This window comes from Saccopteryx leptura, chromosome 4 (genome assembly GCF_036850995.1).
Source record: "Saccopteryx leptura isolate mSacLep1 chromosome 4, mSacLep1_pri_phased_curated, whole genome shotgun sequence".
NCBI classification, from domain to species: domain Eukaryota; kingdom Metazoa; phylum Chordata; class Mammalia; order Chiroptera; family Emballonuridae; genus Saccopteryx; species Saccopteryx leptura.
In genome coordinates this window covers 125,378,174-125,498,249 of record NC_089506.1, presented here as the reverse complement: position 1 = coordinate 125,498,249, position 120,076 = coordinate 125,378,174, and the positions used below count along the sequence as shown (strand labels likewise).

At 54.6% G+C, this 120,076-nt stretch overlaps 1 protein-coding gene across 9 annotated transcripts; it reads right to left on the bottom strand.

Moving 5' to 3' along the window:
* Positions 1–41,975: 41,975 nt before the first annotated feature.
* Positions 41,976–108,387, bottom strand: BAHCC1 (BAH domain and coiled-coil containing 1). Of its 9 annotated transcripts, none has more exons than XR_010751104.1 (29): positions 108,220–108,387; positions 104,124–104,508; positions 80,665–80,844; positions 70,063–70,185; positions 65,534–67,291; positions 65,252–65,366; positions 64,722–64,927; positions 64,383–64,541; positions 63,955–64,163; positions 63,481–63,814; positions 61,546–62,385; positions 58,029–58,228; positions 57,758–57,894; positions 57,176–57,304; positions 54,853–54,970; positions 53,521–53,798; positions 52,577–52,755; positions 52,185–52,486; positions 51,813–51,920; positions 51,570–51,735; positions 51,367–51,481; positions 51,174–51,249; positions 50,947–51,055; positions 50,150–50,269; positions 49,821–50,000; positions 48,545–49,728; positions 47,612–47,848; positions 46,560–47,116; positions 41,976–42,010 (listed from the first exon to the last, which is right to left on the bottom strand). XR_010751104.1 is itself a non-coding variant. In XM_066381511.1 (28 exons), the coding sequence occupies exons 2-28, from the start codon at positions 104,299–104,301 to the stop codon at positions 46,910–46,912; spliced, it is 7,947 nt and encodes a 2,648-aa protein (XP_066237608.1). In that variant the 5' UTR covers positions 104,302–104,508; positions 108,220–108,387; the 3' UTR covers positions 44,503–46,909. The 9 variants fall into 9 exon arrangements, 6 of the variants coding, with proteins under 6 accessions (XP_066237608.1, XP_066237612.1, XP_066237611.1 ...); XR_010751106.1 differs by lacking the exon at positions 41,976–42,010 and adding an exon at positions 42,041–42,101; XR_010751105.1 differs by lacking the exon at positions 41,976–42,010 and adding an exon at positions 42,338–42,360.
* Positions 108,388–120,076: the final 11,689 nt, after the last annotated feature.

Sequence of the window (120,076 nt, the reverse complement as noted above, 5' to 3'; positions counted from 1 at the left end):
TTGAAGCCACTGGCCTTTAAGGAGGGCTGTTGGGGCAGGCAAGAGCACGTTGCCCTGCCATCCAAAGCCGGCTTGAGCAAAGTGGCTTGGTGCATACTGCAACCAGATGGGAGCAGCTGCCCGATGCAGGAGGGCCTTCACCAGAGCTGGGCTCCTCTGTCAAGATCTCTCATTCAAAATCCAGAGTACTGTCCGTAAGTGGTGCCCCCTCCTGTCGCAGTCCCTGCTTCAAGAGTCCATTATACCGCTCAATAATACCAGCAGCCAGTGGGTGGTAGGGGTCCAGTTCACCCCCAGCTCTTGAGCTGTTTGCCTCACCATAGAACCTGTGAAATGGGTACTATTGTCACTTTCAAGGACCAGTGGCCACCTGTACGCAGCACTCAGGTGGTCCAGAGCCTGTATGACTGCCCTTTGGTCTGGGTTACAGGCAGGGTAAGCAGCAAGCAGACCAATGGCAATATCTACACAGGTGACTGCATACTGGTCATACTGGTACCCGTCTGACTTTGGTAGGAGTCCAATGATGTCTATCTGCCACCATGTCAATGGAACACGACCTCTCTGGGTCTGTCCAGGTGACACCAGTGGTCTCAGGCTGAAAGTACCTCTGCATAGGACACAGGCAAGTTCCACACCTTAACCGTAGCCCACATAGTCTTTTGTCCCACATGGAGCAGGCGCCAGTGGAGCCACTGTGCCACATCACCTGCAGGCAGTCTCCAACCATTGCACCCTTGCCAAGGTGTCTGCCTCATCATTCCCAGAATGGGCTAGAGGGCCATGCCCTGTGACATGATATACTGTCACCCGCTTCTGGTGTCCTATTTCCCATAACCCTGCCACATGGCCTGTCCCTATAGCAGATGGTGCATTATCATCTACTGGTTAATGTGCCAAGTAGCAATCCAAAGGGTCAGTACACGATAGACAGCTCCACTGTCAGCGCAAATTACCAGAGGTGAAGGTCCATTATGGGCAACTAGCCATATGGCTATTAATTCCGCATACTGACTGCTTTGGCCTGTACCTGTGTCCATCCAAATAGTCTCAGTTGCCAGATGGAAAGCTATAGCTGTCCATTTGGCAGGTTGGCCCCTGCTGGAACCATCAGGATACCAGGCATCCTTGGGGATGGGCGTTCACCTCTTCTGGTAGGGACTGACTTCAGATTCTGCTCTTGACCCCCAGCTGCACCTGACTCTAAGGTCACATAGGTGACTGGACCCAAGACTTCCCACAGTTCTGCTCACACTGGCCCGGTGCTAAGAGCACAGCGTTGTTGCAAGTATGCACCCCACTTGGCCAGGATGGAGGTTTGGGCCATACCACTACAAGGTTGGGTTGCCTAATCTCTCACCCATCCTGCAATAGGGTATGTGGTCTTGACCGTAACTGGAGTTGTGGTCGTAATACTCTCAGTGGCTAGGAGGGCAGTGTACACAGCTGCCAACTGTTTCTCCACTAATGAGTAATGGACTTCAGCGCCTTTCCACAATTGGGACCAAAACCCAATAGGTTGCTGTAAGTGCTCTGTCCATTGCCACAAGCCCCATCCAAACCCCTCAGAGGTTACATGGACATCAAACCCACAGGGCCTGGTAAATCAAATATATTCAAGGCCTGTGCTGCCTTGACAGTTCTCTTAGCTGCTGCAAATGTACCTTGTGCCTGCTCAGTCCAATCCCAGTGAACCCCCTTCTGAATAAGGTGATATAAGGGGCACAGTTACAGAGCTAAATGGGGTATAAATGCTCACCAATACCCCCACAGACCTAGGAATTCCTATAACTGCTTTACCGTAGTGGGCACGGGGTATGCTTGGATCTTATCTATAACTGCGTCAGGGATAACCTTTGTCTTACTGACCAGACAACCCCTAGGAACTTAACAGATACCCAGGTCCTTGTAATTTGCCCTCATTGACCGTCCAGCTACACACTTTCATATGGGATAGCAGGGTAGGGACTGCTTGCTCCAATTCTGGAAGAGTCACTAGTTAGCATAACGTCACCAATATAATAATACATACAAACTGCCTCTGTTTGTTTCCATTTATCCAGGTCAGCAGCCACCAGCCCACGACACAAGGTGGGGCTATGCAGATAGCCCTGTGGTAATACTGTAAAGGTCCATTGCTGCCCTTCCCAAGTGAAGGCAAATTGGTCTTGACTTTGCAGCTATATCAATAGAGAAAAAGGCACTAGCCAAGTCTGCCACAAAGTGATATGTCCTCAACTCATGGCTTAACCGATCCATCAGATTAGCTATTGAGGGTACAGCAGCATGAAAACTTAACTTTTTTTTTTTTTGAAAACTTAACTTTATTAAGTTCCCTGTAATCCACTGTCATTCGCCAGGTTCCGTCTGGTTTGCACACAGACCACACTGGGGAGTTGTAAGGGCTGTGTGCCGGCTGGATGATCCTCACCTTTTCTAACTATAGTTTCCAACCACAATCCTTGTAAGACATCTACCCCCAAAATATATTTAGGAATAGCAGATACATATACTTTTTATGGCTTAGTCTTCCTATCCCCAATGGAATAGTTATTGGCTTCACTCTAACAGTTTGGCCCCCATAACCGTCAATGGCCACTGGGGTCCCAGCAAACCGCTCTGGGTTCCCATAGAGGAGGGAACATTCTGCACCTGTATTCACCAAGGCCAACACCCATTGTACATTAGAAGGGGATCAGTGGATAGCCAGTTTCATGTGGGGCCTCCAGTTCCCGCCTGTCCCTGTTAGACGGGTCCCTCGGCCTTCCCCCTATTCAAACTGGAACAGCAGGTCTTGGGGTTCCTCCTCTCCCTGAGCTGTCTCCATCATATAATCTTGTAACCGTGCTGCCCAAGCATCAACTGCTTTTTGGTTGTTGTTTTGTTTTTCTTTTTCCTGAAGTGAGAAGCAGGGAGGCAGAGAGACAGACTCCTGCATGTGCCCGACTGGGAGCCACACGGCAAGCCCACAGGGGGCGATGCTCTGCCCACCTGGAGCATTGCTTTGTTGCAACCAGAGCCATTCTAGCACCTGAGGCAGAGGCCACAGAGCCATTCTCAGCACCTGGGCCAACTTTGCTCCAGTGGAGCCTTGGCTGCGGGAGGGGAAGAGACAGACAGAGAGAAAGGAGAGGGGGAAGGGTGGAGAAGCAGATGGGTGCTTCTCCTGTGTGGCCTGACTGGGAATTAAACCCGGGACTTCCACATGCCAGGCCGATGCTGTACCGCTGAGCCAACTGGCCAGGGCCCCAACTGTTTTATTGGTAGCTGCTGGGGCCATTCATCTCAGCGACTGGAACTTTTGTTCTGATTTAAGCTGCTGCCAAAGCTCCAAAAGAGCTTTGTTAGGCTTGCCATCATCTAATTTCTCCTTATCTGCCCCATCCACAATCAAATCTGTGTTTAGGTAACTGTTACAGGCCCATTTCTCTTGTTAGTCAGTGGGGCGGGGCAGCACAGGCAGCAGCCCTCACAGCTTTGTGATCCTGTGCTGCTTCCAGCTCCTCCAAATATGCTACTATCTGTGTAACTGTGTTGATGGGCTGTCCCACATAGGGGCCCAGGATAGCCATCAGTGACTCAAAAAGACCGATGGGACACTGCAGAGGATAAGATCCCTTATCCCAGCCGTAAACACTTCCTCATCTGGCCCACGGCACTCTGGGTTGAAAGCAGCATTCTTCATACCTAGTTCACTATAGCACTGCCACTGACTCACTGCCCACAGCAAGTCTCCAGCATTCTGCCAGACCGTATGAATACCAGCCATCACCCATTCTAATAAGGTAAGATTTTTTGGGTTGTCATGGTAGTGTCTGAAGACACTGCCTCAAGAAGGAGTGTGTGGTAATGGCAGCCAATTTCTCCATCTCTGTTCTGGAGAGCATGATGCCATCCCCACCACCTATATCCTACAACTGCTGCAACCAGGCTGCCAGGGGCTCAGTGGGTTTCTGCCTGAATTATGCCTCCAACTCCATCAGCTCTGCCTGGGTGTAGGGCTGGACCACAGAGTGGTCCACTACCTGGGGAGAGGGTGTACCTGTCCCTGAGGGACTCTTGGCTGCTAGTTTTTTACCTTCTTGGCAATCACCAGCTGGACTCTGAGTCCACAGATGGCAGTTGCAGCTCGAACTTCCTCCTCAGAAGAGGAGGAGTTGGAAACACCGGCTCTCACTGACTCAGAGCCACATCGCTAGCATGAATGTAGCTCCATCTTCTGTGCCCACTTCAGTTCCTGTGGCTGCTGGCTCTCATCCTGAAGCTGACTCTCAAGCTCTTTCACCCGCAGTTGTTTCTCCAACAGCCGTCACTGCCAATGTTCAGCTTCCAGGGAAAACTGCAACTTGCAAACCTGTAATTCCTTCTCCAGAGACTGTTCCAGTTCCAGGCGCCATGGGTGTTCAGCCTGCATCTCACACTGCAGCTCTTGAACCTGGTCGGCCTCTCTTTCCAGTGCTCACTGCAGTTCATGCCATCACTGGTTCTCAGCCTGCTGCCTGACCTGCAGTTCTCAGATCTGCAGCTGTTTCTCCTGTAAGCATTCCAGCTTGTGCTGTTGCTGCTTAGTCTGCAGCTCACCCTGCAGCTCTTGACTTCAGGCAGCTTCTCTTACAGAGCTCTCGGTTTCCTCTTGAGGAGCTGTAAAAGACACCCAGCTCATGGTCGAAAGGGACAGCCACGGGGAACCATATGCTGGAGCACAACGACCACTCCTCTACCACACCCTTCATGAGTGTTGGCAGCTCCATACTGATCTGCTCTGAATCCTGCCCACTATGCCAGATGTAATGCTGGTGGTTGAGGCCAGGCAGGTTCTTTTTTTTCTTTTACAGAAACAGAGAGAGAGAGAGTCAGAGAGAGGGATAGACAGGGACAGACAGACAGGAATGGAGAGAGATGAGAAGCATCAATTGTCAGTTTTTCGTTGCAACACCTTAGTTGTTCACTGATAGCTTTCTCATATGTGCCTTGACCACGGGCCTTCAGCAGACCGAGTAACCCCTTGCTCGAGCCAGCGACCTTGGGTCCAAGCTGGTGAGCTTTGCTCAAACCAGATGAGCCCGCGCTCAAGCTGGTGACCTCAGGGTCTTGAACCTGGGTCCTCTGCATCCCAGTCTGACGCTCTATCCACTGCGTCACCGCCTGGTCAGGCCAGACAGGTTCTCACTGAATTCGGGCAGACAGTAGAGGAACTGTGGAGCCAGAAAGTGTTGTGCCATACCCATTTATTGGAGGCTCGCAAAGGCAGGTGAGCAAATAAACAACCAAAGGAAAAGAGCTAATAAACAAGGGGAAATCTGCTTTACACAGTGAAAGGCAAGGGAGCAGGGAAAATGGCATCTCTTGGTGGTAGGAGAATTATCTGGGAGAATTGCTTTGGAGGAATGCACCTGAAGCCTTACATAGATCACACACATGTGAAACTGCCATGCACCAATCAGGCAAAGTGCTTGCAGCTGGTAAACCCACAAGCAAGCCTAACACAGCTATTTTCCCCACACTCTGGAAGGGTTGGATAGATAAGTGGTTGTTGCTCTCCAGTGTATAGTTCCCCATGGCTCTCCTTTTGGGGACCATGGGCTGGGTGTTTTTTGCAACCCTTCAAGAGGAAATCAGGAGTTCTGTGCAAAAGGTGCCCAAGGTTGAAAGCTTCAGGGTGAGCTGCAGACTGAGCGAAAACAACAGCAGGAACTGAAACAGTCATGGGAGAAAGAGCTGCATGACTGAGAACTGCAGGTCAGGCTATAGGCTGAGAACCAGCAACAGCGTGGACTGAAATAGGCACTGGAGAAGAAGGCCGACCACTCTCGAGAGCCGCAGTGTGAGATGCAGGCTGAGCACCAACGGCACCTGGAACTGGAGTGATCTCTGTAGAAGGAGTTACAAATTCATGATCTCTAGTTTGCCTTGGAAGTGGAATGTTGGCACTGACAGTTGGTGGAGACAGAACTTCAGGTTCAAGAGCTTGAGTCTCAGCTTTAGGCTGAGAGCTGGCAGCCACAGGAGCCTAAACAGTCGGCAAGAGAGCAGCTGCATCCATGCCAGAAAATTGTCTCTGAGCCAGTGGGAACAGGAGTTTACAATTCCTTTTTTTCTGAGGATGAAGAGATTTGGGTTGAAGCTGCCACCTGCAAACTCAGAGCCCAGTCAGTGGTCATCCAGAAGTTAAAAACCCAGCAGCCTCAGGGGCAGCCCATCAATGTGGTTACACAGATGGTGGCAAATTTGGAGGAGCTGGAGACAGCATGAGACGTAAGGTTGTGAGGGCTGCTGCCCATGCTGCCCCCTTACTAACAAGGGGAACGGGCCTATAAAGGCTACCTGAACACAGATGTGGGTAGATTTTATTGCAGCTGGAGCAGAGAGAGAAAAATTAGATGGCAAGCCTAATAGAGTCCTGTTAGAGTTTTGGTGGCAGCTTGAGCTAGAGCAGAAGTTTTAGTTGCTGAAAAAGTGGGGCAAGCGGGCAGCCCCAGCAGCTGACAAGAAAATTGCTAATGTTCAGGTTGCACAGTTGCAAGATTACTTGTTGGAGACAGCTGTGGGATCCTCCCCAAGACCCATTGTTCCAGTTTGAATAGGGGGAAGGCCAAGAGACCTGCCTAACAGGGATGTGCAGGGAGGCCTGAGCCCCATGTGAAATTGGCAATCCATTGATCACCTTCTAATGTGCAGCAGGTGTTGGCATTAGAAGATAATAGGTACTTCTTTTTGCAGTGGCAGAAGCAACAGATAAAAGACCTATCAAGCCCTGGCCGGTTGGCTCAGCGGCAGAGTGTCAGCCTGGCATGCGGGGGACCCGGGTTCGATTCCCGGCCAGGGCACATAGGAGACGCAGACGCGCCCATTGCTTCTCCACCCCGCCCCCCCCCTTCCTCTCTGTCTCTTTCTTCCCCTCCCGCAGCCAAGGCTCCATTGGAGCAAAGATGGCCCGGGCGCTGGGGATGGCTCCTTGGCCTCTGCCCCAGGCGCTAGATTGGCTCTGGTCGCGGCAGAGCGACGCCCCGGAGGGGCAGAGCATCGCCCCCTGGTGGGCAGAACGTTGCCCCTGGTGGGTGTGCCGGGTGGATCCCGGTCGGGCGCATGCGGGAGTCTGTCTGACTGTCTCTCCCCATTTCCAGCTTCAGAAAAAAAAAAAAAAAAAAAAAAGACCTATCAAGGTGGCACAGGTCTCGAATGTGTTTGACCCCTCCAGGCCCTGTAAGCTTGCTGAGGGGTTTGAATAGGGCTTGTGGCAATGGACAGAGTGCTTATGGAAAGGCACTGAGGCCCGTTAATAAAGAGCTGTTGCCTAGTTGCCTGTGATAGACCTTTACCTTGGTGACTTGCACAGACAGCTGGGCTGTCTATTGTGGACTGATCATTGAGTGGTGTAATGGACTCTTGGACTGCAACCAAAGGGGGGAACTAGCTCTCTTATTGGATGGATATGCCACTTTCGGACAATACAAGAGACCCTGATGGGGGGTACACAGCTCCAGTGGAGGCCCTCCTGCACTGGGAAGCTGCTCTCATCCAGTAGGAGAGATGCACCAAGGACACTTTATGGTTTCCATGGACACAGTCCTGGACTACACAGGCCCTCCCATCTACCGTCAGGTAGGGAGCTAGAGAAGGGCCTCCAGTTTGCGCCTTGGACAGAGTGCTCAGGGAGACATTGTGAAGGGCACCTTTGTAATTATTGTAATTGTACAACTTGTGCTGTTGCTGTAGTCTGTTTATATACCTTATTTCTTGCCCTGGGATACCTGTCACGTAGATTGTGAAGAAAGCAACCCTAAAGGGGTGGAATGTTGTGCCAATAAGTGTGTTAGGTTTGCTTACTTGTATTTTGCCTGATTGGTGCATGAGCACGGGGTAGCACCATGTGTGTATAGTCTATGTAAGGCTCCGGGGCAGGGCAGCAGATTGTAAATTGCGGATTGCTTACTGCCATTGGGAGGGGCTATTGTTTGCAGGAGAAGGAGTCCCCCCTGCCCCTGCCTGTTTTGCAGGGGAGTCCAGAGAAGGGAAGTGGTTTTCCCTGCTGTTGTGAGACTCTAATAAACAGAACGGCCCACCATTTTCTGGCTCAAATTTGCTTTACTGTTTGCCTGACTCCTGTGTGAACCTGTATGGCCATGGCCACTGGCCTTACAATGAGTCTCACAGATCTTGCCTGTATGGGCGATTTTGGCAAAGGAATAATCCAAATTGTCCTCACAGCCTTGTCAGAGAGCTCGGCACCCCCTCACCCCCAACCTTGTCCAGACCTCCTGTCCCCCAGGAGGCATGAATGAGAGGCCATGGGGCTAGGACCTGCTATCTGATGGGATCTCCTATGAGAGGAGAAACCAGAAGAATGAAGAAGAGGGGGGCCTGCAATGTTTGTAATCTTATGCTCAAGCCAGTGACCTCGGTGTTTCAGATTGAGGGATAAAGGGCAGACTGAGATAAGTTTGAAAAATAATAAACCACAGCTGTGGTCCTTGCTTGTTATCAGTTGCTTGAAATAGACTTGCAGTACCAGCAAGAAGAATGAGTTCCGGTCGAGGACAGACCCTCTGGCCTCTTCTCTTATCCCCTCCCCTCCCGGAGACACAAAAGTCACGTAGGTCTTCAAACAAAGAAGTCATAGAAATCAAGCATTTGTTACACAAAAGCTAAAGCTGTAAAGGTGTATAAAATGGAAGAAATCTAATTTTGGAGAGCTCATGTCTTTGGTGCTATCAGCCCCACATGCTCTGCCGGCTTTTTTTTTTTTTTACAGAGACAGAGAGAGAGTCAGAGAGAGGGATAGATAGGGACAGACAGACAGGAATGGAGAGAGATGAGAAGCATCAATCATTAGTTTTTCGTTGTGACACTTTAGTTGTTCATTGATTGCTTTCTCATATGTGCCTTGACCGTGGGCCTTCAGCAGACCGAATAACCCCTTGCTCAAACCACCGACCTTGAGTCCAAGCTGGTGAGCTTTGCTCAAACCAGATGAGCCTGCGCTCAAGCTGGCGACCTCAGGGTCTCAAACCTGGGTCCTCCGCATCCCAGTCCAATGCTCTATCCACTGCACCACCGCCTGGCCAGGCTCTGCCGGCTATTAAAATCCTTTTTTCTCTATCAAGTTGACTGGGCATCTTTGTCCTCCTTTGATTCCTGCTACACCTGGACTGCTGGACATCCACAGCCATGGGCCAATAAGCCAGCTGCCAAGGACAGCACCAACTCTGATGTCATCGCACAGAGTGGCCCAGAGCCAAATGGAACTGAGTCTGGGAGATAGGACAGGATCACCAGTGCCTGGAGTTCATTACATCAGCCATCCAGAGTCAGGAATACTTTGTCACTTTCTGCTTCACACAGCCCCTATGGAAATCAAGCACATAGTCTTGCTCATTTTTTTTTTTTTAGTCTTGCTCATTTTTATTTATTTTTTTAATTTTATTTATTTATTTATTCATTTTAGAGAGGAGAGGGAGAGACAGAGAGAGAGAGAGAGAGAGAGAGAGAGAGAGAGAGGAGAGACAGAGAGAGAGAAGGGGAGGAGGAGCTGGAAGCATCAACTCCCATATGTGCCTTGACCAGCCAAGCCCAGGGTTTCGAACCAGTGACCTCAGCATTTCCAGGTTGATGCTTTATCCACTGCGCCACCACAGGTCAGGCCACTTGCTCATTTTTAAAGAGATTAAATGCATCGATATAAAAAACATTAGGCAGTGATGAGGAAGGTGGAGGAGGGGATAGAGTTATGATTTATTGGCTCTTTTTAAAAAAATTTTTTTTTTGTTTGTATTTTTCCGAAGTTGGAAACGGAGAGGCAGTCAGACAGACTCCCGCATGCGCCCGACCGGGATCCATCCGGCACGCCCACCAGGGAGCGATGCTCTGGCCATCTGGGGCACTACTCTGTTGCATCCAGAGCCATTCTAGCGCCTGAGGCAGAGGCACTTGGACCAACTTTGCTCCAATGGAGCCTTGGCTGCGGGAGGGGAAGAGAGAGACAGAGAGGAAGAAGAGGGGGAGGGGTGGAGAAGCAGATGGGTGCTTCTCCTGTGTGCCCTGGTCGGGAATCGAACCTGGGACTCCTGCATGCCAGGCCGACCCTCTACCACTGAGCCAACCAGCCAGGGCCGATTTATTGGCTCTTTAATAAGAATTTCTAGGACTGTACTGGCTGCTTCCTACCAACTGTATGGTGCCCATGGACCCCACTACTGAGACTGTTGATGGAGCCACCCCCAATGTGGCATCCACTAGCCAGGCCAGCTGGTATCTCTGGAGCATCAGATGCAAACTGCATTGAGAAAGAGACCAGGAGGGAACAAGGGGCAGGCAGGCAGGCAGGGGCCAACCTGGAGGAAAGACCCCCACCTGCACTCTAGTGCTTGGCTCTTTGCTATAGTTACACCAAGTGCCCATCAGAGCTGTGCCTGGGTTTCATCAGTGGAGAGGCTACAGCCCCTGCTGGGTCCTCCACATGAACATGCAAGGGCCTGGGGGCCCCTGTCCTCCCACCATGAGTGTCTTTCCCCTGCATCACACCAACATCATTCATGGCCACCTGTAATGTTTGCAAATCTGCTAGGTGAGAAACAACACCTCCTGTTGTTTGAACAGGCACACCTGATCTTTGGAGGGCTGGAGCCTCTTCTTTGTCTGGGCCTATTCTGGGATGTCTGCTCATCACCACTGCCTATTTCCTATTCAAGTGCTACTGATTTTCTTCGCTAGTGAGTTAAGACCCTCTGATATGCTGAGAATGTTAACGTTTCATCATGTACATTATGCACGGTGGCTCCTTGCTCACCATACTGGCTCTGGTGCAGGGATAGACAGGTCTACCTTGGTCTGAAAGGGGGTCCAGAGATTTATATGAATTTATAGTCACTACTTTATTGTCAACAAACACTTAGAGAAGGCCTCATGGGAGTATGGCAGGACACAGCTGGGGAGATGGCAGAAAGAACAAATACACCGTAGTTGAGGGAGACTGAACAACAAGGACCCCATACGTTATAGCTGTGGAGAAACAAAGATGGGTGTAGGGGAAACAGCTGTGGTAGGCTTGCTTGTTTGCACTCTGCATAATTAGTGTGTGAGCACATGGCAGAGCCACGTGTGTATAGCCTATGTAAGGCTATGGGTGCTTGCCTTTGGCAGAGATCGCTTGCCCGCCACTGTGAGGGGTCATTTTGCTGATAGTTTGCCTGCTGCCGTGAGAAGTGGTTTATCCTTGCCTGTTTGCTCATCTGACATTGCCAGAGTCTATTAAACAAGAATGGCCCAAGGCTTTCCGGCCTTGCAGCTCTGTGGGAGACTGCAAGCTGGCAAAGGCCTAGCAGTTTAAGGCTTAGCCAAAGGCTAAGTTCTTTCCCCACACCTCCATATTAGCTATGAAGCTGAGTATTTGTACTTATCCCATGCCCCTACTTCACTTGCTTGCTAAAGTTGCTAGAAGCAATTTACATGCCCTTCCTCTCACCCTTTGTTTGTTTTGATGTTGGTTGATTCCAGTTTTGCCAGGTGGAGGATTTTCTGCACTTGGGAGAATTCTTGGGTTGTCTTGGAGATGTGTGACTTTGTATCGTTAGACTTATTTGCACATGGCTCTGCACTATATAATAAAGCAGACCTGGGGGTTTGCTTTTGCTCTTGCAAGCTAAAGGCTGCAAAGAGACCTCCCAATCCCATCCTTTTTCTCTTTATTTCTTCATTCCACACTATTCTCATTCAGCACTTGGACAGTTACTAGCTGTGCTGGTCTGCGGCACAGTTCCTCTACTGTCTGCCTGAATCCAGCGCGAACCTGCCTGGCCTTGTCCACCTGCATTATAATGGGGCTGTCCCTGGAAGGGCCTGGGGGGATCAAACATTTAAATAGGAGGCTAGCCTGGCCTGTGGTGGCACAGTGGATAAAGCTACAACTTGGAACACCAGTTTGAAACCCTAGCTTGCCGGGTCAAGGCACATATGGGAAGCAACTACTATGAGTTGATGCTTCCTACTTCTCTGTCTCTCCTTTCTCTAAAAATAAATAAAATCTATAAAAACTTATAAGTAGGGGGCTAGAGGCAGCAAACAGCATTTGAGCAAAGATTTAAAGATGAGCCTGGCCTGTGGTGGCACAGTGAATAGAATGTTGACCTGGAATGGTGAAGTTGCCTGTTCAAAACCCTGGGCTTGGCCCTGGCCGGTTGGCTCAGCGGTAGAGCGTCGGCCTAGTGTGCGGAGGACCCGGGTTCGATTCCTGGCCAGGGCACACAGGAGAAGCGCCCATTTGCTTCTCCACCCCTCCAGCGCGCCTTCCTCTCTGTCTCTCTCTTCCCCTCCCGCAGCCGAGGCTCCATTGGAGCAAAGATGGCCCGGGCGCTGGGGATGGCTCTGTGGCCTCTGCCCCAGGCACTAGAGTGGCTCTGGTCGCAACATGGCGACGCCCAGGATGGGCAGAGCGTGGCTCCTGGTGGGCGTGCCGGGTGGATCCCGGTTGGGTGCATGCGGGAGTCTGTCTGACTGTCTCTCCCTGTTTCCAGCTTCAGAAAAATGCAAAAAAAAAAAAAAAAGAAAACCCTGGGCTTGCCCAGTCGAGGCACATATGGCAAACCATGGACAGCTAAACTAAAGCAACTATGTGTTGATGCTTTCACTCCCCTCCTCTCTACTCTCTCTGTAAAATTAATAAATAAAATCTTTTTTTTTTTTTACAGAAACAGAGAGTCAGAGAGGGATAGATAGGGACAGACAGACAGGAACGGAGAGAGATGAGAAGCATCAATCATCAGGGGTTTTTTTTGTTTGTTTGTTTTGTGGTTGTTGTTTTTTTACAGAGACAGAGAGTGAGTCAGAGAGAGGGATAGACAGGGACAGACAGACAGGAACGGAGAGAGATGAGAAGCATCAATCATCAGTTCTTCATTGCACATTGCAACACATTAGTTTTCATTGATTGCTTTCTCATATGTGCCTTGACCACGGCCTTCAGCAGACCGAGTAGCCCCTTGTTGGAGCCAGCGACCCTGGGTCCAAGCTTGAGCATGGGTTCATTTGGTTTGAGCAAAAAGCTCACCAGCTTGGACCCAAGGTCGCTGGTTACTCGGTGTGCTGAAGGCCTGCGGTCAAGGCACATATGAGAAAACAATCAATGAACAACTAAGGTGTTGCAACGAAAAACTGATGATTGATACTTCTTATCTCTCTCTGTTCCTGTCTGTCTGTCCTCTCTGACTCTCTCTCTGTTCCTGTAAAAAAATAAAAATAAAATAAATGAGGAGATAAGCCAGCTAGCGGGAAGAGTGGTCCCTAGAGGGATGGACAGTGCAGAGGCCCTGGGGTGGCATCAACTCTGGGTTAATTCCGAGAACTGCTAGGAGACCAGTGTGTCTACGGCCATATGATGGTGGCACACAGAGCAGAGAGGTCACATTAGGTGGGGCCTGTGGGTTCTTGGAGGACTTTGGCTTCTCAGAGGGCTGGGTGGGTGGGCAGATGTCAGTTTTTCAGGTGCCTATGTACACATCCCAGCTGAGTAGACAGCTCTGAGGCTGGGAGCAAGTGACATAGAGGGGTTTATTCATCAGGTTAAAGGCAGAGCCCCGTCCAGCACTGGGTCCACAGCCATCCTGAAGGTCTCCTCCTCTGTCGATGCTCCCCTTCAGCCCGGTTGGGGTTTCTGATCCATACCCAGGCAGCCCTTGGAGGGCAGAGGCCTTCCTGCAGCAGGGAGATGGAGGAGGGAGGCAGACGGGTAATAGGTTCCCTGCTCTCTTGGTCACGTGACTCAGTAGCTGGGTGTCCATTGTGCACAGGGGCAAAGTGCCGCGGACTTTGCCAGCCATGTGTCCCTCTCCAAGGGGGTTCCCGCACCAAGTTGGACTCCCAGGTTTACAGGAGTGGGAAGACAGAACCTGCTTGCTGGCCCACTCACTCAGCCTCTTTCTGGAGACTCCACCTGCCTGGAAGATCCCCGTGGACTGGTCTGGGACCTCACTCTCAGTCAGCTGGAGCTGGGTCACGTGGAGGTGCTTTTCTGCTGTGCTGAGGCTGCGGGTTTCTGCAGCCTTTGTGCAGAGACCCCCCTGGCCACCTGGGCAGGCCCGAGGCGCAGAAGATACAGGGCTAAGCCCAAGAAAATGACCGCGTGGGCAGCAGGACTATCGGACCCTGCAACAGGATAGTCTCCGCCGTGAAGAGGCAAGATCTTGTCCAGGAATCTCCTGGTGCTGGAAGGCCCTTCAGAACTCGGGATAAATTATCTCTGCAGAAAGGGCAGGGGTCGCGACGCCTCGATTCTATTAGTTATTCCCCAAAGCAAAGCTGATTTGACGACAACCCTCCCAAAACCTTCCCTCAAACATGCCACTTGGCTGCCCCGGCAAGGCAAGGATTAGGAGAAGGAAAGGGGAGGGGAGAAAAAGGGAGGGAAAAGGGCAGAGAAAAACCGGGAGGGAGGAGGGGCGGGGGCTCATCCCAACCAGAACTAGGCAGCCCGTGATCTGGTGATCTGCGGCAGAGAGCCCCTAGGCCCCACGCCCTCCCAGAGGGGCCGACAGGGAACCTCGCCACTGAGGCCTCACAGGCCCAGGGACGCCTTTGTCTCTGGATAAAGGTATCCCTCTTGCAGAATGCAGCAACCAGATGTCGCCCGCTGGGCTCGGAAGGGCCGTCTCGTAAATTCTGTTTCCCTTTTGAATTGAGCTTTCCGTTTTCTTATAATGATAGTTCTGCGGCAAAACGGTGTGTAAAGCCAGCAGTCACGGCCAGGGCCACCATCAGAGCAGCCTCTTGGCCCATGCAGGTTCGCATTGGATTTGGACAGTCGGTAAAGAAACCATGGAGCCAAGAACTGGTGGGCCATAGTCTTTAATCCTAGCTTGCACCCGGCGGGCAAGTAAAAATACACACTGGGCTCCAAAACCCAGTCACATTCAGTGCTCACAAAGCTACTGATGACTTATCCGAGTTTCCTAGAATCAAAGGTTTCTAGCTCACCAGACTTATTCACCTCTATTCCCCATCTCCTTCCTTATCCCAGATACAAACTCTACACAAACTGGCATCTCACTCAGCACTCCGCCATCTTGGCTGCTTCTCCTGGCCTCCTCCACGTGGCCTTTCTCTGCTCTCCTCTGCTCTCTCTTCTAATGATAATCTCCCAGGAACCAAGAGGGCAAGCTCTCATTCCGTCCCCATTTTATAGTGTAGAAATCCAAACCCTTAATCCAATATACAAAACAGGGAAGTCTCTAATACAAAGTCACTTCTCTGAGGCATGATAGGATTGTACCGCCCTACATCAAAAAGGGTGGGAAAGGCTTAATCCCAAAACCAAGCCCCAGGCTACAAGGATTCTGCCTGCCTTTAGCCCACCACCAACACACATTAATATCACCTGGGCAACAGCCTCCACATGGGTAATGTTGGGCAGATAAAATGTATTATGCTCACTTTGTTAAAGATGCCGTTGCCCAGGTGATATTAATGTGTGTTGGGGGCAGGCAGGATCATTGTAGCCTGGGGCTTGGTTTTGGGATTAAGCCTTTCCTATCCTTTTTGGTGTAAGGTGGTACAATCCTATCATGCCTCAGAGAAGTGACTTTGTATTAAGAGACTTCCCTATTATGTATATTGGATTAAGGGTTTGGATTTCTACACTAAAATGGGAACGGAGCGGGAGTTTGTTTCTTGGTTCCTGAGGTTAGCAGTTTGTGTAGAGTTTGTGTCTGGGATAAGGAAGGAGATGGGGAACAGAGGAGAATAAGTCTGGTGAGCTAGAAACCTTTGATTCTAGGAAACTCGGATAAGTCAGTAGCTTTGTGAGCACTGAATGTGACTGGGTTTTGGAGCCCAGTGTGTATTTTTACTTGCCTGCCGGGTGCAAACTAGGATTAAAGACTATGGCCCACCAGTTCTTGGCTCCATGGTTTCTTTACCGACTGTCCGAATCCAATGTGAACCTGCATGGGCCGGGCTGCTCTGATGGCCCTGGCCGTGCCTACTGGCTTTACAGGTAACGTCATCTTTAACAAAGTGAGCATAATACATTTTATCTGCCCAACACAGTGCTTCCGCCGCCTGGTCCTGGTTAGAGGTTCAGGACGCTGGAGGTCCCCCTGCACAGCCTGGAAGGAGCAGTGCGGCGCCTGTGAGAACCCCAGGAGGTGGGACCACGGTCAAGCGAGCAGGTGGACACGTGGGAATTCCTACAGCCACAGCCACCCCTAGGTGGCAGGGCCAGGCCACTGAGCAGGGCCAGTGCGCACGCGCACGGCCACTGTGCCTCCATTGGGTGCTGAGTTGCAGCCCTCCGTGACTGGTCCTGGCAGCCAAACTCTGGGGCAAGGGGTACACGGTTCTTGGCCAGTCGAGGTTTGGATACAAACAGTAGGGTCGTCTGATGAGGTTGGCTTACGCTGAAGTCGCATGGTCTCTCCTTTAACCTTCACTCCACCGACCTTCAGTGAGGGATGTGAGGCCGCCAGGGAGCTGGAGATCCTAGTGGCCCCCAGTAACAGACCCAGGTGGTGGGGTAGCTAAGTGTTGGAATCCAGGGGAGTGGGAAAAGACCAGAGTAATAGGCTTTTATTGAAAGGAAGAAAGGAACCCTGCCAGGCACTTCTCTTGGAGAAGGGCACCGATTACAGATTATGAAGCAAATTTTATAGGGTTTGGGAGAACCTGAAGGGGTACTGAGTCAGAAGTTCTGGTATGTTCCCTTCTGCGGTTTTAGGATTTCAGCTCTCTGGAATGCTCCTCCTTGGGCGGTTGATCAGCTTTCTGAAACTCTTCTGCCTCAGGGGCGATTATCCAGTAAGTAAGGGTGAGGTCAGGCAGCCAGGTGGGACAACAAAAGGGCAGTTGGAAGTTCTGGTAAATGTATATATCTATCACTAAGTTGGTTAGAGTATCAACCCCATATGCCAAGGTTGCCGGTTTGATTCTGGTCGGGGTACAAATAGGAACAGATCAATGTTTATCTATCTCTCTCTCTCTCTCCTTACTTATCTCACTAAAATTAATAAATTAAGCCTGACACTGGATAAAGCATTGACCTGGAATGCTGAGGTCCCTGGTTCAAAACCCCCGGGGATTGCCGGGTCAAGGCACATGCTAGAAGAAACTATGAATTGATGCTTCCTGCTGCCCCCCACCTCTCTATCTCTCCCTCTAAAATCAATAAATAAAATTTAAAAAACCATAATGGACCTGGTACATAGACGTCGGAAGTGACACCCCCACCCCCTGGGCTGACCCCCATGACACTGGCTGGGTGCTGTCTCTCAAGGGTTTTGCAGTCTGCCCTCTCCCTTGCTGCCATCCTGCCATTCCAAAATACAAGGCCTTAGAAAGCAAAGAAACCAACATCACCCAAAATTAGTGGCAGTCATCTGTAGTGGGGTTGCACATAAATACAAAATGTTTTTCTCCTTTGTAGTTTGTAAGTTATTTTTAACAAATATATAGTTTGTAATGAAAATACTACTTTTTAAAAATTAATGCTATACTAAAAAATAATAATGAAAATGTTGATGAAGATGTAGAGAAATTGGAACCCTCATACAATGCTGATGCAGCTATTATGGAAAACAGTTTATTGGAGGGACAGATAAACAGTGATGGAAAATGATTTGACTTTGGGTGATGGGCACACAACACAACAGTTCAGATTTTAATGTTTAGCTGAAGGCTATGTACTCTTATTGATTAATGTCACCCCATTAAATTTAATTTTGTAAATAAAACTTTTTTTTAAAAGTTTGTTTACTCTCAAATTGCTAAAGATAGAATTACTTCCACTCCTAGGAATGAACCCAAAGGAACTGAATGCAGGGGCTGGAAAGCCAGTGTTCATTGTAACATTATTTACATGGGAAAAGGTGGAAAGAAACCAAATGTCCATCAACAGACGATGGATGAACACAATGTGGTCTATTCATGTAATGAAATATGCCACAAAAAGGAATGAAGTTCTGACATATGCTACAATGTAGATGAACCCTGAAGACATTTTGCTGAGTGACATAAGCCAGACATAAAAGGGCTAATATTGTATGATTCCACTTATGTGACATATTTAGAATAGAGAAAGAAAGTAGAATAGAGGTTACTAAGAGCTGGAGGAAAAAAAAAAAAAAAAGAGCTGGAGGGCTGGAAGAATGCAACATTATTGCTTAATAAGTACAAGGTTCCGTCTGGGATGAAAGAAGTTCTGGAAATGGATGGTGATGATCACAGAACATTGTGAATACTTGGTGCCACTGAACTGTACGTTTAAAATGGTTTTAAAACAGCAACTTTTGTTATATATATTTTACCACAATTTTAAAAATTAATGCTGTAATATACCAAAACCATGGAATTGTACACTTTAAATGGGTGAATTGTATGGTATGTGAAGTATGTCTCAACAAAGCTGTTAAAACATTTAAGGCCAAAAAAAACAAAAAACAAAACCCCAAAAAACATTTAAGGCCAAAAGATTGGAAAACATGTCTGCTTGCCCTCTGCTCCAAAAGTGTTCTTGGCTGGGTATGGCAGGATTTAAGTTCAGAAGGAGGTGTTAATTAGTTCTAGGTGGGCCAGGACAACATGCTTTACTAGGTGTCTGTATGCTACCGTCCTCCATCCCACCTGAGAGCTGTGAAGCCTTACTAGGAGGCATTCCATGCCAGAGGCTGTGCGCATTACAGAGACAGGGACTGGGGGTACACAGCTGCACCAGCTGGGTATAAAACAGACACAGCTCCTCATCCAATGCTCCTCCTGCAGCTCCTCCCACTGTTCCCTCCACTTCTCCCTTATAGAATCAATTGGAGTCCGATAGACCAGTGTAACAGGCTTTAATAAAAGGAAACCTTCTGGGCTGTCTCCTAAGGGACAGAAGCCCCCGGTTCTCTAATAGGTAGGGTTAAATAGGGGATTTGAGGGTGGGGGCTGGTGATCATTAAGGAAAAATGCAGCTTTCTGCGATTTATGTAAACAAGCTAAGGGACCTTCCACACCCCGGTTAGTCACACAGATGCCTGGGGGAAGGTTATCTGGAACATTTAGTTTGTCAATGTCCCTTTGTCCATGAGGAGGGGGTCATGGCCCCCACCTTCAACCCTATCATTCCAGTCTTTTGTTATATGGTTGAGGGGCGATGATCATTTTTCTGTAGCTACTTCCTGCTGGTAAGGGACAGAAAGTCTGGGGAAGAGATGACTGGCCTTGGGCTGTGGTGGTGAAGTAGGGACCTTCTGGTAGGTGGCTTGGAGTAACAAGTTCGTGGACAGTCCAGCTAGTAAAGGCCTTCAGGTGGTCCTGGAGGAAATTAGAGAAAAGGCATAGGAGATGGACCACATGCTAAGAAGGCAGGGTAGGGTTATAGGGGCAGTGGTCTCTCTTCTGTAACTTCTTCCTGCTGTTTAGGGGCATAGTCATAGGGGCTTGAATTTTTCTGCCCGGTGAGTGTAGGTTTCAGGGTTGGTATGTAGAGCTAGGTAGATTTCTTCAATTTTCTGGTTGGTGAAGGCCTGCATGCGGTTCTGTAAGAAGCCAGAGAATAGGCGTAGGAGACAGGGCCCCAAAGCTAAAATGACAAATGTGAGAGTGAGTGGACCAATAAATGGTAATAATCAAGACATCCAGTTTGTGCAGAGCCACTGATCTCAAGACTCAGATTATGTTGATATTTGGGGTGAGATAGACTAGGGTACAGGTTCCCGTCCAATTAGCTGGGAGGCACATATAGGTGTTGGTTCCACACATATAGAAAGCCCCTGATTGGGTGAGACAGGCTAAACAGTGAATAGAGAATAGAGGGACAAGGGATTGGTTTCATCCACCTGTCTCTGAACTTCAGACGGTCAAGGTAGAGGAAAATGCAGCCCCAACTAGGGGGGAGACACGGTCAGAGGCCTGCTTTGAGCATTGCAACTGTGTGGAAGGGGTAGTGAGCCAGTGTTGGTCAAATAAGTTTGTAAATATGATATATAGGTTTGATCGCTTATAGTTTGCATTGGTGTGGGGGAAAGACTGTAAGCAGGCAGGGTTGTTATACCCTAAGGCAGGGGTCCCCAAACTACGGCCCGTGGGCCATATGCGGCCCGCAACGGCCTTTTACCCAGCCCCAGTCGCACTTACAGGGATTCAGCTGGTTCCCTGATTCATTTCAATTGTAAGCGCTCTGGCACTTACAATTGAAATAATGCGCCCGCCACTATACAGGAACTCTCTTTCCTGTATTGCGTCGGCGCTCACTGTCCTACCTAGATGATCACGTCGCGACGTTGTAGCGCGCGAGGTGCGTATCTAGGCCTGACAGACTGAAGACCGAGGCGCTGGGTCCACAGCGCGGCAGCGGCTGCCGCACTAAGTATATTTTTTATTTATTTTTTAATTGGATTTTAAAAATGAACCTACATTGTGGGCAGAGACCTGAACTTACATGGGAGGCAGAGACCTGGATCTACATGGGGGGCAGAGACCTGGACCTACATGGGAGGCAGAGACCTGGATCTACATGGGGGGCAGAGACCTGGACCTACATGGGAGGCAGAGACCTGGATCTACATGGGGGGCAGAGACCTGGACCTACATGGGAGGCAGAGACCTGGACCTACATGGGAGGCAGAGACCTGGATCTACATGGGGGGCAGAGACCTGGATCTACATGGGGGGCAGAGACCTGGATCTACATGGGGGGCAGAGACCTGGATCTACATGGGGGGCAGAGACCTGGATCTACATGGGAGGCAGAGACCTGGACCTACATGGGAGGCAGAGACCTGGATCTACATGGGGGGCAGAGACCTGGACCTACATGGGAGGCAGAGACCTGGACCTACATGGGAGGCAGAGAACTGGACCTACATGAGGGGCAGAGACCTAGATCTACATGGGGGGGGGGGGCAGAGACCTGGACCTATATGGGGACAGAGGGCATGGACCTACATAGGGGGCAGAGGGCATGGACCTACATGAGGGGCAGAGGGCATGGACCTACATGGGAGGCAGAGACCTGGATCTACATGAGGGCAGAGACCTGGACCTACATGGGGGGCAGAGGGCATGGACCTACATGGGGGGAGGCAGAGGCCTGGACCTACATGAAGGGCAGAGAGCATGGGACCTATATGGAGGGGCAGAGAGCATATATATATTGGTATTTAACTATTATCAATTTGGAATCCCTAGGAAACAATGACGTCAAGAAAGAAAAATTGGCCCTGGCCGGTTGGCTCAGCGGTAGAGCGTCGGCCTGGCATGCAGGGGACCTGGGTTCAATTCCCGGCCAGGGCACATAGAAACGCCCATTTGCTTCTCCACCCCCCCTTCCTCTCTGTCTCTCTCTTCCCCTCCCGTAGCCAAGGCTCCATTGGAGCAAAGATGGCCCGGGTGCTGGGGATGGCTCCTTGGCCTCTGCCCCAGGCGCTAGAGTGGCTCTGGTCTAGGCAGAGCGGTGCCCCAGGAGGGGCAGAGCATTGCCCCCTGGTGGGCAGAGCGTTGCCCCTGGTGGGCGTGCCGGGTGGATCCCGGTTGGGCGCATGCGGGAGTCTGTCTGACTGTCTCTCCCCATTTCCAGCTTCAGAAAAAGACAAAAAAAAAAAAAAAAAAAAAAAGAAAAATTGACTCAGAGTGGATATTCAAAGAACAGTGGACTTATGATTACTTTTTCATGCAGTACAAGGAAAGAGCTGTATGTTTGATATGTCAGAATATACTTGTCTGTGTTCAAAGAGTATAATTTGTGTCGACACTATCAAACTCAACATAAAGATAAATATGATTTTTTGGTTGGAGATGTGAGAAAAGATAAAATATTAAAACTGAAAAATTCATTGTCAACTCAGCAAAATACTTTTTTTTTTCAGCAAAATACTTTTGTGAAGCAGAAGCAGCTAAATATTTCATCACTGCGAGCAAGTTTTCAAGTTGCCAAGCTAATAGCATGCGCTGGCAGACCATTCGTGGAGGGAGAATTTGTTAAAGAGTGCCTTCTTTCTGTTGCCAAAGAGATGTGTCCAGAAAAGGCAGACTTATTTAGTACAGTTAGTCTTTCAGGATCTACAATAACACGAAGGATTGAAGAAATGGGGGACAATTTGCATCAGCATTTGCAAAACTCTGCGAGAAAACTTTCTTATTTTTCCTTGGCACTCGACGAGAGCAATGATGTTCGTGATTCTGCACAACTTCTAATTTTTATTCGTGGGATGAATGACAATTTCGAAGTCACAGAAGAGCTTGCTGCACTGCAAAGCATCAAAGGAACAACTACAGGAGAGGATATCTATGAAAAGGTTTCCCAAACTGTGAAGGATTTGGAGCTGGACTGGGCTAAACTATCCAGTGTGACAACTGATGGTGTGCCTAGTATGGTGGGGCCTAAGACAGGAGTAATTGCTCACATTAACCTAGAGATGGACAAACTTAACCATTCTCATACAATAGCCATACACTGCCTCATCCACCAACAAGTGTTATGTAGTAAATCACTGAAGTGGGACTCTGTTATAAAAATTGTGGTACGTTGTGTTAACTTCATTAGAACTAATGCACTAAACCACAGGCAATTTCAGAAATTTCTGTCTGAGCTAAATGTGGCCTATGAAGATGTTCTGTACTACACTGAAGTCCATTGGCTGAGTCGAGGGAGAGTTTTGAGACATTTCTATGACTTACTTCCACAGATTACAGCTTTTATGCTTTCAAAAAACAAAGAAGTACCAGAGCTCAATGATGCAGAATGGGAATGGCATCTCACCTTTCTGACAGATGTAACAGAGCTACTCAACAGTTTCAATGTGCAACTTCAAGGAAAAGGGAAGCTCATCTGTGATATGCAATCACATGTAAAAGCATTTGAAGTAAAATTAGGCCTCCTTATTAAACAAGTGAAGGAGGAAAATTTCTGCCATCTCCCCTTAACTCAAAATCTATTAGCGGAAAAACCCCTTGATTGCATTCCCAAAAGACGTATGTGTGGATTCACTGGAAAAGTTGCAAAAGGAGTTCCAATTTAGATTTAAAGAGCTTCATCTCCATGAACAGGACATTCAGCTTTTCCATAACCCATTTTCTATTGACATTGAAAATGTGGATTCAATTTACCAAATGGAACTGGCTGAACTGCAGAATTGTGACTCTCTGAAAGACACATTCAAGTCAAACAACTTGCCTAATTTCTATGCCTCTCTCTCATCAGAGACATATCCTAATATCAGGAACCATGCTCTTAAAATGTCAACAATTTTTGGCAGCACTTATGTCTGCGAACAGACATTTTCTAGGATGAAAAATTTAAAATGTCCAACCTGATCTAGACTAACCGATGAACACTTGCATCATTTGTTGCAGCTAGCAGTGACAAATATGGAACCGGACATTGACTATCTGATTAGCCAAAAGCGAGCCCATAGTTCCCATTGAAATGTTGGTAAGTTTGTTGATTAAAATTTACTTGTTCTTTATTTTAAATATTGTATTTGTTCCTGTTTTGTTTTTTTACTTTAAAATAAGATGTGTGGGGTGTGCATAGAGATTTTCATAGTTTTTTTAGTCCGGCCCTCCAACGGTCTGAGGGTCAGTGAACTGGCCCCCTGTGTAAAAAGTTTGGGGACCCCTGCCCTAAGGTTTAGTTTTAAGACTAAGCCTTTCCCACCCTAAGTGACTGTATCAGAGACTTCCTTGTTTGTATATTGGATTAAAGGTTTTGATTTCTACACTATAAAATGGGGCAGACTGGGAGCTTGCTCTCTCTCCGTTCCTGAGATTAGCATTAGAGGAGAGAGCAGAGAGAGGAGAGCAGAAAAAGGTCACATGGAGGAGAGGAGAAGCAGCCAAGATGGCGGAATGCTGAAGGAGAAGACAGTTTGTGCAGAGTTTGTGCAGAGAGAAGGAGATGGGGAACAGAGGTGAATAAGGCTGGTGAGCTAGAAACTTTGATTCTAGGAAACTCAAATAAGTCAGTGGCTTTGAGAGCCCTGAATGGAAAGGGAAGTGTTTTCCCACTGTGTGTATTTCTTGCCCTCAGGGTGCAAGCTAGGATAAAGAAGATAGCCCACCAGTTCTTGGCTCTGTTTTTTCATTACCGTCTGTCAAATCAAATGTGAATCTGCACGGGCCAGGCAGCTGTGATAGTGGTCATGGTTACTGGCTTTACAGCCAGTGATAGAGTTGTGTGGTGGGATAGGAGCATTTATGTTGTGAAGCTGCAAGAGTAGGGGGTCTTGTGAATCGAACGGGGTTAGAAAATAATCCATTTGCTTCTGGAGAAACTTGATAGGTAACTCGATGGTTCTGATGGTCTTTGGGAAATTGAATAGTTATTGTGGTGTTGCAGAGATTAGAGGGGAGGTGACCAACTGGGATGTCACCTGAGCCTTGAAGCATAGTGGAGCAGGTGAAAGGAGAGGGGTATTTAAAGTGACTGGTCCTTGAGCAGGAGGAGTTCGGGGTTTTAATTGTTCAAGCTGGGATAATAGGTTTAGTATAGCTTGTTTGCTTGGTTTACAGCTGAGGTAGGGTAATGTCGTATGAGAGTGCTGGCTCTCTCAAAAGAAGGTAGCCCCTTTCTGAATCTTGTACATAAGAGTGGTGTGAAGGAGATGAGTATTGTTAAGAGGAATAGGGAGAGCTGAGTAAACTGAAGATGACATGGACAGACACATCCAGCAGTCGGCTGCATAGGAGGAATTAATCTTGATTATGAGATTGTAAATAAGATTAAGAGAGCTTTCTAGATGAGAGGATTCCAAGAGGGAGGGTATGGAGGCAGAGTATGCCTTTAAGGGTAAGGAGATAAGAAAGAATAGAGCAAGCTGGAATCTCCATCCTGTCTGTTGTCAGGGGTAATCATAGTTACTCACGGCTCAAGCTATTCTTCTTCTTCTGGGATTTTAATCAATATGACCTTGGTGGGCCCTAAGGGGGAGCGGGCCTATCTGGGTGGTGGTTCAGGTTGACTGGAAGGGTCATCTGTAGGCATGTGTGGAGATGGAACTTCTGTTTTCTTTAACCTGGAGACATGAAACTAGAGGGCCTTTCCCTGGAGTTTTGCCCCTGTGGGGGTGGTGAGGAGAACCTTGGGATTCACTATGCTGGGTAGTAAAGGTAAATTATAACAGAATTGGGCAAATCTGGCTGGCCGAGAAGCAGTAACAAGGCCAACTCTGAGGACAGGAGGTGAAAGGAGAGAGAGGCTCTGAATTTGGAGAGTAGGTCCCGGCCTAAAATAGGTATAAAACATTGAGGCAGGAGGAGAAAAGAGTGTGCAAAGGAGACACCATGTATTAGACAAGGCAGTGGATTTGTGGCCAACAGGGAGGAAATAAGACCCACAACACCCACAACAGAGATCTTTAAGGGATGAGCAGGACCTGAATATTTGGGTAAGGCAGAGTATGTGGCCCCTGTGTCTATAAGAAATGAGATTGGCTTACTTGCCTCTTGGATACCCTAGGCTTATCCACGGTGACATGGGCCCTGGGTTCAGTGGCCCTGGGTAATTTCAGTCTTCAGTGGTGTAAAGCCAGCAGGCAGGACCAGGGCCACCATCAGAGCAGCCCAGCCCATGCAGGTTCACATTGGATTCGGACAGTTGGTAAAGAAACAGCGGAGCCAAAAACTGATGGGCCATAGTCTTTAATTCTAGCTTGCACCCGGCGGGCAAGTAAAAACATACACTGGGCTCCAAAACCCAGTCATTTTCAGTGCTCACAAAGCCACTGACTTATCCAAGTTTCCTAGAATCAAAGGTTTCTAGCTCACCAGACTTATTCACCTCTGTTCCCTATCTTCTTCCTTATCCCAAATACAAACTCTACACAAACTGGCATCTCACTCAGCACTCCACCATCTTGGCTGCTTCTCCTGGCCTCCTCCACATGGCCTTTCTCTGCTCTCCTCTAATGATAATCTCAGGAACCAAGAGCACCAGCTCCCGTTCTGCCCCCATTTTATAGTGTAGCTTCACAACCTTTAATCCAATATAAAAAATAGGGAAGTCTCTAATACGAAGTCACTTCTTTGAGGCATGATTGGATTGTACCACCCACATCAAAAAGGGTAGGAAAGGCTTAATCCCAAAACCAAGCCCCAGGCTACAAGGATTCTGCCTGCCTTTAGCCCACCCCAACACACATTAATATCACCTGGGCGACGGCCTCCTCGTGTTATCTTTAACAAAGTGAGCATAATACATTTTATCTGCCCAACAAGTGGCAAGTCCCAGTAGACTGGGCAAGGTTAGGCTGGAGGCAGTCACTGGGGGTGGAAGAGACTGAACCCTCCCTTGGAGGAGTGAGGGGGTAGTCTCTCTTCCAGTGTCCCTTTTTCCCACAGCGAGGGAAAGGCCCTGGCAGGGGCCAAGGAGCCAAACAGGCTTTTTGCCCAATAACCTTCCTTTTCACACCTGAAGCAGGGCCCTGGTGGAGTCTTATGAGGCCCGTTAGGGGTGTTAGAGCCTTTAAGGGCAGCCACCAAGAGCTGGTATGTATGGCTGTAAGGCCAGTATCCAGGGCCATCATCAAAGCAGCCTGGCTCATGCAGGTTCGCATTGGATTCAGACAGTCGGTAAAGAAACAACGGAGCCAAGAACTGGTGGGCCATTAGCTTTAATTCTAGCTTGCACCCGGCGGGCAAGCAAAAACACACACTGGGCTCCAAAACCCAGTCACATTCAGTGCTCACAAAGCTACTGACTTATCCGAGTTTCCTAGAATCAAAGGTTTCTAGCTCACCAGCCTTATTCTCCTCAGTTCCCCATCTCCTTCCTTGTCCCAGATACAAACTCTGCACAAACTGGCATCTCACTCAGCACTCCGCCATTTTGGCTGCTTCTCCTGGCCACATGGTCTCTTTCTGCTCTCTGTTCTGCTCCCTCTGCTCTCTCATGCTAATCATCCCAGGAACCAAGAGAGAGCAAACTCTTGTTCTGCCCCCATTTTATATTGTAGCTTCACAACCTCTAATCCAATATACAAAATAGGGAAGTCTCTAATACAAAGTCACTTCTCTGAGGCATGATTGGATTGTACCACCCCACATCAAAAAGGGTGGGAAAGGCCCAATCCCAAAACCAAGCCCCAGGCTACAAAGATTCTCAACACACATTAATATCACCTGGGCGACGGCCTCACGTGGGCAGCACCATTTTCAACAAAGTGAGCATAATACATTTTATCTGCCCAACAATGGCCAGAGGCCACCATCGTGGCCATTCATGTGCAGGTTCCCATTGGATTCAGGCAGATGGTAAAGAAATGGCGGAGTCGGAGGATGGTGGGCCATTCTGTTTATTGGTGTCTCACCAAGACAGGCAAGCCACAAGAGAAGACAAGGGAAAAGCAGAAAACCTGCTTTTCCCATGGAGGACAAGGGATTAGGGAGGCTCCTGCAATGGTGATGGCAGGAACCGAGAGAGCGAGCCCTGGGTCTGTCCCCATTTTATAGTGTAGAAATCAAAACCTTTAGGCCCTGGCCGGTTGGCTCAGTGGTAGAGCGTCGGCCTGGCATGCAGAAGTCCCGGGTTCGATTCCCGGCCAGGGCACACAGGAGAAGTGCCTATCTGCTTCTCCACCCCTCCCCCTCTCCTTCCTCTCTGTCTCTCTCTTCCCTTCCCACAGCCAAGGCTCCATTGGAGCAAAGATGGCCCGGGCGCTAGGGATGGCTCCTCGGCCTCTGCCCCAGGCGCTAGAGTGGCTCTGGTCGCAACAGAGCGACGCCCCGAAGGGGCAGAGCATTGCTCCCTGGTGGGCAGAGCATTGCGCCCTGGTGGGCGTGCCGGGTGGATCCGGGTCAGGCGCATGCGGGAGTCTGTCTGACTGTCTCTCCCGTTTTCAGCTTCAGAAAAATACAAAAAAAAAATAATAATAATAAAAAATCAAAACCTTTAATCCAATATACAAATAAGGAATTCTCTGATACAAAGTCACTTATCTGAGGCATAAATGGGATTCCTCATGAGTGCACCACCCCCTATCATGCAACAATTAAGGGTGTGGGCAAAAGCTTAGTTTTAAAACTAAGCCTTAGGCTATAATAATTTTGCCTGTCTCCCACACCCAAAGCAAGCAAACATATGTCATATTTAAAAACTGATTTGACCAACATGGTATTTTGCCTGATCCCTTTGGGCTCTGTCTGCCTTCTCTTGGTCCTCTGGGTCATTATAGACCTTAAAAGCCATGTTCAGGAGATCTCATTGAGGAGTTTGAGGGCCCTTCTCTGCCTTTTTAAGCTTTTTCTGTATATTGGGGCCTGATTGGGAGATAAAATGAGTGTTAAGAACTATGGCCCCCTCAACCAAACTGGGGTCGATTATAGTATCTTTTTGGAGTGCCTCTGGTAGGCAGGACAGGAATTGAGCCGGATTTTCATCTATTTGTTGAGAAATTTCTCAGTTTTTCATAATTAACTGCTTTGTGAGAGGCCTTTTGGAGTCCGCTGTTAGGCAGGTTACTATATGATTACAAAGGTCCCTTCCAGGTCAGATCGTATGCCTGGGTTAGATGTCTGAATTTCTTTATGTAAGTGTCTGGGACCATGGAAAAGGAGCCTAATCTCTTTTCTGTTTGGGACAGGTCCAAGAGGGAGAACAGGACATGGATTCTCACAATTCCCTTGGCACCTGCTACCTCCTGGGCGGGGGGAGGAGGGGGGTTTAGGGGATTGTCAGTGTCTGACTCTGAGCTTGTATGATCTCTAGATGGCAGGGAGTTGTCAGCATAGAGGGGAGGAAGAGAGGAAGCAGATGGATGGACAGTGTGATCAGCTGGATGGAAAGAAGGAGGGTCAGAATCTGTAGGAGGAGGAGGAGGTTGAGGTGCTGGTGGTGGTGCCACATGGTCAGAGGAGTCAAAAAGATCAGAGCTTAGAGGAAAGTTGGAAGAGGACAGGGGAGAAGGGGTTCTTGTTAAAAGTATTTGGTAGGTTGAGCAAGAAGAACAGAAGGAGCATTGAGATAGGAGAAAGAAGAAAGCCTGCACATAGGGAATTTCTGAGGCCTTCCCTGTCTGGTGGCAAAAATTATTGAGATTTTTGAGTGTATTGTAATCAAAAGTAGTTTATATTGGGGCCACGCAGTAGGTCCCCATGATAGGTAAAGGAGGTATATGGGAGTTGGGGTGGAAGGAGAAGCATCCCCCTTTTTCCTCTTCCAACCATAGAGAAAAGAAGGGGAAGAACTGTTGGGGTCCTCACCCGCAAGAATTCAGTCCCAGTGAGTAAGAGTAGGAGGTTTCTTGGCTAGGCGCCTGGGCTTCCAAAAACGTAGTCTGAGTAGACAAGAAACCCCAAGGTCTACCTCCCCAGATTTTTGGGGTGAAAAATTTGGAAGAGCGCCTACTGGAGGAAAGGGAGGTGTAGAAGGATCCCTAATCCTGGTCCGGCAAGGGTTCGGAACAGGGTCATGGAGCTGGCCAATCTACCCCCATTCCCAGGACCAAGCAGAATCAGGGAATAAGCTCAGAACGAGCTGCCGCTGTCCTGCCACTGTCCGCTGCTTCCCTGGTAATAAGCTTGGGTGAGAGCTGGAGGATCGTCCAGGCAACCAGAGCCCCATCCTGGGTTTTGGCACCAAATGATAGAATCACTCGGAGTCCAAAAGACCAGTGTAACAGGCTTTAAAGAAAGGAAACCTGCAGGGCTGTCTTGTAAGGAAGAGCAGCCCCCGGCTCTCTAAGACAGTGGTCCCCAACCTTTTTTGGGCCACGGACTGGTTTAATGGCAGAAAATATTTTCACGGACTGGCCTTTAGGGTGGGATGGATAAATGTATCACGTGACCAAGACAAGCGGTCAAGAGTGAGTCTTAGACGGATGTAACAGAGGGAATCTGGTCATTTTAAAAAAATAAAACTTCGTTCAGACTTAAATATAAATAAAACGGAAATAATGTAAGTTATTTATTCTTTCTCTGCGGACCAGTACCAAATGGCCCACAGACCGGTACAGGTCCGCGGCCCGGGGGTTGGGGACCACTGCTCTAAGAGGGAGGGTTAAATAGAGGATTTAAGGGTGGGGGCTGGTAATCATTAAGGAAAAATGTCTCTTTCAGGATTTATATAAGATTAACCCGTAAATAAGCTAGGGGACCTTCCACACCCGGGTTAGTCACCCGGATGCCTGGGGGAAGGTAATCTGGAACATCTAGTTTGTCAATGTCCTACGTCCACTTAAGGGAGGAGGGGGTCATGGCCCCCACCTGCAACCCTATCACTCCCCAGCTCTGCCACCTCAAGGATCCAGGCAGGAGCCCAGCAGAGTCACCCTAAGGAGGTGTCTTGCTTTTTACTCTCATAGGGTAGCTCCCTTTTGGTTCCCAAGTTATCTGCGATCCAATAAGGAACACGCGCTAGGAGGAGCGAGGGTGCTGTCGTTGGGGTGTGGAAGGGGCCTAAGACCGCCTCTGGAAGAGCCACCAGCCTTGTTGCCCATCTGGTGGCTTTATTCACCTCCTGCTCTTTGGTTCCTTTAGGTCCACCGCCTTCCCAGCCATGGCCCCTGGAGGGCGCCCCCACACTGCTCCTGCCACCTGGCCCGCTTCTCGGGGAAAGCTGGTGGCGACGCGCAAAGTTGATGTTCTGGTTTTACGCCTCATGGTAGACCCAGGATGGGTGCGGGTGACCGCAGAGGCGGCTTTAGATCTGGTCCCCAAAGCCATGAGGCGGCGACTCCCGCCCCAAGGCTGCACCACAACTCGGGACGTCAGGGCGAAAATGCAGCAAAAATTCAGTGGACTGAGTAACCGCCATTCCTTCTTTCTAGGGCCCTGAGCCTCCCTGTTACTTGCTTGGGCACTCAGCAAACCTGGCCTAACCCCACTCTCCCGACAGGCTGCCTGAAACGGGGACTGAACACTCACATACCTTAAGACACAGCACTAGGTGGCCAAGGCCCTGCACCCGCGTCCCTCCAGCCTGTCCCCAACACCCTAGTGCCTCAAAACTCTACCCAAAGGGTAGGCAGGGATCCTCATCAGATGGCATGCAAACAAGAACAAGGGAATCAAGTATCATTCTCTCTTGCCCCTTCCTGTCCTTGCCCCAACTTCGCCTTGGATTCAGGCTGCCTAAGGTGGCCTAACTAGGATAGGACAGCATCTCCCAGTGAAGTAGTGGTGGTCCCAGGCTAATTTCTGGAAGTGAGACCCTCAGCCACGTCTGCCCCGGGCATCGGTCAGTGCCCTTTCTCAGCCTCTGCCCTGTGGTCCTGAGTGCAGGTAGATGGTCTCTTGCTGACTATTCTGTCCTCCATGGGACTTTGCTGATAAGATGTCTGTCTGTCTCAGGTGGCCCAGTAAGTTAGTTGACATCAAGGGAAAGACATGGTCTGGCTGTCCAGGGTGATAGCGAAATCACCACTATGGCACATAACGAGCAAAGGCACTTTAGCAAGTACCTGTGACAACTGTGGCAACTGGGGGGGGGGGGGGCTGGCCTGACTCCGTGAGATGCTACAGCAGCCCCAGGAGCTGCCCAGGTCTCTGGGAAAGGGCATTTGAAGGGGTAGCCCTGCCATCTTTTCCAGAGTCAGGGACTGGGCACAACTTGGGCAGAGGGGCTCTCCTGCAACTGCTGGGCGCCCAAACAGTGGCCAGCCCTGGGTCAGCTGGGTTACAGAGCAGCTGGCCCCTAAATCTGGGTTGGCCCAAGGGGGAGGCTTCTACTCTAGGTGGGTGACCGGCACCCTCACTATCACCTCCGCAGTCTGTTTCCTCTTTCCTCCCCTGCCTCCCCTGCCTTCCTGCATAGCCTCCTCTACAGCCTCCCAGCTTCCAGAGGCATCAATGTGGATGTGGGAGGTGGGAGCAACAAAATGCCTTTGAAAGAAGGCTGCAGTGTAAGGGAGCTCTGGCCCCAGAGGGCTGTAGGGCAGGCAGCTGAGTAGCACAGAGTGCCTGCATCTTGGATGGAAAAACGAGTCTCCATGTGGTGGAGGGGAGGCAAGCACCAGTCCCAAAGTTTTCTCCCCGTCAACCTCCGTACTTTGTCCCAGCTCCCCTGGGCTGGCTTTTGCTTTTACCCCATGCCCCTCCTTTCTTCACTGTACACAGTGGGTCCCTTCCCTCAAACAGGAGGGAAAGGGGGCACATCCTGCTTGCCTCTTCACCCTGAACTGTCAGGTGAGACACCCCCTTGCCTCTGCTTCCCTCTTCCTTCCCATTCTCTGGGCTCCCAGCCACCCCGATGGGGCCTGTTTAATTGATTCAATTTGTCCAACAGCAAAAACACTCCACAGATGTCAGCCTCCCAGCTCCCCACTCCCAGGGAGCCAACAGACACCTGCCAAGGACCTGTGGTTGGGAGTCCTTCCAGGGGCCACTGCAGGCTGTGGGGGGAGGCTCATACTGATCCCCATACTGCTTGTTGGGAGCTGGAATGAATAGCCTGGTGTGCAGGAGCTGAGTAGCCACCCATGGCTGAGGGACTGCTCCACAGACTACACATGGAGAGGCACTATGAATGCTGATCAGAGTAGAATCTCTCTTCTTCAGGGAATTGTTTTTTACTGACTCCTTGAGTTTGGGCTGGTGACCTTGGAGATAATTCTATTTTGCCAGGCTGCTATCCTTGAGCCACTGTCAAGGCTCTGTCTTCCCCATCAACATCCTCTCCATCAACACTGGCAAGGGGGTCTAGATCAATGGAGTATGGGGAGGGGTGCTGAGGATTCCCTGGGGCCTAACCCCTGTCTTAGTGGCTTTGTCTTGGTGGTCTCCTTGGTGGCCACCTGGTAGAAGTAAGAGCTGAGCTTGGGGCTTCAGCTGGGAGGGGGCCTTAGGCACCAGTCTAGAGTTCAGAAGCCCAGTGCCCATAACTTGGGCAGCACTGCAGCCTGTCTTCTTTCAGGGGTGTGTGTGTAGCCACCACCTCACAGGGGATATGCTTCCAGTAGGTTTGGGGGTGGGAAGGGGAAGGTGGTAGGCTGGAAGGAAGCTGGCAAGCTGACCCCCTAGCCTAGCCTAAGCCTCTGTCCCTCTGAGGGTCCCTGTCACCACCACTTTCCATCCACCCCTGAGGGAGGCGGAGGAGAAGAGTGGTTGAAGAGGGAAGGAGGATTTAGGAGTTTGCACAGCTGGTCAGGCTGAAGCAGGGGCTTCTGCCCCATCCCCCACGCAGCCTCATCTGGGACAAGAACCTCCAGCCCTAATTAGAAACGGATTGTCATTCTGAATACGACTCAGGTTAGCAAAATTGGGACCCTTAGTCTCCCCTTCTCGGTAATTTCCTACGTGCTACCTCTTCGGGAAAATCAGAGCCCTTCTATCATTGATTGGTTACTTTGTAGAAAGAGCCCAAGCTCTTTTTTTACGGGCTCTTCTGCACAATTCCTAGGAGGCAGGGAGAAAGCAAGAGTGAGCAAACCAAGGGATAAGAACTGAACAGGCTTGTCCAAGGTCAGCCCCTGCACAGGCTGCGTTTCAGGCGGTAGATTCTTTCTCTTGTGTGTGAGCAAGATGGAGGGCGGAGGCGGTGAGTAGGGCCGGGATCCGGAGAGGCCACCTGCGAGGGGCGTCAGCCGCAGGCAGCAGCTCCCCGCCTGCCCAGACCCGGGCTCCTGGCCCCGGAGTGCGGACGCCTACCGCGCCGCAGAGGAAAGAACAAAAGGGAGCCCCGCCCCCTTTCGGGGCCAGCCTGCTGTTCCAATCGGCGCTGCCACTGCCGACGACGCCTTATGATTGGCTGCGTGGAGGCCAATCGGGCGCCGGGGCCGCGAGCCCGTGCGGTCCCACGTGGGGTGGTTCTCTAGCAGCTGCGGGCGGGGCGCATTGATTCCAGGCGCGCTGAGAAGGTCTAACCGTTACCCGCCCCCTCCCCCCGCCGCCGCTCCCGGTAGCCCTGCTCGGGGGACTCCCACGCCCCCCCAGCCGTCCCTGAGGGTCCCCAAGAGCCTTTGCGCAGTAAGCCCTGTGCCATCTCAATCTTAATGTTGTGTTGGGGCGGGAGTTGGGGCCACCCCAATGCACACGCGGAGGTGAAGTGACAACCTCAGTCTCCAGCCTGTTAGGGTGGAACCCGCTAGTGACTCGGTTTCCAGAACCTGCTGCTCGGTGCTGGTCCTCGCTTCCGCTGGGGTCCTAGGGGCAAGGCTTCTTCACCCAGCCCTGTACCCCCAGAGGTCTGGGTTCAGGGAACTGGCAAGGAAGGAGCATGTCACCTGGGCATGGTTGGGAAGGCCGAAGCAAGCCGTGTAAGGAAAGAAGAGCGGGTCTGCTCTTGGGTGGTGTAGGGGCCAGGCGAGATCAATCATTCATTGATTGGGTTATTTATTTATTTATTTATTTTTACAGAGGCAGAGATAGACAGGGACATACAGGAATGGAGAGAGATGAGAAGCATCAATCATTAGTTTCTTGTTGAGCGTTGCGATTTCTTAGTTGTTCATTGATTGCTTTCTCATATGTGCCTTTACCATGGGCCTTCAGCGGCCCCAGTAACCCCTTGCCAGGGACCTTGGGTCCAAGCCGGTGAGCTTTTTGCTCACACCAGATGAGCCCGAGCTCAAGCTGGCGACCTTGGGGTCTCGAACCTGGATCCTTCCGCATCCCAGTCGGATGCTCTATCCACTGCACCACCGCCTAGTCAGACGACACTTTCTATTATAAGGTCCTGGGGATTCAAACAGCGGAGGAGGCCACAGGGGAGGTTTGGGAATTAGCCTCCCACTTGTTTTCGTTAGTTTCCCCTCCAAGTTACTGCAAGTGGAACATACAAGAATATTCTTTGATATGGGTAATTGACATGGCCTTACATTTTTATGGCACCCTGAGACGGGGTATTTGAGGACATTTGAATAAATGGAAGATGAGTGAAATAAGGAGAGACAGCGCAGTACCAAAAGCCAGCAACAAAGGGGAGCTGTTTCCACCCCAGACTTGAAGGGCAGCTATACCCACAGGAGAGACCTAACTAGCAGGAGCTGTCACCTTGGGGAGAGGGACACAGTGACCTGGCAGGGAGGAGCCTGGTGATATACTGATCTCACTTTCCTCCTGCCTGCTCCTTTAATTAGTGGATTCCTCATTGGCTGAATCTAGCCCCAGCTGGGGTAAAGGAGTCTCCGTTTATATTGTGCTTATGGGTCAGCCTCTGGCCACAGGGGAGGGTAGTTGGGCAGCACCATGGTAAGGTGTTCAGCATCTGTCCTGAAGTGTAAATAAAAAGTATCTTAGGGATGTTACTGTTTTGTGGGCAGTGACATAAAATGTAAGTGAAACCCATGTACATCCTATGCAGAGGTAGCTTGGAAATGGGTGAGGAAGGGCTTAGCTGAGCCTGTTTTTCCTGCAGAACCTTTCAGAGCCTCCCCAGGAGCCAGAAAATGTCTTGCAAGTGATGTGTTCAGTATGAGGCAGAGCACTGGATCAACAGCCACATTGTGGATCAGTGCACATGTCCCATGAAGGTCAGGTGCCTCTTCCTCCAGGAGGCCCTCCTGAATGCTCCATTTTCATTAAACAGTTGCCACAGGGCACTGCCTGGCAGATGCAGGCACCCAGCATACACTGGAGGATGAATGGACCAGGTGTTTTCCCTAGGTGAGGTCAGACACAGGGATTCCCTCTGAGGCAGGGTGCATTTATTCACTCAGCAAACCTTTTCTGGGAGGTCTTTCTCTACCTATCCAGGGCTCAGCCCCAGGGGGCCCCAAGGAGGAAAGAATGTGTTCCAGATGTGAAGTTCACGGTTCAACAGCGCAGCCATACCGAAGTTTCAGGGTGAGGCAGCCTGAGCCAAGGATGCTTGAGAGGTTTAGGAAGGAGAGGACTCCTTGCTGAATGGGGACAAAAGAAGGAGGTGGCACTTGAATGACTTTGAGGGGCAGCAAGGAGTTGGAGCAGTGGAGAAGGTAAAGGCAAGGGGCACTGAGGTGACATTGTAGAGTCCAAGGTTGTGGCATTCAGGAAGTCTGGATGTGTGTACACCCCACCCTGCTACTGGGGTCAGGGGGCCTGGGCAGGCACCCCCACCTCAATTCCCCACCTGTCATGGTGGTAATAATAGGATTATCAGGCAGGTGAAAGAGAATGAAATGATGTGCTTAGGATGGTCTTGCACTTGGTAATTATGGGCTCAGTAAATGCACATGAACTGTCATTATAAGCATTTGTTGTAGTTGGGGAGGTAGTGATGGGTTGGGCGAGATTTGAGGAGCCTGGTGGGGGCTTTTGTGGGGGTGCATAGTGAGATGGCTCTTGAGAGCAGCAAGGTTGCCTCTCATTCCTCCATCACATGTGGCACTTGTCACTAATCCATCAGCTACTCTTTCCTGCAGAGCCCAGAGGTGGCCTCAGAGTCCCTTCTTAGCATTCTGTGCAGACAGCCTCCTTCTCAGCTGCAGCTGACACATAGATGATCCTGTTTGCCATCCCTGACTTGGCCAGTACCAGAAGTTGGGAATTGATGGCCTGGCATCAGAAGTACCAATTCCAAACCTGGCCTCTCTGAGCCTAAGGACCCCCCCCCATACACACACCCTGAACCTGTTTCCCCTGGGGAAGGGAGCCAAGGCTGGTGGGTGAGCTGGTGCTTAGGAGTGAGGAGGGCATGTCCTTGAGCACCAGCTGGCATGGGGGGGGGTCAGTAATGCAGGCACCTTTGGCGTTGTTGGAACAGCCCTGATCCAAGGCCAGGGGAGCTAGTGTGGCATCTGCCTTGGGGCTGGCCTTTTTTGCTCAACATAAGCTATGCGATTCATGGCGTCATCTGCATTTATCTGTTCTGTGGCACTGCTATGTGGTGTTGTATTATACGGGTGCACTGTGGATTATTTGCCCAGCCTTTGCTAAAGGGCATGTGAGTTATTTCCAAAGTTTACCGGGAGTGCTGCCATGAACACTCTAGTGCGTGTCTTCTGGGCTTGTACCTGGCAGTGGGTTGCTGGCGAGGCAAATCTTCAACTTTAGTAGACATTCCCCATTCCCCATTCCCCATGTGGCAATTCTGAACGCCACTCTCTCCAGCAGTGTGGTGCCAGCACTTGGGGCTGTTCGTCTTTTTCTGTTAGCCATTTGGGGTTGGGGGAACATGTTCCACTCTTGATCTTCCTAATACCCTATGAACAAAATGCTTACTGGAGGGGGTGGTATTATCACCATTTCGGGACAGAAAGGGAGCATCTGAGAAGTGAAACCATACCGCCAGCAAGTGCTGGAGCTGCCTCTGAAATTCCAGTCTCAATTCTTTCCTCATGACTGAAACCAGAGTTCAGAAAATGAAATGTGGCTGGTTTGGAGAGCTGGAAGGCCCTGGGGCTTGGAGCTTCAGAATGAAGTCAGGCAACAAAGAAAACTGGGAAGGACTCTGGGCACTGTGAGAGGAGAGGGAAGGGGGGCAGCAGGGGCTGTGGGAGCAGAGAAGAGGCTGTGGGGAGGGTGGTGGTGTCAGCACCCATTTGGCAGAGGTATGCTGGGTGCACTCTTGTGCCTTGTCCTGCAAACTGGGTGCAGGGACATAATGATGACCACACATAGGCAGGGGCCCTGCCCTCACATTAATGACAGTCTTGGGATGCAGGCAATCAAGGAAATCCACAATAAATATATAATTATGGGCTGTGATGAGTGCTCCGTGCTGTAAGAGGGCCTGAGCTGACAGTGACATCAGGACTAAGAATGAACTGACCTCAGAGATCACAGTGCCCCAGGATTCTTAAAGGAGGTGTCCCAGAAAGATAGGGGTAGAGGTCTGGGAGGAGGTGGTGAGACGTAGAAGTCCTCAGGTTGGACATACAAGTAGCAATGAAAGGAGAGCCATAGAGTGGGGAGGACTGAACCATACCCAACATTTAGGATTAGATTTAGTCTCCATGGAAACTCCAAAATAACAGTGATTTAAACAATGGAGATACTACTTTCACATAAATCATCCAGCATTGGAGGCTCCACGGTCATCAGGAACCCAGGCTTCTCTTTTGTTGCTCTCCTATCCTCAAATGTGGCTTCCTCTTCATGATGCAAAATGGCTGTTGACTAACCAGCTGTCACATGTACATTTCAACCAACAGGGAGAAGGGACAAAGAAGAGCACAGCTCATTATTTAAGGACACTTGCCATTGCACATGGTGTTGCTGTTCACCCTCACTGGCCAAAAATCAGTCCCAAGGCTGCATCTAGCTGCAAGGGAAGCTGGAAAATGTGATCTTGACTCTTGACAGCCAGGTGTCCAGTTACAAGTTGGGGTTCTATTACTGAAGAAAAGGGGGAAGATATATTGGGGCAACCCAGTTTCTGTTCCTCCCTGCAGATACTCATTACTTAGTGCCTAGCTACTTGCAGGCCATGGGGTGCAGAGAACATGCTGGAGTTTCTACCGATGAGCTGTACTACTGGCACCATGCTTCATCTCATTTTCACAGACCAGGGAAGCAGGTCTTAGGAAGGCAAGTGGCCCATCCAAGGGCCCATAGCTGGGACATAGGCCAAGAGGAACAGGTCTTGCTAAGAACTTTCCAGAACTTCCACCCATCTGGTGGGAGTCCTCAAGACCATGAGGTCCCCATTACCCTGTTCCCTGAGATACTTCTTGTTTCCTAGTCCCTTACTGACCAAGGCTGTCACTGCCATCTCTTAAGGGGTCACAGGAGTAGCCATAAACCTTGCCCATCTTCCCCAGAGCCCACCTGGGATGTCTATTTCTAGACCATTTCTATATGCATATAAGTGCCCTGCGCACACACATACTCCCCTCCCCACCTGCCCCACAGGTCCCTGCGGTGTCCTTGTCTACATTGGCCCTTCCCCAAATCTGACCAGGCTGCATTGCTCCTGATCTGTGGCTTCCAGGACAGGTGACCATGGGGATGGTCACAGTCCTTGCTGCACCTGTGCTCAGAAATGAGTTCCTTGGTTACAGGGACTAAATGGGGATCCTGGAGCAGGTTAGGGGCTCACCGAGCCCATGACACATCCAAGTCCAGAGTATAGCGTCTGTTCCTGGTGAGGGCAAACTGCTGCCTGTGTCAAAGTCATCAAGCAGTCACTGCATGCTGTCCGGTTCCCTTGAGTCATGGAGTCACAGTGTGATATGAGATCTGTTGTTGCTGCTGACAACTGAGTATTCATCAGTGGGGGACCAGGTCAGCTATGGCAGGGAAGGTTCAGGGTGAAGTCCTGCCTACCCACAGTGCTCTTGCATGAGCCCAAGGCTGGCTGGGGGAGGGGAGATGATGGGCAGCCTTGGGGTGAGTCACATGCCCACTTGACTATTTAAGAACTCTTTTGCAGTGAACTCTCTTGACATTCACATGGGCAGGCAGAATCTCAGCCTCTGGGCACAGTTCACAATGTCTGTCTACTCTCCTCCTCCTCCTCAAATCACCTCCCTAACTCATCTGTCATTTGCTCCTTCCAAGTCCCTCATGTCTTGCCAGATGGCCAGGAACTGCCCAGAACTCTGTGTAGACCTTGGCCTTGGAAATTCAGACCTCCTGTAACTGCACTGTGGTTCAGCTGGGTTGGGACCTGCAAACTCCAGCTGCTTTCTTCTTAGTGGACCATGGAACTTCACAGAAGCCATGGGTCTGTGGCAGGATTGAACTCCAGTGACCTTCTGTGCCTCCAGGGTCTGCTTGCTTCTGCTGGTGGCCCCCTGATGGACAGCTGCTAGGTGTACCTACTTATGGACAGGCTAGGGAGCACCCAGTTTACACTGAACAGTTGAGTTTCAAGGTCAACCCATTGTCCCACAGTAGCAAATAAATATAGGATGTCGGGTTAAATATAAATTCTAGATGAAAAATATGATAAATAATTTTTAGTACGAGTATACCCCTAATATAGTGCAGGGACCACACTGAGACTATAAGTTATTTGGCTGTTTATCTGAAAGTTGAATTAAACTGGGCATCCCATATTTTACTTGACTACTCCACTGAGGTCAGAGGTTAGGTCCTGCCAGAGCCGGATACCAACCAAGAAGAGACAGGCTTCACAAGTGCTACTGCTTGTCACGGGCTCATTCATCTCACCTGGCTACTCAGGTGGAGCTGTGCTCATCTCAGTATCCCTGTAGAATCAGAGGTTGACCCTGATTGGCTCAACTTGGGTCACATGCCCACTCCAACACCAATCACCATAGCAGAGAAGGCAGAGGCACCCTGATTGCACCAGGCACCAGGGACTGAATGGGGATCCTGGAGCAGGTTAGGGGTCCACCGAGCCCATGACACATCCAAGTCCAGAGTAGCGTCTGTTCCTGGTGAGGGCAAACTGCTGCCTGTGTCAAAGTCATCAAGCAGTCACTGCATGCTGTCCGGTTCCCTTGAGTCATGGAGTCACAGTGTGATATGAGATCTGTTGTTGCTGCTGACAACTGAGTATTTTCATCAGTGGGGGACCAGGTCAGCTATGGCAGGGAAGGTTCAGGGTGAAGTCCTGCCTACCCACAGTGCTCTTGCATGAGCCCAAGGCTGGCTGGAGGAGGGGAGATGATGGGCAGCCCTGGGGTGAGTCACATGCCCACTTGACTATTTAAGAACTCTTTTGCAGTCATGTGACTGTAGGGCTCCCTGTGTCTGTGTGTCCGTTTGGGCTCCTGGGCACAGGCTGCAGAGGAGACTCTTCCTGCTGCTGGAGGGACTTCTGGACCCCCAGGAAAGTGGCCTTAGGCAGCCGTATTCAGTGGGCACCCCAAGAGGGAAGCCATCATGGGGAATTGGGAAGTCCCAGGCCCGGGTTGCTGGCCCAGGATCAGAGGGGTTGGCTGAAGAGCCCAGTGGTGAGAAATATTACTCTGTCAGTGCAGAGTCTCCCCACACTCGTCCTGCTCACCGCTGGCCCCTTGAGTCTGTTTCTTATAAGTGAAAACAGATTTCTTGCCTGACCTGTGGTGGCACAGAGGATAAAGCGTCGACCTGGAAATGCTGAGGTCGCCGGTTTGAAACCCTGGGCTTGCCTGGTCAAGGCACATATGGGAGTTGATGCTTCCAGCTCCTCCCCCTTCTCTCTCTCTGTCTCTCCTCTCTCTCTCTCTCTCTCTCTCTCTCTCTCTCTCTGTCTCTCCCTTTCCTCTCTAAAATGAATTAAAAAAAAATAGATTTCTTGACAAGGGGCGAGATCTTAAACTTGTTCAAAGGCTCCCAAACAAAAAGGATGGTTTTAACTTTCCCCTCTCTGCAAACCAAATTGTGAGGAGGCCTCTTGACCATTCCATCTCTGTGGGAATCTTTAGGGGGGTGCTGTTGGAGGCCACAGCTTTAGCCCACCCCCACTGCCATCTGGAGCCCCAGTCCCAACCCCCAGATTCAGTCAAAGCAGTGTTCCTACTGGTGGGGTGGGGGGCTCTGCTGCCCCAGGTTGCTCTGTGTCACTATTTTGTGAGGAAATGTCATGGAAGACAGCTTCCACCCAGCACAGTTATCTGCCTTTCCCCAGCAGCGGCTTTCATCAGATTCACTGAGTTAAAGGAAGCAGCTGTTGGTGGCCCTAGGAGTGCTTTCTGCCAGGGGCTGAGTTTCCTGGAAAAGCAGGGCTACTCTGGGACTTTGATGCAATTCCTTGGCCCACTGCTGCTCCATACTGAGGAGTGGCCCTGCCTAGCACCCTCCAGCACAGCTTCTCCCCTGCAGCTCTGGACTTGCTGGATGCCACAGCTTCTGTGCCAGCCTCTTCCCTCTGGGGCTCTCCACTCCTGGAGGATGGGGACTTCATATAATCTCCTTGCTACTGCATCCCCGGTGCCTGGCAGAGGGCTTAGCACACAGTAGGTCTTCAGTACATACATGCTGAAATGACAGACTGATGGATGGATGGGCAGACAGATAGAAACAAGTTGTGTTTCTGTGAGGAGCAGATTGTATCTGCAGCGGTTGGGAAGAGACAGCTGAAGGGCAGAATAGCTCGTTCAGGATATTTGGAATAGGCTGAGGACATCAGCAGCTTTCCCGGTGATCCTGGGTTTCACCAGGGGTCCTCTGTTGCTCTTCATCAAGGGTGGCAGGACTGAGAAAGCCTTTCCCTGAACAACAGATGTTGGCCTGGACAGCACGTTGTGCCGGGTTAGTCCCTCGCCTTTTCTTCCTACAAAGGGATGCAGTCTGCCTCCTCGGGAGCCTGCAACATCAGACAGGAAACGCCAATGCGGGTGGGCCCCACTGACTGAAGTTGGGGCAGCATAATGGAGAGAAAGCACCTGGAACTCAATCTGGGCAAAGGAAGAGGGGCAAAGGACATTGTCAGGGAAACACAGTACCTGAGGAAACCAACAATTTTTCCAAGTTCACTGCGGTGCTGTGCTCCTTATATATAAGCTGTTCTCTGGGCTCCCAGGGCTCATTCCTGGTCTGCTCACGTGCAGAGCAGTAACAGGACAGTTCTTTGGGTGCCCTTTCAACAAAGCTGCTTCTAGATGCTGCTTCCTCCAGCTTTGGGAGCTTCTCCCCAGTCACCAAGGCTAGAGTGGACTGCATAGAAGTCAAACTAAGTGGCTGAGCCCCAGAACTGGATGTGAATGCCTGGAGAGCTCTAGTCAGTGTGTCACTGAGCAGAGTGGTCATTTGGAAGCTGGCCTGTTCTCTTTCTGCCTGAACTGGGTGGGCCCTCTCAGGACCCCTGAGAATGTAGAGGGAAAGGGTGTCAAGACTGTAGGACATTGATTTAGAGATCCAAACAGCTGAGGGCCTGCCTCTTCCCCTCTGTCTGGTTTGTGGCTTGATGATTTCAAGAGCTCCTCTGCTTACCCCCTTGGAAGCCTTGCATAGCCTCCCCCTTTTCCTCCTCTGCTTCTCTGTCACAGAGGGCTTGTCCTAGCAGTCCCTATGCCCCTGCCATTCTTCTGTCTGGGTTGTAGAGGGAAGAAGGTGTGTCCTGTACCTTTGAGGATCCTGCCAGGTGGCCTCCTTCATGTGGGGGCAGCAGGTGGATGTCTCCTACAACACTCTCAGAGGGGCATGCAGCCCTCCCACATCCACCCTAGGGAAACCCCTAGAAAGGCCACTGGAACTTTTGGTGGAGGAGCCTTGAGGAATTGCCAGGTGGGGGAGAGTCAGGCTTCTGAGCCAGTTGGTGGGGTGGAACGAACTCACTGCACTGTGTCCAGCCTTGTGCTTGTCCCCACACCCCCAGCCTTCACACTGCTGGCCAGGACAGAGCTGAGGAGGCAACATGCTGGGAGTGTGAAATGCCCAGCCTCGGACCTAAGGGTTGGTGTGGGGCCTAGGGAAGGCCCCTTCCTGCGTAGGGGTCTCATCCATAGGCAATTCAGGGACTTCAGTTCGCAGACAATAATTCCGCCCATCTTGCCCTGCCTTCCTCTACCTGTCCTCTTTGGCGGCCTGAGCCCCTTGGACCTCTTGGCTGCCCTGCCAGCAGCACTTTGGTTGCTGGTGGCCCCTGAGGGGCATCTCAGCCTTTAATGACCCGGCAGAGCAGACACGCTCTTGTCAGAGACGCGGCTCTGAGCAGGTGGCCCAAGGCAGGTGCCTGGGAAGGGTGCAGAAGGCCTGCCTTTCCGAAAAGAAATGACTTTGGAGAGGTGCTAGCTTGTCACTGGGTCCCCTGGGGAATGGGATGGGGTGGCAGCAGGGGCAAGGGGAGTGGATAGGGAGGTTGAGACCCCTGGGTTCCTGGCAGGTGAGGGATTTTTAAGCGTCATGTCCACAGTGTTGACTTTCTAAGCTGGCACCCAGGGGCCCTAGAGTTGGGTCCCTCCTCTCCCGGAGTAGCCTCTCACTGCTGCATGGACTCAGGAGGCCACCAGGGACCAGACTGGCCATTGGTCTTTGGCTGTTGAGTGCCCAGATGACCCCTCACTGGCTGGACCACAGAGCTGCACTCTCCCTGTTCCCAGCTTGAGTCTGAGTCCTCACCCCACTCTGCCCCAGCCAACTTGCCCAGGCAGGGGCCTAGACAATTAAAGCCCCTTGTCCCCAATTGGTTTGTGGTATTAGAAATGACTTATGATCAGTTGGGTTGTCATTTCTACCTGATAAAACATCACTTTTATTGATTTCATTCACCCCGTGCCATCATTTGTCTTGCTTCAGCATTACACATAATGGCTTGTCTTGATCAAAGTGTGGGCCTGCATGTTTAACCCATGGGGCTCTGCAGCCTCACGTGCCTACCCCATGCCTTGCCAAGGCCACTGAGTCCCCTGTACTAGCATTGTTCCTTGCCTACCCTCTGCCTGTCCTGCCCTATTATTCTTCCAGGGCAACCAAGCATCACCTGCTCCCGGAAGCCTTCCTGGACCATGCTGGGGACGGTTGGTACTTTATTCCCTTGGATGTCCCTGTTTGCCCATGGCAGGGAGCCCAGTGCTGGAGCTACCAGGTGTTTATCTTGGCTACATGGCCATTCTTGTTCTTTCCCTCTGCCTCTCAAGTGTCTGGCAGTTGAAGTGTCTGCGTCGGGGTGTCATCCGTAGGCAATTCAGGGACTTCATTTTGCAGACAATACTTCAGCCCTCTACCTGTCCTCTGAAGTGTCTGGAGGCTGTGGCTGCTGCTCCAGCACACTGCTGGCGCCAGTATTGTTGAATGGAGGATTCAAACCATGACCTATCAGCAGAAGAGGTTCCTTCCTAGCTCCTGAGGGGATCCCACCTCACTCTCTTGACTCAGAGCCTCCCTTGTGACCTTGTTCCCAAGGCCACAGAGCCTTGTGCCTGTGCCCTATGGGAGCTGACCCTCCTCTCCCTGTCCTTGCCACATAGAATAATTCAGGCTGGACATCTGTCCCACTTGGGTGATCTACTGTATAAAGCTAGGGACCCTCGTCCTGGGAACATCTTGAAAGCCAAGGCCACTGCAAATCCATTCTGGTCACACATTCCTCACACAGGCCCAGCGTCCTGAGGGGCTTCACTCTGGCTAATGGCGAACATGGGGGCAGCCTGGCCTGGGCTTGGACACATCTGCTGAGACCCCTGCACCTCTGTCTAAGGTCTCCGGGAGTCACTGCATGAAGTACACACGGGCATGGTGGCATAGTTAGGGTTCTAGACCACTGAAAACCTGTACAATAGTTCATATATTTATTCTTAAGCAAATTATCAATAAAAAATTTAATACTAAAATGCATTTACATAGTTTGCTGTTCATAAAACCTTTGTGTTTTTGTTTGTTTTTAGTGTTTCCATTGAAAAACGCACCCCCCCCCCCTTAGTTTACACATATACAACAGCTGAGCTTCTGCTAGGTGTGGGGTAATCACTCCTTTGCAGACCAAGATGACAGGGAGAGAAAGTGGAGGATGGGGAATCCTGTAGTGGGAAAGAGTGCCTGGTCCTGCACTACGGCCTGCTGGTTGGGTTGCAAATGGCCTCGGGCTCTAAATTCTGTGCTGGGCTGTCCCCCCTGGCCTCCTTGGCTCCTGGCCTTGCCTTCTCCACCAGCATCTTTCTGCTTCCCCAGTCGCTGTCTGGTTGGACGACCACCAGGAAGGAAATATATTGCACTTGTGCAGAGACAAAGGGGGAGGTGGGGTGGAGGAGGTAAGCTGGGGTGCAGGGGACCCCTCCTGGTCCCTGTGCTTCCCACAGAGCCACCAGGAGTGTGAGGAGAGGCCCTCCAGGCAGCCAGATAGTTTCCTGGTGGGAAAAAGAGAAGTCCCAGGCACCCACCGACACCGCTTGTGTCTTGGGAACCTGGGCTGTGTCTCTGGGTCACATAAGAGCTCATCCTAAAGAGAAGTGGCTAGATAGGGGGGCTTTCCTGGGGCTCCTAGAGGGGCCAGAGGAGCCTCTGAGCGGTGGGACACATGGCCCTCAGTGCATGTTGGGAACAAGGCACTGGGCCACAGGTCTGGCTTGCCCTGTCTGTCCCTCTTGGGCTCAGAAGGGAAGAGGTGACGTGTTTCATGGGGTTACTGGCGTGTTGCTGAGGGTCTGAGATGCCTACCTGGCACCATGGTACCCAGGGTGCTGGGCACAGGGGTGAACAGCCCACAAGAGGTACCCCCTGCACTTGGGGCTGAAGGGACCCTGTTCTTGCCCCAAGTGCCACCTGCTAGGCCATCAGCCCTGCCAAGTGGCTTCAGAAAAGGCCCATAAACCCCCACATGTGTTGGTGGGGCTGGTCTCTCTCCTGCCCTAAGCAGGAAAAAAACTTGGAATATTCAGGAAATGAAATTGAAACATCACTTTTTCATATCAACACTTTAAAATATTTGTTCATTTTTGTTTTGTTTAAACAGAGGTAAGATACATATGGCTGCTGCCACACTCCGGGCAGAGGGTCCTGGTTTGTATTTTAGCTTCTGGAGTCCCCTCTCCCTGGGGGACCTTCATCAGTAAACCCGACCCCTAGTACTTCTTTTCCCAGGAGATGGATTAAAATGAAATAAACTCGAGTGTGACTTCCATTTTACACAGTCCCCTAGAGATCAGAGGGTCTGACCCCTCCTGTGGCCCCGGCTGCCTCTGTTGTCCCAGATGCCCCAGTCAGAATTGAGCTAGGCTGAGGAAAACAGTGCATTTTCAAAGAAAACTCCCCAGAACAAAAATCCCTGCACACACGCATGCACGCACGCGCACACACACGCACACTCACATACCCTTATCACGCACGTGTGGAAAAGAAATTCTTTTCCACATTTTTTTTTCATAAAACTTCCCCGCAGAAATACAATATTTACATAGAGAAATAAATAGACAACACACCTGATTTCTGCTTTCCCTGGTGGGAGACAGTCGGAGGTACTAGGGAAAATATGGCTTGGATTCTAATCTCTCATGAACCACCGATGGGAAAGCAGAGAGCCCGGGCGGGGTCCTGGTGGGCACAGAGACCCGCAGTGGTTGGCAGGTCTGGGTTCCAAAATGCCCGGGAGCTCACTCTTTCCAGGGGCATAATAAAAAAGCCTGGATCTTGCCTCGGTGGGTTTGCATATTTGCTCACTCGCCCCTCCTCCTGCTCGGCAGTGTGGGGCTGGCGTCGTCAGTCAGTCTGAGAGTTACCCATCCCCAGCTCTGCTCACGGGCACCATGGGCAGTGCTGGGCGGGCGCAGGCTCAGCACAGGATGGGCACACCATCAGCCGTCACCAGCCGCCCAGTGGCGGGGTCGTAGGTGCCTGCCAAGTAGTAGAGGTCCCGCCGGTCTTGGCACTTGCGGCTTCGTGTCATCTGCTCGTACTGCTCACGCTCCACAACCTGGCACTTGTGGGAGATGGTCTGCACGTCATTCTCGTCCTCATGGCAGGACTGGTACAGGGCGTTCTGCGGGTGAGGGGCGGGAGCACCTGCGTTGGAGACTAGCCTCAGCCAGACCACCCCACCCACCCTGGGACAGCCCAGGATTCTGGACGGGGCCCTTGGATTGTATGGCGGGAGTCTGTGTCCAGCAGCGCTGGGGAAACACTGTTTCTGTGCCATCTTCAAACACAGGCTCTGCTCAGGGAGACTGAGAGGGTGCTGGGAGCACTTCCATCTCGGAGTGGTGGAGGGCCCGTGGTGGGGGCTGCAGAGTGGGATCTGCCTGGTGCTACGTGCTGCTGTGGGTCAGAGCCCCCACAGGGTGAAACCATTACCCGTTTCATGGGAAGCCAAGGGGGTGCAGTGGTGAGGAACCCTCAATGGTGCTTCCTGGGGGCCTGTGCACCCTTGGGTCCAGAGGTCTCAAGGAATGGGGTCAGAGAGGGGATGTTCATAGATGAGCACTCCCCCTGCTTTGGTTGTTCCCCACACCACCCTCAGCCTCACCCCAGGCCCCACCTTCCCATCACTGTGCCGCTTCCCCAGCTTGGTCTCCTCAGGGTGGTAGAACCACTTGACCTTCACAACCATGTTGCTGCCCCAGGACTCCCATAGGCTCTCAATGCGGCCAATGTAGGGCAGGTTGGGGCGGCCAGCCGACAGGAAGACAGCACAGTCCCCCACACGCAGTGTCTCTTTGCCCCGGACAATAGCCTTGTAGAACAGCTTCCTGGCCTTCCCCTTCATGCCACGCCTCTGCAAGGAAGACAGCCAAGGCAGGGGCGTGACGAGGGGCCAGGACCTTGGACAGGCAGCGGTGGGATAGAGGGGAGTTTGAGAGACAGGCGGCATTGCCATCCCTTGTGTGCAAATGCATGGGTCTGGGCATCTTCACAGGCAACAAAGAAAAGCCCAGCTGCTGCAGCTACAGATCCAGGATGGGGTCAGTCACATCGGGTTCTGCCCTGCATGCCAGTTATGACGTCAGGACTGTAAGTAACTCTAAAGGGCACTGGCTCTGAGGGCAGGGAGGCCTGAACTGTGTGAGACGTTCACAACAGTGCAGTTCACAAGAGCAACACGGTGAACAACAACGTGTCTACCCGCAGTGCATTAGAAAAGAGGGGCATGTGTGTCTGTGTGTTGGTGTTTCCACAACCCTCCCCAGGCTGGCCGTGTGGTATATCGGCATGGAAAGGTATGTAAGGCAACCCGCACAACAACACACAGGGTGTATGCTGAGGTGCTGTCATTTCCATGATCATTCAGGCAAAAGCAAAGACTTGGAGGGAGAATGACCACCGCAGGCACTGGCCTTGTTGGATTATGGTGGGTGTTTGTTCTTCCCTTGAGTTTCCTAATTTTTAATTGAAACTGATTAATCTGAAAAGGAGAGATGGGGGTGCCAAGGAGCAGAAGCATGGTGCCAAGTTGCCCATGGGGCCCACCTACCTGTGTGGGGCTCCCTGACCACTTCCAGAGCTGCCGGGCAGGCAGGAAGGCTGAGATCTTTGGCCGGTTTTCCACGGATGGCAGCTGCTGCCTCCGCGAACCGTCTTTGGCTTTGGAGAAGCTCAGGGTCTCTTTGCGCTTGAGCTTGGATTTGCTGCTGCTGGAGCCTGTGCCCGTGCTCCCACCTTCCACGGTGGCCCTGGAGAGGAAGCAGCGCTGGGCATGCGCATGGGGGCCGCCCTCCTTGGAGCGCAGGGCCTCCGGCTGGGCCAGGAGGGTGGGCACAGGGTGGGTGAGGCAGGTCTGCAGCAGCAGGGATGGGTCCTCGTCATCCGAACTGTAGGAAGAGCCCTCATCGTCTGAGGAGCAGAGGCTGGAAGTGGAGAGGGAGCCCGAGGAGGAGGAGGTGGACGAACCAGAGGATGAGGAGGACACAGACAGGTGGGCAAGGAAGCGGGAGGGCACACCAGGTGCCAGCCCAGGCCCGTCTTCCTCCTCATCCGAGTAGGAGCTGTGGCAGTCGCTGTCACAGGGCAGGGGGTACTCAGCCTGGCCTGCAAACTTGCGCAGCGCCAGCCCCATGGACAATGAGTGGATGGGCGCCCGTCCCTTCCTGTCCTTACCCACGAGGGCTGGGTGTGCATAGCTGGGGCTGGGCAGGGAGCGTCCCAGCTTGGGCCCCAGGTCCTTGTCACCCATGAGCAGAGCCTTGCAGTTCTTGTTCTTGGGAGAGGTCACACCCTCATGGTCCAGCTTGACCAGGAACTCTCCACCTGCCCGCCGCCGCCCGCCCTTCTCCGATTCGGCCCGCTCTGCCTTCTTGGCCCGCAGCAGCTTGTGGGTGCCCCCGGGTAGGCCTGGCCCAGCACCCCCTACAAAGGGCGTATAGGAGTTAGCCAGGCTGCTGAAGGAGTCGGCGCGGAAGCCATTGCCGAACACAGGCGCAGCCATGCTGTGCACAGGGAACAGTGCCTCGCGAGACCGCAGCTTCTTGGTGCTGCCGTTGATCTGGAAGAGGTTCTGCAGCAGGCCCGGCCCCTTGCCGCCTGCTGTCAGCGCCACTGCCTTGCGCTTGGTCTGTGCTACCGCTGACCAGCTCAGCAGTGGGCTGCCCCGGCGGCCCAGGAAGTGGTCTGAGGCCCCTGCGGGGGGCTTGGCACCAGAGGTTAGGAGCTCCACTTTGCCTGGGGAGGGGCAGGGAGAGTCAGAAGTGCCACCCGACTTCCAACCCCCAGGGCGCCTCCCCACCTGAGTTCATCAGCAGTCCCCTGAGTACCAGCTTTGTCTTTGCTGATGGATTTCTTTCCAGGGGTCTTTGAGGCTTCAGGGCTGTCCTGCAGCACCTTGGGGGACAGGCTGGGGGTGGTGGGCTCACTGGATGGGGGGGCCTTGCAGGAAGCTTTCTTGGTCCTGCGGCAGCTACTGGACACCAGCAGGGCTGGTGAGGGCTCTGTGCCTGCAGAGTAGATGAGGGGCCTCAGTGCTGTGCTACCAGGCTGACCGCTTCCCTTTGCCCCTCCTTGGAATCCTGTCTGGCCCAAAGGAGGCCCAGCCCAGCTCCAGCCACAGGGCTGACCCAGGCAGGCAGGGCCCAACCCAGCTCACACTGAATCTTGAAGTCTGGAGGTAGCAGCCTGATGTTGGAGACTGCAATGTGGCCTGTGTCCCCATCATCGAACTCCACCACCACGGAATCCAGATTCTCCTCCTCGTCGCTGGAGTTGCCTGGGGATGGGGCCTACCTGAGCACACAGCCCTGGGCTCAGGGCCCATGGGGCTCTCCCTGGTGCCTGGGAGGATGATAGGATGGGCTCCCGGGTGCCTGACAAATGACACTGAGACCATTCTGCTCCCTGATCACATTTGACCTTGAAGCTGCCAGGACAGCTGACAGCACCCCCCTCTGCCTTCTACAGCACATGGCTGGAGTGCCACTATTATCTCCATCCATCATCTCCATGCTAGGACATACATGCAAAGATGCGGGTGACTTCTCCCCATGCATATTTGCAAACACCACTGGCCAAGGCCTGCCTGGACACACTGTACCTGCCCACCTGTCCACCCACCTGTCAGACCCCAGGGGCCTTACAATTCCTACCTGGGGAGTCAGGATTCACCCCAGGGGAGCTGTACCCATGTGACCAGGTCATGACCTCAAGGATCAGGGCTCTGGCTCCCCTCCCCTGTAGCCTCTGGACAGCTGGAGCCCCCCCCCCCCCAAGTACTACCTCGCCTTTTCCTGCTGACCAGGAAGCTGGTCTTATTGCCTGTTGTTCTGGCCCCACGCTAGTTTGAGAAGCAGGGTCTCCTCCCCAGCACTCTGGGGGGAGGGCCTCCTGCCTGCAGCTTGCTGAGGAAAGGTCTGGCTGGCCTTGTTGGGGGCTTTGGCTGTGGCTTACCTTGAACTACGTTGCCTGGATATAGGCAACGGGACTTCTGGCTCCAGTAGGCACAGACCCTCGTGCCAGGTGGGAGGTACCGGCTGGACTGTGGCCGGACATCGAGAACCTATGGGTACAGCCGGAGTCAGGAACATGAGCAGGTGGGCAGGCTATGAGGCACCCTGGAGAGGGTGGGTGCAGCCAGGCCCACTTCCCCAGGTGGGGCCAAGCAAGTGTCTTCTTACCGCCTCCTGCAACAGCTGCTCCAGAGAGTAGATCCTCTGCCGGTTGCCCCTCTCGCCCTCGATGATGATGCTGTAGCTAAGGGGCAAAGGGGGAGGGGCGTGAGACGGGCCTGTGGATCCATGTCCATGGCCTGGGCCAAAGTTGCACAGCCCTACCATGGTGAGTCCCACCCTGCCCACACCCTGGCCTCACATGTCAGGGGGCTGCAGGGTCCTGACACTGCCTGCATACAGCAGACTGTCCTCCTTGGAGATGAGTACGGGCAGCCCGTCCTGCAGATCCTCCTTGTGGATGGTACATGAACGCGCTGGAGGGACAGGGGTATCAGAGCCTGGCCCCCACCTGCCCATTGTCCCCCACCCCCAGATCCTCAGCACCTCCTCCCAGCCGCTTACCCAGGGCAGCGCTCTGCTCTGTGCTCAGGGGACCACTGGCCTCCTTCACCTCCTCCTCGTCTTCCTCCTCCTCCGAGAAGCTGTTGCTGTCACTGCTGTCATCAAACTCGAAGTCATCCTCCACAGTGAAGCTCTCCAGCAGCTGGCTCACCGCCCGGCCCTTGCCCTGGGGGGCCAGAGGGGTCAGCTCCCTGGGGCGGGAAGGGCCTCCACTGGGTGCCAGGGGTGGGGTGGGGATGCTACCTGCTTGCTGACAGCTTTGCTTGTCATTCTTCCTGCCTTCTTTCCCTTCCCCAGGATGGCCTTGGCATTGCGGGATGACAGAGCAATGGACAGGGCCCCGTTCTTGCGCTGTTGGGGGGTGGGAAGGGACTGTGGTGACAGTGGCACCAGATTTGCCACCCATAGCCAGCTGAGAGTGTGGCACAGACAGACCCAGGTGCAGGGTGGGGTACAGGCACAGAGAGTGAGGGCCCTGGAGGCCTTTCCCATTTGGCATTTATCCCACTGGCCCAGCACCCTGGGTGCCCAAGGACCCTCGGGTGCCCACTGACCATGAGGTGACCAATGATTTTAAGGTGCCCACTGATTGTGGGGGTGCCTGCTGGTGCTCACCCGTAGTCCTGGCTGGAGCACTGTGCTCTTGCGCGTGGCCCTCTTGAGGCGCTCGCTAGCTAAATGGCCGCCTTCCTCTCGGCAGGTGAAGGCCTGGGAAGGGCTAAAGAGGGCATCCCTACTGGGGGTGGCCCCTGACTCTGCTCGCAGGCCACCTTTGGCTTTGCACTTGGCTTTCTTCTTGCCAGGAGCTCCTGAGGGCTTGTGCACAGGGGCCTGCTCCAGCTTGGTGCCCACCTTGGTCTTCACTGTCCGTCTCTTGATCTTGACCTCACTCTCAGGGCTGGATAGGCGGCAGGCCCCTGTGGGAGGGAGTGGGGGCTGTTGCAAGGGTCCCAGCTGCCGATGACTCCACTGCCAGGCTACCCCAGCCGCCCTTGCTGCCTGGTCACCTAGCAAGCCCTGCCGCTCCTTCTTCTTCTTGGCTTTCTGGTTGGCCTCCATCTTGACCACAGAGGAGGGTGAGGGCCCCAGCATGGCCACACCGGCCCCAGCATGCAGCGCCAGCCTGGGCTCCTTGGGGGGTACTTCTGTCCTCAAGATGCCCTCACAGTTCTCGCTGTCATAGCCACTGCCTGGGGGGAGGAAAGGTCCAGGTGATGAGCGGCATAGCAGCACCATTTTAGGGTGGAGTCAGGGGAGCTGACTGTTCGTGTGTGTGGATATATTGGGGGGCAGTGAGTGGAACCTTGTCACTGTGATCCTTGGGGTTGCTTTGGGGAGAAGGCACCTGGGCCAGGTGTCCAGGTGAGGGTGTGTGGACAGGTGTGGGGAGGGTGACACCTCTCTGCCCTTCCTTCCCTGCCTCCATTTTTCCCTTAGGCCCTGGGTAGTGGGGCACACACACTGCAGGGTAGGGGATCCTCTTCCTAGGAAGCCTTTCCCCCTTCTGCCCCTCCTGCAGGTCACCATTGCTTCCTGCTTCCTCTCCCTTTGTTCTTTCTCAGGCGAGGCCTGGGTGGGGGCAGGGCTGATGGGGAGGAAGTCTGTTTTTCCAGGTTTCTGTTTCTGGACATGTTTGCTGGGGGCCAGATAACCCCTCCAGGTCAGCCTGGCCGGATGGACATTGCAGGGAGGGTGGCTGGAACCCATAGAAGGGCTATTTTTAGCCCCTTTCCAGGATGCATCCATCAGGCACTTCTTCCTTCCCTTGGCCCTCCATGTGGGGGTGGGGCACAGACAGCTGCTAGCTCTGCCCTGGGGAGAGGGTCTCCTTCTCCAGCCTGCGCCCACCAGAGTCCTCCCTGGTGACTGGCAGCTGGCCCAGCCCCTGCCCACCCTCTCCCATGAGTAACCGTAGCCCAGAGGTCCTGGTTGTGGTGTCCAGATCAAAGACTTGCCTGCCTCATGTGCCGTAGCCATTGCTGGCTGAGCCGGGAACTTGCGTGTCTCCCTGCCACCATCACCACCATCAGACTGTGAGTGTCTGGCTGCCCCAGACACCTTGGTGCTCTTGGCTCGGGACAGCTTCTTCCGCACGCGCCCGCCTGGGAATGAGCTGAGGCCAGCAGGCAGCCCCTTGCTCTTAACCTTTGGCTTCAGCTGAACAACTTTGTGGGCCACTGTGGACGCCAGCTCTCCCTGACCACGGCTTTTCTTGCACTGGGCTTTCTCCTGAAAACGGAGGTGGCAGTTCTACTCATCGGTCCAACTCGAACCACAGCCCTGGCTTCCCCTGATATTCTCAGCTCAGAAGGTGGCACATCCCCAGGCCTTGCCCCCCGGAGGGGCTGAGAGAGCATCTGGTCCAGGGCCCAAGCCCTGCCCCATATTCTACTCTACTATCCTACCCCAACCCCTTCTCCCCTACTGCCCACACTACTTGGGCTGGGGGATGGAGGCCAAGAGCCCAGAAATCTGTGTGTCTCCTGGGTTGAGGGGCCAGGTTCATTCTTTGGGAGGGCTGGACAAAGTGGCAAAATGCTCAGATGTACCTGTGCCTCCTAGGACCTTGGAACAGGGAGGGCTTATGCCCTCACCTGCCTCGCCTACACACACCAGCTGTATGCGTACAACATGGGGGCTGTGTGGGCTCACACTCCCGGGAAGTCTATAACCACGACACCCCTGGGTTCCTCTCCTGGTGGAGTGGGCTAAGGGTGCATATACAGTGGTCCCTTGTCTATCGCAGGGGTTAGGTTCCAGAACCCCCCGTGATAGGTGAAAATTCACGAAATAGCAGCCTTATATTTATTTTATTATTTATATATATCTTAAGGCTTTATAAACCCTCCCCACACTCTTGGAAACCTTTCCCACACTGTTATTAACCTTTCCCAAATTTATTTTGCTTATTTTACTGCAAAAATAATTAAAATAATAAATATATTAAAATGCCTATATACTGCAAAATCCCGCAATATAGCAAAAAATCCATGATACAAAATTAGATATATATACAATTTAAAAATCCGCGATACAGTGAGACCACAAAAAGTGAATGGCAATATGGCAAGTAGTGCATATACCATGGAGCATAACTAGCTGAGTCACCCTGCAGGTTCAGGGGCCATCTCTGCTGTGAGGGACACCATACTGGCCAGGCCTTGGTGTGCTCATCTGTGCACTGGGGTCCCAGCTGGGTAATGGCTGGGGCCAGCCTGGCTCCTGCTGCCTGGTGTCTGACCCCCCACACCTTGAGCCCAAGGCCAGGTTGGTGCGGACTCACCAAAGCGCCAGGCTGAAGGCCCACGTAGATGTCCTTCTCCAGGCAGCTTCGCTTCTTCGTGGGCTCCGCACTGCCCCTCAGCTCAGTGCACAGCAGGCTCAGGCTGGACTGCATGACCCTGGGGGAATGGGGAGCAGGTGGGCATGGGCCAGAGGCACACCTGGGCACCTGGTCCTTGTCCCCCTCACATTCCCTGTGGTGGCAGCCATGATGGGTCCCATGGTACAGCTGCATGTCTGGGCTCCTTGCCCCTGTGAGGGTCCCATGTCTTTCTTGGCCAAAGCTCTTCAGGGCACAGAGAACTGCTGGGGGCCCAGACTGAGACTGTGCTGAGCACCCCGGGCACCTGCCTCCTCACCAGTCCCTTCTGTCTGCTGACTAGGGAGGGGCAGGCAGCACAGTGCTCACTGCCAGGGCCCTGTGGGCAGCTGGGGCACTGTGTGAGTAGGGCCCTAGAAATCTCTCCACCTGGAAAATGGGGATCGTGACAGTTGTGCCTCTTAGCAAAGCTGAGGCCTGTGGTAAGCATATGGTCCAGCTGCTAGGACAAAGGTCCTAGGTGAGGCTCTGAAAATGGGGTCCACTCCCCACATCTCTGTCACTGCCAAGAAGAATGGGGGCAACAGCCACAAAAACTTGTGCCCAGGCTCTGCCTCCCAGCCCCCAGGGACCCCCACTGCTAGGCTCAGACCCGAGAGATTTGTCCTCTGCCCTCAATTCTAGGTCTTGAGGGAGGGTACTTCACTACCCATTTCCCAGATGGGGCCTGGGAAGATGCTGACACCAAGCCTCAGTTTCCCCAAACCCCAAAGGTGAGGCTGGGAGCTTTGCTGCCTGTCCTTTGCCAGGGGGAGGTAGAGACTGGGCCATTCACCTTCCCCTCCGCCACCCATATCATAGTAACTGAAATGAGCCACAGATGGGGCTGAGGGTCTAGGCAGGGCCCTGGCCTTGTGTGGCCTGTTGCTGCCTTTTACCTTTCTGCCCAGAGCAGGCAGGGCAGGAAGCTGCAGCCACGCTCAGCTCCAAGACCCCAGCCCTCCCACTTCCTGCCTGGGCCCAACTGCCAGCAGCCACCACAGAGCAGGGCCCTGTAGTGGAATGAAGAGTGGGCATGAGGTAGCCCCAGTTCTCGGGAAGAGTGGGCCCTGGACTTGGTTTCTTTCCCAGTGCTGAGGCCACTGCTACAGGGGCCTGGCTTCTCAGGTCAGAGGAGAAGAAGGTGGCGCAATGTGAGCCCCAGAACGGGGCTGCCAGGGCTGGGGGCTTGGTGCCAAGTGGGCTACAGTGCAGCACAGGGTGACCTCTCCAGGACTCCCTGACAGGGCCCCTAGTCAGCAGCCCCCATAGCAATGGCTGGTTCTCAAAGGAAGACCCCTGGAGCCCCTTGCTGGGTGACACCTGGGCAGGGAAGAGGGACTACTAGGAGGCTTTCAGCCATATGGTGCATCCTCTCTACCTCCTGGAGCAAAGGCAAACTCCCCCTCCCTGTAACCTTCCCTGCATTTGCTAATGTTTTGTGACATAAAGCCCTGAGATTAATTTTTTGCCTCTGTCTTAATTGAAGGGACCATTTAGTGCCGATTTAACTATTATTACCAAATCATCAGGATTGATGCAGCATGTGCACGCGTACGCCAATCGTGTTTGGAGGAGCTCGGAGGATTTATGCAAATGGGCCTGCCGGGAGAGGCAATTTGTAGCAGAGAAGGACAATTATACCAGGCCCAGAAGTGCGGCAACGACTGCATCGGGTGGGTAATGGATAATAACATCGCGCAGCAGCCGTGAGCAGCACAGCAGCGTGACCAACGACTTTATACAGTGCAGATAAAGAGGCTTTTATGCATGGCCGCCCTGCAATTGAGGGGCCCAGACAGGCAGGGGCACCGGTGGGGGCAATGCCAGGCCAGGTGTACAAGCTGGTGTGGCTGTGCTCCAGACCCTCCATGGCTCCTGGAGGAGAGGGGTCCAGGGTAGGCCGAGTGCTAACAGCGGGCAGAGGGAGGGGATTCTGCTGGGCTCAGTCCGTTGGACATGGGCTGCTGCCTGGAGTCCAAGAGGGAAGTGCTGGGTATACAGAATCCAGAGAGACCAGACTCCACTGTGTGCCCACCGGCCTGAGGTGCCCCATGGTCAGAGGCGGATTTAACGGCAGGTGCACCGGGCGTGCACCCTGGGCCCCCACTTCTGAAGGGCCCCGCAAAACCCCAACTTTACACTTTTTTCTAATGTAAGGGGCCCAATATTTTCTTCTGCACCCAGGGCCTCAACCAACCTTAATCTGCCTCTGCCCATGGTGACCCACGCACCCAGGACTCACTTGACTTTCTTGACATCTCCCCTGGGCATCTGGACCCCAGGACGCAGGGTGGGCAGCAAGCTGGAATATTTTCGTTTCCTTGGCCGGCCTGGCCCTCGCCTTGCTGGGCTCCGTGAGTTCTCATCTCTCCTGATGGCCACGGGAGGAATGGTCAGAGGCTTACACCCATGCTGGTTCCCTGATGGGATCCAGTGTGGGGAGGGAGGCTTTGCTAAGACCTGGCCTTGGGAGCCTGGCCCTGATATAGAGGGCAAGGTTGGGCCAGGGTCCCCACTACCCCCAACACCCTCCCCGCCCAGTCCCTGAGTCCTGCACACACTGGTCAGGGAGGCCTACCACTCCTGCTACCACTGCTCCCAGAAAACCCTTCTCCCACTTCTGCCTCTGCTGGGCATCCCCTCACCGGCACACCCCTCCACCCCTGACTTGGTTTTTCTGCTAGGTGAATGACTCCCAGACCCCAACTCAGTGCAGCACACATGGGTCAACACTTGCCCACGAGGCAGTGACCCTGAGCTGGGGTGTACCGAATCCGTGGCCCCCCAAGGTCCAGCCTGCCCCACCCTGCTGCCTGGGCCATACTCATGGTCATGCCTGCGCTGCAGGCGGGCCAGCTCCCGCTGCTTCTCCTTGTACTGCCTCTGCAGCTCTGCCAGCTGCACACGCATCTCCACCTCCTGTGTGTCCAGCCGGTCAATGGTGGTCTTCAGCCGGCATACCTGCTGGGCAGAGACACAGGGGTTGTGAGTCACAGTGGCCCCATTATGCGGCAGGCAGGTGGCCAGACTGAATGCTCAGAGGCCCTCCTGGGTCATGGCAGTGGGCAATATGGTGACCAGGGCCCCACACTCACAGGCTTGGTCTTGGGGGTCCAGGTGTCCTTGCGCTGGAGGATCTGCATTCGAGGGGTGAGTGTAGGAACCCTGCAGGGGTTGGCAGCAGAGGGCTGGGCCAAGGAGACAGGGCTGTCCAGGCCAGCTGCCTCTACCAGAGACCAGGCTGAGGCCAGCGTGGCCAGGCGCTGCAGGTTGAAGGTCAGCATGTCTTCTTCCTCTACAGTGAACACAGGGGTAAGCATGTGTGCACGGGTGGCGGGCACATACTACCCCTCCGACAGGCTCCTGACAGAAGCCTGCTTCTCAGCACAGCCCAGAACTCCCGGGTCTGCCTGGCTCCCTGAGGTGTGAGGACCAAGGACAAGGTGAGGCGGCCAGGAGCAGCAGGACGTGCACCCAGCAGGTGCCTTTCTGGGGCTGGGATGAGTCCCTTGGTTACTGTGGGTCAGACTAGTTGGGGTGGCACAAGCCCTTGTGGTAGAGCTCAGACCATTTAGGAAAGGCTTGTGACCGTTATGCTTCTAGCAGAAATTGCCTGTGTGTACAGCACTCCTGGAATTGTGAAAACCTGGGGTGTCACAGCCGTTGTGGGGTAAAGAGGGTTGGCCAGGTGCAGGGCCAAAGCCAAACCAGTGTCACTCAGGGAAGAGAACTGAAGCAGAGACTCAGGACCCAGGTGCAACCACAGAGGGGCTGAAGGCAGGGATGGGGGTCTTCATGCACAGGCAGGCAGACCCTATGAGGAGCTACACATGGGAAGGAGCTCTGTGGGTTAGAAAGAAGGGTCAGTGGACAGTTGTGATTTCCAGAACATACTGCTGGATCCACTCCCCAAGAGAACCTGGGAACAGCTACACCCCAATTGCAATGAGCACACCTAAAACCCACACCTTTCTCCTAATTCCATCCTCAGAGGAAAGGATCCTGGTTCCTCCATTTCTTGGAGAAATGGTTGATTCCAGGAACAGGGAGGTACAGGGCAGGCCAAGGACACAGGAAGTGCTAAGAATGAGGGGGAGCAGCATGGGACAGCCATAGGGCTGATTTGATCATGAAATACAAGAGTGACACAGATTATTACAGAGAATAAAAACCCATAATGACATAAATAAATGAAAGAATGTTTGCAAATATCACACTTTTTCAAAGAACCTCCTTATTCAAAGTTATCACCTTATTCAAAGTAATAAGGAGATAACTTATTAACTCAGAGGGGGTACTACTGCCTGATTCCCAACACCACTGTGTTAGTGCCATAAAGGTGACCCATTCTCTGTGATGGAACTAAGCCAGAAGCTCAAAACTCTGGACATCAGTTCTGGGCTAAGGTCATGGGAGACGCTCAGCACAGAGGTGGCTGCTGGGTGCATTGTGTCCTGGGAATGGAGGGCTGAGGGGGCTGTCTCTCCCCCAGTAGGTGGGGCAGGGCTCTCTGCAAGCCCCATTTCAGCTAAAATTTCCACCGGGTCCCCCTTCTCTTGGGGTCAATGTCATTGTCAGGAAGCCCCTCTGCTTCTCCCCTCTCCTCACTCAGTCCTCTGTGAGCCTCCCTTCCACTCCTCAGGCTAAGCCTGCTGACACCCCATAGTTCCTTGGGTGAACCTATGGAGAGGGGCACTCCAAACAGCACCCTGAACAGCTCAGTAATGTCCAGGGGCTGTGGGGAGAGACAATGACAACAACATTCCAAGGTTGTGTGTGGGCAGTTGGCAGCCCACAGGGCTGGGTTGTCCAGGCAGCCTGCAGGCTCCATGACACAGATGATGGTGAAGGCAAGGGTGACTGGTGTGGCAGGGGGGTTTGGCCTGCAGGGAGGGCAGGTAAGCAGGGCAATTCACAGGGAGCACTGAGCTCCCTGGACTTGAGCCCAGGCAGGTGAAGGCGGGTGGTGGTGGGGTGGGGGCCAGCCCCAGCCCCCGCCCAGGAACAAACAATCTGGGGCTATGGAAGCTGCGGCCACCTTATCTTTCCCAAACTGGTTAGTTTGTCACCCCACTCCCCGAGGGCCCCCACCTGGCCTTTCACCCATTGCTCTGGCAGGCCTGGGGCTTTATGGGTCCCCTCCTGGGGAAGAGGAGGCAGGAGGCCCTGCTGACCCTCTGGATTTTTTTATGCCTCCATTTCTGCTCCTCGTCTTGCTCGGCTCTCCCCCACCCTGTCTTCTCCCACTTTCCCTCTGCGAGTCCTACTGTTCCGATGGAGAATGCAGCTCATCCCCTGACTAGTTTTAGTCACTGCACTTGTAGAGAATGGCAGTGAAGCCCAGGCTGTGTTGAGCAGCCACTTAACTGGGACAGAGGGAGGATGGGCGCCTGGGGGGCCAGGAGGGAAAGATGGGGTGAAGATCCAGAGGTGGCAGCTCACTGGGTCCACACACCCTGGTGATGGCAGCACTGCGCCTGGGTGACAGCTGCACCGCCCACACAGGGACACGTGGTCTACATGTGAGCATTCATTCACTGGAATGGGCGCCAGTCCAGCAGGCATTCACATGCAGAGACCGGGTGGCCACACACGGCGTCCAACATCTGCTAGGCACACCCTCGCACCAGCCACACTCACACAGTGGGTCCTGTGGCTCGAGCCCTGGGCCCAGAGCCCTCTGCCTCACCCTACAGCTCCAAGCCCCAAGCTAGGTCCTCTTGGGGGTCCACCCGACAGAGGCTCCCTGGCTTACTCCACTCAGCACAGCGGTGGGCCCTGTGCAGGGGACACAGGCGTGACACAGTGGCCTTTGGAGAAATTAACTTTATAGGAACATTTACTTTATCTCCATGTGGTACAAAAGGCTCCAGCGGCTGGCAGGGGCAGTAGAAGCTTTATGCTTCAGGAAAAGAAGCCAGCAGACTCAGGACTTGGTCAGGCTCTTTCTATATCAACACAGTACAACACCTGGCTGGAGGCTCCCTTTGGAGTGGGGAGGAGGGCTTCTCTTGGCGTTAGCAGGGAGGGCCGTCTATGGTTCTCTCGGACAAAGCAGGGACCTGACCCACAGGCTCCATATCTCACTGCTGGACAGCACCAGCCCCTCCTTCCTTCCCATCTGCATAAGGTATATGTCCTCCCTTCATGGGAGGGAGCCATGAAGCCTGAGGGGATGGAAGGTTAGGGTTGGAAGCTGTTAGAGGAGACATAAGCTTTCTCCCCTTTCCTGCTGCAAGGGCTCAGTCCAGACACCTCGTCCCTGCACTTCTTCCACAGGCCTTGGCATCCGTGTATAAAATGGGGACAAGCTTGAGCCCCCTTCAGGGTGTCACGAACACCCATTGCAACAGGGTACTGGCTGGAGGGGCTTTCTTTAATGTTGCCATCAGGGCGCAGCGCTGGCCCTGAGGAACCTGCTCCCATGGACCAGTTGGTAGCAAGGGCTTGGGGTGACATAAGGTGGGCACACCTGCCTCTGGTTTCCAGTGGGTGGAGAGGCAACTGTGAGGACACACTGTAGGGCCTGCTGTCTGGTCAGCTGACCCTGAGCCCATGCCCGAAGGTCCAGCTCCTAGGGCCCCAGAGGGATGGGGCAGCGGCAGTGCTCACCTTGCAGGACTGACTCGTTCCTCTGTGGCTGAATGTCCAGGTCGGCCAGCTCGCTGAGCAGGGCAATGCCGTGGATCCCTGAGCTATAGGGCAGGGGGGCTGTGCTGGGTGGCCCAGGGATAGTAGGGGGCTGAGAGTTCAGAGAGCTGATGCCATGCAAGTCCCCTAGGTTGATGGTGGCTGCCACCAGGGTGTCCAGGCCTAGCACCACCCTTGGCAGGTGGCTGTTGTCAGAAGTTGACCTCCAGTCCTCTTTCTCCTCTTCTTCCTCCAGCTCGTCCTCCTTGAACTTGGTCTCCTCATCTGGCCCTGCCTTCCCAGGGGCCTGCCACTGGCTTCGTTCAGCATGGTCCAGGGCTTGGGGGCTCCCTGCCTGCTGCTCCAGGGCCTGAAGGCTGGTCCCCAATGAGGGCCTTTGCTCCCCCTCCCCTCTCCCTTTCTCCATGGTCCTCTCTTCTCGGGCCCCTCCCTGAGTAGAATTAACTGGGACAGTGACTTCAGGGTCCCCTCCCTGAAGGAGGGCCCCACATCGCAGTTCCTGTAGCCCCTCCAGTGAGCTGGGGTCTGCTGCCTTCCCTGGAGGACCCCTCTCGGGAGGGTGGGGGATGGCAGCAAGGTCCTGGGTGGCCTCCCTGGCTCCTGAGGGCAGCCCAGGCTCCTCCAGGCTCTGGGGGCTTTGGCAGGATGGCTCCCCAGGCACAAGCATCCTTGCTGGCTCAGGTTGGGCCCTGGGGGCAAGGGTTTGCATAGTTTTGGGGTCCGAGAGGTCAGATGAGTGCACATTGGGGGGCAGGGAGAAGCCCGAGCTGGCTGAGGGGCACATGTGTCCAGGAGGCATGTCTGCAAAAGAGGGGTATCATGAGGAGAGAGCAGTTGAGAAAGGCTGGCCTCAGCACTGATGGGGTGAGAGGGTGGCCTTGAACCCCTCAGACTCATACCTGGGAGGGACAGTCCCCAGTCAGCCCTCTGCCTGCAGAGCAGGTGAGGCAGAAATGAGGACATGTTATGTTGGGGGGCAGCAGGGGAGCACCGGATGCAGGAAGGGAGGTCACCGGGGCCAGGATAGTGTGAGCCCCCAGCTCCTGCTGTACCCTAGTGGTTCGCGGGGGTCCCTGGGGGTGCCATCTCTGGCATGGTACAGTGTGGCTAACCAGAAAAAAGGGGGAGGTTTAAAACAAGACACTTGAATCAGGGCTTTCCCTGAACCAGAACAAGCAGGCAGCCTGTTGGAGGCATTACGCCCCATTGACTGCAATAAAAAGGGGGAGGTGAAAGCCAAAAAAAACCCCAACAAACTCTGTTGGCTCAGTCTCCTTATTGTGGAATTGAGACGGCTTTTATGTTTGCCACACGAGTTTCCAGTGTAAACTTATAGCCTAATTCAAGAGAACGAAATAGCTCTGGGGTGCTGGCAGGCCAGGGGCAGGCAGGGGGTGGGGGAGATGAGTTGCAAGGCTGAGGCTGGGCCAGAACCCTCCACCATGGGCGGGCGGCACTCCTTGCCTCGGTGCCAAGTGGCGGCACCTCTGGCCTCTACAGACATCCGGGCACAAGCTCCTGAATCTAGCTTTGAGGCTGGGGACAGGTCCTGCAGCTGCTGCCCAGTAGCCTTGCTGCTATCCCCAGCAGGCCAGGAACTTGATCATTACGAAGGCCCCAGTACTGGTCGTATGTTGGGCCTGACCCTTGTCCTGCCCCACCTGCCAGGGGCTTTATTACGGAGATGATGGGGACCCTGAGTGCTCCTTCTATGGCTCACCCAGGATTGTGGAAAGGGAGGAAGAGAGCAGGGGCCAGGCGACATTGCCCTCACCCTTACAGGGAACCTGTTAGGTGAAGGCACTCCTGCAGCTGCCAAGCCAGGCAGCACCCCAAGCAGCTCTGTTCATCCAGGAGGGGTGAGAGGCCTCAGAGCAGAGTGGGGGGCAATCTCACCTGGTTCCAACGTGCTGAGGTTGGTTCCGGCCCGCTGACCCTCCCCACTCCTGTCCTTGGTGCTGGGCAGCTGGGAGCCAGGCCCAGGACTGCCAGTGGGGCAGATGGATAAAGTGCACGGGGCACCAGGACGTGGTGGTGGCGGTGTGGGGCAGCTGGCATGGGGCTTTGGGGTAGGAGAGTGACAGCAGGGTGACAGTGTGGTGGGGCCTGTGGTAGTGGGGAAGGGGGTGCCCTTGGTCGTGGGGGTTAAGGCAACTGGCTTGTGGGTAGACTTCAGGGCCTTCTCCTGGGTGGGCTCCTCCAGCTCCAGGTGGTGGTCCTCGGGCTTCCGCTGTTGGGTAGGGGGAAAGGCTCAGCCCGGCTCGGACCCCTGCTCATGGTATTGGGTTAAGGGGAGAGTGCCATGGGGATCTGGGGCCAGACCAGGCTGTGGCAAAAAGGGAGCAGTGTCCTGGGTCTCAAAGGTGGTACCTGGAACTGGGTGGGCCGCTGTTGTGGCTGCTGCAGCTGCTGTGGCTGGTGTTGGTGCTGAGGTTGGTGCTGCAGGGCGTAGAGTTCCTGTTGCCGCAGGAACTGGGACCGTGAGTACATGGGGAGCTGGCCTGGGTGCTGCATGTGGGAGCCAGGGCCCCGGCTCCCATACATGGGAGGCCACAGAGAGGCCTGGTCCATGACATCAGCTGTGGGCAGGGCCAGAGCAACCATCAGCCCCAGCAACAATGGGGTGCTGAGCTGTGTTCGCAGCCACTCAAGCTGTCCTTCTCCACCCCTGGCCTCCAGCTCACCCACCTCACACCTGCCAGTCAAGTGCCTGCCCCGCTGCCACATAGGCTGCTCCCTTCCTCAGACCCACTGTCCACATCCCCACATGCAAACAGCCTGGTACAGAATACCCTTACCAAGCGCATGAGGGGCGGTGTGGGGTGTGGGCTCCGAGGGCAGGATAACTAGCTGTGCGGGGGTGTCCTGGGAAAGGGGGAACACTGAAGGCATGGAGCCAGGAACAGAGGCAGGGAAGCCAGGGGCCAGGTTCTGGTGCAGGGCAGGGTGCCCAAGGCCTGGGGAGACAGGCACAGCAGTCAGGCAGTGTAGGGCAAGCAGCAGGGACCACAGTTCTGGTCAAGGGCCACATTGCTCTCAGGCCCCCACACCAGGCATACAGGGTGAGCCCCAGACCAGCCCTACCCACCAAGCATGACCAGCTGCCCTGTGTCCCCTGCTGGCCTCGGAACACTGACCATAGGAATGTCCCCCCATCCACAAGGAAGGGCTGCGGGTGCGGGGCAGCCAGGAGGGGTGGGCAGGGTGGTGGTGGGGGGCTGGGTCCCCTCCCAGTTGGCCGCTCTGCAGGGAAGAGCCACCAGCGATCATAAGATGAGGGGCCAGGTCTCTGGGGCAGCTGCCTGATGGATGGATCCGGGTGAATTCGACGAGGTCCTTGTCCCTGCACATCATGGGGTGGGTGGGGGCTCAGTACAGGTGCTGGCCACTCATCCTCCTCCCCCACCCGACTCCATAGCTATCAACCTCAGAGGGAGCAGGGGGTGGGGAGAGCTCGGGCTCAGTGTCAGGGGCCTCCGTCCCAGCAGGAGCCCTGTCAGCAGAGGGGGAGTTAGCAGAGCTCCCCTAATACAGGCAGAAACCTTATCAAGGCCTGGGGTGGGTGCACAGCCAGCCCTGCTCCTGATGGACCACCAAACCCGACGCCAGCCACTTTAGCCCTGAGGTGTGGCCCAGACCCCACTGACGGTTGCGGCCTGGTGCTTACTGCAGCAGCAGCTCCCGGCTGGCCAGCCCCAGGCGGTCCTCACACAGGCGCACCCTCTCCTCTTCAGCCTCCAAGTCCAGCACATGGGTGGAGCAGGGCCCACCACCAGCTGCACCTTCAGAGATTGGGGAGGTAGAACCAAGGACCTTCAGGGTCTGTGAGGGTGGGGCCCATCAGGACTGAAGATGTGAGAGAGCCCAGGGTCCCTGGAGCCTTGGGAGGGTGGACAAGGGAAGGTCAGCAACACACCCCATGTGTCCTTCCCTGGGACAGGGCCCATACCTTTGAAGGTGGGAGCTGCCCGGCCCTGCCGCATGGTGTTGGCGCCGTAGGCTGTCTCTGGCCGGCTCACTGTGTCCTTCTGCCGTGCCAAGGCCACTGCAATGCCCACAGGTGGCTGCCGCACCTCTCCATCGCCATGTGGAGCTTCCTGCTCCCGGCTTCGGGCACAGTCGGGCCTCTCTACCTCATCGGGGGCCTGGCCTGGGCCCTTGGTGGCTAGGAACTTCACATCCTGCTGGGCACAGCTGGCCTTGAGACCACCCAGGCCCACAAAGGGTGCCTTCTGGCCGACGACCAGTGCCTGGTTACTGTACTTAAGCAGGTTCTTCATGGCCGAGACCTCACTGGGCGGGGTGGGAAGGTCCTGAGGCAGCAGGGCTGCCTGCTGGAGGCTGCCGCCAAAGGGATCCAGGTAGGCACCACCCTTGCGCTCTTCACCAATGGCCATAGCAGAGCCCTGGCCTGACTGGACACTCCACGAGGGCAGCTGGGGCCCACCATAGCCCAAAGATGCCAGCTCCAGGGACTTGCGCTTGGCCTCGGCTCTGCTGCCCCCTGGCTCCATTTCGGGGGTCACCAAATGCTGCTGATGCCGGATCCGAGCCACCTTCTGGGCCCCGGAGGGACCTGTGGGGGCCTCCTTGCTGGCGATTTTGTCTAAAGTGCAGCAGGCCTGGGTGATCTTCCCGCCCAGAGGGTCTTGGTGACTTGGCCGGACACAGTCCTGGGAGGGGGCAGGCAACTCAAAGTAGTTGGCTTTGTCCAGGCCCCCTGTGGGGAGCCTGGGGAAAGAGGCCTCAGGGCCTGCATTGTGGAGATACTCCAGGCCCTTTAACCTAGGGTTGAGGGCCGCCTCGAAGCTCGAGGGCCGCCGTTCGCCCTTGCCCTCAGCCTTCAGGTGGGTATAAGAGACCCCGTAGGGCACAGCATGGTCAGGTGCCAAAGCCACATCCAGGTGTCGATCTTTGCTATCACCTGCCATAGCACAGGCCTCAGTCACCTGGAAGGAGCGGCTCTTGTCAGCCAGGTGTCCCACAGAAGGCACGAAGGTGGGCCCACTAGCCTTCAGGTCCCGGGAGCCTTTGTTCTGCAGCGGGCAGAGTCTGTCGGGGCTGGCATGCAGCTGCAGGCAGGGGAAGGAGCCAGCAGCTGTGCTGAGGGGTGGGGGTGGCCCAGCGGGCAGGCTGGATGGCACTGTATAGGACATGGAGTGGTGCAGCACCTGTCGCCGTTCCACGCACTCACTAAAGGCCTGCCCGGACTCTGTAGGCCCCACCGCCTCCTTGGTGCACTGTCCTGAGGCTGCCACGCCCACATTGGGCCGCACCAGCACACTGCCTACACAGCTAGCCAGTGCGGCCTTGCCCATCTCACCATTGAGCACCTTGGAGTTGAGGAGACAGGAGGCAAGGTGCTTGGGGTGGCCCTCACACGGGCCCCTGGACGTGATGTTCTCTTTGCAGGAGCTGTCAGCCGGCAGGGACAGCACCCGCTTGTGGTGCTCTTTGCCGCTGTCCTCCTCTGCCACCAGCCGATCCTTGCCCTCTGCCGCCTTGCTGGCCTTCTCCTTGCCCAGCTCTTTGCCCATGAGGAAGCGGTCAAACTCCTTGGCACCCTTCTGCAGGGAGTTGGCCTCGCCCCGGTCATGACCGCAGGAGCCGATGGGGTTGCTGGGGGCAGCTCGGGCCACACTGGGGAAGTTGTGGTTGGTGGGCAGCAGCGTGGGCTGGGGAGGCAGGTTGCGCAGGTAGAAGTTATCTGTGTGCAGAGAGAACCAAGGTCAAGGAGAAGCAGGGCTGGCGGGCTCAGGGCGACCCACCAGACACGCGTTCCTGGTGCCTCCCATTGCCACTGGCAGTGACCCAGGATTGTTGTCTGAAGAAGGCTTAACATTGTAAAACAGACATAACATAGAATTTACCACTTTAGCCATTTAAAAACTTTTTTCCATTTATTTGAGAGAGAGAGAAGCATCGACTTGTTGTTCCACTTAGTTGTTCCATTTAGTTGTGCACTCATTGGCTGCTTCTCATATGTGCCCTGACTAGGGATCAAACCTACAGTCTCAGTGTGCCAGGATGACACTCTTATCTACTGATCCACCTGGCCAGGGCTACCACTTTAACAGTTTAAGTGCCCAGATCAGTGACATTAAGCACATTCACATTGTTGTGCATCTGTCACCACCATCCATCTCCAGAACTTGTTCATCCTCACAAACCGAAGCTCTATCCCATTAAACACTAACTCCCCAACCTCCTGGAAGGTTTAGACTTATCATCAGCCCCTCAGGAGATGGGCAATGAAAATGTACTCCCTGCCGCCCAGCTTAGTGCCCATGGGGATTAAAGGGGAAGGGCAGGAGCAGTTGGAGCCAGTGGGTGAGGTCTGGAGCCTCAGGCATCTCTCCCCCACACACATGATGCAGGGGACCACTCTTTAAGAATAGCCATTAGAGCCTGACCAGGCGGTGGCGCAGTGGACAGAGCATCGGACTGGGATGCAGAGGACCCAGGTTCAAGACCCTGAGGTTGCCAGCTTGAGTGCGGGCTCACCTGGTTTGAGCAAGGCTCACCAGCTTGGACCCAAGGTCGCTGGCACCAGCAAGGGGTTACTCGGTCTCCTGAAGGCCCACGGTCAAGGCACATGTGAGAAAGCAATCAATGAACAACTAAGGTGTTGCAACGCACAATGAAAAACTAATGATTGATGCTTCTCATCTCTCTCCGTTCCTGTCTGTCTGTCCCTGTCTATCCTTCTCTTTGACTCACTCTCTGTCTCTGTAAAAAATAAATAAATAAATAAAATTAAAAAAAAAATAGCCATTAGCTTGATGGTTAAGTGGACGGCAGCGCACGTGGCAAGTGGCATTATGTGGCACTGTGCTGGGATGCCCAGCCACGTGGAGAGTTGTGTGAGAGCCTGCTGCAGGCGGGATCGTGCCCTATGGAGGGCCAAGTACCTGACTCTTACTAGCCCCTGTGAGTGCTAAGTCTCTGGAGGAAATAAGCCTGGGAGAGGTGCGTGTCTGAGGCTAAGCTTGATGTGGAGACCCAGCTCGTCTCCCTCCTGAACACCCTGCAAGGCCCCCAGCTCCTCCTCATCGCAACTGTGGGTACTTCCAGCTGGTGGGCTAGGGTGATCACTGAAGGGAGACAGGAAAGTGGTCCCAGCTGGCTCTCCCCACCTCTAGCCCACTATCAGCTTTCAATATCCCTGGTAGCACTGAAACCATCCATTCTGGTGGGCGGTGGGTGTACCCCCGGCTCCCTGTGCTGGGCCATAACCTGAGGTCCAGCCTGGGCCTTCGTCCTGAAGCAAAGCATTCCTGCCTAGACCTTACTCTCCACGTGAAACCCCAAACCAGCCCTGGGCACACCCAGTGCTTCCCAGGTACCGTGTCTGGGAGCCTTGGGGCCCTCTTTGGCTCTCTCCGTACCCAGCTGGGGTGGTAGACAAGGCAGTGAGGATGGCCTGGAGCCCTGAGAGAAAGCAGACAAGGGGGAATCAAAGAATCATTTGGAACTTGTAAAGCGGTCCTCAGTTGTGTAAATTCCTTGTCAATTTCCTGCTAATTAAAATAAGGGTGGCCTGGGCAAAACCTAATTAGCTGTGTTTCCAAAACCAACCTGTTCCTGGGTGGGGTTCCATCCCAACACTGCGAAAGCCCAGAGGCCACCAGGGCCCAGTGCCCAGAGGCTTGGTTTCACTGGTTGGTTTTCTGGGGCTGGAACCACCTGCTTGCTGCTGACAAATGCTATAAAAATAGCTGCACAGGCTGGGCTGATGTGGGAGTTTGGGGGACTCAGCTCGCTGGCTGTGGGAGGCTGTCCTCTGGGCAGCACAGCATCCAGCATCCAGCATCTGTGCATCCCCTGGGCGGGGTAGGGAGCTTTCTTCGACCTGTCTGCTGGCAGGGTCTTCTCTGTAACAATCCCAGCTGGCCAGCCCTGGGCTGGGTCAAGATCAAGGCTTTCTGCTGCCTGGCCAGGCGCAAAGATGCCAGGATACTTCTGGGAAGGTCCTCTAGTCCCTTTGCATGGAGGCTGAATGCAACCCTCCTCTCTGATTTGCTCCTCTGCAGGTGCACCTCCTCCCACAGCCTTGGTCATGAATATTCACTGAGACAGGAAATTCAGGCTTCTCCATCATCCCTACCTGAACACCCTCCCTCTGAGCTGCCCCTGGGACTCCTGGGCTGCGGGGGTAGGTGCAGGGCAAGGCGAGGTGCTGAGGGAACTGAATGCCCCTCCCCTCGGGCGGAGGTTATTTGAGAGGCTTCCTTCCGCCTGAGCCTTGAGAGCTCCAGACAGGGTGGCTGTGTCTCAGTGTGCTTGCCTGACCCCATGGAACCTGCTGCTTGCCCGAGGTACTGGGATCCAGAGTTTAAATCCTCCAGGGGCCTGAAAAGAAGGCCCACCCTCCTCCAGATTCAGAGGGGTGGGTCCACCGCCCCTATCCTGCCATTCCAGGATGCCCTGTGCCCCAGGCCCTGCACAGCCCCTGGAGACCCCCATGCAAGCACTTGCCTTTTTGGGTTCCATAGAAACGATGTTGTCCATAGAGAACGTTGCTGTTTCCATGGTGATCCAAGTGGCTCATGGGTAGGAACGTGGATGCCAGACTCCCCGAAAATCTGGGGTACCCTGGAGCTAGACAGGCAAGGGGACCAGCTGTAGAGGCACCTCCAGGCCATGGCTAACTCCCACCCAGACCCCAAGGAGGTGAGAGCTGGTGGGAGCCAGCGAGCAGCCTGCCCATGGGAAATCAACCCATCAATACATCATATTAACTCTGACTCCAGTAATACCATCCCTCTGTGCAGCTCAAACTGAATTGCTGATGGGCTAGAGTAAGGGGAGGGTGGCATGGGGGTTCCCATAACTTTCCCAGTGGTACTCAGTAGCGTGGAGCTCAAGGCAGCTCCACCAAAGGGGCTCTGGGAGGAAGGGGATGCAGTGGACACAGGCCTTTCCAGCATGGGCCACACTCTCAGCCAGAGGTGCCCAGGCCAGACATTGCCTCAGCCAGTACCCCACCTGGGGCTGGCATGGGTGGGCTGTGGCAAGCATTCACTTTGCTGGGGGTTGTAGGTCCTAGGCTCTCCACCAGCCAGGCCTCCTCTGCACTCTGAGATCTGTACAGGCAGCTGGTCCCCAGCGGTGGTGGCATCAACCCCTGAGAGTTCCCAGAGACTCTCCCTGGTGCCTTCAAGTCAAACCAGCAGGCCCCTCTCTGTCAATCTGAGCGATCTAGATGATCTGCCCCACCCAGCTCTGCCTAGCACAAGAACACCAGCCATACCCTGGAACCCAACCACTGGCTCAACCCATTGGCCTTGGACCTTGGTGGGCTCTGGCAACCTGGGACACACACCCTGACCCTTAGAAGATATGAGAACAGAAAGCACTAATAATCATCCTGGAGGACAAGCACAGGGGGAGGGGTATGACCTGTCTGCTAGATGCCCGGAGCCACCAACCACCTAGAATGTGGCTCTCACTGCTGGTCCTTGCCCAGCAGGTCCAGAAGGATGGGGGGATGACTGAGTTGCCCGCTGGACTGGGGTAGGCAGAACTCTGTCTTACTCCAGAACTCATGCTTGGAGCAAATGCTCTGAACATTTTCCCATGGAAAACGGGCCCCAGAGAAGTTTCTCTTGGGGACGTCATGATTGTCACAAGACCCCATGATCGGGCACGGATTTCCATACAACTTCTGGGACACCTTTGCTGTGACAAGGGAATAGGAAGCCCAGGGTTTCTCCAGGAGCCAGTCCCGAGGGACTGGGAGAGCAAGTTTTTGCAGGGCCCTGTGGGCAGTGTCCTGGGAGGGCAGGAGAGGGCAGCCTAGGTCCCAGGGCTTATTTGGAGGCTTGTCACAGCTGTGCCTTATTAAAAGAGAGCCATGAGCCACACATGCCCAGGGAGTAGGGGCACTAGCACTCTGTTTTAGTGTGTTGCAACAAAGTCACTGACAAGTCCTGAGGCAGAGAGTTCTGTTTATCTTGCTCCTTAATTGTTTCTCAAACTCCTTTCGTGACAGAATCCTTTCACTGTTTTAGTGTGGGTCCTTTGACACCCTGTGGCTGGGCACTCCATGGAACATATTCTGAGAAACAGATTTCCAGAAGAGACAGGCCCAGAACCATAGGTCAGACCTCCAGGCCCACATATCCTGAGAGGGCCCGGGGCATTGCCAGTGGCCTGAGGCTGGTTCTGAGGACACTGAAGCTATCAGACAGAGGGTGGAGGCCAGTATGGCCTGGACACTATCTTGATGCCAGGGGGTAGCTGGGGGTGCATGGGGGCAGCCCTGCAGCCTACTTTGAGCACCAGGGGATTTGGCAGGGTGGGGCTGTGCAACCCAGCTCAGAGGACAGGGTAGACTGAGCAGTGTAGGGGCAGAGCTCAGAGTAGGAAATAGACATTTGCCAGGGGCACTCTGGGGATAACCAGAAAATAGGCCTCCAGTCCCAGTGGGATACCCTGCACCCCGATCCCAGAGGGCTCCTTGGCAGTGACAGGTCACAATTTAGTTCCTGATGCTGCAGTTTGACATCATCCTCCAGCCCAGGGGGTCTGAGTCACAGTCGTGGATCACTGCCATCTGCAAGTGTCCCAGGTCCCACAAGCTCGAGGAACACCACCGTGAGGCTCGTGAGGAGCACATGCATGGTGAAGTCCTTAGCCGGCTCTCAGGCCTGTCTGAGGACTGAGAAGGAGCCCAGTGCTGCCCTGCCTGTCCCCCTGCAGCCCCATTCCTACTGGACGCAGGCTGAGTCCCGAGAGCCTGGTTTGTATGTGGAGATACATCTGGAGCAGATGTTCCCTAGATTAAACTCAGCTCCCAGAAGACTTGACAAAAGCAGCCAGGGTGGGAGCGGCCAGGATGGGGGATGGGGGTCGGGGGAGGAGAGGCCTGTGTGGGTTGTGTGGGGAGTGGTTAGACCACGCAGCTGTCCCCTTTTAATTGGCTGCTGTTAAATGTTTTACAGGGCCTCGTTTTGGTAAACAGAAGTCTGTAAATTCCTCCTTCCCAGACTCCATTTCCCAGGAGTGGACCCCCCTGTGACCCCTTGAGAGGTCCGGGCCTCCTGCCCACCCGCCCTCTGGGGGAGCAGGCATTCAGCTGGCCAAAGGGTGGGCTCCTTCCTGCCAGTGCTCTTTGAGGGCAGAGGGCAATGGCCCTGCCTGTGCTTCTACTTCTGACCCCAGGCTGGTGACGCCCACCAGGAGCAGGGTAGAAATTTGCCAGGGGCCATCCTCCATCTGCAGGCTGCAGAGGCCCCATCCTTGGGAGACCCAGAAGAGGAGTTAGGGCTGGGAGGATATGAGGGCTGGGGGGGGGGGGGGTGTCTGGGGCAAGGACAGAGAGAGGAACAGGAGAAGTTCTCTCAGCTCAGCCATAAAAAGGCCTTTTCTTTTTCCAACAAGACCATAGTTTCTGAATTGTGGAAGAAAATAAAAAATTATTTTCATGAATCAGAGCAGCTGTTCTGAGATTAGAAGTCAGACGTCAGGGCTGCCAGGTCCTTCAAGGGGCTATTTCAGAGGAGAATGTGGGGTGGGCGCATTTCTGGGGAGGACTCAGGGTGCAGGCTGGCTACAGATACCCAAGGGTGCCGGGCCAGGGATCCTTGAACTGCCCTGCTTTGGAGGCAGCATGGTCCAGGATGAGCTTCTCAGACCCTCACGCCTATTTAGGTTGGGTTATTGTGATAACCCTAATTGACAGGTGGTACCTTCAGGAAAGTACCTTCCCTGGTGCAGGACCAGGCCCCAGACCTGAAGTCCCTGTCCCCCATCCACCCTGCAAACCTGGAGACCCCCATGAGCTCTAAGAGAGGTCCTAGGTCTGAGTGATGTCTCCCTGAGGACTCACTCCTGCCCCCATCCTGCCCCCACTGCTGAGTTGCCAGGAGACTCAGCCCAATCCCATGACATAAGTGACAAGAGGTCCAAGAGTCAATGCTATCAGCGCCTGAAGGGGGGTAATGAAGCAAGGACTCGCACTGTGACCTTCATGGGGGGGGGGGGTGCAGCACACACCAGGTACCTGGGCCCCTGACCATACTGCTGGTACCTCTCGTATCCCTGGCTTCTTCTGGCCATACTCAGGAAGGTCAGTGGTACTAGGGAAGTGGGCAAGTGGGAAAGAAAATGGGGTCAGTGGACAGGATCTGAAGGACAGAAGAGGCAAGAGGGAGGGCAGGGACACTTGGCAGGGGAAATAATGGGGGTTTCTCCTGCCTCCCCAGAAGAGAGGGTACCCAGGAGGATCCAAGGCCTCTCAGCAGGAGAGGAAGGAAGGGCCTGCACCTCCACATCTGCCCTTCTCTCCTGCAGGTCACAGCCACACCCTGCCCTGCACAGCGCCTCCCCTCCCCTAGGTTTCTCTGCAGCACTTCCCCAGCAGCCACGGAGTCCAAGGCCCCACAGCCTCCAACCCCCTTGCAGACCCAGAACCTTCTCCCACAAGTCTGGAGGGGTGGCAAACCTCTACCACATGCCCTTCCAGGGACCACCCTCCTGGGAAAGACTAAGAGATGTTTTGGGGTCTCCCTGAAGGCTGGACACTATAGAGTGTTCCTGGCCAGGTCTGGGGAGAGAAATGAGAGGCCAGCCAAGCAGAGGACCAGGGAGTTCAGGAGACCTCCCATCGCAGGGTCACCTAAGAGCACCCTCACCCCAGGCCCACAGCTCTGCACACACACTGCACATTTAGTAGGCTTTTCTGAGGCCTGATGCACACGGCTCTAACAGACCCCGGGGGTCCTGCCCTGCTCACCGCCAGCTGCCCCCACACCATGAGGGCAAGGCCTTTTACAGTAGGAGTTCCTTGCCACTGGGACAAATAGCATTCCCCCCTCCACACACACACACAGAGGGTGACACCAACCCAGATACCAAGGCTCAAAAAATTGCTAGAAAGTCCTCCACAGGTCCTGGGGGCATCTTCCACAACACACCTGGCTGAAGCCCCCGATGACTGGGCCAAGAATCTCTACTTTTTACATAGCCAGCCATACTGGGCAGGCTCCAAGAACTCAGGACAGACCATCTCACCTGCCTAGGTAGCCAGTACATGGCTAGTCCAAGGCCCCATCTCCTCTGGGTCAGGCCCAGCCCCCAGGTCTCAGCAGCAGGATAAGCCACTCTGGGTGGAGCCCCAGCATATCTCCCACAGTGCTATGATCAGCTAGTAACTCTGCCCTGGGCTCAGGAGGGGCCCTGGAAGGAAGGTGGTAGGATGCTTGCCATCCTTGCTCTAGTGCAGGGGTCCCCAAACTTTTTACACAGGGGGCCAGTTCACTGTCCCTCAGACCGTTGGAGGGCCGGACTATAAAAAAAAACTATGAACAAATCACTATGCACACTGCACATATCTTATTTTAAAGTAAAAAAACAAAACGGGAACCAATACAATATTTAAAATAAAGAACAAGTAAATTTAAATCAACAAACTGACCAGTATTTCAATGGGAACTATGCTCCTCTCACTGACCACCAATGAAAGAGGTGCTCCTTCCGGAAGTGCGGTGGGGGTGGATAAATGGCCTCAGGGGGCCGCATGCAGCCCGCAGGCCGTAGTTTGGGGACCCCTGCTCTAGTGTCTGAAGGTAGTAACTTTGCAATTGCTCCCTCCCCATGTTCTCCCTACTCTAGGCCAAACATACCCTTTTCAGTCATAGGGCTTCACACTTGGTACTCAGACCCCTGGGCATCCAGGCTGTGCTTTAAAAGTGTGGGGGCGGGGGAGCTGAGTGAGACCCTTTCTCTGGGCTGGAGTGGGCTTGGAAGCCCAGCTCTCAGGGGTTCCCACAGCTCAGCCTTTCACAGTTGGTGACTGGGGCCAAAGTACGTGCCCCTGTTGATTCCCATCCCATTCTATCCACGGAAGTCAGCCCACAACAACGGCCTGTAGGGTCCTGGTTCAGGCACATGTGCATAAACTGACTCCTGCTCTCCAAGTGCAGGGACTGGCAGTCTGTTTCCAGCCAAGGGGCGCGGCTGAGAGGTGGGGTGGGGAGGGGGGATGATGTCAGGCCCCCGCAGTTGCCTCTGGAACAAGAGTCCTGGGCAGCCTTCCCAGGATCCAGGCTGCCCATGGACAGTCCTGGGCTCCTGGCATGCACTCCGCGGGAAGAGCAGGGCCTGGGGCACAGAGCAGAAATGCTAAGCTCCGCAGAAGGTTAGGGAAGGCCAAGGGTCCCAGGATGATGCTGGTCTCAAGTGGGGGAAATACCACATCTCAGAGCTTGAAGTCAGGAACAAGCTGGTGTATGACCTCCCAAACCTTCACTAACATCCTATACAGTAGCCCCAACTGCCAGGGAGCTCAGCTCCACCCTGCCCCACTCAGACCTCCTACCCCGGCCCTCCTTTGGGCTCCAAGCCTCTGGATGAAGCATCCCAGACACATGCAGTTCATCATACCTGGGGCATCCCAGGGGCTTTGGGCCATGGAATGACCTGAGCAGCCCACACAGATGTGTGGCAGACAAATGCTTCTGGCCAGGCCTCTCCCACCTGGTCAGATCCAGGGCTGCCCATGAAAACGTGCCCTGCTGCAAATTTCAGCCCAGCAAGGCACCAAGGCCCCCAGCCCAGCAGTGGACAGGAAACTGTGAAGACAGAGGGTCTTGGGCAGGTGCTCAAGGAGGCTATTCTGCTAAGTGCAATTTGCAGATGGGGAAATTGAGGCTCAGAGATCTTCTAGCCTCTGAGCTAGGCGTGTGGACTCTTAGGCCAAAGCGGCCCTCTGGCTGTGAAGATGCCCCTTGCAAGGAGCGGGGGCCTGGGGCTCTGTCCAGCAGTCCTGACTCCCTGCTGCCCACATAACATGGTGTTGCTGGGAGAGGTAAGCAAGGCAAGGGCCATCCCAGGGCCAGAAACGGGATAAAATGCCATCACCCTGGGGCCACAGGTGTGCTACCTGGCCTTACTGGGAGCCAGGGAATGAACCTGGGGCACTGCCTCAGAGCCACCTGCAGTGGCAGGAACCCAGCTGGGTATGCAGGGCTGGGTGTTGGCCCCATGGTGATCAGGACAGGACTCTAGCAGCAAAGGAAGGTTGGGGGACCAATAGCTGGAGGAACAACAGGAGGCTGGAACCCTGAGAAACAAGCAGGCAGGACGAGACAAGGGGCCGATGGCACAAACAGGGGCAGAGAGACTGGCTGCACAAAGCTCTGAGAAGGCTCTGGAGAGGATCAAAGGTCCAGACAGGGTAAGCTTCCCTCTAACTATGGTGAAAGTGGCTGAAGGGGGTCAGTCCCATTGTGTTGAGTTACAAGGAGCTTGGGCCCTTCCCCCCAAACCATCCCCACTGGCCCATGGGCATGGGGCAAGAAGGCATGGTGAGGGGTGCTACGCTGAGGCACCTCCACTGGGCTGGAGGGGTGGGAACTGGGGGGTGATGGTAAATGGTCCTGCAGGGACAGATTGAAGGCCATTTTAGCCACTGAGGAAACAGACCAGGAGAAGGAGGAGGGGCTGACAGGGTCTGGGGGAAGAGGACTAGGTCCAGGGCTAAGACGCAACTCAAGGAGGGCTGGCGTGGTGGAAAGCTCTGGAGAGCTCTCTGGGCAGTTCTGGAAGATAAGCTGCCAGAGCCAGGAGGACCTCTGATGCCACACAGAGGTAGTGGCTGCTGGGTGAGACCTCATTTCCTCACACAGACATGGCTCTTCCTCCTGCTTGCTCCCAGAAACCCCGGACAGCCCAGAAACAGAGGGAGACTAGGAAAAGTTGGGGGGCCAGGAATAGCAGGGGTGCCAATAGCTCTTTGGTGCAGCCCTGTCCCCACTGGAGCCCAGCCTAGCACAGATGGAAAAGTGGAATGGAGGGTGTGACTAGCACAGAGAAAGTGGCAAGGCTGAGGGGCCAGCGCGGCACATATACCCATTGCTGCCCATGGCTCTCCCTCCAGGTGGCACAAGAGACCAGGGATAGCTATGGCACAGCAGTTCAGCACTCCCCCCCAACACACACACACACACACACACACACACACACACACACACAGCTGAGTCCCCAGGAACATAATCCCCTTTCATCAGCCCTGTGGGTGGTCCCAGCCATGGGGGGGGGGGGTAGGGGGTAGACAATAGGATCAGTTGTGCTGCATCCCCGCCCCCACCCGACCTGAAGGGCAGGCTGGCTGGATACTAGCTCGCCCCAACCCCAGCCAGTTTCACCGCTCACCCTTTCCCTAAGTTCCAAAGTCCAGCCTTTGGAGGGACCCCTCACTTGGGTGAGCCTGAGGGCCAGGAGGCTGGGAACACATAGGTTCTGTCCCCGGACAGATGTTCTAGGCAGCTCCTCTAGCTCTGGGCCACTTCCCTGCGCTTCAGCTGGCTCCCCAGGGTAGGCCGAGCCCCCTAACAGAAAAGTGGGAGCCTGCCCAGAGTGGGGCACCTGGGCCCATCCTCTACCCCTGGCTGCCACTTGCTGCTCCATCCTATCCTGCTTGCCTCAAAGATAAGAACCCATTCAGAGGCCCAGCCCTGGCCAGGCTATGTGGGGCACCTGCCTTCCTGCTCCCCCTGGGGCTGGTGGAAGGAATAGATGAATGAAGGTTGGAGCCAGACTCTACACAGCCCTCCCAAGAAGTCCACTGTGCCTGCCGTCCCCCACTCTCTAGCCGTGTCGCGTGCCCCCTCCCCCCAATACACACGGCAAAGAAACAGGCCCTAGCATGCAAGGAGCCAGCTGGCACCCTGTCAAACTAGCAGCTAGGCACGCTGCCAGGGCAGACAGCCAGCCAAAGCTGCCACTCGCCACCCTGCCCGCCAGCTCACTGGCCTTTATGCTCAGAGCTCACAGAGAGGCAGCCAGCACCACGTGACCTGTCGGAGCAAGTGAGGCTGCAGCAGGCAGACCAGACAGCAGGGTGGAGCGCAGGGGATCCCCTGCAGCAAGGGGATCCCGGAGCGGCGTAGCTTTAATAAAGCCAGAGAAGGGGAGATGGTAGGGTGAACTGAGGCACAGCTGGAAGATGTATGTGGTTGTATGGTCCCCAGGACAGACACACATTCACTGACCTCAGGTGGGACACCACAGTCACCCCCAGCTCCCTGTTCTGGAGCCTGGGAGGGCAGCTCAGAATCCTGATTCCCTCTGTCCTATGTCTACCTGAGCTTGTCCACCAAGCCCATCACCCCAACATGCATATTCTCCCCCACTGTACTGTGTGCATATCCACTCTGCAGGCGCCAGGTGGACAGACAGATGGCCACTAGCCCTTGAGGCTGATATGTATAAGGAACTCCTTGGTGTGGCCCAGCACAAACCCCTCTTCCTACTCAGGCTTCCCCTGCCTTGAAGGAGGTGCCTCTCCAGGATGTAGGACAGGCAGGGGCAAGCCAGGGTACCATCCCTACACTGGCCTCCCAAGAAGCCAGATGGACTCCCCTGAGGCTGTGGCTGAGGGCAGTGGGTTGCCCCAAGACTGCAAGCCACTCTGCCAAGGCAGCCGGCAGCCGGCGGCTCAGGGGAAGTGTCTGGAGATTGTTGAAGATGCTGTCTGCAGGCCACCTCCCATGCCACCCTCCTAGCTTCCCCCAGAAGGGCAGGACAGGGGCACCTTCTACCAGGGCTCCAGGGCAGATGGTGTTGCCCACAAACTTCCCTCCTTGCTGAGGAAGTCCCCAGGGGGGGGACAGAGATGCTGACACTCCCAGGCCCCTACCAGGGACCACTGCTGCAAGGAGGGGAAACCAAGTCAGCCAGCCCGGGTGTGTCTGTGCACCTGTGTCTGGGCTAGAGAGGGGCAGCAGCCGCTATATCAGTTGAAGTGGCCCCACAAAGGCTGCTGCAAGCCTCCCCTGCCAGCTCCCCTGCCACTCAGCCACTTTCCTCCCTCCCATAGACATCCTGGGAGCCAGATGCTGCTGCCCAGTGGGAGTGTGATACAGACACAGAACACTGAAGGGCTGAAAGAAGCAGGTGGCCCCACACCAGGGCCCAGACCTGACTGCACTGGTCTCCCCTCAGGTGGGCAGACTCAGGAAGCAGGTGATGGAGGTGGGTCTGGGCCAGGGCCCTGCACTGCCCACCTGAGTCCTCAGGGCCTTTGGCCTCCTCTCCACCAGGGAAGGGATCTGCTCATCGCCTGCCCCACATGTGCACTCCGCATGGCACTTAAAGCCCAGATTATTTTAACAACTGTCCCTCACTCGTCACCTGCCCTGTTTGGAAAACAGCCCCTTTCTTGTTGCACAAAGAAAGGTTTCTCTCGCTCTCCAGCAGTGCTGGGTGCTAATCTCCTGCCTGGAACACAGGCGGAGGCTGGGACATGGTGTGTGGGTCTGCGCGCTCTGCAAACACAACGCCTGCAGCTCAGCAGTCATTGAGTTACAGAGGTGCCGGTGCCAGGAGCAACGGAGAGCCCTCTGTGCCCACTGCCAACTGCAATTACCTCTCCGCGTGCCAGCTACCACTGGGCTTAAAACCCTTTTCATGCCACGTGGGGCGGGGAAGATAGCAGATGCCAGCAACCATGGGCCCAGAGCCCACGTCACCGTGCCGAGGGCCCAGACAGCGTGGAGCTGCAGGGTGCCCCCAGAGTGCTGGAATGGCCTCCAGGGGCCCTCCTGCCTCGAGCCACATGTATTCACAAGGCACCCACTGTGTGTGCAAGGCTGCATCCCACCAGGAGGCTGGGGGCCTAGGAGGGACTCGGTTCTAGGCCAGGCCTCCAGTATGGCAGCCCGAGTATGATGACAGCTTTCTCCTCCCCAGCCGTCCCTTCCAGCTGGCACATCTGGAGCCCATGCCTCCCTGAGTGTGGGGGGTGGGTGCAGCCCAGGGTGGAGGGCGCAGCCCAGTCTAGCTGGCCCAGCTGTGTTCCATATTTCCTGGCTCCCCAGAGCCCTCCTGGCTTTGCCCCCTTCTCTCCCTCTTTGCCCATCTGTGGTGCACATCTGGCCAGGGCCACTGCCTGGCGGGTCCACCCCATTTCCAACCAATTACTACCTCTCCTGTGGAGGCTTCCTTGGCAGGGAGGCAGCCCCTCACCAGAGCCCTTGACAAAGCAGGGGGACCTATCGCTTCAGCCCTGGCCTGAGTACCACAGAGAGTCGCTCTGACCGCTAGGCCTGCCAGGAGCCCAGGCCTCCAACTTACCTTCGTGGGAGTGGGAGAACCAGATCTGGGAGGTGGCTGGGTGGGAGCTGCGGTAGGTCTGCTCTGAAGGGGAGGCTGTGGGGCCGCTGGAGTGCGCAGAGGCCGCTGAGCCCAGGCTGCCGGTGAGGAAGCTGCCCATGAAAGAGGAGGCCGGAGAGCTCCCCATCAGGCGGCTGCTGGCTGTGGACACAGGGGCAAGAGTCAGCCTGGACAGGGACAGACCATTCCAAAGAGACTTCAGAGAGTGACTCTCTGACTCCAAGCTCCCCCGGTTTTGTCTTCAAATATCCCAGAAGCCAGGAAGGGAGAAGAAGCTGGCTACTTGGACCCCTGACAGTCACGCTCAGTGTCTGGAGGCCCTGGCACCCTCCTGTTACTGCAAAACCCCCAAGAGTGGCACTTCTGTCACCACCCCATAACCCAGGCCACCCCATCCCACTCCACCAACCAGGTCCCAGCTACCATTCAGGCTGGTGGGGAACAGACGGTCCTGCAGGCAGCCTTCTAGGAGGATGAGCACCTTACCCTCCCAGGCCTCTTGGCCCGGCACACCTGCCAGAGCGCTTTGCCCGCAGGGGTCAGCAGGGCCCCCCAGACGTCCCACCCTGCCCTGTGGTCACAGCAGTCTCTGGCCACCCCCTGGACGGCACTGGGGTCTAGCCTTTCCCCACAGTAAGGCCTTCAACCTTCTCCCCAGGTCCAGTGGACTGACTCATCAGATTGGGGTGCCCGGTCCCAGGTGAGAGGATGGGAGGAGGCTGAGGATGGAGGTGTGTGGATTTGCTCTGACACCCCCACAGAGCTCAGGGTCAGCCCTGGCTGGGCAGGCATGGAGCTGCAGACAGACACTCAGCCCAGGACACTTGCTGCTCCCTAGAAGCCAGCCTCTGCATCTGCCTGCCCCAGCTCTCCACAGCCACCCACCCTCCTCTTCGCCTGTGTCCCCCAGCTCTCCACAGCCACCCACCCTCCTCTTCGCCTGTGTCCCCCAGCTCTCCACAGCCACCCACCCTCCTCTTCGCCTGTGTCCCCCAGCTCTCCACAGCCACCCACCCTCCTCTTTGCCTGTGTCCCTATCTACCCAAGGCCAGTGGTCAAGGCCAGGCTGAGTGAGCCTGCCTGGGTTTCCATGGAGACTAGCAACTTGCACAGGAAGAACATACCCATACACCCAGCACACAGAGCAGACCTGGTGCCTGGTGGGTGGTCCTGAGATGTGTGCTCGGCCCTCACCTCAGGCAGGGCACCCTTGTCACCTCCCCACTGGCAGTGAGCCTGGTTTGTGTCTTGCCGCCCATTGGGCTGAGTGTAGGGGCCTGTCAGGGTATGCAGGGTTAGGGGCCTGGGAGGCTCAGACCCGTGCCAAGGTGAGTCAGGGCAGCCATTTCCTAGCCCGGGAGGCAGGGAGAATTTGTGAATTTGTGATGTCTCATCCAGCCCGGTTTGGCCCTGGGAGCTTCCCAGACACAGGGTGACTCAGCAGAGAGGTGGAGGCCAGAGTCGGGGAGAAGGAGGGGCTGCCCCGTTGGGGACCCTGGAAGCTTCCCTCCCCTCCGTGCTGGGGAATGGGCCATGTGGATGTCAGGGACCTCTCCTGGGCATGCCACAGAGAAAGGGTCTGCCAGTGCTAGCTGGGGGCCGGAATGTGAGCTGACCTCTATGGTGGGTGTCAGGCCACAAAGAGACCCAGGGGCAGGGGGAGAAGGGGCCCAGGAGCCAGGGACTTCCCGGACCACAGGGCTGGGACTGCCATGGGCCCAGGCCAGACCACAGGCACGTCCAGCCAGGGAAGGGGGGACACTGGGCTGGGAAGGGAAGTGTTGGCCTCCCAGGCGGGTGGAGCAGGGTAGAGAGAAGGGTGGCCCCTGCTGGGCTCCAGGGACCCTGGTGGGAGGGTGCCTGGGGGATGAGTGAGGCTCTTCCTGACTTGTCCAGACAGGCCCAGAGTCCCCCAGGCCTTGCTGCCCCCACACCCTCCCAGGAAAGTCCCTCACATCCTGCTTCTTCTGGGGACAGTGGGAAGCAACAGAGTCCAAAAGTTGGATCTGGATAAAGCATTTCTCCAGGAGCTTGGCCTGAGAACCCTACACCTTGAGCATTCCCACACCACTGTGGATGGGGACAGCTGGCCAGGCCCCGGCCCCAGGCTGGTCCCATAAGGCCCTCCAGTCCTTGGATCCAGGAAAACCAATGCTCGGAGGAGGCTCTTATAAAGGTTTTGCACAGACGGGGCCTTTTTAAGGGCAGCAGGAAACCTCTGAAGACACATCACTTGGGCCCCCAACAACCATCACCTAGGGCAGGGACAGGTGGGGAGCAGGCCTAAAGCCAAGTTGCAGGGGTCTGGCCTTACTAGATCCCTAAACTGAAATATGGAGACTGATCCTAGCCTTGGGTGGGGACTCTCCTGATCTGACGTCATCCCAGAGGGGTGGTTCCTGCTGCACAGAGGTTTTGTAGCGGGGGGTGGGGGGGTGGGGGGGGGGTCGAGGGGGGTGGAGTTTGTGGGGGTGAGCCAGATCTCAGCTAGCCTTAGACCTGGCTCCACAAGGCAGGGAACAACACACCAATGACAGGCTGTGCTTCCTGCTGTGGCCAGAGATCCCGTGCTGGCCTGTCCCCTGACTTAGGAGACTCTCTAGGGATGCTTCCTTACAGCTAGCTTCTCTGAGTCCATAAGGAAGGGACCCCTGCGCCAGAGTGTGGGGAATGAGGGGGTAGGACAGCATTCCAGCCCAGCCCCTCCCAACCCTCAGCCTTAGTACTTGGCTCCCCAGGCCCCACCCCCTTCCCAGCTGATCTGACCCAGCCACCCCTGCCACTAGTCCTCTCCCAATAAGGTGGGTGACTTGCAGGGTACCCAAATATCCCACCTCAGGCTGGGCCATCACCTGGAGGAGTCTCCACTCCTTTCTCCACAATAAAACATTACAGCCTTATCATGTAAGTGTTAGGTCTTTACATGTTCCTTACAAAACGCTCAAGGGCTGACGCTCACTATCATGATAGTAACCAGGTGGCCTCTCCCTCCTAAACCCCAGTTCTCAGCACTGGTCCTGCAAAAAGTTCTCATACTCCCCAACCAGTAGGCCAGCCCTGAGGGTTCAGGCACTGGGCCTGCAGGAAGCCAGTGCTCTCACGCAAACCCTCCCAGCCTAGGCCAGTTCCGTGGGGCCCCATGACCCTTGCTTTGAAGGGTTCTCTACTCTCCACCGTCCTGGGCTAAGGAGTTTGGAAGCAGAAGAGGTTCCGTAAGCCTCACCAGACAGGCACTGCCTTGGTGGGTGTCAGGGAGAAACCTGCTGGCTCCTGATCCCTGGACATAGCATACTGGTTCACACTGTCACCTCCACCTCTGAGGATTTTGGCGATGGCACCATGCCCAGCCAGCAGAGCCATGGAATACCTGGCTACCACCTCCCCAGCCCCTACCCACCAACCAGTAGCCAGCCTCAGACAGAGCCTGAGCAGAGGCGGCCTGGGCCCGGGCCAGGGCTGGAGCCACTTGGCCAAGTCTGGCTGGGAACTGGGCTGCAGGCTTCTTTCCTCTTGGCAAGGTCCTTGCTCACAGAGTACTGCAGTTACCAGCCTGGGAGGGGATGGTGGGAGCTTTGCGCAGCAGAGACGGACAGGGGCTCTCAGGTTGGACCCCGGATCCAGGTACCATCTGCACCGATAGCTTTACTAGCCTCATACTAATTTCTGTCACTGCTGCTCCAGGTGGCAGGCAGCCATGCAGCTGACAAAGGAATGGAGTGTCATTAGTCTGGGTCCCACAGTCCCAAGTGCCCAGGCTGGGGTTTGAATGAGGTCTGTTCACTCCAAGGCCACCCAGTCCCCTCCCAGTGCACACAAAGTGATCACTCCCTGTGGGCTATCAGCTCTCATCACAAGGATATGGCACATGCTTAGGATGATCTCAGAAAGGGACCTGAATGCTGTGTGAGGTGTTGGTAGGCCCCTGAGGCGAGCCATTCTGTGCTGAGCCGCCCTCACTGTCTGGTGGACCCAGCCAGGTTTGCAGCCCCAGACCCAGGGCCCTAGCCACAGCTCCTGCGCTGCCTCAGCTCTGCCCAGTGTACCACAGAGGCTTGGCCTGGGCTCCAGGCTGGCTGAGAAAACCGCTCCAGAAGCCAGCCCGCCCGGGGAGGCCTGCTTGACACCCCCCTGGTGGCCTAGCTCCTTATGCTCAGCCCCCACTCCAGGAGGCCTATCTGTCCCCATACCCCAAAGTCTGGACAACCTGGACCAGGAGACAGGCTGTACCTGGACCCTGGCTAAGGTAGCCACTTCTCTTCTGGCTGCCCCAGCTGGATGGAACTGGGCTGGAATGCCCTGACACCCCAAGGCAAGGAACACACCAATGACAGGCTGTGCTTCCTGCTGTGGCCAGAGATCCCACGCTGTTCATCTCAAGTGATCACTGAACCTAGCCTCTGCCCACAGGGTACTGCAGAGTATGGCACCAGGTAGGTGGTAGAGGGCCCTGTGTGGTCGGGCACAACCAAAAAACATGGGGTCTTCCTCTGCCAACCTGTCGCCAGGCCCACCTGCCTCAGCCGAGACAGCCAACAGATGTTGGGCAGCCCTGAGGGGCACTAAAGAAACTCCTGCCCAGAGCCCACGGAACCTCCGGTCCAGTGGCCACTGAGACACCCCCCCCCACACACACACACACAGGTCTGACTGGAGCATGCCACAAGCCCAGAGCCGAGGTGCAGGCACATTAGAGGTCCCAATCTCCCTCCAGCCCCTGGTGCCCCCAGGTGAGGGAAGCAGGAGCACAGGAGTGGGCAACAGATGAACAGATGGACGGACAGAAGGGCCGTGAGTGCAGGGAGAGTGAGTGGGCGGCTGAGAGGCGGCAGAGTGAGCATTTGTTTTGACTCCAGTGAGCCACTGCATCAGCATCCTCCTTTTCTGGAAACTGAAATGGGTTGTATAAAAAAAAAAAAAAAAAAAAAAAAAAGGCCTCACTGAGATGGCTGCCAGCCACTCCTGAGAAGCAGCCCCTTCCCAGCCTCTCAGTGCTCTTGCCATGTGCTTCCGGAAGCCCAGTTGACAGACTGCTGGCACAGAGCTCCCCAGCTCTGTGTCTGGCGGTGCACCTAGCAGCCGCGCCAGCTCCCACCCTCCTGCTCACACCTGCTCAGGCCCCCTCACTCCCCAGTCTCCTGAAGCCCCTGCTCAGCCCGCCTGGGTGCTGAGGACACCTGGCTCCCCCAGGGCTAGCCCTAGGTCTTCCTCACAACACTAGGGGCAGCTGAGACACTGGAGGGACAGGTGGCCTCCAAGCACCCTTCGTGGGCTGAACCAGGCCCAGAGGGAGTCAAGGGGTGGGCAGAGGAGGCAGGATCCACAGCCAGCCCACCATGTGGACCTGGCCCACATCCCTACTCTTCCTACTCAGGAGAGGGAGAAAAAAAACGTCTATGCTGGATGTCCTGTGTGGAGAAGCCTCGTTCCAGCCTGCTTGGAGGCAGGTGGGCGCCTATCTGTCTGACCACCCAGGAGACTGCGGAGACCAGGCCCTGGAGGGAGAGGTCATCCTGGAGCCACCCCCACCAGGAAACCTAAAGCAGTATGTTAGGGGCCTTACAGCACACATGACTGCCTGAGCCCACTGTGGGTGTGCACAAGTTGGCAGGCTCGGTTCCCAGACCCCACCCAGGAACATTCCCCACCTGGCTGGCACAGGCATGGGGGGGGCGCGTGTGCACATGTGCAGGTGCATGGGGGTACACGGGCAATGGAGGGGCTGTGTGGGCGCTCCTAAGGTGTCTGAGGTATGTGCCTGGATATGGGTGTACACATAAGCGACGGCCTTGCACACAGGCTACAGATGTGCACACATGTCTCAGGCGCAGGCTCTGAGTGTGCATGAGGGGCCATCGGGCGGGTTGGGCCCTCAGAGACACTGCTTTCTTGGGTCAGGCCTCCACTGGCCTGGACCCTGGAAAAGGCTCCTGGAGAGGGTGGCATGGAAGGGGTGATCTTGGGTCCCACCCACCTCCTCCACCCTGGGGGTTGGGGCACATCCAGGCTTACCTCTGGTGGAAGGGGACCCTTACCTTACAGCTCCAAGACTCTAACCCTGAGCTCCTGCTGCCTAGGAGTCACCCTTTCCCCAGCACAACTGCTCAGCCCCCTGCCTCCCCTGCACATGTCTAGGCTCCCCCCCACATTCAGCCAGCTCTCTGCAGTGAAGCTGCTGAGATGGATACAAAGCCCTCTCTGATCTCCAGCCTTGCTGGGCAAGCTCCTGGTGCTATGAATCATCCCGAACTGGGCAGCCCTTGGTGTCAGCTGGTCCAGCACGATACAGTCTCACTAGACACGGGGCCCAGGTCCACCATGCTTTGAGCCACCACTCTCTTACTATGGCCGGGGAGTCCCTGAGACGCCACCCAGTGACCCGGCTGCTGTCCACAGCTCTGTGAAGGTAGCTGGACAAGAAGGGGATGCTGAGACCAGCACAGGGAAAGGACAGACATGAGAAAAGGGGAAGGGAGGAAGGAATTGAAACCATGCCATGAGGGGGCAGGAATGGGAAGTGGTCAATGAACTCCTGACAGCCCAGCCCTGGGGACAGTGAGGGGGAGAGAACTCCTGCTCAGAAACATGAGCAAGTCACATGGGAAGCCCCTCTTGCGCCAGAGCAGAAGAACCCTCCAGAAACCCTGGTTGGCCTAAGGGAAGCATCTCTCAGGCCATAATAGAAAAACTCTGTGGTTGCTGAGCCACTGGCCCCAGAATGGGAGGCAATGATGACAGGGGACACGCGCAACCACCAACAGCCCAGCATTAATAGAAGAAAAAGAAAATTGGATATAAGTCTGGTTCTTATTAAAAGGGTAAATTTAGCCCTTTGGCTGGGGTGTGGGGGTAGGCAAAGCTCCCCAGTGGGGCCATCCTGGGACTCGGACTCAGAGCTGATAGTGACTCAGATGGGCCCTGGGCCAGGTGAGGGGGATGACAGGGGAGGGAGGGCTGCTTCCTGTCCTGGGCTCCTGTTCTTCACACCTGCCCTCTCACACTGTCCCTGGCTGATGGCCAGCACCTCCCCCTCCAGAAACTCCTGAGGGTGGGGAGTAGGGGAATGTGGGGAGGTCAGCCCCACCTTCTCTAACCTCCCACCTTAGCTGGAGGAGAACCATCCCCCAAAGCAGGGGGCCTCCCTTCCCACCACCTTGAAATAAGCCTGCTACAGGAGACCATCCTCACCTGGACACACATGCACGTGTGCACACATGAATGCAGGCATGCACACACACACACATGCACATCCAGCCATGCTGGTCCCCTCAGAGGGAGAGTCCATCTGAGGGTGTCCACCATGCTCTCCTGTACTCTGTCCCCTGTACCAGGCCCCCACACTCTTGAGCTGAACCTGGATGTGCCCCTGTCTCCTCAATGGGCAGAGAGGAAGTAGGTAGCCTGGATGGGTAGGCAGGGTCCCCTATGCCAGGCAGGTCTGCTCACAGGGTTTGGTCTGGCCTGGCCACAACAGTGCAGGATGGATCCCCACGAAACTTGTTCACAGGCAGGCTCTGTGCCCGTGGGCAGTGTGCTCACCCTGCTAACCAGCTCTTCCCCAACTGCAGAGTGGATGTTGCTGTGGCATCCTGAGCAGCCGCACTACACTGGCACCCTGTGAGAACGGCCTCCTCTCACCCGGCCCCGAAGAACAACATCATGGCTGCACTGGCGTCATGGCAGGAGAAATGGGTGGGAGAGCAGGTGCTGGTGGGGGCCACCTGAAGGCAGCCTTACCACCATCCGGTGCACTGTCCATCCTGCCGATTTACTGACTTATCCATCCGTCTATCCACTCATTTACCCCACTGGCCATGCCTCCATGAGGCTGAGCCCCCATGCTAGCCCAGGGTCCCAGGAACTCAACCCTACGGAGAAATGAAGGTGGGAGGAGAAAGAGAAACAGGAAGGGTGGGTTGACTCGGGGTGCCCCAGAGAGCAGGGACACAGGCAAGGTGGGGCCGTGAGAGGGACACCAGAACATGGCTGTATGACTCAAAGCCCCTTGAAAGCTGGTCTAGCCTCAGGTCTGGTCAGCACACAGTCACCTTCCAGTCCTGGCAAGGGGCTGGTTCAGGACTGACCACCCATCCTCAGGGTTCACCCAGAGCTGGAGAGCCTTCAAAGTAGGAGGACCAGCAGGAAGGGCAGAGCCAGGATACCAAGCACACAGGAGAGCCCGGGAACGCAGAGAGGGAGATAAATCGTGAGCAACACATAAAAGGTGTCAAATACTTTGTGGGACGTGAGCTATGACAGGCAGGAAAAAGGGGTCTAATGAATGGAAAATGCTCTTTATTACTCAGCAATACTGAGCAGCCAAGTGGGAGAAGCTAGACAGAGGGGCCCAGGGCTGCCTGCCAAGCCCATGTCCCCACCAAGAGCGTGGCGTGACTGGCCAGGGGGACCCAAGGGGAGTCTGGACCTTGGCCTGCTCAACACCCAGACTCCACGTTCCCAGATCCTTCCTGGCAGCTGGGGTGCATCACACGAACCAGGACCCAGGCAGAGATCTCCAGAAAGCACACTCTCAATTTCTGCTCCCCACTCCTCAGGAGGACTCAACGCAGTGGAGCTGCCCTGGACCTGCATGAGCTCCAGGCAGTCCAGAGGGGAAACCCAGGTAAGCCCAGGGCACCTGCTGACCTCACTAAGACAGGCAGCTGGCACGGGAATGGAGGGAGAAAGCTCTGCCCAGACCAGATGGCACAAACATCCCTGACACCCAAGCCACAGACTGAGTCCTGAGCTCCATCCAGAGACTGAAACTCTAACCAGGCTCATTCATTAGACAAACAGTTGCTGAGTGTCTGCAACCTGCAGGGTCACCCACCCTCACCCCAGACCAGCCTGGAGTCCAAGGAAGCCACAGGCCACCCGGGCACCCTGGCTCCAACAGTAGTCCTTAGATCTTTCTGTGACCCTCTGGCCTTGCCACTGTTTTAGGGTCAACTCCCTGTCCTGTTGGTGGCATGTCTCAGAGTGAACATCCCATAAGTGGTGAGATGACCCTGCATTGATGTGGACAGCACTGCCTGGCTGGCGGGGCAGGGAGCAGCCTCCACTGAGCAGGGGTCAGAGGGGATAGGCCAGAATGGAGTCACCAGTGTGGAAGTGATGCTGGGATTTGGAGGAGAGGAGGAGGGACTGAGCTGAACACGAGGGGTCAGAGGCTGAGAGGGAGAGGGTTTTTCAGTGGTGTTGCCAGGTCACACGAAGAAGGCAAGGGTGTGGGGGAGGAGAGACACCCCACACACACAAAGTCCTCCATGCAGCCAGCAGGGAGAGGACAGGAGGCTGCAGAGGCTGCAGAGGTGACCTGAGCATGCTTGGCATATGGGACAGTTTTACTCCCAGGATGGACCCTGTCCAAGTGGCATCAGCAGGTGTCCTGGGCCCCCAATGTCCCCTGAACTCTGGTATCCATGCCTTTATGTAAGGTGAGACCCCACCCAGACTTGCTTCTATGAACAGAGAACAGCAAAGTTGAGGGGCTATCCCTTCAGAGATTGGGTTATAAAATGACGGTGGTTGCCTTCTTGCTTGCTACCCAGTGGGGAGGCCCCTGAGGAAGGAACCTTTGCCTCCAGCCAGCAAGGGCCTGGGGCCACATGGATGAGTTTGGCAGAGGGTCCCCCACAGCCAACTCTGAGGTGCCCACAGCCCAAATGACACCTTGACCCAGATCCCTGCCCCTCAGAAACTGTGAGATAATGAGTCTGCTGTTTAAACTGCTATGTCTGGGATAATGTCACACAGCGGTAGCTAACAAATGCAAACAAAAGCAATGGCACCTGTGAGGGTGGGGAGTTTGCAGTGTTTACAATGAAGCCCAGAGCAAGAAGGTGAAGGGAGGGCCAGGAGGAAGTCGACAACTCAGGAAGCAAGTCTGCTTTTGTAGACAAGTCAAAAAACCAGGGGTGTGTGTATGAAGTCCTCCATCCAGCCCGACCAAACAGTAGCCTCCTGACCCCCAGGACACAGACACACAGATGCACCCTCAAGTTCTGAAGCCAGCTTCCCCTTCAAGCCAGGCCCAGGCTCAGTCACTTCAGCCCTTGACCACTGTAGGGACAAGCAGACATGGAGGTCCCTGCAAAGACACTGTGTTCTGTCCCCTCCCCTTCATTTCGTATTCTAAGGGTTATCTACCTGTCGCCCACCCAAGAGCCCTTTGGACTTAATATTAGACTTTATTAAGTATTTATCATGAGCTCTGCAATGGGTTATTAAGGATGGGAGAGGCCTCCTGTGCACCTTCCTAACTTTCCTTGATTCTGCAGTGTGTCCATAAAGTCATGGTGCACTTTTGACCGGTCGCAGGAAAGCAACAAAAGACGATAGAAATGTGAAATCTGCACCAAATAAAAGGAAAACCCTCCCAGTTTCTGTAGGATGATGTAGCAGCATGTGCGCATGTGCAGATGATGACATAACACCGTGTATACGCGGAGCAGCCCACGGTCATGCCAGTACAGATGTGGACGGTACAGAGGAAAGTTCAGTGTGTTCTGTGGCTTGCTAAATTCGAATCCGTGACCAAAGTGCAACGTGAATATCAGCACGTTTATAACGAAGTACCACCACATAGGAATAACATTACTCGGTGGGATAAGCAGTTGAAGGAAACCGGCAGTTTGGTGGAGAAACCCCGTCCTGGTAGGCCACCAGTCAGTGACGAGTCTGTAGAGGCTATACAGGATAGCTACCTAAGGAGCCCTAAAAAATCTGTGTATGAGTCCACATCAAACTGCACTGAATAGGTATGAAACTGGGAGAGTTTTCCTTTTATTTGGTGCAGATTTCACATTTCTATCGTCTTTTGTTGCTTTCCTGTGACCGGTCAAAAGTGCACCATGACTTTACGGACATACTGTATCTGTATCCTCACACATTAGGCTTTTTAAGTCAGTGTAAAGATGTATTACAACTTAATTTAGGCTTAATATTAATATTAATTTAAAGTAAATTAAAAGCTTATTTTTAGGAGACCCATAGGGATGCAAAAAGTCTCTAAAAGGGGACTGACTTCAGGCAAACTGCCCACGAGTGTCTTCTGTCTGAGTGGCCGTGACACATGGCAAGCCGACAGGTCAGGGCAGCTGCCCCACTGGGCAGAACAGCATGTCCTGGGGGGACACTGGAGTCTGGCCCCTCCACCTCCATCCTACTGAGGGCCCAAGCACACAGGCAGGGGTCTGCCATCACCCTCTCACGAGGGCCGCTGAGGCCAGGAGGCAGGTGGGAGCGCTGCTGGTCTTGCCTTTACCTCGTCTGTTTCCACATTGACACCTGGGTTCTGGCTTCACTGCCTGCCAGGCCTTATGGGGAATCATGGGGAGGGGATATCTGGACCTCTGCCACTCTGAGTGCAAAGTGCCCGCCTGAGCACACAAACTAAGGCCACCAGAAAGCCACCATGGGGCAGGGGTGTGAGTGCTGTGCTGAGAGAGAAGAGTGACCAGGCCTGGAGAGGCAGGGGCCGGAGTGGCAAGTGGCCGATGGGAAGGACCTGGATGAGATATGCAGGCTGGGAAGAGAGGGTTTGCCAAGCAGAAGGCCTGTGTGGAGGCCCAGAGAACAAATATCCAAAGCTCCAGGACAGTAGTGAGGGCTCACCCTGGGGGGCAGAGGGGTTGGAAGGACCTGGAATCTGAGATGCCTGCAGAATATACACATCTACTACCCACCACCACCTGGGGCTACTTTACATCCTTGCTGAGTCTGCCAGCAGCCCATCTGGACCTCCCAGCAGAGCTGTGTGGGTTAGACAGGCATGGCTCCTAGGCTTCAGGTGAGTGGGGAGAGAAAGGGGATAAGGGGAGGGAAGGCCAGTGCTGACCTTGAAGCCCCCTGGCCCTGTGCTCAGTCAGGATCTGAGCAGTAGAGGACAGAGCCAGTGTCCAGGAATGCGGGGGCAGGTGGGGGGGTGGAAATCACTGACCCACCATCCAACCTCCTCCTTGGGGTCTCCCTAGCCAACACATCTTCACTGAGCCTCACTCTCATTGGTCTAAACTTTAGACCACAGGTCTGGGCACTAGTGCCTGTCTGGGGTCAGGATTTCAGAGTATGGAAAAGGGGAAGCAGGGAGGGGTTCTGCTCAGGCCCTGCAGGGCACATCCACGCTGGGGGCTGAGGACTAGGAGGGTGACCCGGTAGACGGGCGGGGAGAGGAGAAGCTCCAGGTGCACTCACAGCTCGAGGCTGGATCTTCACACTCACACAGATAAATCCAAGATGAAAGGGACACTCACAGAAGCATTGCTTCCAGAGCAACTGATCCCAGGAGGGGCCAGGACTACGCCCCTGACGCATTTTAGTATTTGCTTATAAGCAGTACCACTCCAGGCCTCAGCAGCCCCCCAGTGTGAGAGTCCCCAGGAGGACGCAGGAGCCTCCCCACCCAAGGCCAGAGAGCAGCCCTGAACCTTTTTTCAGAGTCCTGTCCCAAGCATCTGCTAGGGCCTTCCTCTCACCTCCAAACCTAAGTCCCCCCTCAAGCCAAAGCCCACACAGAAGGAAAGTGAGGGTGGACTGGCCAAGGCACCATTGAGTCCAAGCTGGACTCCACTGCTCGGTGCAGGAGCCAGGGCACTGTCTCCTAATTCTGTGGTCAGGCTAAGACCTCAAGACTGCAAGGCCTCAAGACAGACAGCACAGAGAGGGGCTGGAGGGGCTTTGGCCCATGAGAGGTGTGGTGTACAAGGTTCCCATGTACCTCTCTGCCTGTCCCCAGGGAAACAGCCCCTCCCTTGAGGCCCAAAGACTGGTCACTCCTTACCAGGCCTCTAGGCACATCCTGGATAGGTGTATATACAGGTGTGTGCAGCCAGGACAGGCTGACTGGGAATGGGGAGGGCACTACCCCAGGACTGCACGGGAGTCCCATCACTCCTCCAGCAAGGCCTGACTGCTGGCCCATTTTAGCGATGGGAGGCTGAGACACAGAGAAGGACAGTCCAGAATTCCTAAGGGAGAGAGCAGGAATCATCGACGGTCAGAGTCCCAGGCTGAACGCTGGTCCTGAAAGCAAAGTGAGCAGTGTGAAGGGCCCAAACCAGGAACACAAATCTCGGGCCCCCTCGCTGGCTCATCTGTTCACCTGGGACGGAGAGGCCGTAGAAGTCTAGGGGAGGGATCTGTAGTCCTGCCTTCTCCCTGCTCCTGACAGTCTTTCCTGTGCCCTTGTTCTTCTTTGGTTGATTGTTTTCCCCCATCCTTGGACTCCACTGCCACACAGCCATCACAAGAGGGGGCGGGAGGGGGATATGTTCCTCAGCACCCCTCCTTACCTGCCAGAGCCCTATGACCCAGGTGAAGCTGCTGGCTTTCCCCCCCAATCAGAAGTGCCCTACTGCACACAAAATCTCATGTTGATGTCAGGGAGCCATCTGCCAGGGACCAGGCAAGGGACAGACAGGAAGTAGCCCCACTCAGTGCCCGCTACTTCCCAGGGGACTTGTCCCTATCCCCCATCCCCTACTGCCAGGTGTAGCACTGACAGGGAAGGGACAACAGCTCACCCGGCCTATCTGTAGCTCTGACACCTTTTTTTCTTTTCTTTTCTTTTCTTTTTTTTTTCTGACACCTTCTTAAAATGTAGTACATGCAGCCTGGGAGCCTCCGTAGATGACAGAAGATGGTTCTCGAGGATGAAGAGATGTTGATCTAGCCCCTGGGAGGTGGCCACACAGGCTGGGGACATGTGGAGGGCACTTCCAGAATGTCCGAATGGCCTGACCAGGTGGTGGCGTAGTGGATAGAGCATCAGACTGGGATGAGGAGGACCCAGGTTCGAGACCCCAAGGTCGCCAGCTTGAGCACAGGCTCATCTGGTTTGAGCAAAGCTCACCAGCTTGGACCAAAGCTCACCAGCTTGGACCCAAGGCTGCTGGCTTGAGCAAGGGGTTATTCGGTCTGCTGAAGGTCCACGGTCAAGGCATATATGAGAAAGCAATCAATGAACAACTAAGGTGTCACAACGAAAAACTGAGGATTGATGCTTCTCGTTTCTCCGTTCCTGTCTGTCTGTCCCTATCTATCCCTCTCTCTGACTCTCTCTCTCTGTCTCTGTAAAAAACAACAACAAAAAAACAAAACAGAATGTCCGAATGTCCCCGTATCATGGCCAGGTATTGGAGGGGAGTAGGGCAGCTAGGTTTTTAGTGAGGAGACCCTGGCATGTCCCATGCTTCCCTTCCAAACTTAGTTTTCCCAGAGCCCCTCATTGTCGTCCCTCATTTCCAGTGTAGGGGTGAAATCATAAATGAAAAACCAAATGGGGCTCTCTTCACATAGGCCCACTCATCCCACCTAAGCAAGGACAGGCACACATGGCTCTGTGGCCTTGCTGTCCTGGGTGGCAGGGAGACCAGCGACAGCCAGGCCTAGCTCTGGGGGTATGAAGGGGCAAGAACAGATGGCCCAAATGAAGGACCCTGCAGTTTCATGGGGAAGGTAGCTGGGTTAGGAGAGGACACCACCCCCCAGAAATGGTCACGGTGGCCAATGGGAACTGCCGCAAGGCCTGGTAGAACAGACCACCAAGGGTGCACAAGGCTAGGAGGTCACAGAGCATGCAGTCAAGAGATGGGATGGGAGCCTGACCAGGCGGTGGCGCAGTGGATGGAGCGTTGGACTGGGCTCCATTCCAGCAGGTGGCCAGTGGAAGACCCAGGTTCGAGACCCCGAGGTCGCCAGCTTGAGTGCAGGCTCCTCTGGTTTGAGCAAAAGCTCACCAGCTTGGACCCAAGGTCGCTGGCTTGAGCAAGGGGTCACTCAGTCTGCTGTAGCCCCACAGTCGGGGCACATGTGAGAGGGCAGTCAGTGAACAACTAAAGTGCCACAATGGGGAAAAAAAAGATGGGATGGGGAAGGGGGGTACCATCAGGGCTGGGGGCCTGAGTGGAACTGTATGGTAGAATAACTTGGGGGATCTGAAATGATGTGAGGCCAGCACCACCAGAACCAACTGGAGATGGGAATCTCTGCTAGGGATGGTTCCAGGAAGGGGATGGAGCATGGGCCACAGTGTTTGGGAACCTGCAGGGACAATGAAAGAAACAGGCTGTGGGTAGGTGGGAGCTGAGCTGAGGCTCCGGGTTAGGGAGACCCAGAGGGAAGGGAAGCAGGGCTGAAGGCACCCACAGCCTAGGGGCTGACCAGTGGTTAGGGGTGTGGGAAGATCTCCTACAGAAAGTCCACGTGGGGACAGGACACAGGTGCTAGGGTGGGCACTGGAAAAAGGCCAGCCCAAGTTGAGGAGAGCCTGAGAATGAGCCCTGTGGTGACACTGAGAAGCCAGGGCAGGCCCCGGGTATGCCATGAAGGGTCACTGAGGACCTATGGGCTCCATTCCAGCAGGCGGCCAGAAGCTGAAGGCTGGAGCAGGTGGCAGGAAGTGGCACAGACTGGAACACACATTCCGAGTTCTGGGCAGGCTGGGCACTGCAGTGTGATTCCTTGGATGCCAGGGTGAGCAAGAATGTACATGAGTATGAAGACCTGCCTGGCAGTGTGAACACAGGTGAGCAATGTATGACGTGCTTCCTCTGGGCACATGTGAGCTCAGCCAGTGCATCCACTGCTGGTCTGCAAGGTGGGCCTATGCCTCTACCCACAAAAGTGACTGCCACATGGGCTGCCATGAGACGCTGGACATCCGCCTAACTGTGCAGCCCCTTCCCCACCCCAACACTGCATCCCACCCTGGGTTTCAGCTCTCCTCAATCTGCTCCCAACATTGAGGGGGGCCCTGCCTGGCCTGGTTCATGATAGCTGTGATGCCTTCCTCCCCTGGAACTGCCTGTGGAAGTTCCAAAGAAGAAAGCCCCTGGACATGCAAAGAGCTGGCCTTTCCCAAGAGGACAGCAGCTGGGTGGTTTAGTTCTCACTTCATGTAGAGAAGGAGGCACTCTTTCTGGAGGGGGTGCCCCACAGAGGCACTGCCCACAGGCCATCCTTTGGGGAACCAAGCTTGCTGTTCAAAGGCCTCTATGGGCAGCATACTCATCCTCTACCGTCCCCTCTCCACCATTTCTGGAAATTTCTAGTGGAAAACCAAGGCCCTAAACCCAGGAGGGGAGGGGCTGCCTCCCTTTCCCTCTGACTCCAGATTCATGATGGGTCCTCCCAGCCTCAAAAATCTTTGCATCTATGCCTGAGCCTGACGAATGGTGGCACAGTGGATAAAGCGTTGACCTGGAATGCTGAGGTCCCAGGTTTGAAAGCCCGAGGTCGCTGGCTTGAGCATGGGTTTATCTGGCTTGAGTGCGGGGTCACCAGCTTGAGTGTGGGATCATTGACATGATCCCATGGCCGCTGGCTTAAACCCAAAGGTCTCTGGCTCACCCCTCCCCCACCGCCGTCCCCACCCCATCAGGGCACATATTAGAAGCAATTGATTAACAACTAAAGTGACGCAACTATGAGTTGATTCTTCTCATCTCTCTACCTTCCTGACTCTCTCTTGTTTTTTCTTTTGTTTTTTTTTACAGAGACAGAGTCAGAGAGAGGGATAGACAGGGACAGACAGACAGGAACAGAGAGATGAGAAGCATCAATCATTAGTTTTTCATTGCGCACTGCAACACCTTAATTGTTCATTGATTGCTTTCTCATATGTGCCTTGACCGCGGGCCTTCAGCAGACTGAGTAACCCCTTGCTTGAGCCAGCGACCTTGGGCTCAAGCTGGTGAGCTTTTTGCTCAAACCAGATGAGCCTGCGCTCAAGCTGGTGACCTCAGGGTCTCGAACCTGGGTCTTCCGCATCCCAGTCCGACGCTCTATCCACTGCGCCACCGCCCGGTCAGGCCTGACTCTCTCTTGTTAAAAAAAAAAAAAAATTGCATTTAAAGACACTGGACTCTTTGTTGGGGGGCCTGTGGGAGGGGGAAAGGGCAGGGAATCCAACCCACCTGTTTGTTCTCTCCTGCCTCACCCTGAGTCAGGATGAAAACAACAACAAAAAGTTTCCTGGCTGATCCAATCTGGAACCTGTGTCTGGACAGCTGCAGCAGCTTCAGATGCAGCCAGGCTGGCTCCCAGCCTGGGCACTGGATGCCTCCCTGCCAGGCCTGTCCTCTGCAAACCCAGTGCCGACTACATAACAGGGTTAGCGCCCCCGCAGCAGCCCCCTCCAAGCCCACGCCCAGTCCCCACCCATCTCCATCCTCCATGGCAGCTGCTCACAGGGCCATGGGAGGCAGTAATGTTATACATTACAACAGGGCGGCCCACTGACAAATAGGCCTGTGTGATCTAAATGGTATATTATCCCATAAAACCGTCAGCGGTGGAGCTGAGGCGGCCTCATGCCTGCGGGCTTCCAAGGCCTGGACCTTCCACTGCGCAGCCTGGGCTGCAGAGCATCTCCTAGTCATCAAGGCTGGTTACATTTTCTTGCTTGCTTATAATACTGTGTCTGGTAGGAGAAAGGCAGCTTCAGAGGTCAATGGAGACCAGGGAACCCTAGGGAGCAAGTCACCCATTTGCCAAACACACAGTGTTCAAGCTTTGCAAGCAGAAGCCCTGAAGTCACAGCACATGGCTAAAGTAATGGGATAAAGACCGAATGGAGGCCTTTCAGCAGGGCCATCTTTAAAGGCTGCCAGAGGCTGGGGGGTGGGGGTGGGGCTGCAGGCAGCGGGTGTGAGACCCTCCTCTGGAAGTGAGAGGGTGAGCGTGGCCTTCCTTCAGAAGGACCTTTGTCCTGGGGGTGGGGGGGGTTGTTTCTTTCAGAAAAAAGCCAGAAGTCACTTAGGATGGGTGTTGGTTACCATGCATCAATGAAGAGGGAGCTACTGCCCTTGGGTGATGTGAGGCTGGGGGCGGGGGGCGCTGCAATGGCTGTGAAGGATTTTCTTATGGGACTCCCTAGGCAGACACCACCCCTGATGCCACCGAGACAGTCCTTGCACCTGGCTCCTCAAGGGCAACCAGGAGGTCCTCCTCTGAGGACGCCACTCTGAAGGAGAACATTGCGATGGGCTGAGATCAGGGGTCTGACAGGAATCTCCTGGGACTCTGACACTGTCAATCAAGGCTACAGCCACACAGGGTCCAGGGTGTGGAGGGGCAGCTCCCGTCTGTTAGGATTTATATTCAGATATTTATGATAGGGAGGAAGACAGGAAGGGCCCAGAGGCCTCTTTCAGGAGGAACGGCAAGGGGATGCTGAGGGTGACCACCAAAGCCTTTTCAACCTGCCCAGAAAGCACTCATTCCCAGTGGCACAGGCTAACCTCCATCTGTGTCTGGGAATTCCTGGCTCAGAGCGGGCCCCAGGCTCTGACCCTGGAGCTAGACCAGGAGCATTCTGGGAAGTGTAGTCCTTTGGGAGTTAGGACGGTCTGCTTGGATTTCCAGGAGTCTTTCCATAAGGAGCAACCAAGGAAGACAGGAGCAAGGGGTTTACCCTGACCCTAATCCCAGCGTGGAATTTTAACGTTCCTGGGAAATGGCTGAATGTAGACATGTTCTGCTTGAAAGGACACCAGCCAACCAATGCTGAGAAAAACCTCCAGCCTCAGAGGTTTTTCTATGTAAGCTGCTCTTATTTTGGTGGGGAGATCAGGGAACACCGCAGGGAGGAAAGACCCATGGCAATGTGCCCCCCACTCATGTCCTGCTGTGCTGCTCCCAGACACCAGGAGAGAGAAGCACCAACGAGGACAAGGATGCGACCTGTGGGCTCAGAGAGGCTGTCGCGCATCCCGGGCTCTCCATGATATTTATGCTCACAGCACACTCTGATGACATATGTAAGTTGACAGTGAACAGCCTATCAACTTGCTGGAGTGTATCTTGATTGTTAAAACACACTCTTAAAGGTGTACGATCATTTACCAAATTAAAATAGCAGCGCCTTGCCTGTCCTTGACCCTCCCCAGCCCCACCCCGCCTGCAGCCTCCCTCCTCCTCCTCCGCCTCCTAGGCATCCTGCCCTAGCACCCAGGTCCTGGTACTTGGGGGGACACTGCCACTGCTTCTAGGGACCCTTGGCTTGGGTGCCACCTCCTCAACCCACCCCAGGCCAGGGCAAGCCCACTAATCGCCAAGAAGTGACAAACGCCAGAAGCCCCACCAATTAAATTTAAACTCATGCAAAGTTCAGTGGCTAGTAAATTATTATTTTTATTAGCTTGAACCAAGTTCCCGTAAGAGAGAAAGTCAACTCGCTCCCATGAATGGCTCTTGTATAATTTATTTAACTCGATGCTCTTTGCCAAAGCCTGGAATATTTTTAGCTCGTTCTGTTGTTGGATTTGGCTTTTTTATGTGTGTTTCTAAGGGGTATTTTTAGCCTCATCCATGTTATGCTAACAGCCTCCTATGTGTTGTGTCCTGTCTGTGCGGGTTGTTGAACCCTGTCTTGAAGCAGAGGAGGGAGATTTCTAAGAATAACCAAGGAGTATGTGGGGGTGTGGTGTTTTCCAGGGGCGAGGTGTGATCTGCACCAGACCACTCCTTGCTTTACTAATCTGCCTTATTGCTCACGTGACCTAGATATTCCTATAGGAAAATATTTACAAGAATAATCAGACACGGGGCAGCACAAGCCTCACTGAGAAAAAAAACAACAACAAAATATTCCCAAAATGGCTTTGGTGGGGCAGACAAGCCACTGCATCCTGGCGGTCCGAGAACTGAGCTAGATTCCCTGACTGAGCTGAGCGCTGGCAGAGGCTTTGAAGTCTAGTTTTGTCACTTACAGAGCAGGATGGGTAGAGGCTTCAGAAAGTAACTCTTTTCACACCTACTTAATGTTGGTAACTGTTGCAGAAACACTCCATGGTGTCATTGAATTAATGAGGTATTTATGAAAACGTATTTTTTTTCCTTTACAAAAAATATCACTCGGGAGGGAGGGGAAACCTTTGATGGGGTCTTTTCACACTAGGAAATTATTTTTTTCCCCTCTACTGCGTTTTGTTCCTTCTGAGATTGGTGATCGGAAAGCACGTGGAGCAGGAAGTCTGCAGTTACCCACCAGAAGGGACCAGCTGCCCTGTTTACTCCAACACCCCTGGCGCAGGGTGCCTGGCTTAAGGCCTGGCCATTTACACCCTAAAGGAGAGAAGAGAAGAGGTGGAAAGGAGAACCCAATCCATAGCCAGACTGCTGAAACTAGGCAGGAATAGCCCCTGCACCTTCCTGGTGCCTTCCTGGGAGGGGGGGGGGGGAGGGGGTGTCGGTGGCGGTGATTCTGGAACACTTGCCTCCCCCTCAGGGAGCTTACAGAGAAGGATGGAGGACAGGAACTGACCCTAGGGAGAGGGGGCTGCTGCCTTTCTCCCCAGGCCAGGCTGCCTCCTCACTAAATGCGCTCCGGGAGAAGCATGATCCCCAATCGCTCCAGGCAGCAGTGCTGATGGAAAACCTTGGGCTGGTGCGTTGTTGATTTTCCTTTTTTTCCCCTTAGATTTCACAGCTTTGCCTCCGGACCATCTGTATTGGAGACAAAATCTAACACTGCACTAAAAATAATGACTCCAAACATTTTAATTGCACCTTTTGGCAACAAGGTTACTGGGACAGCACTTTACCAAAAAACCCTGCAGCCCGATGAGATGGGCACTTTCATTTTTAGAGAAACAACATAAAAGGCCCTGGAGCCCAATGTCCCATCAAGGTCCCTCAAGCTGACATTCTGACAGCACTGGGTGGAGCTGAAGGAGAACAGACAAGCAGCAGGCAGGGACGGAGACCCTTGGCCCAGCCCATACCAGGGATGAGCAGTTGAAGCCAGGGGCTCTGCCTCCAGGACTGGATCCTACTCCCCAACTCAAGCTGAGCCAGGCAAATGGAAGGAAGCTTGGAGCAATTTTCCTTGCAGGGAGCAGTCAGTGGAGGGAGGGGCTGGGCTGCTGCAGCCCTGGCCTGCAGACCAGAGGCCATCCGCAGAAAAGGGAAGAAAGTCCCCCAAACTGGCCATTTGGAAATCCACACAAGACATAAAAACAATTTTTAACTTAATTATACTTTTTTTCTTTTTAAACTAGATATATACATACCAAAGCAAAGTGATTGGCGGTATAATTTTTTTTTAATGATGTAGCTAAATTTTAGAAACCAAAACAATATTCTGGCTTTCACTAATTTTGAAAAGCCTTTTTCAGCAGCAGATGTTTCTTGCTGGACGCCTGCTCAGCCCTTCTTCCAGTCACAAATGAGTTGAATGTCTCCAAGCACAACAGGTCTCTCAGGTTCCCCAGGGGGTAGAACCTGCTTCTAGGAGTAGGGGACAGGTGGCCCTCCAGCTCCTCCTCTGAGGGTGCCCTGGGGACCTCCATAGCCCTCTAGAGCACTCAGTGTATGGGGAAGGCGGTGGGGTCTGGGTCAAGGACACAGACCAGGCCAGCACCCACCCAATTTCCCCAAACCCTCCATTGCCTATGCTACGAGAACCACATGGTCAAACTTGTAATGAGCAAGACAATGGTTTGGGCCGCCCAACCACAGTGCCCACCTGACTCATAGTTACCTGCATGTGGAAACAGGGGTCCAAAGGGGAAATGATGGCTGACCAGGACCAAGCCATGCTATGGGGGCTGATGAATGGGGAAGGGAAATACAGTCTTACCATGCCTCCCCAAGGGATGACCCCAGCTTGCCTATGCACTACTGGGAAAGCCTGGGTATCCAGGGCCTTTCAAACCTTTGTTTTCATGGGGCTGGTACCTGCCAGCTAGAGGGCAGGGCTGGGGGATTAGTGGGGGGGAGCAGTCAGTCCCTCCCCATCCCCAGCCTGCAGGTTTAGCCTCCACACCAACCTCCAGCTTAAAGGGTTATAAGGGAAGTTGTGGCCACCTCCCTACAGCCCCCGTGAGTCCCCACCCCCAGGCCCCCAGAGTAGACTGAGCTGGGTGGGCAATATCTTGAAGGCAGGGTCAGGAGATGCTACCACAAGGACAGTTGGGACAGATGTTTTAAAATTACCAATTGCCTAGGCAAGTACTTTTGCTCTTTTGAGTCATACATCTAGAGGAGGAAAAAGAAAAGGAGAGAGTTGGAAGAGCAAGGAAGAGAAAAAAGGGCAGCTTTGCAGAAGGCTAGCTAGCCCTGGTATAGGAAACACCAGCACTGCCTGGGCTGGTTCCAGGGAGCACTACGAGGCCGCCTCTCCACTCCCTGCTAATTTTTTGAATCTCCTCACGTTGTAGATGCTAAAGGCCCACTAGTAATTAGGCAGTGTGTTATATTTTTCCATTTCAGGAAATTCACGTTTTTCTTTCTAATTGTCCTTTCTTCCGACATTTTCCCTTCTAGCCTGCCTGACTGTCCCACTAATTGTAATCCCATTAAAGCAGATGTAATTTTATTAGTATTCACAGTTCATCAAGCTAGCAAGAATAATTGTTACTGCCAAATTAACAACAACAAAAAGAGGCAAACATTTCTGATGTTTAGAACAAACTGTAACCAAAGGCAAGCCAACCTTCCAGGGTGGCCATGGGGTCCCCATGCTCTTCCTGAAATCTCGGTGGGGCTGGTCAGTGGCCTCCAGAATCTCGGAAAGGTAGCTGCCCCTTCGCCGCCCTGCTCCTCCTCTGATCTAGCTCAACGGTAAAATCAACACCACCCAGACAGTGGCTGTTGTAGAGGCCTAGGTCAGCTGTCATGGACTGACCCTCTGGGGGAAGAGTTTCGAGAGAACTTGAGAGAGGGGCAGCCAGCTCTCTCCCTTCTGGAGCAAAATGATTTTACACTCGCCTGCACCGAAATCCCGCTGCGGACATGCCTCCCCCAGCCGCCAGCTCTGCGCTCTCCCTGAGCTGCGCTCTGGACACGCTGTGCCCAGCTTTAGCAGGATACCAGGAGCACTTGTTAAAGCAAAAGCATTCCCTGCAAACCCATTCTCGCCCTGACACTCCAAGGCTTTATATAGAAACAGGATTTGCTCGTCTGACACCAGCAGTCCTTATTAACGCTCACCCCGCGCACACTGCCCTAATCCGCCAGGCCGCGGTGCGCCCTGCGCCCCTCTCCTCTAGTCACAACAGCCGTTTTGTTCCCCACAGAAAGTGCCTCGTTTTGCCAGCCCCGGAAGGTCTTATGGATGTGAATGCAGAATGCAATAACGAGGTTTCCGCGGAATTTAGTTCTGCAGAAAGGGCTGGGGGAGATGGCAGGAGAGGAAAGGCTTCATTTTTAGCTGGCTCCGGGACTGCCCCTCAGAGACCCAGGGGGACCCCAGGAAGGCCGCTCTAAACCGTGATGATCTGTCTCCAGGACCACGGGGGGGGGGGGGGGGGAGCCGCTCCACGCTGGGGCAGCCACTGGTGCCGGAGTAAGGAAATGAAACTGAAGGCTTCTCCCCAAGTGCTCGGAGGAGAGGAGAGGCTGGAGCCCATTCGACCCCTGCCTGTGCCCACGCTCCGCGGGGCCTCTTCTCCCGCTCCCGCCCGGCAGGCACTGACCTGTGTGCGAAGCCATGGGCAGCGGCGACGGGAAGTACTTTCCGGGCTGAAAGTGCGCCGTAGGCTGCGCGGCGGGCCCGGTCGGGGCAAGACGAGCGGCGGCCGCGGTGCTGCGGTGGCCCAGGCTCCCGCGCTCCGACAGTAGATGCGGCGGCGGTGCGAAGTCGCGGCCATCCATGTCGGGCCCCGGCCCCGGCCCGCCACCGCCTCCCGGGAGCAGCGCAGCCGGGGCCCGGGATCGGCTCAGCGCGCGGGTGACGCGCGGGAGGTGCGGAGGAAGCGGTGTCCCGGTGACCGGCGGTGAGGCGGATCAGCACGCCGGCGGACTGGGCTCCTCGGAGGGCGGCCGCACGCCGAGTCGGCGGCCGCCGTGTGGGTCCATAGTCTGCAGAGGCAAGCAGAGGAGACTCGGTGACTCGAGGGCTCGGCTCGCTCGGGGGTCTCCGCCCCCTACCCTGGTCCCCCATCCCCCACCACGGCAGCCCGAGCCTCAGCCCGGCCCCATGGCCAGGCCGGAGCGCTCCGCTCGTCTCCCGGCTGCACGCGTGAGAGCTGGGCCACCCGCCACCCCGGCCCCCGCGCGCAAACGCACCGTCCCAGCCACGCTCGGCCTGGAGGAGCCTGGGAGAACCCAGCGCACCGCTCGCCGCTTCCCTCCGGGTCTCTGAGGCGAGGGCGCCGTGGAGAAAGGCTGCTGACTCCGAGGGGTGATAAAATCCCAAATCTGCGAAGCCATCACGCGCGCGCGCGCGCACACACACACACACACAAACACCCACACGCACACCCTGTCCCCTCCCCCGCGGCCCAGAGGTGTCTTGGTGGAAAAGGACTGGAGTCCACTCTCGCTTTTTTTCCTTTCCCCTTATTTCGAGGTACAGCTTTTACTGCATTCCGCTTAACCGAATAACCATGCCAATTAAGCAAGTAATTTTATTGATTGTAACTCAAGAGTTGTTTTTTTTTGTTTTTTTTAATAACCTTCAGTTTCTCCCCTCTCCCATCCCCCCATGCCTTTTTCGGTCCATCCTTTTTAACATACCGCCCCCCTCCCGCCCCAGCTGCAACAGGACTAGGCCCCTAGCCCGCAGCACCAAGCCAGAACCCAGGGCCAGCTCTCTCGAGCCCCTGGCGTTTGTGTCCGCCACCGGCGTCACCTGGGCCACCACACCGCAATGCCCATCCTGCTGTTCCGAGCGCGGAGCTTCCTGGCTAGGCTGGAACAATTACCCCGCCCCCCCCCCAATCAAATTCGCCCAGGATCTTCCTCTGTGGATTGGGGGACATTTTGAGCGTCAGAAATTATTCTCTTTCAACGCCCCAAATCGGCAACGGGGTTTCTCCCATCAGCGCCTGCCCGGGGTCGCCAAGCCAGCGCCGCTCTCCACGCGGCTGGGTGGCCCGGAGATAAGGGGTCTGCGGCGCCTAGGTCGGCCCTTGGAGACTTGGCCCAGCTCAGCTCAACCTTCGCCCCCACCCATGTCCCAGCAGATGGGCTACCTTCCTTCACCTCCACCTCCCGGTAGGACCTCTTAAAAATGCCCTCACCTCCCTTTCTCTTCCACCCCCTCCCAACGCAGAGAGTCTACTCCGAGTCTAAACTGGATACCTATTTCAGACAGTGAGCGCAGAGCAAGTGACAAAACTGAAATGACTGTGTGCCTGCATAGGCCTCTTTAATTTTGTGTATTTTTCATTTCATAAATCTGCATGGTTTTTATGTTTCATATCACCTCCAACAAAAAGGAGGTGGATAGGCGTAATAGTCTTAATTGTGAACTTTGCAGAAAACCTTCAATTTTTCTTGCTGTCCCACAGTGATAACAAAGTGATTAAGATGTATTCCATTTTGTAAATAGCATTTTAAATTGCAATAGTTAATGGTACAGGTTCTACACGTCTTATTTGCAGACTATTTCGTGTTTGATTTAATCTATAACCGAAAACATAATGTATTAAGTGAATACATATTTGCTCAGCTGATAAGACTTTTTTAATATTTATTCGGAGAGCTTTTGCATTGTAAATAAACGAGCCCTACACAAAGAGTTCTCTTTGTCTCTCAACTTTATACAAAGGGGTTTGGGGGTCCCTCCCCTCTGGGATCGCCAGCTCTTTCCCCGGGTCTAACAAATTCTCAGCCGCCACTCGGGCCTGTACTGCCACAGCTGGGCCGCCAGGGCCGCAACAAGGCGGGAGCCGGGGGGAGGGGGGGGGCGCGGGACAGGACAAAGGGAAAGAAGGCGGGGATGAAGGTCGGGAACCTGCGGCTTCAAAGGAACCGAGGGCTGGGGTGGAGGGGCTGCGCGCGTGGGGGTCGTGTGCGCCACGCTTTTGTTTTGTGAGGTTTCTTGTTTCCAATAAGAAATTTCAAAATTATTCACAAAGCGCGAGCTGCTCCGATTCACGGGACGCGGGCTCGGCTGCCCGAAGCAATTTTAACTTCCATCTCCTGTGGGTGGATCACCAGCTGCACAGATGCTTCATCGCCTGCCCGCTATTTTCACCCAAACGGGGTGAATTATTGTGGCCCGTCAGAGCCGCTGTGATTATTACTTGGTCGAAGGGGGCTTTTCTTTGTGTTCTTTGCTCCCGGGGAGAGGCAGCGCGCGGCTCCCGAGGCCTAAGGAACCCAAGCGTGGCAGGGAGTGGAGCAGGGACGCGTGGCCGCGGAAGCCTGGGCCCTGAGCCCTGGAGTCCAGGCGCTGCCACAAGCGGGTCTCAGGGCTCCGAGCCCCACCCCCACCCCCCCAAACCCTAGAGGACGCTGTAGAGAACAGCGACGCAGCCCTGGATCAGGCCGATCTAAGGGAGGAAACTGACCGCGGGCGGCAGAGGGCAGGCGGCCCGCGCCGGCTAGGGAATAGCTGACAAGGGCTTTTGGTAAAGAACCGAATCTCAGATCCCGGGCTTCTCCCCGGGGTGGAGGGGAGAGGTCCCCGGAGCCGACGGTCCCTTCGTCGCGTGGCTCTTGCACTCTGGGATGTGGGATCGCTTAGGTTTGCTTTGATTTTACCTTGTGCTTTTCAAAACCCGCCCTCGCTTCGGCCTCTCGCCGGGGACGAGGACCTTTTTCGGTCCGGCTCCCGCGGCGCCATCTCCAGGCGCGCGGGCGCCGTGGAGCCTGAAAACTGGGCTGGGGCCGGGCCAGGCGCACACCGGAGGCCGGTAGCTCCGGCGCCGCCAAAGAACCCGCTCCCTGCGAAACACAGTCCCCCCCCACCCCCGCTTCCCAAGAGAGAACCCACGGCCGGGTCCGCGCCTTACCCCCGCGCCCCAGGGAGCACCCGCCAGAAGACCCCGCCTCATGGGTCGTGGCGGCAGCCCCGCGCCCCGCCCGCAACGCGCGTGCGAAAACGCCCCACTGCACTGGCCTCGCTCAGCCCCCTCCTCCATTCTCAGCCCCCCTCGAAAAACTATCCTAAAATGAATTAGGCTCTGTAAAGCGAAACCCGAAAATCTCGCTATTCTCTGTTCCACGGCAGCCCCTCGCTCCGCACCTAGCCATAAAGCCCGTCTGGTCAGCGGCCGGGACCGTCAGGGCCACCACTAACCGGCCGGTTTCCTGCGTCACGGAGCGACCGGGTAGGGCCGACCGAGGCTGCTCCCAGGAGGGGAGCGGGGAAGAGGGGGCGGTGGTCAAACAATCAGGGTTCGTTCGTGTCGCCACCGGAGCCGGCGCGTGTTGGCGGCGTCCGGGACATCGCCGACTGTCAGCCCGCAACCGCCCGCGCGGTTCACGCGGGACGCAGACCGACGGTCCCTGTCCTGTCGCGATTATTTATCTTTAATGCTGGGTGTCGATCGAGAGAGACAACAAGCGCTCAGAGCAAAGCAAGGACGCATTACGGGGGGGGGGGGGGGCGAGGGAATTTTAAACCGATCGATTTCAGAGGAAAAAAAATCGCTCATATATTGTCCATCTTTTAAAAAAACCTGCTCGACATTATAACGGATTTTTTAAAAGGGAGGATATATATTTCTTAACATCACAACCCTGATTTTCTCTTGCGTAAAAATCCCCAAAGCCAAAATAAAAAATAAAATTAATAAAATACAAAACCAAAAAAATATGAAAGCAATTTCAGTTACTTACTGGAGGCTGTTTCCTGGATACAATTGAATGCAATACAATTAAACCAGTAAATGTGACTTTGTTTTGTATTCCTATTGGTATTTTCAATGTGCTGACTGTTGCACTGTAAATGCACCGCTTCCACAACAACGACTCTAGCAAGCCCATCCAGAGCGGCTCTCAAACCTGCAGCCCAGCGCTGAGAGCCACAGGCCCTGCATACTAATAAGCTCGTGCCACTCAGACCCGAGCAGCCAGCGCGCTGATTGGCCGCGCGGCCCTTCGCGGCCGGGAGCTCATGCCACTCATTCCGAGTAAACAGGCCTCCCAATAGGCTGGCGCCGGGCCAGGGAGCTGCCAATCAGGAAACAGCAGGGCTACTACCGAGCCTGGTGGCGCTTAATTCAAGTCCCGCGACTGCGCAGTTCCTCTGCGCAGATCGCTGTTGAATGGGAATGTGGTGGTGCAGGGCGGAAGATGGAGCAGAGGCAAGTGGGAGCGCGTGTCCGCGCGGAAGGCGAGGCCTTTTTTTTTTTTTTTTTTTTTTTTAATTTAATCTAGCAGGTCTAACGTTTGGCGTCTGGTACAGAGTCCAGAAGAAACAGCTACACCCTTTAAAGCAGATCTTTTTTTATACCTTGGTTCTGTCTGACAGATGCTTGAATAAGGCAAGGCCGCAGGTAGGCCCCAGCTCCAAGCACAGATGCTTCCTCGGGTTGCCCAGCCCTCCCACCACCGTGAGGCCTTGGCCTGCTCGTACAGAGCTCAGAAATACCTTCATGCTCACAGCCTGGGGAGCATGGGCTCCAGAGTCCCCTACCTGGTTTACTTTTCTCCTTGCCCCAGGAATCAGACCCCAGGGAAAGAGGCCTGCGTATATGGTCATCTATCTGCGGACCTTCAGTTTCTCTCTCTTGGCTACACTTTGCAACTGAGCAACTATCAAAATGAAAATCGGAGATTTTAAGGGCAAGATAAAGATTGCCCTTTTTTCATTTGCAATTAAAAATTTTTTAAATGCCCACCATGTGCACCGAGCGAAAACGATGCATAGTATTTTTCAAAGCCACTCTCCTGAAAATCCTCTAAATGCTCGCCCCAATTAAAAAGAGCCACTGGGCCTGACCAGGCGGTGGCGCGGTGGATAGAGCGTCGGACCGGGATGCGGAAGGACCCAGGTTCAAAACCCTGAGGTTGGCAGCTTGAGTGCGGGCTCATCTGGCTTAAGCAAAAAGCTCATCAGCTTGGACCCAAGGTCGCTGGCTCAAGCAAGGGGTTACTTCTTCTGCTGAAGGCCCACGGTCAAGGCACATATGAGAAAGTAATCAATGAACAACTAAGGTGTCACAATGAAAAACTGATGATTGATGCTTATCTCTCTCTATCCTGTCTGTCCCTATCTATCCCTCTCTCTGACTCTCTTTGTCCCTGTAAAAAAATAAAAAAGTAAAAATAAAAAGAGCCACTGGCCTGACCAGGCGGTGGCACAGTGGATGGAGCGTTGGACTGGTACACGAAGGACCCAGGTTCCAAACCCTGAGGTCGCTGGCTTGAGCGTGGGATCATGGACATGACCCCAAGGTCGCTGGCTTGAGCAAGGGGTCATTCACACTGCTGTGCGCCCCCCCCCCCCCCGTGCCCCATCAAGACACATACGAGAAAGCAATCAATGAATAACTAAGGAGACTAAGGAGCCACAATTGATGCTTCTCATCTCTCCCTTCCTATCTGTCCCTATCTGTCCTTTTATGTCTGTCATACACACACACACACACACACACACACACACACACACACAAAGCCACTGCAAAAATTATCTTCATCGTGATCAGATGCAAACCACTTTAAAAAAATGTTTTCCAAATAAATATTTCTTTTAGAATTTGTTTTCCCAACAAAATGCTATTCATTCTCTAGGAGTCAAGGTGATGTGTGATGTACACATTATTTTTACTTCTCTTTCTCCACGTGAATCTCTGCCTCCCCATCTGGGGGACCAAAAAAAATGTATATTTAAACTAGATGCCAACCAACACAGGCGTACGTTAGAAATTCTCCGCCGACTTATTCCGATAGGGACACGAAGGGGTTAAGCCAGAGGTCTTCTCTTGTTTCCTTCCTATCCCGGCTCCCCCGCCCGCCCCGCGGTACCGTGAGGATTGGTTGGCACTCGGCCAACAGTCTGTCACTCACTGAGTGTAAACAAGGCGCTGATTGGCTGTTGTCCAGTCGGCACTGGGCCTCCTGAAAAAAGCAATTACTGGCCCCACGGTTTCAAGGCTGCCCAAGGCCGCTTGATGAAAGGAGATAAGCTAGGGACCGTTTCCAGGACCCCCGCGGAACGACCCCGGCAGCCCGGGAGCGGAGGTGCCGCGGGGAGCCCGCGGATCAAAGGAATCCAGAGAGACAGGGGAAGCGGGCGCTCAGCCCCGGCCAGCCTTCGCTCGCGGGCATCTCTGACCTAGGGTGGGGGCTTGGGCGGCGGGTGGGGGCTCCAGGATTGGGCGTCCGCTTGGGGCGGGGCGGCCAGCGGGGGCGGCTTCGGAAAGCCCGGGGCTGGCAGGTAAGCCCCGAGGTTCCGCGGACCCAGGCGAGGGCCCAGGACTGGACTCAGGCTGGAGTCCTAACTCCCACGGCGCCCCGACCCGGATGCGGGGACAATTCCCCTGGGCAGCCGGAGCCTCTGGCCATTCCGGAGCGCAGCGCCTTCTGAAGCGACCCCGGGCGGGGCGCGCAGCGGCCGCGGGAGGAGAGGCGACACACAGAAATCCATAAAGCGCCGGAAGATCCGATTAGCGCGCGGCTGGCTATTCATTAGGCCGGGGGCGATTCAATTAAGTCCCGGGGGGAGGCGTGGCTGACGGGCTGGGCGCGGCCGCCGGGGCAGGGGTGCTGGCACCGACCAGCAAGCTTGGGCCGTGGCTTTTGGAGGTTGAAGTTTCAGCGGCGGCCCGAGCGTGTGAGTGTTGGGACGAGATTTCTCTGCTTCTCCACCCAACGGCTACAGACGGAGCTGGCCTGCTTCCCACGCACACCGCGGAAAGCCAGCCGGAGCCCGGCCCGGATTCGAAGAAATCACGCCCACGGAGAAGTGAGTGGCTGCAGGCCTTGGCTCCGGTGAGCCAGGCGGTGCGGGAGCTCGGGCCGGGAGTACGCGGGCTCACGCTGTCTCCCTGGCTCCGGTGGCCTGGCGCATCGATGCTGCCTGGTTGGTGCGACCCGGGGCTCCGCCAGCTTTCCGGAGTCCTGGCTCCTGGCAGGAGCCTCTCGCTGACAGCACGTTTCCTACTCTCCTTGGGAAGCCGCGTTCTCTAATGAGCGTGTTTTCTGGCCCAGGAACCTTATTTTTTCTTAAGTTTTAAAGTTCAATTTGAAGTTTTTTAAAATATAAGAAAAGGTGTGTAAAAGAAAATTCTCCATCCAGGCGAGAGAACACCTTAGCGACCTGCGGTGTCCCTGGAGTTGCTCCAAGCAACCCTAGCACGCCCTGCGGCGACTCGGTTGTCCCTGGAGCAGGCTAGACGCTTCAATTTAGGCCCTCTTGGTGGGGGAGGGGAGGAGTCCTTCAACAACCTCTTCAGCCCCCATTCACCACAACTGCGTGTTTGGGAGAGGGGTGGCTAGTAAACCCTCACCCTAGGACCCCAAATCCTGCCCCAACTCCCCCCCCCCCGCCCCCCCCCCCCCAGCCGTGGGCAGAATATGGTCTGAAGGCCTTGGAGCCTAGCTAATGAGTCCCACTCCAGCCACTGGAGATGGGACAGCAGAGGACGACAGGGAGTCAGGAGCCTTCCCTCCCTCTTGTAGGCTCTAGTCTAATTCTTGCTGATTGCCGTTGCCAGATTTCTAATTTAGGGGGTAAGAACTGGCTTTTACAACCCCTTCTGTCTTGGATCCAGAGAAAAGCTGCCTGTGTGGGGTGAGCCTGGTGGCCTTGGGTGCCCTGGACCACGCACAGTTCCCTGACAGCCTCCCTCCTGTCTTCTCCTTTCTCCATCCAGTGTCACTTAAGGCAAATCTAGTCGGCTTTTTCTTTTTTTTTTTTTTTTAATTTCAAACAGTTTCAAAACAATTGTTACAGCAATAGCTGCAAATGGGCCTGCTGGATGCGGCAGGTGCTGGCAGCCACCCAGGGCGGGCGCAGGGCCGCTCAGCAGCTCCCCCAGTACCAAAATAAGCTCCCGTGTTCCCCTCCGAAGACAAGAACCAGGCTCTGGCTGGCCGGGTCATGTTTGGCTGGGCGTGCTATCAACCCTGAGGAAACCTGCCTGGTTTCCTTTTTTACTCTCTTCTGCTGTCCAGAGCTAACAAATGTTTTTAATTTTTGAGAAACATGGTGTGGGGTTCTGCAGACTCTCCTTCCACTGGGGAGGGAGATGCAGAGAGGAGACAGGAGAGAGGACAAATAATGTGGGTCAAGGCTGAGGTCGGCTGTCCAAGTCTGCAATCCCCTGCAATTTCACAAAGGAATGGACTCCTCTCAAGCCAGCGAACATGCCAGGCCCCAGCCTAGAACACAGCCAGGGGCATCCTCCAACCCCCAGCACACCTGCCCTGCCCTTCAGGAATACAGGCCTTCCACAACCTCACACACTCCGATGGGGGCTTGTCCCCTGGTCTGGGGAGAAGATAACGAACAGATGCTTGTGTAGCCAGCTGTGCCCTGCACATATACACTATGCTCATGGACATGTACAACACTCGTGCAGTCTTACTTGTGTATACACATCACACATGCATACATACGTACATGTACCCCTTTCCACATCATAGACCAGGATTTGGGAGAACCTGCCTTTCTGCACACAGCCCAGGTGCCCCCGTCACTCTACTTCTCCCCAGCCCTGGAGCCCCTAGCCCTCACCTACACACTGTGCCCTGAAAGTAGCAACAGAGCTAGGTGTCCCTGCTCCCGCTGTATGAAATCCTGAAATAAATAATCATTTTTTAACATAAGGGTGTGGGGATATCCGGCAAGTTAACATAAAATTGTGAATTAGTCACTGCTCCAAATGAATGTCTGCTCAGGCCAGAGAGCAGCCAAGCTGCGCCCAGGCAATCATGTGTCGGTCTTTCTCCATTGTTCCCTGGGCCATTAGTCAAAAGGAAAATTAGACACAATTTCTTGACAAAAATTGACTTAATTATTCCCACCAAAGGTGCATGGGAGTGGATCCAGAGGCCACGGCCAGGTGCAGGCCGTCTGGAGAGGGCTCTGCACCTTGGGTTGGCATTTGCCCAGTGGGTAGAGTGTGTGTGAGAGGGGAAGAAAGGTGGCCTGAGGCCCCAGGAGGGGGCTCAAGTGGTTCACAGCACCCACCCACCCCCCACCCTCCCTCAACAGGAGGGCAATCTTATCCTGCCTCCACCAGGAATGTGCCTGCCCACTCCCAGCTCAATTTCCAAGGACAGTGCAGGGGTTAGGAGTTAGCATCATTCTTCTCAAGTAAGAGGGTAAAAAAAAAAAAAAAATGTTCCCAGAACTACCCTGCCTGGAAGGGCTGGGCCTCCAACACCACTCCGGCCTCCAGGAAGCAAGGCTGGATCCCCACCCCACCCCCTGAAGGAAGACTTCTGCCACCAGATGTGGGGGTGGCTCATTTCATCTAGGCCTTTGGCCTGTACACTGAAGGGTGAGGGATGTTGGGGGGAAGGTCAGCGTTTACCAGCCTCAGTCCACTCCAGGTGCCTAGAATCTGCCTAGCCTGGGGGGTGGCCTTCTCTTTACCACATCTCTCTGTCTTTGGGGCTTAAGCTTTCTTGGGGGAGGGCTTATTTTGGAGGGGAGAGGAAGGTAAAGATCTCCTGGACCCCATATTCAAAGTGAAGGGGACTGCCCCAACAGAAAACAAAGACTCCAGTTAGCCCCTTCATTATCTAGTACAGTGGTCCCCAACCTTTTTTGGGTCATGGCCTGGTTTAATGTCAGAAAATATTTTCACGGACTGGCCTTTAGGGTGGGACGGATAAATATATCACGTGACCGAGACAAGTGTCAAGAGTGAGTCTTAGATGGATGTAATAGGGAATCTGGTCATTTTTAAAAAATAAAACATCGTTCACACTTAAATATAAATGAAACAAATAATGTAAGTTATTTATTCTTTCTCTGCGGACCAGTACCAAATATCCCACGGACCGGTACCGTTCTGTGGCCCGAAGGTTGGGGACCACTGATCTAGTAGGATCCTGTTAAGCCAGTAGCCACGGCCACCATCACAGCTGCCTGGCCCATGGAGGTTAGCATTAGATTCAGTCGGTAAAGAAACAATGGAGTCAAAAAAACTGGAGGGCCATCATCTATTTTTTTTTTTTTTTGTATTTTTCTGAAGCTGGAAACGGGGAGAGACAGACAGACTCCCGCATGCGCCCGACCGGGATCCACCCAGCACGCCCACCAGGGGCGACACTCTGCCCACCCGGGGGCCATGCTCTGCCCCTCCAGGGCGTCGCTCTGCCACAGTGACCAGAGCCACTCTAGCACCTGGGGCAGAGGCCAAGGAGCCATCCCCAGCGCCCGGGCCATCTTTGCTCCAATGGAGCCTTGGCTGCGGGAGGGGAAGAGAGAGACAGAGAGGAAGGAGGGGGGAGGTGGAGAAGCAAATGGGCGCTTCTCCTATGTGCCCTGGCCGGGAATCGAACCCGGGTCCCCCGCACGCCAGGCCGTCGCTCTACCGCTGAGCCAACTGGCCAGGGCAGGGCCATCATCTTTTATCCTAGCTTGTACTTGGGGGACAAGTAAAAACACACACTGGTCTCTAAAACCCACTCATTCAGTGCTCACAAAGCCACTGACTTATCCGAGTTTCCTAGAATCAAAGGTTTCTAGCTCACCAGACTTAATTCACCTCTGTTCCCCATCTCCTTCCTTCTCCCTGCACAAACTGGCTTCTCATTCAGCACTCCACCATCTTGGCTGCTTCTCCTGGCCTCCTCCACGTGGCCTTTCTCTGTTCTCCTCTCGAATGCTAATCTCAGGAACCGAGAGAGCAAGCTCCCGGTCTGCCCCACTTTATAGTATAGAAATCAAAACCCTTAAGCCAGTATACAAACAAGGAAGTCTCTGTTACAAAGTCACTTATCTGAGGCATAATGGGATTCCTCATAAGAGTGCACCACCCCACATCATGCAATCAGTCAAGGGTGTGGGGAAAAGCTTAGTCTTAAAACTAAGCCTTAGGCTATAATGACCCTGCCTGCTTACAGCCTGTCCCCCACACCCAATGCAAACTATAAGCAAGCAAACATATATCATATTTAAAAACATTTGACCAACAGATCCACTGGGCCCAGAGGGCTTAAGTGGCAAGGAAGGGAGGCACTCTGAGGCCCAGGGTTAGAGGGGAGCAGCCAACAGAGGAAGAGTTGTCAGGAGACAGGCCAGGCTCCCCAGCATTGATCAGGCTCTGTGCACTGGGCTGAATCCCTCTGGGAAAGGTCCCAGCTCAGACCAGGCTGAGGCACAGCTGGTCTCTGCTGGCCACAGACAGACTCCAAGAAGACTTGTGGTTGTGGCTGTAAGTTTTCAAAGAGAACAAGAGCAGCCGAAGAGAAAGACTTTGAAGTCAGATGAACAGCATTCTGGTCTCCTCCCTCCTAGGGGGTTTTAATTCTGTTGTTGCTAGTTCCTCCAGTCAGGTCAGGAGGCTGCCCAACCCCCATGGCTTACAGAAGGTGCTTGTTAAACACAGAGCCAAAATTTGAGGCTAAATATAACAGTGTGCTCACAGGGAAGGTATAATTTAGGTGCTAGATGTGTGAGGTTATCAACCAGGAGACCCACCTGGGTTAAACTGACACAATTTTCATAAATGGGTAGAAGTGTCTTGTTGCCAGGCTTCTTCCTGACTTTTTATCAGTGAGTGATTGTTATTACTGCCAAAGGGGATAATGGGATTGGAGAGAACCCCCACCCTCCATGGTAAGAGAAGCCTCATAGGACCCTCCCCATTGTTCTGTCCCCTCCAGCCTCTGCCCATTTCCCATCTGGCATGAAAAACGGTAGGGGACCCCCAGGGAAGTCTGGGAAGGAATCAGCAATGTGGCCCTTCTCCTCCCTGACTGGAAGCATCCTGCCCATTCTGGGTGGATGAGGAAGTGAGGGAAGCCGGTTCTCTGGGGATATAATACTCACCCTCTAAAGCAGACATTGGGGATGGGGATATACTATGGGAGTCTCCTTGCAGAGGGTGTCCCAAACTGGGCCCTCTTCCAGCCCATGAGGAAGGACCCTTCTGACTGCCTGAGCCCAGACCCCACCTACAGGAATGGAGGCAGGGTGGCTTAGCAGCTGGAATTGCCCTGCTTGTGGACAAACGGTCTAGTAGGGCCTAATGAAGGGCCCATCACTGGGTTCTTCCAGATACCCACTCCTCCCCTACCTGAGCGAGGCTGCCTGCCTTCTCTGGAAAGACACCAGCCTCCCTGCTGACCAGCCTCAGCCTAGCCAGAGAAAGTGCTGAGTAAGCAGTTGCTGCGGTTTGCTCTCAGGGCTGTGTTTGGGTGTGTTTACACGTGTCACTGTCAGGGTATGTCTGGATGGGGCCTCCAGGGACCAGACTTCCCAGGCCTGGTCTCACACTGGCGGAGAGCCCTGAGAGAGGGGTGCAGGTTGGATGTTAGGGTCTTCTCTGATGAAAAGCAGCCGGTCCAACCCAGGCTGCAGCAGGCCAGCCAGGCCAGGAGAAACTAAAGGAGAGGGGCTGGGACCTGGCAGGCCCCCACCCCTACCACACAGGCCCAATAAGCTTCCTCTGAGCACCAGTTACAGAGGTCAGGTGGCAGGAGGGCAGGCCCCTGGGCTATACAGGAGAGGGCTGCACCTGCCCCTTATGTCAAGCCCTCTGAGTGGGCAGGAAACTGGCAGCCAGCTTCCGGAAGGATTTCCTCATGTTCTCAGACTTGGAAAAGCCCCAGCCCTTTCCGGACTGCCCCTCCCACCTCTGCTCTAGCAGAGGGCCCGAGAGGGTAAGGCCCTGCCCATTCAGACTTGCTTCTGACACACAAAAGGGGAGGCCTGGATGGCTCACACCTGATCCTCCTCTTCCTGCTGTAAAATTGTTGCTGGTGAAGCTCCCCACTTACATCAGGGCACCAGCACTCTGCACCCTACTCCACAAACCTCCTCTGGGCCTCACCACACCCCGCCCTATCCTGCAGTTCCTAGAACTTTTTTCTGATGGCCAGGGCTGGGGGACTTCCTCTCCAGCCTGCCTTGGAGAAGAAATCAGGACTGGGAAGGCTCCAGATGCATCTTGTTCACCACCCTCTTTTTTTGAGGGAGGCATGGGGGGGGGGGGGAATTCCTTGGCCTGATTATCTGAGGCATATATAGACCAAAAATAAATTATTCCCATCAAAATTCCCACAGAGCAGTGGGGCCTGCGGCAAAGCCCTTTCCTCCCAGTGGTAAGACAGATGGCAGTCCAGGGCATAGCCAGAGGACTACCACTCCAGCCTGGTCCAAGCACCACTACTACTTCCTTTGTTAATAGGGCAGTGGATGATTTAATTAAAAATCATTCAATAGATCCATTTTTTATTCTGACCTACAAAAATACATGTTCCACCTCAATCCATGACACATCAGTACCGGCTGCAGCCAGTAATTCATCAAGGGATGGGGGATTCCAGGAAACTGTCCCAAAGGGAGACTCCCAAGAAAACTCCCTCTTCCAAAGGCCCAAGCCAGGAGGGCCAGAGGAGCTTGCCCCCGGCCAGTTCCCACGGCCACTTCCCCTGGGGCCTTTTCGAGCACATTCCACTGGGCCGGGTCACTAGCCGCCGCTGGGCCGGGGTCCCTTTCAATATGCTTCGGCTGGCCGCTTCCTGTCCCCCCACTCCTCCCAAATCCCATCCCCGGGAAGCGCAGATGCAAATAGGGGGCTTTTCTTTCCTCAGAATTGATTTTGTTTGGTTTGCATTTGTACATTTTAAGAGCAGGCATTTGCCATGCAAACAGCCTCCCGAGCGGGTGGGGAAAATCAAAGCCTCTACATCCAAGCTAGAAACAAACAAACAAAAAGCCTTTTGGAAATTAAGCCGCTGGGCGGGCGGTGGGGTAGCGCCCCCAGGACCCGCGTCCGGAGAAGCGACGCGCAGCACCTACCGCACGGCGGCTCAGCTCAGGTCCCGGAGGCGGGTGTCCGGGAGCGGCCATCCCGACCTGCGCGCCGGGATCCCTCCTCCGTGCCCTAGAACAGGGAGGCGGCCGGAGGCGCCATAATCGCAAATTTATGGCCTAGGGGACGCACTTCCCTCTGCCACAATGAGGCTGGGTGACATTAAACAGAAAATTGATGAGAGAGGAGCGAACTCTAATCTCTCCACGCTGGCTCTGCGAGGAGAGGCGGGGGTCGCCGCGAGTTGGGTACGCTCGGAAACCCGCGCCAGATGCTTTCTCCCGAAATCCGGCTCCCGGCCTGCGGACTGGGGGAGGAAACCGCGACCTTCGCCGCGGGTCCTGCCCTCCACTCTCCACCGCATTTGGGGCAGAATCTCGGCTCCTTCCCGTGCTCCCTGGCTGGCCCGCAGAGCGGGGAACCAAACACTCCTGCCGGGCCACTTGGAGGATCCGGGGCCCGATGAGGGATTCTGCTCAGCTCCCTAGCTCAGGGATCCCCATCAGCCCAGACGTGGAACCCGCGCGGAGAGCGCAGCGTAGGACCTGGGCGCCCAGCCCCTACCATCCTGAGCAAGTGGGAAAAGAGCAAATAAGCACGCATGCCGGCCACCTACGGTGGCTGCTCCGCGGCGCTTCTCTGGCCGAGAGCGCCCTCTCTCCTCCGCCCTTGCGGGGCTCCACCGGGGCGCAAACGGTGCGTCCTGGTACCAATCCCACTGCGCGGCATCCTTACCAGCGCAGCCGGTCCTGCGGGCCTTTGTCCCCGCCGCGGGAAAGGTCATGCCCAGGGACGCAAGGGCAGCAGCCCCGGCCCAGCCTGGCATGGAATGCTCTCCCCTCAAACTCTTCTCCTCCCCTGGGACAAAATTCTGCGGCGACCTCCTCCTGCCCTGGCCGTGGGTCTGGAGGAGACCTTGGCCCAGCAGCGACTCCACCATGCGCTCCCTGAGACCTCCAGGCTTGGGTAAGATACACTGTTGTGCTATGATACAGAGCTGAGGCCTAGGAGCCGGCTTTCAACACGTGGGGATGGTTGGGGTGCTCCTCATAGAGAAGATGATGAGGGAGACCCATTGGGGGCTTCCTGGAAAAAGGAAGGCCTGGGTGCTCACAAGAGAGCACACTCTCACCCACCAATCAACCTAGCCATGCTGGAAACCTGAAGGGCAGCTCAGGGGATGGACAGAGCCTGGTTGAGAGCTCAGCCTGGGATGCAAAAGGCAAGGCTGTCCACCTTTCTGGCCTTGATGACAAAATAGGCATCTGGATGCCAGATGCTGTCCTAGACATTCATTTAATCCTCTGGACAGCCTGGGACGGTCACAGATGTCATTATGACCATGCCCATTTTTGTAATGAGCAAACTGAGATGGAGACAATAACTCATCTGCATTTTCACCTAAGGGCTAGGTACCTGGGCCCTGGATTCATCTATAAAACCAGGACATGGATTCAGCCCCAACACTCATGGATGGAGCAGATTTGTGTCCTGCCTTCTACAAGAGCAGAAAAACTGGGCCTCATAGCCTCTGCAGTTGGGCACTTTGGCCCACAGCACCAACAGAGGATTCCACCAGGGCCCATTCTCCCTGGGAAGCCTCCTCCCAGGGTTCCTCTGCCCAGCCAGAAATCGTGATTCACTGGGATGAAGGCATCATAAGGCAGGTCATCATCTCTACAGCTGGGAGGACTGCTAATATATGGCAGGAATCTGGAAGCCAGATCCCAAAAGGTCATATTGGACTGAAACCAACA

Excerpts from the sequence above, each read along its gene's own strand:
- BAHCC1 (XM_066381511.1), bottom strand. The coding sequence starts at position 104,301 with ATGGATGGCCGCGACTTCGCACCGCCGCCGCATCTACTGTCGGAGCGC. Across the intron at positions 62,386-63,480 it reads CCTCAGCACGTTGGAACCAG|ACATGCCTCCTGGACACATG; the intron begins GTGAGATTGCCC and ends CCTCTTTTGCAG. Across the intron at positions 47,117-47,611 it reads AGCGGCACAGTGATGGGAAG|AACGCCCTGTACCAGTCCTG; the intron begins GTGGGGCCTGGG and ends CCTCACCCGCAG.